The 143,573-nt window shown below is 42.6% G+C and overlaps 3 protein-coding genes across 3 annotated transcripts; 1 reads left to right on the plus strand and 2 right to left on the minus strand.

Moving 5' to 3' along the window:
* The first annotated feature begins 19,056 nt into the window (after positions 1 to 19,056).
* Positions 19,057 to 83,951, plus strand: EPG5 (ectopic P-granules 5 autophagy tethering factor). The gene is made up of 44 exons (XM_005145406.3): positions 19,057 to 19,110; positions 23,153 to 24,091; positions 26,083 to 26,326; positions 27,149 to 27,285; positions 27,865 to 27,972; positions 28,982 to 29,055; positions 31,340 to 31,448; positions 31,954 to 32,068; positions 32,630 to 32,780; positions 33,702 to 33,857; positions 34,209 to 34,366; positions 44,189 to 44,343; positions 44,915 to 45,055; positions 46,119 to 46,283; positions 46,949 to 47,068; positions 48,891 to 49,150; positions 50,766 to 50,906; positions 51,394 to 51,538; positions 52,682 to 52,879; positions 53,373 to 53,483; positions 54,222 to 54,341; positions 55,947 to 56,113; positions 56,312 to 56,539; positions 58,389 to 58,512; positions 59,407 to 59,548; positions 61,280 to 61,451; positions 62,445 to 62,607; positions 63,335 to 63,477; positions 65,019 to 65,175; positions 66,149 to 66,343; positions 67,443 to 67,656; positions 68,483 to 68,643; positions 68,763 to 68,970; positions 69,646 to 69,721; positions 71,226 to 71,329; positions 71,790 to 71,965; positions 72,646 to 72,831; positions 75,481 to 75,690; positions 75,824 to 75,968; positions 77,536 to 77,778; positions 78,560 to 78,779; positions 80,247 to 80,462; positions 81,426 to 81,540; positions 82,932 to 83,951. Exons 1-44 carry the CDS (start codon positions 19,057 to 19,059, stop codon positions 83,112 to 83,114), a joined length of 7,749 nt encoding a protein of 2,582 aa, XP_005145463.2. The 3' UTR covers positions 83,115 to 83,951.
* Positions 83,952 to 89,638: 5,687 nt separating this feature from the next.
* Positions 89,639 to 99,732, minus strand: SIGLEC15 (sialic acid binding Ig like lectin 15). Its single transcript, XM_031045691.2, has 5 exons — positions 99,671 to 99,732; positions 95,243 to 95,626; positions 92,207 to 92,566; positions 91,174 to 91,204; positions 89,639 to 89,729 (listed from the first exon to the last, which is right to left on the minus strand). The coding sequence occupies exons 1-5, from the start codon at positions 99,720 to 99,722 to the stop codon at positions 89,639 to 89,641; spliced, it is 918 nt and encodes a 305-aa protein (XP_030901551.1). The 5' UTR covers positions 99,723 to 99,732.
* Positions 99,733 to 122,399: 22,667 nt separating this feature from the next.
* Positions 122,400 to 130,473, minus strand: LOC101869321 (urea transporter 2-like). The gene is made up of 8 exons (XM_005145408.3): positions 130,326 to 130,473; positions 129,414 to 129,603; positions 127,738 to 127,866; positions 126,687 to 126,879; positions 125,004 to 125,151; positions 124,236 to 124,370; positions 123,232 to 123,281; positions 122,400 to 122,576 (listed from the first exon to the last, which is right to left on the minus strand). The coding sequence occupies exons 1-8, from the start codon at positions 130,471 to 130,473 to the stop codon at positions 122,400 to 122,402; spliced, it is 1,170 nt and encodes a 389-aa protein (XP_005145465.2).
* Between the last annotated feature and the right edge of the window lie 13,100 nt (positions 130,474 to 143,573).

A 143,573-nucleotide genomic window follows, 5' to 3' on the forward strand; every position in this document is an offset into this window, starting at 1 on the left:
CTTCTGAGGTAGGGTATGATCTCTATTTCCCAAATCCGTGTATATTATTTGGGAGGAGGTGGGGTAGATGTGCAAATACACGTTCTGATATTATATAACTATGGGATCTGTCAGAGGTTCCTGTGTCCTGCGATGCATGTTTAACACTTGAATTTCACAGAGTTTTCTAGACCCTGGCCAGGATTTGTTGGCTATACTGCAATGATTCTGCCAGCTGTAAGGGGGGTGTGAGCTGGGGGTCTGTCTCCTTTCCCAAGTACCAAGTGACAGGACAAGAGAGAATGACCTCAAGCTGCACCAGATGAAGTTTAGACTGTATATTAGGAATAATTTCTTCCCCAAGAGGTTGTCAAGCTCTGGAAGAGGCTGCTCAGGGCAGTGGTGGAGTCACCATCCCTGGAGGTGTTTAGAAGATGTGAGGATGTGGAACTTTGGGACAGAGTTTATTGGTGGCTTTGGCAGCCTAGAGTAAACGGTTGAGTCAGTAATCTTAAAGGCCTTTTCCAGCCTAAAGGATTCCACAATTCTAATCAGAGCATCAACAAGATGATGCTTTGGCCACCTTACATTGCCCCTTCATTTCCACGTACACATGGTGGGCAGCATCCCTACCCCTAGGGCTGGCATTATGCTCTCCTGTGTGACTCCACTCTCTGCTGCAGCCATGTTTGCCTGCTGCCCTGACCCCTGGTGAACCTCCCCAGCACGGCTCTGCTGTTGAAGGAGTTGGCTATTCATAGCTGTGTGTTTGAAACATCTCTGGGACTTGAGTCATGAGCTACGCTTTGCATATTTCCCTCCATGAGCTTGCTGGGGGGCTGTTCTGTGGTATGGTCACTCACCTTCAGCAGGATTTTTTAGTGTCAGATTTTCTGTGCCCCAGCTTCACTGTGTGCTAACCTGGGGCAACTCTTTGCTTCAGGTTGCTGTGTGTTAAAACCTGGCTGAATTCATCGGGGTGAGTGGCAGATGTGACTGTGCTTGCTTGAAGAAGTTCTTCATACTAGATTTTTTACACTGAAGGGCCTGTCCCAGCAGGACTGATGCTGAAATAGCTAATGGTGCTTGGATGCCACTTAAAAAGTCCTGCTGCTTTTATATGTTTCTGGATATGGAGGTGTGCTATGGGGTCAGTCTCCTGTCAGCTACAACAGTTGATTCAAGCAACGGAGTCTTTTCACGTCTCCATGGAGTTTTCTCTGAATCAATGTTTATAAATGTATTATTATTATATATATGAAACTTTCTTTTCTTTGCAGAGATAGTGTGGGACAAGGTTTCAGCTGGCACGAACCCTTTGGGAAGAAGCAAAGAAAATGGACGAATTCAGAGAAAAGAAAAAACTGCATTGGAAAAAGGTCAGGGTGTTGATTCATCACCATCCTTGGTGATGGATCCTGGTTCCTAGCTTTTGTCTCCCAATTTGCCCTAGTCCCCTGCATGCTTCCAGTGCCTGCCGCTGCTGGGAAGTCCTGAGGTCCTTCCTATATGTTGCAACCCTGCTGCTGAACCTCTGCCTTCCTTCTTACCATAACATCTTCTCCTTTGGGTGCCTTTTGGTGCTGGGTATACTGGGGGCTCAGCTCCAGACACCAGCCTCAACCAGGGATGTTCTTAAAGCATATATACATATGTATACAGTGTTGCATGATATCCATAGGGTTTGCTAAAATTGGCAAGCCTTTTAACCTCTTCTGGCTTCAGATTCCTTTGTCTGGAAAATGAGGGAAAACTGATGGAAGTTTGGAGGTAGCAGAAGGGAGTGGGCTTCACAATTTTCCTAGATTCTATGGAGATGAGAGAGTACTATATATTGGTGGATTTCATTTGAAGGTGCGTTTTGTGAAGATGCTTTAGGTGGACATAGGTCCTTTAGGCCATCTGAGTTTGGCCTGTGCCTCTTCCTTTCCTAAGCCATACAGTCCATTGTGGAGCTTCAGTGGTCAGTCATGTGTTGACTCCGGCTCTGTTGTGTTCACAGATAGAGCTGATAATGGAGGCAATCCACAAAACCAGGAAAATGCAGTACAAGAAGACCATGGAGATAAAGCAAACATGCTACTCTTTCTTGCTATATGGTTTAACACTGCTAATACACGCACACAGTGCAGGCTCTGTGTTAAATATAAGGGTCTTCCTCTGCTGCAACACATGCAGACACTACATAGAATCATAGAATCATAGAATCATAGAATAGGTAGGGTTGGAAAGGACCTCAAGATCATCTAGTTCTAACCCCCCTGCCATGGGCAGGGACACCTCACACTAAACCATATCACCCAAGGCTTCATCCAACCTGTTCTTGAGCACTGCCAGGGATGGAGCATTCACAACCTCCCTGGGCAACCCATTCCAGCACCTCACCACCCTAACAGGAAAGAATTTCTTCCTTGTATCCAAGCTAAACCTCTGCTGTTTAAGTTTCAACCCGTTACCCCTTTTCCTATCACAACAGTCCCTAATGAATAGTCCCTCACCAGTATCCCTACAGGCCCCCTTCAGATACTGAAAGGCTGCTATGAGGTCTCCACGCAGCCTTCTCTTCTCCAGGATGAACAGACCCAACTTTCTCAGCCTGTCTTCATACGGGAGGTGCTTCAGTCCCCTGATCATCCTCGTGGCCCTCCTATGGACTTATTCCAACAGATCCATGTCCTTTTTATGTTGAGGACACCAGAACTGCACACAATACCAAGTGAGGTCTCACAAGAGCAGAGTATAGAGGCAGGATCACCTCCTTCGACCTGCTGGTCACGCTTCTTTTGATGCAGCCCAGAATGTGGTTGGCTTTCTGGGCTGTAAGCGCACACTGCTGTCTCATGTTCATTTTCTAATTGACAAACACCCACAAGTCCTTCTCCACAGGGCTGCTCTGAATTTCCTTTTTGCCCAACCTGTAGCTATTTTTGGGATTGCTCCAACCCAGGTGTAGGACTTTACATGTGGCATGATTAAACTTCATGAGGTGGGCATCAGCCCATCTCACAAGCATGTCGAGGTCCCTCTGGATGGCATTCCTTCCCTCCAGTGTATCAACGGAACTACACAGCTTGGTGTCATCGGCAAACTTGCTGAGGGTGCACTCAATTCCATTGTCCATGTCAGTGACAAAAATGTTAAACAAGACCGGTCCCAACACCGATCCCTGAGGGACACCACTCGTTACTGATCTCCAGCCAGACATTGAACCGTTGACCACAACTCTTTGTGTGCGATCATCCAGCCAGTTCTTTATCCACTGAATGGTCCACCTATCAAATTGACAACACTCCAATTTAGAGACAAGGATGTCATGTGGGACAGTGTCGGACACTTTGCACAAGTCCAGGTAGATGACGTCAACTGCTCCACCCCTGTCCATCACTTTTGTCATAGAAGGCCACCAAATTGGTCAGGCAGGATTTCCCCCTAGTGAAGCCATGCTGACTGTCACCAAGCACATTTCTCTTTTTCATGTGCCCTAGCATGCCTTCCAGGAGAATCTGCTCCAAGATTTTGCCAGGCACAGAGGTGAGACTGACTGGTTTGTAATTCCCTGGGTCATCCATTTTCCCTTTCTTGAAAATGGGAGTTATATTTCCCTTTTTCCAGTCATCAGGAACTCCACCTGTCAGCCATGATTTTTCAAATATGATGGCCAGTGGCTTAGCAACTACATTCGCCAGCTCCGTCAGGACCCGTGGATGGATTTCATCAGGGCCCATGGACTTGTGTACATTCAGGTTCTTAAGATGGTCTCGAACCAGATCCTCATGTACAGTGGGCCCAAGGTCTAGTTTTTCACAGTCCCTGTGTCCGCCTTCCAAGACTTGGGTGGTGCGACCAGAGCTTTTGCCAGTGAAGACCGTGGCAAAGAAGCCATTCAGAACCTCAGCCTTCTCCAAGTACTGTGTAGCCAGTTCTCCTGAAAGTTTCCGGAGGGGGCCCACATTGTCCCTAGTCTGTTTTTTAGCTGCTACATACCTATAAAATCCCTTCCTATTATCTTTAACATCCCTTGCCAAGTTTAGCTCCAATTGGGCCTTAGCTTTCCTAACTTGGTCCCTAACTACTCGGACAACATCCCTGTATTCATTCCAGGCCACCTGTCCTTGCTTCCACCTTTTATAAGCCTCTTTTCTTCCTGTAAATTTTTCTCAGCAGCTCCTTATCCATCCAAGGGAGTCTCCTAGCCCTCCTGCTGCACTTCCTTCTAGTCACGATGCAACACTCCTGACCTTGTAGCAGGTGATCCTTGAATATTAACCAAGAGTCTTGGGCCCCCTTGCCCTCTAGGGCTATATCCCATGGAACCTTGCTAAGCAGGTTCCTGAAGAGGCCAAAGTCTGCTCTCTTGAAGTCCAGGGCACTGAGCTTGCTGCATGCTCTTCTCACTGTCTTGAGGACTTTGAATTCGACCATCTCGTGATCACTGCATCCAAGACTTCCCTGGAGCATCACATTTCCAATGAGCCCTTCCCTGTTGGTGAGCACGAGGTCAAGCAGGGCACCTCTCTTCATCGGCTCCTCTATTGCTTACAGAAGGAAATTGTCTTCCACACAATCGAGAAATCTCCTGGATTGCTTGTGCCAGGCCGTACTGTCGCTCCAACAGATGTCAGGGTGGTTGAAGTCTGCCATGAGAACAAGGGCCTGTGAGCGTGAGGCTTTTCCTATTTGTCTGTAGAGTTCTTCATCCACAGGTTCCTCTTGATCAGGCGGTCTGTAACGTATCCCCACAGTAATGTGTCCCATCACTGATTTCCCCTTAACCCTGACCCACAAACTTTCTGTTAACTGATCACCTGTCCCCAGAGAGAGTTCCATACTCTCCAGCCTATCCCTAACATAAAGGGCAACTCCCTATCCCCTCCTACCGGGCCTGTCTTTTCTAAAAGGTCTGTAACCTGCCATTCTAACACTCCAGTCAAAGGAACCATCCCACCATGTTTCTGTGATGCCTATTATATCATAGCCCTGTAGATGTGCCCACATCTCTAATTTCTCTTGTTTATTCCCCATGCTATGGACATTTGTATGGAGGCATCTGATCTGAGCTCCAAATGAAACTGGCTCATTGGCTGGAGCGGCTAGGATATAACTACATTGCTCAGAGTATTTATTATAGGTGCTGGCAACTGACTGGGTGTGTTGGGATGGAATGATGCTCCCTTCCCCGAACACTACTAGTTTAAAGCATCCTTGACAAGTCTGGCAAGCCTCCTAGCTCTTCCCTTTCTTTATCAGAGCAGCTCCACCAGCCCCCAGTAGGCATGGCCTACAAACTTGGGCCCCCTGTTCAAGACACCCAAACCTTGACTGTGACACCACCCTTTTAACCATTTATTAACCTGTCCAATCCTCCTTGCCTTTGGAAAGTCCTCCCCTGTGTCTTGGAGAATTGTCGAAAAGACTATCTGAGCTCCAGAACCCCTGACCACCTCTCCCAGAGCTCTGTAGTCCTTCTTTATACTCCTCAGGCTACTACTATCTATATCCCTAGCACCCACATGTATCACTAGAAGCGGGTAATAGTCCATGGGACTTACTAGAGCAGGCAGCCTCTCCGCAACATTCTTCATCCATGCCGCAGGTAGGCAACACACCTCCCTTGCAACCCGGTCAGGCTGACAGATGTGTGCTTCTGTCCCTTTCAAGGCAGAGTCCCCTACTACTATAACCCACCACTTTTTCCTGGTGGCGGCAGTAGAGATCTTCTGTACCAGTGCACTAGCCGGCTGTTTCTGATGCAAGTGCATTTCCTCATCAGCCCCCTGCAGGACAGCAAAGCAGTTCTGGGTGGGTATAGCAGATTTAGGAGGAAGCCCCTTACTTTTAGTTGCTCTCTTCCTCCTTTTGTTGTTTGTTTTTTTTTTTTTTTTTTGTTACTAATTCCCAGCTTCCCTGGTCAACAGCCCCCTTCTTTCCTCAATGAATTAGAGCGGAATGTTGAGGCCCCTGCGCTGTTTGAGCCTGGAGCAAGTGGTGCAGCTTCCCTGACATCTTGCAGCTTGCTGACAGCATCCCGTAGCCCAGCCACCTGCTGGAGGAGGACCTCCATCAGGGAGCAGCGAGTGCAGCCCTGCCCATTCTGCACCTTTCCCTCACAAGACCAGTGCAGGCACTCTCCACACTCCAAGCTCCTGTATGAAGACAGGCTGAGAAAGTTGTGGCTGTTTATCCTGGAGAGGAGAAGGCTGTGTGCAAACCTCCTAGCAACATCCAGTATCCGAAAGTGGCCTACAGGGATGCTGGGGAGGGACACTTTGTTAGAGACCGTACTGATACAACAAGGGGTAATGGATTGAAACTTAAAGAGGGGAAGTTTAGGTTAGATATAAGGAAGACGTTCTCTACTGTGTAGGTGGTGAGGCCCTGCAATGGGTTGCCCAAGGAAGCTGTGAATGCTCCATCCCTTGAAGTGTTCAAAGCCAGGTTGCATGCAGTCTTGGGTGGCATGGTTTAGTGCGAGGTGTCCCTGCCCATGACAGGCAAGTTGTAAGCAGATGATCTTAATATCCTTTCCAACCCTAACTATTCCATGATTCTGTGATTCTATGGACAGGAAGTGCAGAGGCTGAGGTTTTATCCCATGTCTGCTGCAAGCTTTCAAAGAGCAAGTGATAACAGGTGCATATGTACATGTGGGATGAAATCTGTGTCTTTCAGGAAATGTGTAAAGGCTCATGAAATTGAGCTATACCAGACAGCACATTTCAAAAGACTCGGGCTTAAAGCTGCTTGGAAAAGGGATGGGCTGGTAAGAGAGGTAAGAGAAACCAGTCAAGATACTTTGCTTTCATAGATCCCCAATGCTTTTTTATTGCTCCATAGTTGAGGGAGAGAAGTCAGCTGGGACTGCAGGACCATGGGGTACCTAGAAAACATACAGTGCCCTTAGGAAGCTGGCTTCATTTTTCAAGAGGTAGTGGTGTGCGAATAACGTCTTCTGCATCCATCCTGCAGACTTTCCTGAACTTAATGCTCATCTTTGAAGTATGTGGGTGTGTAAAGGGATGATTTCTTCTCTGGACATAGTGTTTTCAAACCCAGTTGGTTCTATGATTCTATGACTCATGGTTAGTTACCATGTTTCCTGCAGAAGACCAACATCACCTACTCCTTGCTGTGGACAGAGATCTTTGTAGTGGGATGAGAAGAGATCAGAATAGAGGAGATTTGCTCTCTTCTCACAGATGTTAGGGCTGTTTTGTCTGTGTCATTTCAGTTCTTTGAGACCCAGGAGTGTGAGCGGATCAGCTGTTCCTGCAATGCCCTCTGGCTTCATGTCAGACTACCACAACATGCCTTGGTATCAGGTCTCCATAAAGCCCAGGCTGGCCTAATCTCTTGCCTTCCCACCAGCACTGGCAGGGCAACTGGGGAGCACAGATCCAGGGCACTGGGAGTCCCAGAGCCATGCAGATCCTCAGCTCTGTCTTTTCTACTGTGTAAGAGGGCACCTCTACCCACCATGACCAGTAAGCATGAATTACTTGTTTTATGTTTTATCTTGCTCCACAGAAAAGCTCTGCTTTTGCTCTTCCCCATCAGATCATGAGCTTTAGCTCTCTAAAAAGAATGGTTTAGGAGAAGTCCTGTCCCCCCTGAAAGAACCTGAGAAGCTGGAGTCTGACTCTGGAGGCAAGGTTTCACTAAGGAGAAGTTCTGATCAAAGCCCTGAGTATAGTCATATCTGGAGATTAATGATGTCCAAACTTGGGATCCCACCAGTCTCTGCAGTTTGGGCCTTTGCTTGATTCAACACCACGAGCTATATAATTCTCAGTGGCACTTTAGTGATGGAACTTGGTAAAATGCTTTGGTTGTTCAGCAAATCATAGAATCATAGAATCATGATATTTCTTTCAGCCTCATCCTCCATTGCCTTCTATCCCTTTAACACAGGTGGCCAGTGTTTCTTTCCTGTGTAGAGTCTTGTAATGAACACTTGACATAAGCAGACCTAATTATTTGTGCTCTCTGTTTCAGGTCAGCCTGATTATGCTGTAGGTGATGGCTACATCACTAGATGCTGTTGATCCTGTCTGTAGGTTCTCCAGGCAGAAGATGCTGTTGGTCTGGCCAGTGTCGTGGTACTTCCAGTTACTCCCAGCTGTGAGAGAAACAGTGTTGTTTTTGCATAATTGGGGATGGGGCTTAACAATATTAAGACTTTCCAATCTTAGAGCTTTAAGGTCAATAGTAAGGCTTTGCAATAATAAAGAGTTTTCTATACTAGGTCTGGGATTAAGTTCCTAACACAGTGAAGGAAATGTTTTGAGATATAATTATTCAAAAAGACACGCTCTGTGGTTAAGGACAGTGTCACCTCTAGGAGATAGGCAGAGTATTACCCCCAACCATACTTGGAATCTCCTTGTCCTGGGTGATGTTTGATTTACAACTGCCTATCGTGGGTGGATCTCACCCGGTGCTTAGGGAAAGTCTCTGAAAAGTATGATGTGTAAAGGTTACAGGAAACCTGAGTGTGGCTGTTTACAGGCTGGTCCCATAGCACTTGCTATTGTTAGTGCTGGTGGGGAAGTAAGCCAAGTTCATGGCCTGGGGGCAGATGTGACCGGAGGGGATTCAATTGCTAGATTTAGAAAAGTGGTTTGGGAGCCAAAGAGGAACAAATGCGGCCACTCTGGGGACACTACCATTCCTCCATCAGTGGAGACATGGACTCCTCCAAAGAATCCTAATATAGTGAATGTAATTGCAATTAAAGATTTGAAGTAGATGTTTGAAGTAGAAACAGGATATAGTAATGCAAATGCAATGGAATTGCAAAAAAATGGGATGCTAGCAGCGGGATGGCATAAGAAAATAGTATAGTTTTAGATATATTAGCTGAAAAAAGAGAAGTATGCATAATGCTAGGGAGAAGGTACTGCATATTTACTCCAAGTAACACACCACCAGACAGAACCAAAACCAGAACCTTAACAAGGCCTCACTACCCTGGCAGAAGAATTGGCTGAAAATTCGACAATAGATATTTCATTAACAAGATGGTCAGAATCCTGGTTCAGAAAATGGAGAGGAATGGTGGTATCAGTTTTTACTTCTCTAATTGTAGTAGCAGGTGTACTAACAGCTCTATGGTGCTACATAATTCCATATATAGGAAGACTTGAACAACTTCCTCTTGAAACAACACTGTGAAAAAAAATGCTCAAGGGACCACCACCCTATTCTGATAAAATGCTGCAGCCTGTAAAAAAAAAAAGTGAAGATGATTCGCACAACTTATCTTTAGACCCAAAATGTGAAATTATGTTATCCAGACAGGGGCTTTGCATTATTAAGGCTTTCCAATATTACAGCTTTAAGATCAAGATTAAGGCTTTGCAATATTAAAGAGTTTTCAATGCTGGGGCTAAGTTACTAAGGGAACGAAACAAAGGGTTTGAGATCTAGTAACTCAAAAAGACACATTCTGTGGTTAAAGCCAATGTCATCTCTAGATGAAAGACACACTCCATGGCTAAAAAGAATACTCTCCATGTACAAACTAAGCCAGTGCAGGCTGCTTGAACAGTATGTTGGGGTACCACATGTATGCCACAGGGTTAAGAAATTGAACCGGAAAAGGATTATGTGGATAATAATGATGTGGTAAATAAAGGAAGTGGCATATGAAGTTGAGTAAGGGGAGATGTAAACAGAGGCAGGACAGTTAGCATATAGATTAAAAGCACTGAACAGGCTGTAAACCTTGGAGTACACAACCAATGAGGTAACAAGGGAGGGAACTTGTGGATGGGATAGGAAATATAAATCATAGTTCTGCTTTTGCTGTGTGTGCCTACTTGCTAGGACACCCGTTTTTGCAAAAATATTAATAAAGAGCTGCCTCACTGTTGTGTTTAGCCTGAGCTTAAGCTTTTACCTAAACAGCATTTCTCACAGCAGCCACACAGAACTGAAGTGCCTCTCCATTTCAGCAAAGTATTTGAGGACTCAGATAATTACTTGCACATTCAGAAAGTGCCTATTACAAATCTCTGTCTTTGATGGGCCAGCTGTTTGGACAGATATCCCATCATCACACTTGGGGAAAAAAAGGAATCTAAGTGATGGATCCAGACACAGGGGCCATCTGTGTCAGAAGATTTTGATGTGAAGTTCTTGTAAATTGCAGACATCTGGAAGAGGCTGGAGATAAACAAGAAGTCATACATGCTGAGGGGACTGCTGCACAATGCTTTGGGAATTCTGTCTTATGTTTAGGGCATATATATCCCACTCAGATATCAGGTTCAGCTTCTCCCTGTTGCTAAAGTCCTCCGTTAATGGTGATTAAGCTTGTAACTTAGGTTTCATTTTGGCCATGTCTCTCAGGGAGCTCAATTAGAGGGGCACCAACAATACACTACATGGCTGGCTTAGCTGTAGATGTGCTCCAGATTTAAGTGCTGATACTGGAAGCTGATTTGCATCTTGCCTGGTGTAGCTGCCCACCGCGCAGCTACCCAACGAGAAGTTTTGCTGCCACAAACCTGCACTCTGTAGTGTGAGGCTCTGGAGAAACTGATCAGCTCTTCAATCACCTCTCCAATGGGGGTCTTACAGATTTTTAGGTTCAGGGTATAGCTCATGGCTGGTAGGCTCTGCAGACCCTCATTTGATTATGTTCTGTTAAATAAGTCCCTTAGACTTGTTCTGACTACAGAACACTGGAAATAAACTTAGTTATTAATGCTGGGCTGGAGCCCTGAAATTAATTTCCTGGTAATGTCTCCCTAAATTTTTTGCCTTTTTTTTTACCTTTTAGATGATCCTGGCTCTGATTCAGAAGCCCATATGCTGCAGGGCTGTTGGTCTCTCTCATGTCCTTGTATAGCGTTCTAAAGAAGTGCCTCAGTGCCTTATGACACAGGCAAGGGAGGATAAGGGGACTAGCACACAGTTCAGCTGGTGCCAGGTGACTAACTTAAGAGCTGCTCATGTATGCGTTCTTGAATTTGACTCTGCATGACTTCAGTGCATGTCTAAGCCAAACAGTCCCTGGGGCTTTTATTGTATTTCCTTGTGCGGAGAAAATGACAGTGAGCTTACACATCTCTCCTGCTGCATTACAATGGACTGTGCAAAGGGTACATGCCCAGGAATCAGTTGTCCATTTTCATTTCTGAAAATCAAAGTGTACAAATATTCTGCTGAAGGACCCTGCTGTAGTCTTAGTTCTCAAAAACATACATCTTTTAAGATGAAGTTTTGAGACATGAGTGGTGGTTATCTTTCTTCTGAAAGGTGTCATACTACTTTTTTGTCTAGGCTAGGGCTGCTACACCTTCAAAGCACCCTAGGATGTTCAGGTTCATTATTCTCTGAGGAAGCCTTCAAGAGCCCATCTTTGCTCAGACTTTATTTCCTACTTCATCAATACGACAGGTCTGGGAGAGGACACACCAAGACTTTAGCCTCCCCCTGAGCACCTAGAGTCAGGCTGAGTTTCATCACAGGCCTCTCTAGAGGGGTCTGTCCTTCTCCCAGACACACACAAAAGTGAATAGACTAACAAGAGACCCTGATACCTAGCTGCACAGTGCCTGCCTTCCCCCCTAGGGACAGAAAGGTTTCAGCTTCTTTAATAAGAGAGAATGAAAAGAGGCATACAGGTACCATGTTAATCGTATGACCCTTCAGATGCTGGGAATCCTGCTTTCAGACACAGTTAAGAGCACTTCCTTTTTGGTCCTATGAGCTAATACATAAAGTATCAAAAGAAAGCAGCATTATTCATGAAGGAAGTTCACATGAGAACTTACTGCTGCATTTCCAGATACAGGCAGGGGCAGGCAGCTGGTGCAAGGGTCAGTATCAGGCAGGAGCTGCCCATAGACCTCCTGTTACCATGAGATGGCCAAGCTCATCCTGCACCCACAGGGCTTTCACAGTGCAGACCAGCCCTGTGCCTGCTCAGGGGATCACCAGCTCCATAATGTGCAATGATCTCCTGGTCAGGACCATCTCTGCCTTGACACATGCACAATTTCCTTTTCCCACAGGTATTATAAATTATAGATGATGTTGATAAAAATGAGTCTTCTCAAGCCCAATGTACAAAGCATAAGAGCAGACATTACCTGTTTAAGATCATTAGGTCCTTGAATTCAGCGTCTTTTGCAAGGAGGCACTGAGTTCTGCAGGGTCTCATCCATGTGGGGGACTGGTTGAAATCACTTCTGCTCCAGTGGGGCTTGGCCTCGGCTGCAGCAGTTGCTCCATAGTGCAGCTGAGCACCCAGGTAGGGATCAGAAGGTTCAGTGATGCCTGGTCCCCCAGGCTGAGCCTGGAGCCCTGCTGTGGCTGGAGATGCCTCAGGCACTGCACAATAGGCTGCCTTGCTCCAGCGGCACTTCCAGGTCCTGCTACAGCATGAGCAGAGAGATCTCACATTCCCCATCCTCAGTAGCAGAGGCTTGGTTTCTTACCTTGCATTCCCAATAGCAGGAGCTTGACTTCCCCACAGGCCCTTATAGAGACACCTGCCCTTCTCCCAAACTCCTATAGAGGACCATTCCTCACTATCAGAACACACCCCCACCCCTGGGGCATTACAGTAGAGCTTAGCCCTTTCACAGGTACTTAGAGGGGAAACTGGCCTCCTCCTAGCCTTCCATAGGTGAGCCTTGCCTCCCTGCCTTTCTTATAGGGGAAGCTCGCCCACTCCCTCATAGAGAGGTTTGGATTCTTCCTTGGTTCTTAGAGATAATAATGGCCTCTCATCTGGTCCTCAGTAGGGGAATCTAGCTCACACCCAGGCTCCTTAAGAAGAGCTTGGCCTCCACACAATACTTAATAAAGGATTCTGTTCCCCCACAGGCTCTCATAGGAGGGCCGATCCTCACCTCAAACACTGATGGAGGGGCCTGGCCTTCCCGCAGTATCTTATGTTGTAGTCTGACCTCCCCCCACTCCTTTACTAAGAAGCTGAGCCTTAATATATGACCATCTATTTGAGGATATACCAAGCCAATGCCTCTTCTGACAGGAAACCCACCCTACTCAGGCCAGGCAGGCAGCCAGGCCGTGGCTCTCAGGGCTGCGTTGTGCATTGCGTCCTTTCACTCTTCACATAACCTCCGCGGTGCTGACTGGAAGGGAGCGGGTGAGGGCGGTGTCAGTACCCCCGCTTCTGCCTGAAGCTGCCGTTACCGTGTCTTGGTGGTGGTGCAGGGCATGGCCATGGCGGAACCTGTGAGGGCGCTCCGCAAGGCCCGCGCCAAGAGCAGGCTCAAGGCATAGGGCGGCCGCGGGGCTTGCTTCCGGGGAGAGGTCCCTCCGGTCCTCGTCTGGGCACTGCTTCCCGGTTGTGGTGGTTCCGGCAAGCTTTTAGCGACTGGGGAGGGGTCAGCGGGGATGTTATACACTGTGGGGCGTTTGTCAGCACTTTGTCTCATATTCGGGGTTGTTCCTGAGTCGGTTTAAAGTGGGAGAGAGGCCGTCAGCTCCAGGCTGTTTGTGTCCGTGTTTATCGGCTGCTGGAAGCAGTTAGATCGGGGCTTGTGTGCCTATCTAAAAAAGACATGATCTATCACTGTCAGTGTTCAAAGCCAGGCTGGACAGGGCTTAGAATGCCCTGCTATAGTGTAAGGTGTCCCTGCCCAGATTTCAATAGTTGTGGAATGATCTCAAATGAAATATCTTGCCTCAGATCAAGCTCAAACTGGAAATGTTTCTCTTCATTGCCTAACCTGTTCCATTTTTTACATTGCACCCTGGAGAGCAATGGCAGTGAAGTCCTGGCTGTCAAAGCCCTTTGAGAATATGTCGGTGATTTAATTGACCATTGTTCTGCAAAACAAGGGTCAGATCTAAGTGTCAGCAATGGCTGTGATTCCAGAACAAGTTTTATCTTGTGGCTGTGGTTCCATGATTTTAATTGGTGGCAGGGCATGGCTGGAGCCACCCATGAAGTCAGAGCAGACTCTCCCCACACAGGGCAGGTTTTATCTTTTGTTAAACACAGACTTCATTAGAACCATGCTGATTCCCTCTTAAGCCAACAACACTGATACTGGATGCAGCAACCAGGATGGCACTCCTGCAAAGGAAGTAGGTTTACATGTTTGGTGTAAAATTATCTTCCCAGTTACTGTTTGAAGACAGAATCCTGAATCCCTGGGTACGTAGCTCTTCTTCTACCTGAATCTCTTAAGCTTCATAAACTTCGCTGTGACACATTCTTCTGAGGTAGTGTATTTTCTCTATTTCCCAAGTCCAGGTACATGATTTGGGAGGAGGTGGGGTAGATGTGCAAATACACGTTCCTATATTATAACCTGTATAATTGTGGAATCTGTCAGTTGTTCCTCTGCCTTGTGTTGCATGTTTAACGCTTGAATTTCCCAGACTTTTCTAGGCCCTGGCCAGGACTTAGGGGCTATACTGAAATGATTCTGCCTCCTGAAAGGCGGTTGTGAGGTGGGGGTCTGTCTCCTTTCCCAAGTACCAAGTGACAGGACAAGAGAAAATGATCTCAAGTTGCACCAAGTGAGGTTTAGACTGTATATTAGGAATAATTTCTTCCCTGTGAGAGTTGTCAAGCACTGGAACAGGCTGCCCAGGGTGGTGGTGGAGCCACCATCCCTGGAGGTGTTTAGAAGTTGTGAAGATCTGGCACTTCGGGACAGTTTATTGGTGGCTTTGGCAGCCTAGGGTAAACAGTTGGAGTCAGTAATCTTACAGGCCTTTTCCAGCCTAATGGATTCTATAGTTCTAATCAGAGCATCTACGAGATGATACTTTGGCAACCTTACATTGCCCCTTCATTTCCATGTGCACATGGTGGGTAGCATCCCTACCCTGAGGGATGCTCTCCTGTGCTGACTCCACTCTCTGCTGCAGCCATGTTTGCCTGCTGCCCTGACCCTTGGTGAACCTCCCCAGCATGGCTCTGCTGTTGAAGGAGTTGGCTATTCATAGTTGTGGGTTTGAAACACCTCTGGGCTTGAATCATGAACTACACTTTGCGTATATCTCTTGATGAACTTCCTGGGGGGCTGTTCTGTGGTATGGCCACTCACTTTCAGCAGAATGAGCCTGAGGGTTTTTTAGTGTCAGATTTTCTGTGCCCCAGCTTGACTGTGTGCTAACCTGGGGCAACTCTTTGCTTCAGGTTGTTGTGTGTTGAAATCTGGCTGAATTCATTGGGGTGAGGGGCAGATGTTACTGTGCTTGCTTGAGGTATTTCTTTCAGTTTTCTTAAGCTGAAAGGTGGGCCACAAGAGGACTGACCCTTACACAATCTGCTGCCTAGTATAACCTGTTCAAGAATCGTCTCAAGCCCAGTCAAATGGTTTTGCTCCTCATTTGTGAGTCATTTCTCTCTTCTCATAATTGGGAATCTTATTCTGAAAGGTCTTGTGGTGAGGATCTGCCCATTTTTTTCTTGGACTCAAGCTATTCCAGAAGTCCATTGCCTGGAGGTGAAGGGCTGCAGCGTTCAGACAGCTGGAAATCAAGGCACCCTGGGGAATACTGAATTTTGTTTTGCTCTCTCTCAAAGCTTTCTGAGCGCCTTTGTAGAAGAGTTCAGGTTTTGGTGACAGAATGAAACCTGCTGAGCTTCCCTGTATGGTTCTCCATGTGTTCTGTTTATCTGTGGACACTGGATTAAATAAAAGCATATGTAAGTAGAGAAAGGAGAGGGTAAAAGATGCTTCTGCCCAAGGGGACAGTGAGGATTCAGGGCCAAAGAGTCATGCTAAAGATCCTGTCTGCCAAGATGGTTGTTGGTGGTGAGCCCAACATGATGTGCCTTGGTATCTGGTCTCCATAAAGCCCAAGATGGCCAAACCTCTTGTCCTCCCACCAGTTCTGGGAGGACAGTTAGAGAGCACCGAGGCAGGTGCACAGAGCCACGCAGATCCTCAGCATTGTGTTCTGTGCAGGGGGCACCTCTACCCACCCCAAACAGCCTGCCCAGTTAGTTACTTGCTTTATGGGGTTTCTGGCTCCACAGAAGAAGTCTGCTTTTGCTCTTCCCTATCAGATCATGAGCTTTAGCTTTCGAAAGGGAATGATTTAGCTGAAGTTCCTGCTCTAAGTCCGGTCCCCACTGAAACGTCTTGGGAAGTTGCACTTTGACGGCAAGGCAAAACTTGTCACTCAGGACAAGTTCTGATCAAAGAACCTGTATGTAGACATTTCTGAAGCTTGGGATCCCACAAGACTACAGTTTGTGACTTTCCCTGATTCAACATCAAGAGCTATGTAATTCCCAGTGGCACTTTAGTGACTGAACTTGGTAAAATGCTTTGGTTGTTCAGCAAATCAAGGCATCAGTTTCATCCTCATACACCACTGCCTCCCATCCCTTTAACGCAGGTGGGCAGTATTTCTGCCCTGTTTAGAGTCTTGTAATGAGCACTTCTCATAAGCAGACCTAATTTCTTTGTGCTGTTTCAGGTGAGCCTGATTATGCCATAGTTGATGGCTACAGTTTGATACATCACTAGTAGCCACAGTAAGTACTCATACTTGATGAATAGGATTTAATATGAGATGCAACTACACACTGACCAGGCTCAATGGAGAAGGAAAAGCCACTGGTTAAGGGATGACAATTTGAGGTTACCAGCTTGGAGTGACGATCATGTCAGCTCTCCGGTCTCTTGTGTAAAATGAAGCTGTGGTTTAGATGCTGTTGATCCTGTTCTGTAGGTTCTCCAGGCAGAATATGTTGTTTTGGCCAGGGTGGTGGTGTTTCCAGTTACTCACAGCCACAGAGCTGAATTGCTTCTCCATTTCAGCAAAGTATGTGAGGACTCAGATAATTATTTACACATTCAGAAAGTGCCTATTAAAAATCTGTGCCTTTGATCAACAAACTGCTTGGACAGGTAGCCCCATCTTCACACTCGGGGGAAGAAAAGGAATCTAAGTGATGGACCCAGATGCAAGGGCTGTATGTTTCAGAAGAAGTTTTTGATTTGAAGTTCTTCTAAAGTGCAGACATCTGGAAGATGCTGGAGATAACCAAGAAGTCATATGTGCTGAGGGGACTGTTGCACAATGCTTTGAGAATGCTGGCTTACGTTTAGGGCATATGTATCGCACTCAGATCTCAGCTTAACTCAGGTTAAGCTTTCCCCTCTTTCTAAAGTCCTTCACTAACGGTGATTAAGCTTGTAATTTAGGTTTAATTTTGGCCATATCTCTCAGAGAGCTCAATTAGAGGGGCACCAACAATACACTACATGGCTGGCTTAGCTGTAGATATGCTCGAGGTTTAAGTGCTGATACTGGAAGCTCATTTGCATCTTGCCTGGTGTAGCTGTCCACCGTGCAGCTACCCAATGAGAAGTTTTGCTGCCACAAACCTGCACCCTGCAGTGTTGCTGAGGATCTGGAGAAGGTGGTCAGCTCTTCAACCACCTCTCCAATGAGGATCTTTGCAGATTTTTAGGTTCATGGTATAGCTCGTGCATGGTAGGCTCTGCAGACCCTCATTTGATTATGTTCTGGTAAAGAAGTCCCTTGGGCTTGCTGTAACTGTGTACCACTGGAAATAAGCTTAGCTACTAGTGTTGGGCTGGAGCCCTGGAACTCATTTTCTGACCATATCTCCTCAAAATTCATACTTTTTTATTACTATATACATGATTATGGCTTTGATTCAGAAGCTCATGTGCTGCAGAGCTGCTGGTCTCTCCCAGGGAGGTAGTGAATGCTCCATCCTTGGCAGTGTTCAAGACCAGGTTGGATGAAGCCTTGGGTGATATGGTTTAGTGTGAGGTGTCCCTGCCCATGGCAGGGGGGGTGGAACTAGATGATCTTGAGGTCCTTTCCAATCCTAACTATTCTATGATTGTATATCCTCATGTGCGGTATTGCTAAAGAAGCTCCTCAGTGCCTTATGACACAGGGATGGAGGATAACGGGACCAGCACACAGTTAAGCTGTTTAAACCTGGTGCCAGGTGACTAACTTTGGAGCAATGGGAGTTGCTGCTTGTATGACGTGCTTCAAGTCGAATCTGCGTGACTTCAGTGCATGTCTAAGCCAAACAGTCCATTGAGCTTTTGTTGTATTTCCTTGTGTGGAGAAGATGACAGTGAGCTTAAACATCTCTCCTGCTGCATTACAATGTACTGTGCAAAGTGCACATGCCAAGGAATCAGTTGTCCATTTTCATTTCTGAAAGACCAAGTGTACAAATATTCTGCTGAAGGACCCTTTTGCAGTCTTAGTTTTTGAATACATATTTTAAAATTAAGTTTTGAGACTTGTGTGCTGGATAGCTTTCTTTTAAAGAAGGTCATGTTCACTTTTTTTGGGGGGGGGGGTTGGTACATCTTCAAAGCACCCTAGGATGTTCAGATTCTTTCTCCTGGGAGGAAGCCTACATGAGCATATCCTTGCTCAGCCTTTACTTCCCAACTTGCTCAATACCATGACAGCTCTGGGACAGAACAAACCAAAATTTTTTCTTCCTCCTAAGGCCCCTATAGTGAGGCCTAGCCATGGGGCCTTATAGGAGAGCCTGGCCCCTCCACAGGTCCATATAGGGGAACCTGGCCTCCTTCTAGGCTCCTACAGAGGAGCCTGACCACTGCCTTATAGATGAGTTTGGATTCTTCCCTGGCTCCTAGAGATCCTGGAGGTTCTGGTCTCCCATCCGGCCCTGAATAGGGGAACATACCTCCCTGTCAGGCTCCTGTGGAGGCGCCTGGCCTCCACAAAGTATAGAGGATGCTGTGTCCCCCCCCACAGGCCCTTATGAGAGGACAAATCCTCATCCCAAAGTCCCATATAGGGGCTTGGCCTCCCCACAGGACCCTGTAGAGTAGTCCGGCCTCCCCCCCGGCCCTTATTGAGGAGCCTGGTTTGATCGTAGGACGCTATACCTGAGCCGACCCCAAACCCGTCCCGCTTCTGACAAAAGACCCCGCCCCGCCGCTACGTCAGATTCCGTTGCCGACGCATGCGTTGCGTCCTTCCGTGCCTCATGACGCCTCCGCGCTGCTGATTGGACGCGAGCCCTCAGGGGCGGTGTCAGCCACTTCCTTTCCGCCCGCAGCCGCTGTGGGCGCTGTGGTGGTGTCGCAGTGGATGACAATGGCGGAGGCCGTGAGGGGGCCCCGCAAGGCCCGCGCTAAGAGCAGGCCGAAGGTACGGGGGTAGTGGGGGGCGGCGGGGAGCGGCTCGGGTTGAGGTTTCTTCGGCCGGGCTGTATCCGCCGCTTGCCGTTTGTGGCGGGTTCGGTGAGCTTAGAGCGGCGGGGAGGGGTCTGTGGTGTTGTTACACGGCGTGGGATGTTCGTCAGGGTTTTGTTTCTTGTTAGGGGCTATTCTGAGTAGGTTTAAAGCGACGGAGAGGGTGTTAGCTGCAGGCCGTTTGTATCCGTGTTTTTGTCTGCTGCTGGAAGCACTTAGATCAGGGGGTGTGTGCTTATCGAAAAAGACACGTGCCATCCCTGGCAGTGTTCAAGGTCCTTTTGGACGGGGTTGGAGCACCCTGGTCTAGTGGAAGGTGTCCTTGGCCGTGGCAGGGAGCTGGGACTGCGTGCGCTTTGGGTTCCCTTACAACACAACCCAGTTGTGATTCTGTGTTTCTGATAGTATATGGTCTTTTGAAATAGTTGTGCACGGTGAGGCAGCTGCAGTAGGTTCTGCCGTGCAGCTGTAAGGCAATAGAACTTACTGGTGTTTAGCACTGTTTTACTGTAGTGTGGGGTGACAGTCTTACTACATTTCATACACACAGCTTTAACTTCGGAATACTCAACTCATGAGGCCATAGCAGTATAGAAGTTGGCAGCCTTTTCTGTAGCTGGTGCTACGTTTAAAAGTGTCTCTTCCTAAGTTTTAATGCTGCTGTATGTTCCTTGTTCACTCTCTTGGTACCGATAGCTTTTTGAAGCCGTTGTTTTCTTTGCAGCTGTTATACATAATATTTCAGTGGTTTATGAAATGATCTGAACTGAAATACCTTGGCTCAGAGCTTGGCCAAATTGGAAATATTTCTCTTAGTTGCCTAACCTCTCTCATGTTGTAAACTGCGGCATAGAGAGCAATGGCAATGAAGTCCTGGCTGTTAAAAGCCCTTTGAGAATAAATTGGTGAATTAATTGACCACTGTCCTGTAAAACAAGGGTTAGATTTAAATGTCAGCTATGGCTGTGATTCCAGAACTAGTTTTAGTTAATGTGCAGGTAAAGACTGGAGGGAAGACCCATCACAGAAGAGTAAGTGTGTCATTGTTTGTTTTGATTCAGCTCCATAGTGTGTGTGTGGCAGTCACATTGTAAGACTGCTGCTTGGGAGAATCAGTTCCTTGCAGGAAGGTGGTGATTCACTGCTGACACCACAGCCGATTAACACGTGTAGAATGACTCAGGTGACTGCTGTCTTTGGCTGTGCCTTCCAGGTGTAATTCCCTGTGAAACAATTCCCTGGCAATGTCACGTGTGGGAATCCATCATTCTTCAATGTTACAGTGATCCATTCCTGATATTTTTGTGGCTATTACTATGCTCACCTCTGTTAATATTGTGTCTTGAGGGTGCAGTTTGGGGCTCAGTCACATTAAAGGACTTCTCCATTCCCATGCCTCAGAAACAGGCATAATCTGGTGAAAAGCTGAATTTTCTGAGACCTGTGAGGAAGGCAGCTCAGCTGCAGGGCTGCCAAGCAGTGGAACGAAGCCCAGGACTTCCTGAAAATAGTAGCCACAAAATTCAGCTAGTCCAGCACCAGCAGCACAGTGAGATAGAAAAAACCCAGTGAGCCCAGAACTGGTGAAGATGAGCCTGTGTGTCTGTGTGCATCTTGGTGGGAAGTACTTAATGTCATATCATAGAATCCCAGACTGGTTTGGGATGGAAAGGAGCTTAAAGCTCATCCAGTTCCAACCCCCTGCCACAGGCAGGCACACCTTCCACTAGAGAACGTTGCTCCAAGCCCCATCTAACTGGGCTCTGAACACTGCCAGGGATGGGGCAGCCACAGCTTCTCTGGGCAGCCTGCACCAAGGCCTCACTGCCCTCACAGGGAAGAACTTTTGCCCTAGAGCTCATCTCGATCTCCCCTCTGTCAGGTTAAAGCCACTTTCCTTGTCCTGTCCCTACAGGGCCTTGTTCAAAGCCCCTTTCCAGGTTTCTTGTAGCCCTTTTAGGCACAGGAGCTGCTCTAAGGTCTCTCATTAAGGAGCCTTTTCTTCTTCAGGCTCATCCAGCCCATCTCTCTCAGCCGGTCTCCAGAGCCAAGGTGTTTCAGCCCTCACAGCATCTCTGTGGCCTTTGGACTCACTCCAACAGCTCCATGTTCTTCTTGTGCTGTTGCCCCAGAGCCGGATCAGGACAGCGGGGGGGGGGGGGGGGGGGGGGTGTCTCCCCTGAGCAATGCAGAGGGGGAGAATCCCCTCCCTCAACCTGCTGCTCACACTCTGGGGGTGCAGCCCAGAATAGTGTTCACATCTGTGCTGGGAGAGGAGAGTGGTTTGGCATGGACAAGGCTAATGAGCAGGTGTCATCTTTGGCTTAAAGGCTAAACCTCAGAACGTAGAACAGCAAGTTTTGTTTTGCCTGTTAATTCAGAACCTGATTGTTCTTATCCTTTCTCAGATGAAACCCTTGTTAACAATTATGGCCGTTTTTTGTTTTTTGTTTTTTTTTTTTGTTTTTTTTTTTTTTTTCCCTTGGTATTTGGGAACTGAAGAGTACTTCATAAATTTGAAGAAACAGCCATTTTATCTAACAGTGGCATTTGTGAGGAATACAGTATGCTGCTGAGAGATAAAGGGAGGTTTTTTCTGTATGAGGACTACAAGAGGGAACTTCGAGGCTGTAGCAGGGAGAGGAGCAGCATTGTTTGCAAAGTTTGTGATTCAGCACACTGTCAGAGTATGATCTAGTGTTAAAGTATGCTGTGGAAATTACTGACCTTAATTGTTAGGAGATATTTATTTTAGCAACAAGTCCTAATTTAAGTAACTGTGTGGATCTATTTTTAACCTCTCACCTGTAGCTTCAGTTATCCTTGGAGCGTGTCAGAACTGTGTTGTGATTGTTGTGATTGGATACTGGAAAGCACAATCTGAAAGCAGGGCCAGTGTATTGCTATTTTGTAAAGCAGCTGTTACATATGTTGAGGAAAATTAGGCTTGAGATGGAGGTCAGCTAGGGCCTAGATGTGAGCTGTTTTCATGTGTGCCTTCTCCTAAAGTGAAGTCATGTCAGATGTTTAGTGAAAGTGTATGTGATACTGTAAGCAAATTCTGTCATGTTTTCCCCAGTTACGGAGGAATACTGAGAGCTTTTCTGAACTTTAGCTAATTTCTTTGTCATATTATCTCCAAAACTGAAGTGCTGTAACCCAGCTCTTTTCAGTTTCCCTCCATATAAACTGGTAGGTGTACACAATTAATTTATAAATTGACACAACCCTTTGCTAATTTTATCTTGTAGAAATTAGGATCTGATTTGCGAATTGGCAAACTTGTTGCAGATCTCATGTACAATATTATTTCCCATGCTGTGCTTTGGGAAGGAGACTAATCTACACCTTAGACTGGGTTTATGGGATATATTTACCCAAACGCTGATCTTAATGTGAAAGCAGGCAGTCTATTGGCAATTTTAATGTCATTGCCAACTTTTCCTACATCTTTAACATGTAGTTCCTGTTAAAAATAGGTATTTCAGTAATTGTGCAGATGTTATGATGGTTTTAAGACTTTCTTTGTTCTGAAATTACCTTTCTGAAAATATTTTTTTTTTCAGTTATTAAAATATTTCTGTAAAACTTAAGGTAAATCACTAAACTTTTTTGTAATCCGGTGATATCTAGTTACTTTTTAGAGGTCAGGGTGCTGTTACTTTGATTATGTTAATGAAGCATTCTGTCCTATGATATTTATAACTTCTTTCATAGAAATGTTGAATCATTGATCAAGAACTGACCAAGAAAATAGACACTGATAGACAGGCTTCAAAAAGCAGCTAAAGAACATTGATCTGTGTGTTTCATTTGTTTTTACCTTTAATAGAATGAAAATCAGTGTGTTAAAGAGGAGCTTCTGGAGTTGTGATGTTGACAGACACTAGTTTTGGCAATGGTGGGATTTTGGGGGGGTTTAACCTCATAGTGACACTGGACACTGTTAATTGTGTTTTGTGGCTTGTTTTTGTTTTGGTTTTTTTTGTTTTCCCTAGGAAAAAAAGAAGAGAAATAGTGAGGAGACCCAGGTACAAGAGTCTGATGATGTTTTCCTCCCTCCTGTGGCAGAAGTGTCTTCTCATGCCAGTAAAGTGCAAGTGAAACATCCTGGAGAATTTACTGAAATTCAGCTCAGTGATGAAGTGGAGGAAGGAAAACCCAGAAGTGATGTGTGTGACATCCCCCAGAGTAATTTATCTTCAGCAAATGAAGGGTCTTTGACAGCGATTCTGGAGCCTCTCACGGATGCAGAAGACCTCAGAGCCAGTCCTTCCCATGAGGAATGTGGGGGGGATGTTGAGAAGAGTGGAAAAAGCAAGTTGGACAAACCTCACAGCCCTGTGGAGGTGATTGCTAGCAGATCAGGAAACTCTGGTTTGTTGAGTAGTACCTTCCATTCCAGTGCTGCTGGCTTGCAGACAGTAGGGGGCTTTGTACAGGATAAAGGACCTGAAAAGGTGCAAGAAGTTAAAAATCCTCTTGTCTGTTCTTCAGAGAAGCTCCCTCTTAGCATCTCACAGCTCTCTGAGAAATCCAAAGCACGTGTTCCACGGCCAATATTCAAACCAGTTTATCCAGACTTATCAGCTGAACTGTCCTATGAGAGACCAACCATAATAGCAGTTAAGCCACTGTTGCACAATGAAAGGCTGTATCCAGAACTGCCCACTGAGCCAGAGCTGGTGCCGTTTACCAGGGAACAGCTGAAAATCTTTGAGCCATGTTCGTGGCTGGAGAATGTTGATTCCTACACGGAGGAATTTGAAAGTGTTGCTCATCAGGACAGGCACGAGTTCTATGAACTGCTCCTGAACTACATGCGCTGCAGGAAGCAGCTGTTACTAGCTGAGGCAGAGCTCCAGGCTATGACGACAGACTGCCAAAATGTTAAGGGGAGATTATGGACTTTTAAAGAAGAACAGAAAACTGTGCAGGTGCTGTTGCCAAAGCCACTTCTGAACCCTAATTATTTTGGTGTGATTCCAGACATTAAGTTTACTTACTGTCAAGTTGATTGTGTTTAAGCTGTTTTGTTTTGAAACAGGTGGTTGCTTTTGCTTTCTCTCTTTCCACTGACCCCCAGCAATTCACAGTGTCATCCTGTTGAGATTTAAGACAGTTTGTTGTTTGTTATTGTAGCTCTGATAGGTGTAGGGTAGTGGGATTCTCAGACAGTGTTCTCTTTTGAAGTCAGACTCGTTTCTGCAGTCAGTCAGAACAAGCTGTGTACACACAGTTCTGCCTGTAGCATGGAGTGAATTTTATATCACAGTACTCCAAGTAGATGCAGGATATACGTGGTGGAGGAGGACTTCAGAATTACTGTAGTGGTGATGTCCCATCTGCCTTGCTGCCTGTAGTGACAGTTTTCATTGACGTCATTCCTGGCTGTGCTGCTGTCAGAGGTGCTGGAGTCATGCTTTTGGCCAACCCTGTTGCTCAAAGCAGAGGGAGCATGAGGTCCATCCACTTCCAGTAACTGTTGCTCCATAAGTGTAGCTGTAGTTTTAGCTACTTCAAGGGTGTTCATGGCTCTCTGTAGCCTTTCTGTCTGCAAACCAGAGGGCTTTGGGGAGTGTTTTGGGACATGCATCAGAAAAATTTTTGCCCAAACTCATTTTGTGTCACTTGTCTTTGGAATTGGATGTTACAGTGGGAGTGAATGAAATTACTCTGGCACTCTGATGCTGTTTATAGCCAACATGTTACCAAAATTGTCCAAGGGTGCTAAATACCAATGTATGTGGTAGGTTTTACTACTGTTTCTATGAGTGCAGTGCCTCTCCTGTGCAGTTCCTCGGAACTGAGACACTGAGAGACATCCAGTGAACAGATACGAGTCTTCCTTTTTACTGGAGAACAGCACTGAACCTCACAGGACTCTCAGTTTTGTGCTGATCATTTTCTACACTGAAAGCAATTTTGGCTTCACTCATACATCCTCACTGGTCATCTACAACTTAGCCAACTACAGTTGGCTAAGGTTGCTGCTTGCTTTATTCCATTCCAGTTCACTGTGTATTTATTGTATGTCCAGAATAATTGTCTTTACACTAATTTGGACAGAGCTTTGGGCGACATAACCTAGTGTGAGGTGTCGCTGCCCATAGCAGTGGGCTTGGAACTGGATGATCTTAAGGTTCTTTCCAACCCAAACCATTCTATGATTCTAATTTAAAATTCTTATTCTGCTAACTTAGAAAACACAGGGGTGTTCAAGCTAAGCTTCTAAAGTGCTGCTTCTGAAATACGTTTTTTGTTGCATAAAATAAAAAGAGGAATGTTATGTATTATGGCTTTCTTGTGCAGAAGAATGAAGAGATCATAGAATCAGCTAGGTTGGAAGAGACCTTTAAGATCATCAGTCCAAGAGATGGGGCAGAGGAAGGTTGGCCTCAGCTTTTAATTCCAATTTGTGAAAAAGTTACTGTGTGTTTAACATCTCAGAATTTTAAGCATAAAATTATAATTGCTACAAATACTCAGTCCTGGGAGCTTAGAAACGAACATATCAAACTTTCAGTACATATGTTAGCTGTAAAATACTAGATCCAAATGATTATCTAAATCTATAAAGAAGCATGTGTGCAATCTAGGAATGAGACTTGGTTTTGTTCACATCTGTCAGTAATACAGACAAGTCACTTCAGGTCTGTTTCTAAAACTGAGTTACTGAGGGTTTATAGAGTTGTTTTTTCAGAAGTCAGGGATGTGAATCTTCCATAATCAGTAGGTCTTAAAAATATATAGGATATCCCAAATACTTGTCTTTTCTACTTATGTATTGTCCCCTTTCGTGAAAGTTGTGAAATCTGTTGAGGAATGGATTATGTCAATAATGTCAATGTTATTTTAAACCATGACAGCATGCTTGACCCAAGAAAATGGCAGAACCACTTACATGAAATAATTGGTCTTTTTCCAGGGTGTCTGTGCAGATCAGTGCAAAGTAGTGGGTCACCATCGCTACCAGACAGTGGAGCTGAATGACAGTGTTTTGGGGGAACTGAAAAGGCTATTGGAAGCCAAAGCAGAGCACGTGCATCAGACACTGGCACTGCACTCGTACACTTCGGTGTTGTCCCGGTTGCAGGTGGAGTCGTATGTGTACAGATTGCTCAGCAGCTCATCCCTGCTGAGATCAGTGGCTCTTCAGCAGCAGGAACAAGGTGTGTTGCTGGTCTGGATTGCTCCAGTACCTTTTTCACCTGCAGTTTGGAGTCTTGTGGTAGAATTTGTGTACTGGAGTGTTTCTCTTCTGATACTAAAACCTGCTGAACTCATGCAGGGATCAGAGAAACTTTGTTCTGACAGGAAAATCTCAAGTGCTGTTAAATTATCCACTTGGAGAGTAGGAGCTGAATGCAGGAATGCTTTTTTCTTCACACCAGGTGGGATGGGACACTTGGGCTCCAGTCTTTTGTTGTCAAAGGCAATGTATAATACAGTGCCTTTTCTAAACTGATTATGCACAATTCAAAAACCAGCTGGGTAATTTTCCTCCTTTATTGCCTGTTTGAAGGCCATTTGGAATCTTGCAGTGCTAATACTTAGAAATCCTGTTTTTCATCCTAGGTGTATTACTTACTTGGATTTGTTCCAGTATAATATTTTTGCTGAAGTTATTCCTCCTCCTTCTGCCCTGCACATTTATCCTTCCTACTTCTCCTCCCTTTGTCTCCATTTCCTAGGTGGTTTATATGCATGGTAAATGATGGTTTGTGCAGTTTCTGTTGAGGGAAGGCCTTTTATAGAGAGTAACTGTAGTATATTCTTCCTGTAATTAGTGTCTAGTGCTTAATTACAAGATTATATAAAGTGCTCTACATAAGTGTTCTTCTTTGTCACATTTAACAAGCAGCTGTGTTGAAATATCGTGGTATCTATAGATACAGAGAGGAAATTTTTTGATACAGCCCCAAAACCACTACTTTCACAACTATTCTGAGAGCTGCTGATCAAAGCTCCTTAATTCTCTTTTTAATTTACAGTTTCAAAGCAGTCAGAAAATCTTTCTGCAGACTTGGGCCACTTGAAGGAGTGTATCAGCGTCCTTTTCAGTTTCACTCGCAGAGTTATTGAAGATTCTCAGTTCCAGAGCGACCTTCTCATGTGGCTGCAGAGACTGGTGAGGGAGTAAGCATGGATGTATCTGATCCAGCATGTGGGATGAATTTGGGAGTGATTTCTACAAGTGTTACTGTTTTTCTCACTGTCCCACATGCAGTGATTTTCTGGGGGTTTGTTCTACTTGAGGAACAGAATCTCTTAGTGAATCTTTAAAATTAATTCCCTTATCTGATGCAGTCAGTGGAGGTCAGCAGCATTAATGAGGGCTGGCACTTGAGCGGTCAACACTGCTCACTGACAACACTGCTCACAGACTTAATATTCATTATGCTTTTATTTTTGAAGTAAAACTAATTGGACTTACAATTTTTGAGAAGCTTCTCACATATTTCTAAGTGGATTAGTTTTTAATGAAACTTCAAAATAATTAATTTTATACACCAAGAAAAACAATCTGTAGCTCATAAGCTGAGCAAGCCGACTTAAATATTGTTCTCATCTAACTTGCTCTGAAAACTGAGGTTTGTTAGAAAGCATGGGAAAGAGAAATGAAAACACAGTATTACTCTTAATTAGCAATACTTTAAAGGAATGAGCCTTGAAATTGGTCACAGGATTCCAGTATTCTTGGCTTTAGGTGTCTGTGTTGCAAAGAATTGGCTGTCCAGGTGACCATCTCTTCCTCTTCAACCATATTCTTCGGTGTCCAGCTGGGATCAGCGAATGGGCTTGTCCATTCATTCAGGTGTGAATGTTTAATTCTTTACTGTCATTAAGATGGAGTGTAGTGGGAAAGAGGGGAAAGTGTCTTGTGCCTGATCAACCCCTTATGCAGACATTCTTTCCAGGCATGTGGAATCATCTTTACAGTGAAGAGTTTGTCAAGTGATGTATTTACTGGTGTTAGCCCAACCATGAGCAGGTTAACAGGGAAACACCATGAAAGAGAGTCAAGGAATTGTGGTGTGCCTCAGAGGGCCTTGAACAGCAGCAGATTTTGGGAGTGCTCTCTAAGAAAAGGAAAGAATATTCAGACTTGAAGCAGCAACTGTGTATAAGTGAGATTGGAGGTGGCTGCAATTGATGTGTAAAGGCTGAGGAAGAACAGATTTCTATATCCATATCCTGAATAGTGAAATGGGACTGGTTTCCTTCAAGAGTTTATTAGTCTGTAATTTTAAGGTCAAGGGAAAGAGCTCACTATATAAATCTGAGGGAGTGCAGATATCCAAAGGCACCAGGGCATTCTTGCAAAGAGCATTTTTTCTCTCCAAGAGGAGAAGATGTTGGAAATGTAGCTGTAGGGAAAGGATTACAATTACACAAAGCAAGTGATGAAATAAAATGGTAGAATACAATCACTTAGGTTGGAAAAGACCCTTAAGATCACGGAGTCCAAGTGTTAACCTTACCTGTCAGGATCCTAACTTCCCCTGTGCACAACATCCCATTTCCCCTGGTGCCCAGCAGTACATGTGAAACAAGGAGAGAAACTGTCTCTTTTGTGGGGCGTTTGATGGATATTTTTCCTATGCTCCTTTAATTTCTTTAACTACTGCTTTCGAACAACTGCAAATATTTTGTCACAGCAATACTTTCTCCAGGGTGTGGGTACTGTCTTGGACAGATACTTTTTAGTATGAGCGAAAAGATAGTGGAAAAAGTGAAACTCAAATTTTGAATTTCTCTGATAAAACTGATATACCCTTTATTTGGCTTATTTATATTTACTTAAATTTTTGCAATAATTTCAGATCAAAGTCTTGGATAATCCATCAGGTGTCTTTCATTTCATGCAGTCTCTTGCCTTGCTTATGTCTCCTGTCAAGTAAGTATGAATATGATTTTATAAATATGTTATGATAATAAAAAAAAAGAGAAAAAGAATGACTTATGATCTCCTTGTAAACTTTGAAAGTTCATTCCAGGCAGCCATAAAAGCAGGCCTGAGTAAGAAACTTGCAGTTTAAATAGAACTGATTTTACTCATTCATCTTAAACCACAGCCCTGGCAGTATATTCTCCTACTGTGCATGGTATGGTGCAGCTTGCTTTCAGCTGTGAAATAGTTTGTGAAGACTGACATACCTGCATATTTTGTTACTGTGAGTTGTTGCCTAGCTTGGTGGCCTTTTCATTATACTGTCTTGGCAACAAAAGCACTTGAATGAAGGGTTTACTAAATTGGTATATTTGCTGGTTGGGCTTCTTAATTTATTTTTCATCTTTTTTTTTTAAATCTATAAATGATGCTTGGTGCTTGGAGAAGCTAGTTAATGAAATTAGTCATTAGTGAAAGCACTTAAGTGCTTCAGATTAAATATATAATTTGCCTTCCTCTCTGGCCAAGTTTTAATGTCAAAGAATCAAATTGCTGGTATTAAGAGCTATCACAGTGATTTTGATACCCTGACCCTGAGTTAAGTGGAAGTCCTGTTTATTGGAAGCTATTTTGGAGAGTTTTGTTTTCATGTTTCTTATCTAGAGCTGCCTGGAGAAACAAGTGTTCTGAGGGCATGAGTACTGCCAGTGTATTTTGATGCTTGTGTTTTGAACAAGGCCTGACTTAAGGTGTCTGGAGTGATGCTCTCAACTTTTGATACTATAATGTAGAGATTCCACAATGGCCGTACTTACTGGTAAAAGAGCTGAGACTTGTGTGTTACAGGTGGTGCATGTCAGGAACAAATTTGAATACTGAATTTGGCTTGTAAGATCGATATCTTAATATATTAAAAAGTACATACAAGTTTTATCAGAGTATGAATTTAAGATCTGGGGAGTGATACTATGCTGGAGTTCTGTGGCACTTTCTATGGAGTTCTGCCTATAGATTTCAAGTTGCAAGGAAGTTGGTTGTTAGGATTTTAACTTTTATATAAACCTTTCTGGACATTTGTTTAACTTTCTGTTATCTCTGAACAACTAAGTATTTATATGGTATAGAATCTGAAGGTCAGTATCCCAGACATGAGATGGTCTAGTACATGGAAGTGAAGCTGACTTGATTTGAAGCAGCTCTTTCCTGGAAGGTCATTAGTTGTAGCTCAGCATACATAGGACTAGTCTTACGAGCACTGATGTGGTGTCAAGCTAATGCATCTATGAATGTTGTGTAGTGGAGCACTCATCCTATTTGACTTAGTGAGTGATAGCCCTAAGTGATTGTTGTAGAAGACATCTTCTGAAGGATGCTGTCGTTATTTTTTTTAAAGGCATTTTCTTGCACATGTGCAAGACTAGTGTTGTTTCTTGCGTATTTACCTGTGCTTCTGTACATGGCTGGTAGCGATTTACATTGCTCACAAAATTGCTTGGAAGATCATTTACTGAATACAGCATATTTGTGTGAGTCTTGAAGGACCGAGGTTATCATAGAATCATTTATAATAGTGGAATCATTTAGGTTGGAAAGGACTTTTAAGAATATTGTGTCCAACCATAAATCTAGCACTGACAAGTCCTCCACTAAACAATGTCATTCAGCCTTTTGTTGAAGAAATTGTTCCTGATTTCCAGTCTAAACCTCCCCTGGTACAGGTTGAAGCAGTTTCCTCTTGTCCTGTCACTTGTTACTGGGGAAATGAGATGACCACCACCTCGTTACAACCTACTGTCAGGTAGTTGTAGAGAGGGATAAGGTCCTCCCACATATGCTCTTCTCCAGGCTAAACCCCCCAGGTCCCTCAGCCATTCCTTATCACACTTGTGCTCCAGGCCCTTCACCAGCTCCATTGCCCTTCTCTGGATCTGCTCCAGCACCTCAATGTCGCCCCTGTAGTTAGGGGCCCAGAAGTGAACAGGGGATTTGAGGTGTGTCCTCACCAGAGCCCAGTAGTGGGGGATGGTCACTGCCCTGGCCCTGCTGGCCACACTATTGCTGATACAGGCCAGGATGCTGTTGGCCTTCTTGGCTGCATGGGCCAATTGCTGGCTCATATTCTGTTGGCAGTAGACCAACACCCCCAGGTTCTTTTCCACTGGGCTGCTTTCTGACATACTTGTTAATTGCTTGTTTTTATATTTGTTTTTCTAATATCTCCTCCTAAATAAAAATGACTTAATTCAGAATTTTTAATTTTCTGTTAACTTTTTTTTTCACTTTAAATCAGAAATCGGGTGGACTTCATGTGCCATATGAAACCAACTGAAAGGAAAAGTTCCTCTTCATCTGGGAAAGAATCTGGGAACTGGACCCTGGTAGATGAAGGAGGAGAAGAGGTGCAGCAAGAGACTTCTTTCTCTTTTTCCCTTTATGCTTTTGCTTAGCTTATTGTATTGATTTTTTTTCTGAAATGGAGAAAAAGAGGTGACTTGTCTGGTTAAATAACATGATTCAAAACTAAGATCTGTTATATTCTCCTTTTGTCTCTGTGATATAGCCGTAGATAGTAGAGCTTCCAGAATGAGTGTTACTGATAGGATTTGAACATTTGAGCTGTTGTGTGTGAAAGGAGCATATCAGTAGACATATTTTTAGATAACTTCCCATCAGAAGCTGTGTTGGACTAACATAGCATTGCCTCTAGTTCTGTTCCCTAACTGATGGGGGCTTTTGTATAAAAACATACAGAGTGCAGGAATTTAGGGGCTTCTAATGTGGGAAGGAGAGTTCATTTGTACTTTTTTTTTCTCTTACAAGCAGAGTGGAGTTAGCACAGTAGCAATACACTTTTATAATATGTTTTATTGTAAAGCTGCTTAAAGTAACTGTATTTGTCTATAGGATGAGGATCCTGAAACAGGCTGGATTCTGCTTTTGGAAGATGATTTAATTGCCCTGTTGTCACAGTTTCCATTTCATGAACTCTTCCAGCAGTTCCTTGGGTTTAAGTCTGGAGGTAAATAAGCTGCTAAAGAGTTATTATTCATTTTGCTTACACTAATTGTATTAATGATTAAAACTGCCAAGAATGCTGCTGCATTATGAGAGTCTGAGTGAAGTAAAAATGAAACTGTGCACAGCTCACAGACTAAATAGATGAGACTTACACACTTGTAGCCATACTAGCATGCAGAACATTAGAGTCCTTTCTCTTAGTTTTGATCTGCTTGGTAGTTATACTCACAGATGTGCTTTCAAAAATAATTTTGCTCCTTTGCCTCTTAGTTGAAATGTTACTGTGATTTTTCTCTGATTATTTAGTAATTCTTTATTTTGCTGAATTTCTGGACAAGAAGATAATTGCATGCTGCAGGTCTTATAGCAAGCATAGTTTTATTTTTACTTTCACACTTAACAAGTATTAATTGTTTATTTCATAAACAAAACATAAATTTCAGTTCACTAGGTAGCTGGTAAACAAGGAACTGATAATTGTGTCTTTGCTTGTTATGTTGCTTTAAAAATCCAGAATTCACACTTCTTTTTTTCCTTTTTTTTCTTTTTTTCTTGGTCTTAGGTGCTTATTTTCCTGAAAAAACAACTCCCCAGGAGATGATGAAGATTTTTGCATTTGCAAATTCACTAGTGGAAATTCTGTCTGCAGGATTGGAAACATTTAACAGAGCACGCTACCGACAGTTTGTGAAGCGAATTGGTCAGCTGATCAAGTAAGGCAATATTTTCTCTGTGATGTGATCAAATATTTTCATACAGTTCTGGTTTAAAGGGTTTTAAAAAAAACCTCAAACAAACCAAAATAGATAAAAAAGCCCCAGACAGGACTTGGATAGATTTTGCATTGAGTGCTGGTCAGTGTAGGGATAGCAGTCTGGTAATCTGTAATTTCATGGTCCTTCACTCTAAAACTGGGGAATTGCAGAATCTAAATGCTGTGGGTACAAAGGAGCTGGATGAGCTGTGGAACACCAGGCTAACTTCCATCAGGGATATGCTTAGGCCTGTCTTCAGAAGACACTGAAATCCACCAAATAGTTTCTCAAATCACTCCTTTGTATAACAAATATTAGTGTTTGTTTTCTGTTGTCCAGATTTAGTGCTTTTAATATGCTCCTTGAAAGTCATCATACAGTTGAAGTAAGCAAATGTCATTAAAATCTAGGAGTTGCTCTTTATTTTTAAATCTCTAGCAGTCACTTTATATGGCTTCTATGAGTGTGTTTTCAAAGAAACAAAATCATTGTTTTTCTTTGTGTTTATTAGAGAAGTAACTTTCTTAGTATAATTATTCCTGTACAACATTTTTGCATGTGCTTCCATGTAGGATTAAGTTGGATGGGACTTGGAGCAACTTTAAGGTCTTTTCAACTCAAACCATTCTGTGATTACTGTAAGGCTCCAAAGTTCATAAACAAACTAGTTTGGTATAACAGAATATTATGCATTGTTTGCTTGCAAAACCAAGGAAGGAAAACACAGGAATTTTAGATTAATGCTGTTTGCATAGAAAAGTCTGAAAACCAGAGGACAAAATGTTGAACATGCCTCTGATCTAGTCACGCTTGTCTGTGTTTTCATGCTGTGATGACATACTTAATGATCCTTATTCCACTTGTTTTCCTGCTGCATAGGATGACACTTTGTCATGTGAGTGACCACTGGGCCCAGTATGTGAGCAGCAATAAACAGTATGGATCAGTAGCACACCCCTACTCTGTGGAAAAATTGCAACTGGAGTTTGATGAGCTGTTTTTTAGAACTGTTCTACATGTTCTGAAGGCAAAAAGGTACGCTGTCTCATGAAATTGATACTGGCTTCGTCTTGGAGGAGTTAGGTATTTGAAATGGGGGGTTGGAGTGGTTTTGAATACTAAATGATTTAAATAACACTCCAGTATGTAGGATTTTTCAGCACACTGGTAGCATCAGGATTAAGAGGAATTATGTCTTGAATTTTAGCACCTGAGAGAAGCTCTTGTTCAGTTCAAAATGAGGTTAAGTCAGAATTTGAGATAGCAAGACACATCCTCACATTTCTAATTCTGTTACATGGCAGAGATATGTGCATATGTCTCCTTTTAAAATGTTGGGATTTATCAGGGTGAAACTGTTTCTGTCTGCCTCTTAAAATCCAACAGATTGGGAGTCTGGTTGTTCATGTCAGAGATGCCTTATGGAACCTTATCCAGCAGTATGCTTTGGAGGCTCTTCTTTGTAATGCACTGTGCAGAGAGTGAGAACCTGGAAAAGCTCTGCTCTACTTTGCAACCTGCTGACTGCAAGCAAAGACTCAAAGGTAGAAATCCTACACTCAAAACCAATTCTGATCGATTTGGCTATTGCTTCAAAAGCTACACATTTAGTTCTTTGCAGGTTCCATTTTTAAGTGGGTCCAGAGGCATTAGAACTGTCTTGAGTAGTTGATGATCTTCCAGTACTTGTGGTTCCAAACTAAAATTTTTAACAGGAATTGTTGGATCTACTGTCCCTTTACCTTTTGCTTGTTTTTAGCATCTTGACCTTTGATAGTATTTGGTCATATAAATACTGCAGTCCTCCTTTCTCCCCTCTCCCCCAGACTTGCTAGTTTTTGCTTCAGTAACTTACAGTGTGGGAGATTGTTGTGTTTTAAGCCCAGCCGTAACTCAGAACCACGTAGATGTTCTCGTACTCCCCCCTCTCCACCCCTGGCTCCCGGTGGGATGGGGGGGAGAATCAAAAGAATGTAACTCCCATGGGTCGAGATAAGAACAATCCTGTAACTAAGGCATAAGACAAATCATTACTGCTACCACCAATAATAATAATGGACATAACAAGGGAAGAGAATACAACCGCTCACCAGCCACAGACCGATACCCAGCCCAATCGAGCAGTGATCTAACCCTTCCAGGTAACTGCCCCCAGTTTATATAGTGGGCACGACGTGCTGTGGTATGGAATACCTCTTTGGTTAGTTTGGGTCAGGTGTCCTGTCTGTGCTTCCTGCCAGCTTCCCCTCCTCCTTGGCAGAGCACGAGACTCACAAAGTCCTTGCTCAGAGTAAACATTACTAAGCAGCAACTAAAAATGTTATTGTCAGTGCTGTTCCCAGGCTGAAAGTCAAAACCACAGCACTGCACCAGCTGGTAAGAAGGAGAAAAATGGCTGCTATTGGTGAACCCAGGACAGAGATTTGCTTATCTTCCACAGCTACAGATGTTTCCCTTACCTCAAGCCTTTTTTTGATACTTCTCCTATATGCCAATTTACTTTCTGTTTTCCCCTTGACTTCTGTCTTGTGTTGATCTCCACAGTGATTGTGGTAGCTTTAGCTATAGCAGAGTTATTTAGATGCCAGCTGGAATGCTGCTTTCACTGTGCTGCTGCCTTTATGGAAAGTATTTCAGGATTTGACTGGCAGGGAGACAGGTAAACAAAGCTGTAACTCCCTGCTTTACAGCCTCTTTGCTGTCTTTGCTGTTTTCAGGGAGAGCAAATCTCACTGTCAATTTTACTTTTAAGCTCTGTGGTAATGCATAAAGCTGTTACCACTTCAACCAAGCCTTTTGATGGAGAAGCAGAAGAAAATGGTGTTTTTTACATTATTGAGTGTCTTGACACTGTGCAAGTTCAGCTGACATAGAAAGCGATTTATGCAGAGTAGGAAAGAGATCAAGACTGTAGTTGTGTGCACTTTGAGGTGCTGATCTGATTAGATTTGCTACCCAAAACAGTTAGTTACATGCTTTCTATGAGACTTTTTTTTTTTCCAAGAAATTTTTACAGCATCTCAAAGAGAATGGAATACGAGGTAGTGGGTTGCAGGTCTGGCAGTAACAAATACAAGTTTTGTTCAGGCTTTGTTCTGCTTTTAGCTAACTTTTATATTTCGAAGTCCTCTGTATGCTGATGCAGGGTGTTTTCTATCCTCTTCATTCTCCTTGTTGGGTTATGTCACAAATGTCTAGACAGCGAATATCAACAGTTCTTTCAGTGAAATCCACCTAATCTGAAAGATCTTTTTTTGACTGACACTTACTAATATAATGCTGACTTAATTTCCTGTAATACATACTCTGTAAGACCATGGCATTAACATTCACTTGGGAGAAAACATTTTGTATTGATTTCCCTTCACAAATGAAGTTTGAGAAATGTTAAGAGTCAATCTCCAGGTGGTAGCAAGCCTTGGTAACTGATGGAAGATTTAAGCTTGCATATGTGGAGGTGGGAGACTAGTTCCTTTTAAAGGATAGGTAGAAATGGCATAATAAAATGGAGTGCAGTGGTGGAGCTGCATTTACTAGGATGGCTTATGAACTATGAGAGCTGCCAGATATAAAATAAGCCTGTGGGGACATATGGGAAGTCTGGTTACTTGACATGTTTTTGACTGGACCAAATGTTAATGAATTTACTGTGGAACACATGTTTTCACTGACAAGCCATGACCTTACAGTTTCTTCTTGATGTTTGATGCATGTGTGAGTAGAAGTGTGTGTTCTCTGTAAGCTCTGTTGATATAGGGTTAACAGCTTTGTCCTTCCCTCTGTTGCAATTGACAATAAGAAGCTGCAAACAAATTTTTTGTTATACTTTTTTTACTGCCAGTATCAAGATTTAAGGAGCCACTGATTTGCAGGGTCTTTCTGAGCTTGAATTGCTGCATGATCAAATGTACAGAGGAGGAAGAGAATTGGCTCAAGCAGTGACTGTGTGTTGAAGTTGTCATTACCCTGCTGTGAGGTGATGGGTTTGAGGTGAAGCCTCTTTTCTTCCCTGTTTGCCTTGTCCCCATGGTTCAGTGCCAAAGTGTGGCTTAGTGTGGGTTTGAGGTTGGCTTGGGATCTGCAGCATGGGGAGCCCACAGACTGGCACAGTGAAGAGGAAGGTGCAGCTGAAGCAGGAAGCTTCAGGGTGATTGCAGAGCTATGACTTGCACCAGACAAGGTCTAGTGCACGTAACTCAGAAGCTGACACCAGCTCTTCTCCTTCCTTTTATAATTGCCCTTAACTTTACTAGGTCTTTGTCTGTTCAAGACCCTTCTCTATTGCTTAGTTAGTCTGTGCCTAATGAAACACAGATATTCACTTCACAGGGAAATATTACAATTACTGTCATAGACATTAGTTACTTACGTGTCCTACCCCTTCTCCACGTGTGTGAGTTACTCTGCTGTACCTGTATAGTCCTTTTTTGGTTTTTTTGTCTTTCTGCATTACCTGAACCCCTTGTGAACAACAACAAAAACCACAGTGCTCTTGATCTCTGCTGTAAGGATAAAAGTGATAAGGTCTAGTGGTGCACTTAGTAGTGCTGGGGCAAAGGTTGATGATCTAAAGGTCTTTTCTAACCTCATTGCTTCTATGATTCTATGAAGAAGTAGCATTAGGAAAGGGAGATTTATGGATGAGACACTGGATATCTGTTGTATCTGTCAGTAGTGTAGTTTATCTTATAATATGAAAAATCTCTTCGCTTAAATTGCACAGTCCTCTAGCACAGTGTTCATGAGATGTTTTGGCTGTGTGAGTCTGACCTTCTCAGGTTGAAGTACAGTTGCAAAATTTTTGAAAGCTCTTAAAATAGAATGTAACCGAAGTGGAAGTGTCTTGCTCTGCTAGTGTTTCTGTTCAGGGGCAGATTTCTAGGTTTCAGAATTAAGTGTATTAATATCTCACAAATAACTTTATCAATAAAACAAAAAGAAGAGCTAACTATATGCCATCTTTCAGTTCATGTTTTTAGTGAGCATAGTTCCAAGGGCTCTTTGAACTTGAGGACTGTTGTTGTTCAAAAGCAACCACACAGGCTCTTTCTCACCGCACCCCCCCTCTTTCTTTCCTTCCCCGTTTTCCCCCCCCGCTCCCAGGTGGATGGGGAGGAGAAACGAAAGAATGTAACTCCCACAGGTTGAGATAAGAACAGTCCAGTAACTAAGGTATAACACAAATCATTACTGCTACCACCAATAATAATAATGATACGAGAAATAATGAGGGAAGAGAATACAATACCACCCGCCGAAATGAGCCCGACCCCAAAGAGCCAGCCCTTCCGGGTAACTCCCAGTTATCTCCCCAGGCATGATGTGCTGTGGTATGGACTACCTCTTTGGCTAGCTTGGGTCAGGTGTCCTGTCTCTGCTTCCTCCTGGCCTCCCCCTCTCCTTGGTAGAGTATGAGACTCACAAAGTCCTTGGTCAGAGTAAACATTATTTAGCAACTAAAAACATTGGTGTTATCAGCTCTGTTCCCAGGCTGAAAGTCAAAAACACAGTGCTGCATCAGCTACTAAGAAGGAGAAAAACTGCTACTGCTGAACCCAGGACAGTATCTACCCCTTATTCCATACCATTCATATCATACTCAGGTCCCACATTTTCAATATACCATCACTATTACATATATTGACTGCTACTGCTAAACCCAGGACAAGTGGAAACATACATTTTGTAATCTGTAGATGTTACAGCAAACTATAATCCAGATGTTTTAATTTGTTACGTGTTTTTCTGGGGAAAAAAATCTGCTTGCATTTAAATAGATGTTCAGATTTGAAAGGTATTTGCTTGAAAACATCTTTTCCACCTGTATGAAAGCTGTATCAGAGAAGCTTACCACACATGTGTGAAGCGTTGTGAGAAATCATCACAAAGATGGCTAAATTACAGAAATCTCCTTCACACCTGAAACATGACCTTTGTAGAAGTCACTTCAGTGTGGGAGTCGGATCTGGATCATGAAAAGACCTTTTTAAATATATCTGATATGGCAAAAAGAACACTGAAACCAAGAATCTGCTGAGGGATCTTGCCTCTGGGGGTGGATTTCCTTCCCGCTGGGAGTTAACATCACACTCTTTAGATCTTTCACTCCTTAGTGTGCTGCTGCTTTTACCTTTGTAATGATCAATGAGGATTATGGTTTTAAAGCAAATGCTTTAAAGATGCAAAACCTTTGATGGTTTTCAAAGACAGAGAAGAATTATGTACCTGTCTGAGCTGCAGGTAAAGAATGTTACAGCTGTGTAAACACTAATTTAACTAATTAATTGATCTCACTTTACAGTGAAACACTTATTGGACCTTACTCCATCATCAAAAAATGGTAGGGTGTGGAAAAACAACGGGAGACAAGCTCATCCGATGATGATCAACAAGCCTCGTTTATTGCCAGGATTAACAGTGTTTATATACCTTTTTTCTACTGCCTTACATCATTCTTTGGCATAGTAACAATCATTCTTTGGTTAAGAGTGCCTGTGTCTGCTTACAATAGCTTAGTATATTATACTTTGATACATACACAATAAATGGCTGTATTAATATTGGATACATAATCAATAGCTTGCTGTATTAGTGGATACATGTACGGGGCAGCATGCAGCAACTAAGCTACAATTAGTTACATTACGGGGATGAGAGCCTGGTCTCCAAAACTTGCTAACAGTTCACTATTGTGTCTTAACACATCCCAGTTTCCTTTCATCTTTCTTGCACTGCTACTTTTGCTTCTTTACCCCCAGTTTTCTTCATCCTCGGTTCAGGCTTCACGTACTTTGTTCCCTTGTATTTTTCCATCCGAGAGCTGAATCAGCTGTAATATGTCGCTTTCTCTATGTCCTTGTTCACGTAGCCAGTCTTTAGCAATACTCTCCACAGTAGGGTTTTCCCCAGGCGTAAGTGATTTTAAAGTCTGTAATTTGCTGAATCCACATGGAAGGCCAAAGTTTATGGTATAGCCTGCTCCTATAAACAGAGTGCACAGACAGGTGCACTCAAAAGATCGGTTTACTGGGATTACGTACATCAGATGTGGTCATTATTATGTCATATATGTTATAAAACAATTTAAACCTAAAACCAGGCATGGAGATTTTTAGAGTTTCCTTTAAAAAAAACTAAACAAAGCCAAAACTCTGTGATAATATCTGAGAAGTTAACTGCAGTCCACCTAGGATTAAAACAATTCAGCAGAAGCAGCTGTGCAGAGTTAAACCCCTGTAAACTAACATAATTTAGTTCAGTGTAGACTGTTCCCAGAGCGAGGCACTCAGAGGTATTGTAGGGACAGTATGAATCTATCAGCAGTGGGAATATGAGCATTTTCCCACACTGTTTTGAATGGCTTATGTGTTGGTATGTTTACCTACTTGATACCCCTAACTAATTAAGGGGACCAATTAAATGGTTGTAGAGTTGTGGGTTTTTGTTTTTTTGTTTTTTTTTATTTACAGTTAATATTGTAGCTTATGAAAAATTCTTTCATGTTTCATCTCAAAACTTACGACCACTTGTATCTGAAAGCAGTGGATATATGCTGAAGAAGCAGCCAAATAGAATGGCAGAAGCCTTTGAAAAGAAACCTACTTCTTTCTGGTTTTGAAGTATGTTTGGAATAAGAATTTGGGTCATCTGTAGCCCTAACATTAACTTCATATTCATCACACAGTACGACTAATAATGTTTCCGAATACCGCAAACTTGATGAAACATGGATTTTAAGTAGGGGGGGACTCTCACTCTTGGTTTCTCCCTCCCACCATGCATACACTGTGGTCTGTGGGTAGTTTGAGGATTGTAAAGCTGTGGTAAATGGATTGCCTTCCAGGTCCATACAACTGCTATTTTGCTGTTTTGTGTTTATGATTAAAAATCATGACATTCGACCTTCAGTGCATGGCCACAGCATAACTGCATTCATCTTACTTTGTTTATGAGTGCAGATCAGGTCAGTGCTGTCACACTGGGATTTCAGGTATGGATGATTTGATGACGGAGTTCGAGTGGTCTGGAGATCCCTTGGAACTGTCAGCAGCCAAAAGTGATGAGATACTTTGAATGGGCCAGACTTGTCTTTGAATGGCTAACAGTACTCCAGAGCAAGCTTTAATAAAATTAATATACCTTGGCAATAAAATTAATACCTCTTCACTGAAGTTATTTATGCTAGCCAAGGATCTAACTCCCAGCTTGTTACACAAGTGAAGAGGCTGCAGGTTTCAGAAGGCTCTGCCCCCAAAACTTGTCTAGGGAAAGCCATTCTTCACTGTGTCTTTGAAGCCTCACTTTGAAGCCTTGAGGTAAACTCCTCCCAAGTGCCAGTGGATTAAATCACCCTTGTATGGAGGTACAGTTTCAACTGGTCATTATCATGCAGCACAAACAGTTTGGAGGAGTAACCATTCTCTGTGTCTTTCACACACAGAGGTTTACAACACCAGAGGAGTTTATTATTATTGCTGGTCTAAGATCATCAAAGTCATTTTGTTTTGTCTTGAACAGTAGTCAGAGGGGTTAAAGTGAGGTTAAACTACCTAAACAAAATGGAAGCAGTTACACAGTGGGATCATGGAGGACTGTTTGCTTTAGCCCTTGCTGACATAAAGGTACTAGAAGAGGAAAGTTCCCCGGCTCTTTACAATCATTAAATGCATCTGTTTAAGCTCATGCCAGACTTCTTTACCTAAATCTTCTCAGGAGTGTCACTGTTTTAAACACTATCAGTTTCCCCACAGTTCCCAACACAGCACCCATTCAGTGTCTGATCTTTGTAGTGTTGTCATTGCTTTGCAAGCTGCTTTCCAGGACAGGACTTAAACTGTGCTGGAGATGTGCCTGTAAGAGTTATGCCTTAGCTTTTCCTACTTAGTGACTTGGCAGGAAAAGACAGGCTATGTGGAAGAGCAGCATGATGGGGAATGCAGATCCGGCCCATTCCAAGCTTTAAATTGCAAGACAGGGAATTGCCTCTTCTACTCCATCAAGATTATATCAACCTCAAGTTTATATCAAGATAATGTCAAATTGGCCTTCCAGTGACTTACATCATATGATGGGATGAGATCTGCCCTTTGCTACTTCTATTTTTTTCTGTTACTCAAAAATGGAAGGTAGTAGCATAAACAGCTTTCACTTACAGTGTGAGCCTTGCTGTATTATGGCCCTAAACAGAGTCTTTACTGAATTCCCTGCAGGTTCATCGCTGTTCAGCAGAAAAACACATCAAAGAGTCATAGGAAGGTGCTGTGTTTAAAGAAAGAACAGAAAAAAAGTTCTGATTCTATAAGCAGACACTGACACAGTGTTTATTGAAACTTGTCTGTCCGAAAGGGGACTAGGTCTTCTATAGATAACTCAAATGAAGAATTACATACCTCATTTTTTATCGTTATGTAAGATTCTTGCAGAATGGTTCCTCTGTACCTTGAAGGAGTGTTACTGAAATACCTCCTGTATAGATGTGAAGCTTTGCAAAGTTAGTGGTGAAATATATCTGTGATCCTGTGTCACAACTCCAAACATAGGGTGACTCTTTCAAAGAGTTCTCTGTATCCTGTGAAGTATTTATCTTGTTTGTGCTTGTTTTGAGACTTGGGACAAAACCAACAGGGAACAGGATTAAAGGAGAGCACTGCTCTTACAGCTTGTAAAAGAGCGTGCAATTATGTGGGGTGTCATCTGATGGCAAAAAAAAAATCAAGAGAAAACCCAAGCTTTTTATGCAGAGAAAGCAATAAAACCAGCTTGTCAATGAAGCCAAAATGTCCAATACAAAAAAGATTTAATAGATTCCCATTAATAGAAGGGGTGTTGCATAGGGTTGAATCAGGATCTTCAAAACATTACTGTAAATGATAAAGACTATGTAATACTCTTACACAAGTATCTGCTCATCTCTGATAATTAACCACAGCCAAAAAATGAAGTATCATATTTTGGTCTCTGTTGCTTGAGATTTAAAGCAATGGACATCTGTCAGATTCTGTGAATCTCAAGCATGTTGAGTATGTCTGTGCAGTTTAAGTAGATGAGTGCCACATTGGGTACTTTTCAGTGTATTCTACTGCTGTGATAAGATCACTGTAAACAGTATTTACTGCATGTTATTAGGAAAAAGTTTTTCCCTGTAAGGATGGTGAGGCACTGGCACAAGTTGCCCAGAGAAGCTGTGGCTGCCCCATCCCTGGCAGCGTTCAAGGTCAGGTTGGATGGGGCTTGAAGCAACACTCTCTAATAGGTATGCCTGCCCATGGCAGGGGGTTGAAACTGAATGAACTTTTAAGTCCCTTCCAACCCAGACCAGTTTGGGATTCTGAATCTTATGCTTCAGAGGAAGCAGACTTCTCTCCAAACCATTTTACAGCTCTAATCCAGCTTTCAGTGCTTGTTTTGCTGCACTGAGCCTATTTAAAATTATTTGGAAGAAACAAAAACTATATTAAAAGTCCTGTACAGGTTTCGTTGAACAACCTTCCTGTCACCCCACCCACACACACAAATAAAATGTTTATTTGCATTTGGCAACATCTCACTATCAAATTTAAAAATAAAACCTGCTACAAATTGAAGTGAAAGCATCTCTTAGCTTTTCTGTCCTGTGCAACTTCAGTTCTCTGTTTTCAGAGATACTTTCCAAACAAGCACATTCATTAGTTTTCTTGTATTGAATCTGGGAGACTGAAACAGATCTTCTTCCTTGTGATGCTTGGACATAGTCTAAGTCCAGGGCTAGATGCTTGAAGTATTTTTGTTTGTAATCAGCACAGAATGATCTCCCCAGTTTAATTGCTGCTGGAGTTTGTGATATGTGGAATAGCCAGAGTCTGTCTACTTGATCAAAACTTCTCTGATGTGTTTGGATGGATTTAATTTTAATCTTCTAGCTCTGTGCCGATTAAAACTAATACCCTTTCATGTAATTTGGATTTAATCTGTGAATTATTTGCTGCAATACGTCATGGAAGCTAAAACTGATGACATTTTTAAAAAGAAAGATTCAAGCTGTTGGTGATGAAAAATACTTTCTGTTGGTGATTGACATTGCATAGTTAGAATGATGTCAAAAATTGAATTCCAGCTCTTCTTGAAGCAGGTTTAGCTTTTGCTATTAATTACTAGTGTATTAACTGAATCATATGGGCTCGCTGCACATTATGGTGTTTCTTGCACCTGAAAGCTGGTAGCAGCCAGTTCTGAAGAGAGGATACTAATTTACAGGCCTTCAGTGATGATAATTCCTTTGCCACTGATACCTTCTGTGGGATTGGGCTGTGAATAAATGTATGAATATTGATGATGTATGTCCTGTAATACTTCTTTATTGTGTTTCTTTCATGTCACTTTCATTCTAGACCCAGAGCACCTTGAAAATTTTGAAAAGTATCTCAAAACAATGAACTGTTCAGAAGAAATTTGTCTGCTCACCACATTTGCTCAGATGGCACAAACCAAACGTGCTGATGTTGATGAGGATTTTATCAAAATAATTGTTCTGGAGATATATGAGGTGAGTAACATTAGTAGTACATTCAGGAAAGGAATGAATGTGCTTCTTTTCTTTCTAACAGTGGAAAATGTGAAGCATCCATGGTTTCTGTAGTTTGTTCTACCATTGTAACAAAGAAAGTACCACTTCTCAGCTTTATAATCTAGTACTGAATTAAAATATCCTAGAGTGAGTATTTTTCTGGGAGGGAAACCAGCTTTATTATAGACCAAGCTAGAACGAAACAAATGAACAAAAATATATTACTTTGTTTTTTCTCATGCTAATCTAACCTGGAGCTCTGAAATTCATTAGGTGGTGTTTTTTCTGTGTGTGTAGTTGTTTGGGATTTTTTGTTTGTGTGTCTTTTTATTTAGTATGTGCAGTGACGGTGTTCCTGCATTTAGTTTTGAACTCAGTATAAAATAGTAATTTCCTTATCTTCCAAGGTGATTAATTTTTAATATGGGCACTTGCCAGCTTTGTTCAAGATCACCAAGAACAGTTTGGTTCTGTATTTCCAAAAGGTATTTTATTGCACTGCCAAGAAGGGTCAGTCATAACCAGTAACTTCTTCATGCTCATTTTTTAGGTCTCTTATGTTAGTCTTTCTACAAGAGAGACATTTTCAAAAGTTGGTCGAGAACTTCTGGGAGCAATTGCCAGCATCCATACACAGATTGTTTCTGTACTCCTGGATCGGGTTAGAGAGACCATTGAGACAGTTGGAATGGTAAGTGCTAATGTCTGTCATTTAAAACAGACATACATTTAAAATAATGTTATTTTAACAGACTGTGTTATTAGATATGGCTTGCTATGAATGAATCACAGAATCATTTAGGTTGGAAAAGAGCTTTAAGATCATTAAGGTCAACTGTTAACCCAGCATTGCCAAGGCCCTGACTAAACTGTGTCCTTCAGTGTCACATCTACATGTCTTCTAAATACTTCCAGGGATGCCAACCCCACCACTGCCCTTTGGAACAGGGCAGCCTGTTCCAGTGCTTGACAACCCTTCTGGTGAAGAAAGTTTTCCTAATATCCAACCTAAACCTCCCCTGGTGCAAGTTGAGGAAATTTTCTATTGTCCTGTCACTTGTTACTTTGGAGAAGAATGGATTATGTTAAAGACCTGTCATGCTTTCTTCTTTCATAACACTATTTAAGATAAAAGGGCATAATGCTGATTATTTGTAATGGTTTAAGCCCAGCTGTAAATCAGAACTATGCAGTTTCTCTCTCACTCCCCCCCCTTACCCCCCTCCCTGCTCCCGGAGGGATGGGGAGGAGAACTGAAAGAATGTAACTCCCGCAGCTTGAGATGAGAACAGTCCAGTAACTAAGATACAAGACAAACCACTGCTGCTACCACCAATAATAATAATGATAAGGGACATAACAAGGGAAGAGAATACAACTGCTCACTACCTGCCCACCTGACCGAGCAGTAAACTAGCCCTTCTGGGTAACTGCCCCCAGTTTATATAGTGGGCATGACCTGCTATGGTATGGACTACCTCTTTGGTTAGTTCGGGTCAGGTGTCCTGTCTCTGCTTCCTCCCAGCTTCCCTTCTTCCCTGACAGAGCATGAGACTCACAAAGTCCTTGCTCAGAGTAAACATTACTAAGCAGCAACTGAAAACGTTGTTACCAGCGCTGTTCCCAGGCTGAAAGTCAAAACCACATCACTGCACCAGCTACTGAGAAGGAGAAAAATTAACTGCTACTGCTGAACCCAGGACATTATTGTTCCATTCTGAGTTCTGATTAGCCTTTGTTTTCTGTCCTCGAAGGTTTCTTTATATCTGTTTAAAGAACTGCCACTGTACCTGTGGAAGCCTTCTTCATCTGAGATAGCCCTGATTCGTGACTGGTTGTTAAATTACAGTCTAACGACTGTGGAGAATAAACTAGCCTGCATCATCTTGGAAGGGCTAAACTGGGGATTCCATGAGCAAGTATGTATTGAAAACAGGAGGTCTGAACCTGGTCAGTTTTTCAGAGCAAATGTTTTACTTGAGCTGGGACTATAAATGAATTTGAGTTAATTGCATGCTTTTATGTGACAGCTGTACATTTGATGGCATAGTATGGGAACTTCACAAAAATTCTGCAGGGTTCCAGCTGAGGATTTGCTTGTGTTGCTTCCCTGTAGTGCTGCATGTGAGATGAAAAGAGATATTTAAGCAAGAGTTTCCTCTTTCTAAGCAAGAGGAAACAGCTGACAGGGCAGTATTTCTGAATCATTTGATTAAGATGTCTGTGGCTGCAAAAACAGAGGAATCCTCAAAGAAGAATGTATGAGACTGGTATGACTGTAGTTTGCAGGCTGGTATCCAGGTGTGTTGTCACAGTGCCAGAAAACTAAGTTTAGACCTTAGAGATTTCAAAGCCCTGAGCATTATTTTAAATGATTGGAAAATATTCTGTAGAATGTGTCACTCCAGAAGCTCCATCAGTTCAACATCCAGTCAAGGGTGAATGCTTTTTCAGGTGTCTGTAGCTTTTGATCTGGGGAAAACTAATTCTTCAGTATGGCAACTGATAAGAATTGCCATGTTTCTATACAAAAAAAACTCATGGTATGTTCCAAAGTTTTGTGATGCAATTCTGATTTTAGCAGGATGCTCTTCATCTGGATCCAGCTGTCCATTCTGAAGTTGCATTGATGGTCCTGGAAGCATATCAGAAATATCTCTCCCAGAAACCATATGCTGGACTGCTTTCTGAAAGCATAAAACAGGTATTCCTCCTTGAGGATTACAGGGAATGGCTTACTGATAATGATAGAAACATTACAGGCCAATACGTTATTTTCTGGTTTTTTTTCTGTTTAAAAGTTATGCTATCTTGACACTAGGACACCATACTATACCAACTCTCAATATTTTCTGTACCCATACAGCTATTCCAAAGTACTGTTAGGCTTACATTGAACATCTGTATGAGAAGTACATGTTTTAAGTTTGACCCCCTTGTAGATTTGCATTATTATCCAGCTGTAGTGGGATAGTTGCCAAATGTTCTTCCAAAGCATCTTTTATTCATATGGAGTTGGACAGTACTTGCTGAATGAAATGCTACTTATTATTGCTGGTGAACATAAGAGACATCCTTCCTGTGCCTCAAGTTCTTAGTCCTACCTCATTTGAAGGCTCAAGTATTAATCTCTAGGAGTTTTCCAGCAGTGATCCATGCTGTGTTACCTGAACATCCTACAAACATATATAACATTGATTTTACAGCACACTGATGACTGAGGAAAGTATGGCTCCAAGTTACAAAAGGGGAATGTAAGGATAAAGTTATCAAGGTTAAAAATAATTTTTTGGGTATTCAGTCCAAGATGCTTCTATTTATTTATTCAGAACTTTTAGCATTGTCCTGTGCTTCATCTTCTTAGCATGTCTTGTACAGTGCTTTCTCCTTCCCTCCTCCCTTGGACTCATTTTCCCAGTCTTTTCTTACCACACTCTTAATGTTCCTTGTTACTCTGCTCTTTCCTAACTTGCTTCTCTGCACTACTTAAACGAACCATCTAGGTGGTTTGTTGTCTTGTGCTAGCTAGATGAGTTCCCTTTTTAAGCCTATTTCAGCCTTGGTTGCCAGTTGTATTATTAAGGAATCTGTCCTGAGTTGCATGAGCTTGTAACTGGAACTTGAGAGAAAGTAATGTTCTTGTACTTCCCCTCAGAGAAAGTGAAATATCTGCATTGACTCCAAGCTCTGCAATTACACTGGTCATGTACAGTATATTTTTCCCCAGAAATTTATAATTTCTTCTGGTCTAGACAGGGTCCTTATGACAGTGGACAGACAAATATGACAGAAACTCTGCTTGTCCACTTCAGTGACTACTTTCTGAAGAATGGCTGCCAGGTTTTATTCTTTTTGTTGACAGATGGTATTTTTGTATATATATATATTGTTTTCCTTTTGCTAGCAGTCTGAAATATTACTGAAGGTTGTGTGTGGCTTTTTTTAAGTAGGAAAGATAAATTTTGAGTGTGTAGTTTGAAACAGTTTAGGAAAACAGTATTAAGTTGATCGATTGGGTTTACCAAAAGGGATGGAGAGGGAAAAGGCTGAGGGGAGGTGGAAATAAAAGCCATAGAAAGAGATTCTTTAGATAATCCTGACTGGTTGTGCTATATATGGACAAGGGGTAATGGGTTGAAACTTAAACAGCAGAGGTTTAGACTGGATATAAGGAAGAAATTCTTTACTGTTAAGGTGGTGAGGTGCTGGAATGGGTTGCCCAGGGAGGTAGCGAATGCTCCATCCCTGGCAGTGTTCAAGGCCAGGTTGGATGAAGCCTTGGGTGATATGGTTTAGTGTGAGGTGTCCCTGCCCATGGCAGGGGGGTTGGAACTAGATGATCTTAAGGTCCTTTCCAACCCTAACTATTCTATGATTCTATGTCTGATAAATAGCTATTGTTGCTCTATGTCAGTGTTGTGATAGAAGAGGAAACTTATCCACGCTGTCCCAAGTCCTAGCCTTGCCATATGTGCTATAGTATGGCTGTGCTTCCTCTCACTCCTGTTCCTGCTGCTTTTTTCCAGGTGTCCTACTTAGCCAGCATTGTTCGATACGGAGAAACACCAGAGACTTCCTTTAATCAGTGGGCATGGGGTTTGATTTTGAGGTTAAAGCTTCACAGAAATGACCGTGGCATGCAGCATGGCTGTCCTGCGGTCCCTGTGTCTGACAATGTGCTGGACATGACGGAGTCGGTCACACTTCACCCCCTCCTGAAGGCTGTCAAAGCCAACATCCCTATTGGCTGTTACCTGGCTCTGGCAATGACCACGCTTGGTCACAGGTAAGTGTGCTGTTTTGTGTTTACCTTGGGTGGATGGCCTCAGTGACTGGGCAACCCAGCTAATGATGAACTGAAGGCTGTTAACATCTTTATATATGTATAAACAGTAGAGGACTTCTGCTGCAAGGGATTTAGCAGTTGTTCAGGGGCTGCAGTTTCAAACAACGAGGCATTTCCTTTAGCTTACCAATAGTATTTTTTGCCTTCAGCATGTCAGGGCCATAACAGTCATTAGAAATAGTACTGAAACTAAGATGTCAGCATGATTGCTATGGGCAGGAATAATTTTTGACCACACTTACTGAAAGTGTTGTTCTACGGGCAGTGTTTCTTAGAAGCAGAGCATTCAGAAAACAGTAAGGAGGAAAAAACCACTCATGCTGGTGGTGATAGAGAGCTTTGTAACCTTGATACTGAACCTCCTAGTGCTATGTTCCAGCACAGTCTTTTCAAGTGCTTTCAGCTGGTTTGTAGGTAAGGCTTTTAGGTACAATCAAATGTACTAGTTGATTAAGATACAGAACCATAAGTTAATCTCTCCCAGTCTATTTTCCATGAATCTATTATCTCTTACAGTACTGAAAATCTTCACTAACTTGTTTTCTGCATATAATATTGCTTTACTCTTTAACAAGAAATTATCTTGGCTTTCTTCTCCCTACCCAAGCTGTTGCTTGATGCTAAGTTTATGCCATAGATAAATTAATTTGCTTCTTCAAAGCACTTGGAGTAATTTGAGACTGAAAGGAAGGTATTTGGGTTTGAGAATGGAAATTTTTACATGAAAAACAAGGAACTTCTTTACTTTTGAGGTTTGTTTCCCTCCCACCCTCTTCCTCCAACACATCCTTCTCCTATCTAAACAGTAACACAGATACTTGTCGCATACAAAAGTTCGAGGCCAATTAAGTTAATGAGCAGAAGAAACAAAGCCTTTTACTGTATGGTAGTGACTTAATACCAGATTTCCTCTTCCTCACCTTCGAGTAGACATAGGATTAGTGTTTTGCATCTTCTCCTAAAATGCAGTCTTTTTTAATTAGCACAACTTAATGCGGAGCATCAAATAAGCTGCTGCTAGTGAGTTTTCTGGACAGTAAGAGTAGGATTCATCTCAGTACCATCTAAGTAGCTGCTGTAAGGAAACCCTCCGAGCTCCATCTGTAGGTAGTGAAAAGATGTCCAGAGCATCATCCACCCTGAGGTAATGTCAAAGCTAGATCATATGAAACTCACTCTGTAGGCTCTTCCTTTGCCTGGAGAGTGAAGGTGGTTGGCAAGGTTAGACAAGAACAGAGAGCTTTAAACTGATTGAAACTTGGTGGGTGAACATACCTAGCTCCAGTGATTTTTGGAATACAAGACACAAACCCTCAGAAGGACAGAAAATACTTAATCTGTCAGCAACTGAATGACCCCTACAGCTGAAAGAATAACTGTGGATTTAGCTGTTTAGGATTTCAGAGATTAAATGTAAAGATATGAATGTCTTTACATCTCAGTTCACAAAAAAAAATAAACAACCTGTCTCCCTTTCTACTGATAGTCAATGTTTTTAGTGGTTTGTTTTTTTTTTAATTATTATTTTGTTTGTGTTTTGGTTTTTTTTTTACAGCATTGAGAAGTTCTGTGCTGAAGGGATCCCTCTTTTGGGTGTACTTGTCCAGTGTAGACATCTGAGAACAGTAGTCCACGTACTGGATAAAATTCTACCCTTGTTTTACTCTTGCCAGTATTATCTCCTGAAGAATGAACAGTGAGCATTATATATTCCTTATATGTTTATTGATACAGAACAATGAAAGTTAATCTTAACTGTTAACGTTATCAGACTTTGTTCTGGGTTTTGCATCCAGTGAAAATATGAGGCAGATGGTGGGAAAGTGACTCTGGTTTCTTTGCAGAGTTGTTTTTTGAGACTGACTGTAGTTGAGATTGTTGTAGAAGGGTTTCCTACTCGCATAATGTGTACAGCTGTTACTGATGCTGCTGCTGTGTCACAGAAGTGGTCTTCAGACAGCTGTATTTACAAGTAGCTGCTGTGTTTATATTCTGCACACCAAGAAAGCAGGCAAAATCATTTAACTAGTAATTAAATCTGCAGGATGATTGTGAATCAGAGGCATTGTATATGGTGCAACCAGTTCTGTTAAGCTGGTTTGCAATTTTCTAAAAACAGGTTTACTGTAATATTACGCAGTAGGAGAAATTTTAGAATTAATTTAATTTGGTGACATCCTTAGGTTTTTATCTTGTATCCAACTGTTCCTCCATCTGGATAGTGGAGTCCCTCAAGGTGTGACCCAGCAAGTTACCCAGAAAGTAACACAGCACTTGACAGGAGTGAGCTATGGAGAAAATGTTAAGCTGCTCAGTAGCATGATGCAGGTAAGAAGGTTATTAAAAAATAAAAAGGGTTGGGGGAAGGGAGTTTTTTAAAAATGGGCAGCCTTTGGCTGAATTAGTGTTTAAAGTTAGGAAGGATAAAAATCTGGCAGTCCTGCAGCCATGGAATATGCGGCACCAAGCAGTCTTGGGTGACATAGTTTACTGTGTGGTGTCCCTGCCCATGCCATTTGGCTTGGGACTAGATAGCTGAAGGTCCTTTCCAACCCAAACTGTGATTCTAAGCACGAATATTTGCGTTTTGTCTCCTGTAATACTTCTGCTTAAACTTGCTATCTCTGGCAATGCATGTGATATTGGACATAACAACAGTATGTATCTTCCAGGCTAATTGGAAAACACATTTTCACCAGTTTGAAGGTAAAAACTGCCTAGAAAGGGAATGTAGAAGGCAGCATTACTTTTTTGCTTGTGTTAGTTGAGGAATGCAGAAGATTAATTAATAGTTGAAAGCAGAGCTTACGAACAGTAGCGTATGGATGTGGTATGGATAAATGTTCTATATTGGGAACAGTTATTTCCTAATCTTCTAAAGAGAATGTTCTTACCATCTCTGAAGCAGTTTTTGTTTGTAAGAATAGGCACACTAATGTTTAGAGAGAAATAAGAACTAGAGGAAAAGAGTCCTAATTGGGGAAGTCATTTTGCAGGGACAGCAGGCTACACTTAAGAAATAGGTGCTTTTTATGACTGCAGGTCACAGTGGTCCTGCTAATGACTAATTTGTAATGTGTGTTTCTGCTGATTGTACAAGGTGCTGAGTTCTCCGGGCTGCAAAATCTGCAGAAATTTGGACATGGCAAAGCTGTTTGTACATGGGCATAGAGAGCATCGTTGTAAATTGTTTATTTTAAGGACAGGCCCACAGCCTTATGCAAATGACATGGTTCTCCAATAAATTGAGGGGAGTTTGATATGAGATCTTAGGCAGAAGTTCTTCCCTGTGAGGGTGCTGAGGCGCTGGCACAGGGTGCCCAGAGAAGCTGTGGCTGCCCCATCCCTGGCAGTGTTCAAGGCCAGGTTGGACACAGGGGCTTGGAGCAGCGCTCTAGTGTGCCTGCCCATGGCAGGGGGTTGGGACTGGATGAATGGTCTCTTGAATGGTTTTTCTCTTTAATGTGGCAGACTCACATTTTTCTAAATGATCAGCCAAATGGAGCAGGACCAGCTGCAGTACTGGAGTTCTGGGTTCATGTCCTCACCAGCCAACAGATGTGGCACAGGGACAGGGCCACACTCTTCTTGCTGGATGACTTATGTAAAGCTGCATTTCAGTACAGCCAAGAGGACTGTGTTCAAAAGCTTCTTTACCAACAACACAAGGTAAATGGGTGTGGTGTATTGGTGTGGCTGTTGAGTAAATAGTCAGTTCACGTGTTGCTCATTCTCTTTTGATATACATACGTCTTCCTGATGTGCAGCAAGAACAATCATGATGATGATTGGTAATGGGGCTATCTGATTTGTTTCTGAGTAGGTCAAGATTAATGAAATTTCTGATATTTTAACAGTAATATCTTTTAAAACCCATTTGGAGAACAGGTTTCATTCATATGAGTTATGTCACAGTAGTTTAGTTTGTGGTCTTTGCATTTCAAGTGTTTAATAATGTGCTTAGAACAAAAATAGTTTCCTCTCTTGAAGAATCAGATACTGTCACTATGACAGAATCTTCTCTCTGGAACTTGAGGCAGAAAGGAGCCTGGATGAAGATAGTGACATACCTTTGGCTTGTAAATGATCTGTTAGGCTGCTTACAAAAAAAAACTCCAGCAAACCAAAAAAACCTAAGCAAATGTTCTCTGTTTCCATGCAGAATGCTTTGGGCTATCACTGTGACAAAGGTCTGCTGTCTTCACTTGTCAGCTGGATTGTAGCTGGCAATGTGACACCTTCCTTTGTTGAAGGCAATGCCAATTCCTCTCAGGTAAGTGGTATGATGGTGTTGTATAAACAGCCCTGGGATAAACAGTTTACAGGTGTCGAGGCTTGGGAATTTTTTCTTTTTGTACATTTCGTTTTGTTCCCTCTTGCTTCCTATCCTGGTGTTTGAGTTCTCCTGTGATAAAATCCTAATTTAGCCTAAAAGAATGGTGTGGGCTTATAATGCTAAAGGAAACATGGACATTTTGCACAGAATTTGTCAAACCTGTGTCCAAAAATTTATATAGTAGGATTTATTAGTTAAGATTTCTTTTAATCTTCAGTTGTTCTCTATACATTTAATGCGAGAAAAATATATAAAGCCTGTCTTATCTATTTGATCAGACTTTATCTGATAAATTTTGGATACTAGTTGCTTTTTCTCTGCTTAAGCAAGTTCCTTATTGCAGTTCTCCAACCAGAGATGGGTAATGCAGGTTGGAGAGAGATCTTATTTTATTGGGTTTGAGGATGCTGTTTCCTTGTTTCCTCCAGAACTCTCTGGATAATTCTGCCTGTTGTCTCTGGTTTCCCCCTTCTTTCCCAGTCTTGTACAAAATACAGAAGAGAAGTTTGAATGTAAAGAAGGAGGAAACTGTTGATTTTCTTGTTGAGATACGATACTCATTTGCAACTTTGTATTGGGAATCTGGCAAAGATATAGTTTTGTTAAGAAAACAGCTTCCGGATACTACCAGTGCCATTTTGTGATCAGTGTTCCTGTTATCACTGTGTTGTGCAGGTCTGGTTTTCATGGATGGTGTTAAACATGGAGTCAATTTTTGAAGAAGATTCACAGCTTCGCAGAGTTGTGGAACGGGAGTTGGTTATTAATGCTTTAACTCCTGACCAAGCTTTGAAGGTGAGGGAACTTTTCATCTGCTTTATTAGGAAGAACTGCTGGAGAAGAGTGCTCTCTGGTATTGTTTAGCTTTAACACTTACACACTCTTTCTTACTAAGATAAACTGTTTATCTGGTTTTCCAGAAGAAAGTATACAGCAGTAAAGTTTTCTTTTACATTTTGACCTGAACATTTTAAAACTACCATGCAAATATCTGGATTTTAATACACTATTATTTACAGAAAACCTCAGTCACTAATTAGTGCTCTTGTATGATTTTATGGGTCATCTGAATGCTTCACGGTTTTCAGTGGATTTATTCTGTACCACTGAAACAGGGAGTGCAGATGCTCTGATTTTAGAGATGGCAAAATATGTCTGTATTTTAAAAAGCATTTCTCAGGTGATATGAATTTTGCAGAATTCTGAGCTTTAATTGTTTCTGTATTTGCAGAATTATTTTCCAAGACATCCAGAACTTTTTAGGTCTCTCTGTTAAAGCACTTTGGTGTGCTGTAAGCCACGTTACAGCATTTTCCAGATTCTTTGCCCAAATTTGTCTAGAAATTCTGAAATGAAGCAAGCAGAAACGAAAGCTGTCCAGTCTCATGGTGTAACTCTTTTTCTTATCCTTCATTTCAACTGTTTCAGTGTGTTTAAATGAAGAAGGTAGTCTAGAAACTGTGAAAACAGGTTTGCTTGGGCTATGTCCATGGTGGTACACATCCCTGGAGTCTAGTCTGGAGAACATTGGTCCCATGGCTTGCATGTCTTGATTTAGCTGGGACACAGTGACATAGTATGTATGTAGTGTGTGGAAAAGGATGCTGAGGGTTCCTGATGCTATTCCCCATACTATACAATTCCCCTGGTACGAGGAATGAAGTAGTGCCAATGTCTGTGCTGAAATTTGGGAACTCAGAAAAACCTCCCATTCCCCTGCTCTGGGCACAGACTGTGGGAGCTTGGTGTGTGACTTCTTAATCATATAGTGGGTTCATGGAGTAGTGTTCTGTCTTGCTAATACAGAGTGCTGCTACTCATGCACTGCTTTGCCTTTGTTCTGCTTTTGCAAAAAGAAATTTGTTTTCCTTCTGTATTCTTTCCTCACATGACTTTGGTTTAGATTCTCAATGGAGCTGTTTGGAAAGTAGTCTGGAAAAAGCTAAAAGTAGCATGCTGTAGGATTCTGTGTCCTCAGATGGCTTAACTCTTGTTTTCGGTGGTCAGAACGTGCTGTGTGCTTTGCTACTGCTGCTTTGTTCTCTAGTATCACCTTGGGTCTTATAGAAGTCTAAACCAGGAGCCTCCCATGAGGAGGAACAGTAATTAACTTTAATTAATATCAGTGGTCCATATGTTGCCCTTGCATCACAGAGCCATTATGACATTTATGTTTTTTAAGCATCAGAGGTGCAGCACTGGTTTCTAACAGCTGTGCAACACAACTGTAAGCTGGGCAGCTCTTTCTCTAAAACCTGTTATGGATGTGTGAATGTTTCCAAGCTTTAATCCTCTGTAATGGCTGAGTTTTCATGCTGTGTTAATCTGTCAAGTTAATCAGCCACAGCCTGTTACAGGGAACTGCAGCAGAACGCTTGTCTGAAAATGTTCTTCCTGCAGAAAGCTCAGGCCCAGCTGAAGCTGCCCATCGTGCCCTCCCTCCAGAGGCTCTTGATTTACCGCTGGGCTCACCAGGCCCTTGCTACCCCTGCTGATCACCCTCTCATGCCACTAATCTGGCAGAAGTTCTTCCTCCTTTACCTTCACCGACCAGGACCACAGTATGGGTGAGTCTTACCATAAGAGCTGTAGCAGATTAGCAAGAACTAGTAAGTTTGCACTGCAAGTGAGAGGAAGTGCCTCACACTTAAGACTGCATCTGAGAGCAGTGGGTGCCAGCAACTTTTCTAGAGTCAGTTTATTTGAAGAGATGCTGATTTGACACTTGAAACAAGACTTTGTTGTGCTTTTCTGTTCATTTTTAGATTACCTGTAGATGGCTGTATTGGAAGACGTTTTTTCCAGAGTGCAGCTCATGTTAACTTACTCAGTGAGATGAAGCAGCGATTAATAGAGGTAGCAGACTTCCACCATGCTGCCAGTAAAGCACTAAGAGTGGAGAGTCCTGCAGAGGGCAGTGACAGATCACCAGAGAAGGCAAGCTCCTCACCGGATTACCTGACTTCACCAGAACTGCATAAGGAGCTTGTCAGGTACAAAAAATCCTCCTGCCCAGTTCAGTCATATTCAGTGCAACCACCTGAGCAACTACTATAGCACAGTCTTAACAGTGGGAGACGTGAAGGGATGTGACCCTTGGCTGACCTAGATGTACTGCAGGCACTTGTTATATGCACAGTTGTAGTCAGATCTGTTCCTTTGTTGATACTACTACTTTTGTTTTGAGAGGAGAGCTGATTTAACTACTGAAAATAGAACATTGATGATAGAGGTGTTGCTTCCCTTAGGGGAGAGCTTTGCTTTTTGATTAGTGCTAATGCTCATGCTGGTAAAATACTTGTTGTTCAGATATATCTGCTAACAGTACGTCTGTCACTAGCTATACATGTAAAATGCTACTTTGTGTGTATACATCTGTTTGTCACAAATCAGGGCATAAATTTATGTCTGAGTAAGGTTTCTTCTTCAGGAAATTTACTGGGGACTTCAACGTGTGATTCAGTTAATGCAGTTCACCCAGTTAGCATGCTAAAGTTGAGCTGTGACAAGTGTGTTCTGTGTCATCTGGAAAGTGATGTGTCTGCCTAACCAAAACCTTAGCACAAGAGGACAGTTGTGTTGGAATAGGCTAGGGGTATGGGCAGGGTCACTCACTGTGACTCAGCTGATCAATGCTCACTTTTCTAAGGGGAGAGAACTCCGAAGAGTTACGTTATATCCTGTACACTGGAACTGTAGCTATGGCGTTCAGCAGTCTGCATTTCTATTACACAGAGGCTTTTGGTCTGGGAAGTGTACCTTAAAAAACACTCGCAGCACTACAGCATTTGAATATTCTCAGAAACTAGTTGAAATGATTATCTGGAAAGAGTCTCTTATTCAGGGTGTTTGTGCATGGGGAATCTGAGCTTCTTTTAAGTGCCCCCGCCTCTTGCTTCCCCCAGTAATCAGTAGGTACTGTACAAAACAAACAAGAGAGATCATAAATCCTCCTTAGGCATTTGTGAAAAAATAATCTAGAAATACTCACGGGGTGTAACTTGAGCAATATTTTCAGTCTTTCATTTCAAAGGAGTTCCCTCCTCTAACATAAAAGCAAGACTGCTCTAAAGTCAAGTAAATCTGCTCAGGAAGTTTAATAACCACATGGACAGAAGGGAAGATATTGGTAGAGTTCATAAGGGCTGAACTCTTGGAACTAGATTACTTCAAATTTTCCACCAATGACACTGATACAGAAAACAGGAGTTTTCTAGTGATTTTTAATACCACAGTGTGAAGATCTAGTGCATTCTAGTTTTTCCTTGTCAGGAAAGCTTGCATGGTATGATTATAAAAAGGGTACCACTCAGTAGAATGATGCCAATTGAAGAATAAAATGTGTTTATATTAAAGTACAGTGTTAGCAGTGGAGGAAATGCGAATAAACTAGCCATGAATTTGTGTCTACAAAGAAATTTAAGAATGTGTGACCTTCTGAACTGGGCACTCTAGAGAAATCATGGGGTGAGGAGCCAGACTTGCTCAAATGTTCTGTTGTTTCCTTTGGCCTTTGAATGGGGTTGTGGATGAGATTTCCTGACATAAGAGGCTATTCCAGTCCTTGGTCATGGGCTAATTTGTATAACTTTTTTGTTTTCAAAATTTGTCCTGTTCCTCATTGTTATTGCCCTTCATATTTTTCTAAATAGCTTCTTTCCGCTGCTGGTCTTTGAACTGACACTTAGTAAACTAGCCACAAAGTATCTGAAACATTAATGTTTTGGGCCTTGTCACCTTGTACTATTATTTGTTGCATTAACCCCAGAATTGTACTGCTATGTAATACATGCAACTAAAGTTCACACTGATTTTTTTTTTCCTTTTTGTTTTTCTTCTCAGGCTGTGTAATGTTTTTGTTTTGTGGTTGGAAGACGAGAGTTTCCAGAAAGGAGACACATATATTCCTTCTTTACCGAAGCAATATGATGTACACAGACTTGCTAAAGTCATGCAGAATCAACAGGTGAAGGGCTAAAGACACTAGCAATCTGGAATACAAAATTCACTTCTTAAAAGGGGTCTTCTAAAGCAGTGAGCTACTTTAGTGTCTCTAGTCTTTAATGTGCATACAGCATGTGTGATACCTTCACAGCTCTAACTTTTTTCTTAAAATCCTGTGCTATCCCAAGCTTCCTTCCTTTATATTTGAGAGAGGACTCATTAATAGATTTCTTGCATATCTTAATGAGAACACAGTCCTTATTCTGTACTGCTCTGTAATTCTTCTTATATTCTAAGATAATTTTAGAGAATTATTGAAGTTGGAACTTTAAATGACAGAATCTGAAATCTGCTCATGTTGATAGCATGTAACATGTCAGGTTCAAACGTAAGTTAATGAGTGGGAAGTGTATATTATTCTGTCCAGCAAGACTGAAGAGTTAGTGTAATAAAATGTATGTGAGAGAGATTGAAGTGCTTTTCCTCATGCATGCGTTTTATTCCCCCAGTGTATGTGACCACTGGAAGTGCAGCCTGCTTTAGCCTGGTTATGGTTAATCATACCATGATGTTTTAGACTATCATGGTCTCCTCTGTGTTCCTTTTTTAGGAGCAGAATTTTAATATCTGTAACCTTTTTCTCTTATTTATTAGAAATTATACTGAGTGTACTTGTCAGATTTCTTCCCTTGTCATGAATGCTTTCCAATAGGTTATCCATATATGTGATAGAAAATCTGCATCATTTTTCTTCAGTAGATATATATATTTTCACATAGTAATAATTTTTATTATGACTTTAAACTGCAGAGTCTAATTTTATGTGCTTATTTTAGTTCCCCAGTTACTGAGGTGGATACTGCACAGTGTATGGTAATCACCAAAACAGAAGTGATAATTTAATTCTTTGCTGTAGGATTTGTGGATGGAGTATGTCAATGTGGAACTCATACACCGTGAGTTTCAGGAAGCACTAAACCTTTGGCTGCAGGTTCAGCTGGAATCACATACAGCCTGTGTTTCTGCAGGGCAAACAGATTTCACCAACCCTTTATCAGGTATGACATAAGACTAATATTAATGAAACTAGGCCACAAAGAATTATGAGCATGTTGAAGCCCTGGTTTCTTTAGGAACATAATGATGTCTGTGAATAAAGATGTTAATGCAGTTTGTTTTCAGTATTATGTGTGAAGTGTTCTCACTAAGATGCTGAGGTGAGAGGCTAACATCAATGGTTTTTGGCTGAAAATTTGCCACATCACAGAACAGCAGGTCATGTTGTGTCTAGACCTTCATAGGTGAGCTCCCCAAGGATTCCTCTGCACAGAGCATGCTCCAGACAGGCTGAATAATCCTGAAGTGTAGACAGACAGTTCCAAGCAAAGGCAAAAAGCATTGAAACTGAAAACAAAGATAGTGCCTGGGATTTGTTTTCTTGCTTTTGATGTTGTTTTCAATGTTTTTCACTAGAATTTCACATGGTAAAATGGTTGTTCCAGTACAAAAGGAATAGGTAATAGTCGTGGTAGGTATATTAAGTATATGGTGAGACTGGATATTTTTCTGTGACTGATTAAAAAAAGGGGAGGGGGGAAGTAAAAGGAAACTGGAATAGTTTCCTTGGTGAATTTGCACTGTTTGGGCAAGGGAAGTGAATGGGAATCGGAAGGAGGAGAGAGCTGACCTAGAGAGAGGCTGTGCTTTGGAGAGGAGCTGGGGCTGGCAAGACTAGAGGTTAGGATGAATTGTAAGGAAAGGAAGATGAATTTGGCTTAGACTTGGTCTGGGAACCTCTGTTTTATGAGGGAAAAAAATGGGGCGATGAGAGGAAAATTGAAAGGGTGGAAGGTAGGAGTGACTGGGGGAAACAAGTTGAGCAGTGGGTCCTTGGATCCTGTTGTGGTTTAAGCCCAGCTGGCATATGTGCTCTCTTTGGCAGCACATATACTAAATTGGAAGGATGCAGAGAAGATTAGCATGGCTCCACATTGGGTGCCACAAAGAGCTGTTGTGGTTTAAGACCAGCCAGTAACTCAAAACCATGCAGCCGTTAGCTCACTCCCCTACTTTCTTCCTCCCCCAGCTCCCAGATGTGACTCCCATGGGCTGAGATGAGAACAGTCCAGTAACTAAGATATAACACAAAACTACTATTGCTACCACCAATAATAATAATAATGATAAGGGAAATAACAAGGGAAGAGAATACAACCGTTCACCTCCCACCAACTGATACCCAGCCTGACCTGAACAGCAGTCTAGCCCTTCTGGGTAACTCTCTCCAGTTTTTATACTGGGCATGACGTGCTGTGGTATGGAATACCCCTTTGGTTAGTTTGGGGCAGGTGTTCTGTCTGCTTCCTCCTGACTTCCCTTCCTCCCTGGCAGAGCATGAGACTGATAAAGTCCTTGATTGGAGTAATCATCACTGAACAACTATAAGAGCATTGGTGTTATTAGTGTTGTTCCCAGGTTGAAAGTTAAAACCACAGCAATGCATCAGCTACTAAGAAGGAGAAAAATGGCTGCTGCTGCTGAACCCAAGACAGATCTTAATGTTTGTGTGGTGCAGCTGGTCTTGAAAATTAGCTGTGTGAAATAAACTTTGCCAACCAAAACAGGGAGATTAGCTAAGGGCTTTTTGGGTTTTTTATTTTTAAAGGGGGAGGGGGATCCTGTGCAGTATTTGTCTGCTGCTAAAAGTGGTCCATGTGGAACAAATATTTTTGTTCAGTTTTTCCTGAAGTTTTCTTACTGACAAAACTTGCTCTTGCTTTCTTCTTTAGCTAAGGAGAGAATAATAAATAATTTGAAGAAGTTTGATACTCCCAAGCCCCCTCTTCCACTCCAGACAATGAAAGCTCCTGTGCCAGTTATTTCCTCTGCCAGTCTAGTAAGTCAGAAAGAAGCAATTCAGCTTGTGCGTGTGGACCTTAACATCTTGCAGCGACATGCCAAGTAAGATACAGCTGTTTCCCTTCCACCTCACTAGCATACTTAGTGGTATCTTCAGGTGTCCTTTACAGCAGCCTCTTTTATGTTGGCACAAGACTGTCACTACTTGACTTCTGCTTCGCTTTTTTCCTTTCTTCTGGGCTATCATGTTATTCCACTCTTTTATCAAAGGTAAGACTACTCAAGTCTTATCATTAGACTTCAGGAAGTGGCAAATTTGTACCATAGCTGTCTCAGCCATGGTCTAAACTACATGTTTTTAATATCTCTCTGAGATTACATCAGCTGACATCTGTCTTCCACAATTTCTGCTCTCATTTGGCATACTTCTTAAAATAAATCCTCCATTTAGCCTGAATTTGTTGACAATTAGTTAATTAACTCATTTGCAGTAATGTAGTAGGTGCAGTATGAAGCACTGGAGTCCCTAGAAGTGAAATTCTGTGACTGTTGGCTTTGTGAGTGAAGGAGACTTGTTTTTATTATTCTTTCTGGGAGAATCCATCTAAATTATTTTGAAACACATTTGCTGGATCTATAGCTGTTCTTGTCCAATAACAATATAATTTAGTAACAATATTATAAACCAACATACATTCTAGGTAGGTTTGCTTTTTTTTGTTTGTTTGTTTTCTCATCTTTTTTTTTTTTTGCTGTTGTTGTTGATTGAATAATCCCACAGTCCAGCTTTTTTTGTCTGTGGAAAATGCCAGTTTCCTGCAGAGGGTGATCTGTTTACATTTTTTCCAGATTACCATATAGAATAATTAAAAAGGGACTCATGCAGACTTTTGTTCTTATGAACCTATTTCTTTCTTGCTTTGAAGTGCTATTGCTTTGAATTTTTAACTCAATTTCATCTAATGATCTTACTTTCTAGGAAAGTGTCATGAGTCTTTGTATAGCACATTGAATTGAAGTTTTATGTCCTATAAATTCTAAGCATTACTGTTTTCAGTGAATATTTTGGTAACCTTATTAATAAATGCTTTTCAGAACTGCAGCTCTGTGGGAATCTCAGCATGTTGCTCTTAATAGTGAAATACTGGACACAGTACCTAAGCTGTATGTCAATCGGGAAGAGCAGATTACCCTTCATTTGGAGTGCCGCGGAACTTCAAATAAAGGTTGTCAGGGAGCAGCTCTCCTAACCATTCAGGTACAGACATGTCTTCACTTCTGGTTTGGGGCTGTTGGACATGGATAATTAAAGTGAATTGGCTGAATGATTACAAGAATGGTAGCAGTTGACCAAATAAAGCCATACATGCATTATAGTTACCTGAAATACTTTGTATGTGATGCTTGAATGGAGATGCAGATCAGCAGCTGAAAGGTAAGTTGTTGCATAAAGTTTGTTTCGGTTATAGCATCCATTCTGAAGTGTTTTCCAGTGAGTGAATGTGGGAATATGCTCACTGATGCCCCATCCCTGGAAATGTTCAAGGCTGGATTGGATGGGACTTTGAGCAACCTGGTCTTGTGGAAGATGTCCCTGCCCCATGGCAGGGGGTTAGAACTGGGTGAGCTTTAAGGTCTCTTCTAACCCAGACCAGTCTGTGATTCTGTGATATGAATAGAGGCATGAAAATGTTTACAGAAATACTCCCATGTTGCTTGATAAATTAATTTCTTGATCCCCTTTCTGTTTCAGTCCCTATGAATTAAAAAGCTGTGAATTACATTAGTGTGTGATAACTAAACAGGAGCATGACCAAGGATCTGTACTTGATCAAAGCTCTTAGGGCAAGGGAGTGGGGAAAGACATCTGTATTCAGAGTTCTTTTACTGGGCTTTGCTTCATTGTCACAAGTAGGTGCAACATCAATGAGTTATAAAAAACCCATACATATTGTGAAATGAACATGTGTCTTTTTGTCATTTAGTTTGAAGGGAAACATAAAAATGAAGCAGTGAGCCAGCAGCTTCATGCCTTGCGTAAAGAAGTGAGACAACTGCTGGCAGAAGCCAAGAAGCCACCTTCTCTGGGTGTCGTGGAAGCAGCAGTACATGTGGAAAATTTTATAACGTAGGTTGTTCAGACACTGGTTTAGGTAGTGATGTTTCTTACTTCTTTTTCTGTGTATTACAGAGTTCAAAATGTGAAACCTGTTTGTATGTATTTTTCATAATAGTTATCAGCTTGGGTCAGCAATAGAGCTGGAATGCTGAGACCTGTGCATTTGTAATGCAGACACCTAAAAAAATAACACTTATTATATTGTTTTCTATTTCTGTTTACAATACTGTGTATTAGAGTAGCCCAGAAGCACACTGAGTGATGACAGGGATGATATGTTAAACTTTAGGAAGTGGCAGATTTGTACAACAGTTGTCTCAGCCATGGGCTAAACTACATGTTTTTAATATCTCTCTCTGTATTTTTTTCCTGTTACAGTTCAGTTCTTTAATAGAGAGTTGTGTTTTGAAGTAGCTTTTCAATATGTGAAACAAAACTGCAGTGGAAGAGGGCTATGTAATACCACTTTCTTGGGGAGAGTGGTGAACAAATTGATTAATCCAAAGCGCTGTTCCTCTTGAAGCTCTTTTAGAGTTCTTCCCAGGGGTCCAGTTTTGCAACACCATTCATCTCCAGCTTCTAGACTGGGATTCTTTTAGAGCAGTTGTTTTCCCACAAAGTGTAGTCACAGTAGAAGTGAAAATATTTTGTTGCTGTTTGTGTATATTCATTCTTGCACATTAATCTGAAAAATTCTGTGGATGAGCTGGTTCTTCACATTTACATCTGTGGAATTGTGTTTCTTCAGATGTTTTAATTCAGACTCAGTGAAGATGGGGTTTGAGCTCAAAAAAACATTTATTTGGCAATATGTTAAAAATTGTTTCTGTTATAATTCTTCCGCAGAGCTTGTTACATAAAGTGAGGTGAATTTTCTTGCAGTACAGATGTAATAGAGGTGGCCTAAAAACATGAAAAACCCATGATTTAAGGGAGAAATAGTTTCTTGGAACTATGCTGTGAAAAACCTTTTGATGATCGCTTTCTGACTAGTTATGAAGACTTTCTGGGGTTTGGAGGCAGCAAAATTAATTGAGCTCAACAGAAGCTGTTCATCCTTGATATGAGAAGGCTCAGGAGGTTCTCATCAATGTATAGAAACACCTGAAGAGAGAATGCAATTAAGATGGAGCTAGACTCTTTCCAAAGTTGACCAGGGACAGTATAAGAGGCAATGGGCACAAACTAAGACATAAGAGGTTCCCTCTGAACATCAGGAAACATTTTTTACTGTGAGGGGTGACAAAGGCTGTGCAGATACATGAAGTATCCGTCCTTGGCAATACTCAGAAGCCATCTGGACATAGTTCTGGGCAACTAGCTGTAGGTGGTCTTGCTTCAGCAAGGGGGTTGATCCAAATGTCTTCCAGAGGTCCCTCCCAACTTCAACCGTGCTGTGATTCTGTGAACCCGTGCCTGATTATCATGTAAGCCAGAAATACCCATCTCAAGGCTGTACACTGGCAAGAAAAACTTACTTTATTTTTACAGATTGTTTGCCATATCTAAATTTAATCTGTGCTTTTTTTTTTTTTTTTAAATCCTGTCAGGGCCTTAATAAATATCTACAAGGTGCAGCCTATGCCTGCAATCAAGAAAGTTGGAATTAGTTTGTTTTTTACATTAGTGGAATATGTGTGTGATGAAACTCAACGCAGTCCTCCCACAAGGCAGTTCTTTACATCCTGCATTGAGATTCTAGGCCAAGTGAGTTTATTCTCCTGATTTTTGGATGTCTAATGCTTATTCCAATTGCCTGCTGATGTTAGGGGTCTAAAACATTCAGAAGTCTGAAAATTAACTTCTGTGCTTGCATTCAGTTTTGCTTTCAACCATTTGTATAATATACAGAGTCTTTAGGAGAATTTAAGCTTACATATAAGCAAAATAAAAGCTGTTCCTTTGAGATGCTTGCTTAGTACTAATAAATGCTGTCTGTGTTAGCTAAATGCTATGGTAGGCTGGGTTTTTGGGCAGGTAGCTAAAGCTTGGGTACCTCCAGGACATAAGAGTGGTTTTGGTGTATATTTTGCCATTACCAGTAACTTTCTAGCTGATGCATATCTTGTCAGCCTAGACATCTCTTGCTACAGACTTGCAGTATTCTTTGTGTAGAGAGTTAGCCAGAAGTTTGGTAGAGAACGTAAGTTCTTGGTGGTGGTGACAGTGTTATCTGTGAGGAACACATCACATGGTGCTTGAGAGAAAGCATTAGCCTCTGCTTTGGGTCCAAGTATTTATTTTCATCTCTCAAATACATGTTTTTTTCCCCACAAGCAGCTGTCATTAAGTGCCTCTAGCAGCTGAAGTGATGAAAAGCTCTTAACAGCCCTAGTTCTGCTTAAATTTTTCCTAATATTAGGCAGGGCTGCTGAAACTTGGATTCATTTTCTTTAGCTATCCCATGAAAGAAATTGTATTTCTAGGTAATTTTAGACAACATGCGTAGTCACAAGTGCTGTTCTTCAGTGTGCTAGGGAAGCGTGTTTATTTTACATGATATCTTGTGGAACAGCAGTGTTCAGTTGGTGATGAACTCATACAGTCTGTTGTTTTTTGAGAAGATCTTTATTTTTAACAAAGACCAGAACTGTGCTTGCCTCTGCAAACAGTTCCAAGAGGTGTGTGCTCCAATAGATTCATACTAAGGTACTTTTCTCGCTATTCCCAATTTCATCAGGTGTTCATCAGTGGGACCAAGTCAGAGTGTAAACGTCTCCTCCAGACAATCCTGCAGAACCGGAGGCTCTGTACTCTGCTTTCCCCTTACTTCACTCCTGTTGCCTCTCCCAGTGAATTTGTGGCTTTATATGAAAAAGTCGTGGCCTTTCTGAGTGAGGATAACAGTGATGTTGTCTTCATGCTGCTGACAAAGGTAAAGTACTAATGTATACTGCATCTGCTTTGTTTGTTGCTTTTCTGGATATTCTTTCCCTAAAGATGATGGCTTTAGGCTAAGGAGCAAAGAGGTGCAAATGCAGTACTTTACAATAACAATGGCAGGTTCTATGATTTGATATTGCTCACCCTGAATGGTATAGCTTGTATTTAAGCTCAAGCGGGACTGGAAGCAAAAGCAAATAGGAAGCTAAAGCTACTGTTTCCTAGCCCCGATAGTATCAGTACGTGCTTCCTGGGAGTTAATCTTCAGTGCACTCTTACTCTTGAAATTAAAGCAGACTCTGGATAGCTTCTTCTGTTTGATAATCTCTTCAGAGACATTCATTAGGGTAGCCTCTGAATCCCAGGTATCTTGCCAAAATATTTTTTAATTTTTATTTTTATCTTAGAAGCACTTTGAAACAGTGTCTGAAACTTCCATCTCTGCTTGACACCCATATCCTTCCTGCCTGTCTTAAAACATAAGCAAGTAATTTGCACATCTCTTCGTTCAGGGCTGCAGGATACTGCCTACCTATAGTGCCATTGAAGAAATTCCTGTTATACTTAGGCTTTCATGTCACTGGTTCTCTTCATTAGTCATACAGAGACGCAGGGTTTGGCAGCTGTGAATAGCAGGCAGTCTGTTTTGGCCACAGCTCTGAGCTGTTCTTAGTGGCAATGATTAGCATTGTCCCTGCTAACCTAGATCTAAGCAGATGGTCTAAAAGCTACAAAAACTTTGTGCCTCCACCTGAAAATTTGTGAATTACAGAGAGTAACCTAGTCTAATGCTTGCAAGTGTTTGCTTGGCAGTGGTTCTGAAGCATGGAAATTGATATGCATCTTTATGAATCAGAAGACTCCTGGCTTGTTTCATAAATTCTGGGACTTCCGCAACATGCTAAATCATAACCTTTGGAGAACATTGCTTTGGTTTTGAGTTGGGGTTAATGAGGTGCAGATTAATTTGTTTTTTTCTTAAATATATAAAAACTTCAGAATATTTTTTTCCCTGATAATTCTCCCTTCTCCTCAAGGTGTTGTGGCTGTTAAAACTTCTACTTACAAATGCGTCCTGTCCTCTGTTCTAGTTTGACCTTACGCAATGGTTAAACATTGCTAAACCACCTCTGTCTGAACGTACTAAGCTTCTGGAGTCTATTCACTTGGCTCTGAATGCATGTGGCCTTGAACCCGACGAAGATATTTTGATGCCATTTAATATCTTCTGCAAACATTGGACTAACCTTCTCGAGTATCAGTTCCCTGATCACTATAGCGATTTCTTAAGATTGTTCGTGCAAAGTGAGTATCTGAGTCAATGCATACATAGCCTTTTGTACTGAACTCTTCTGGCTTAGAAATATGAACTGTATGCAGTAAATAGCAGCAAACGAGTGATTGAAACCAAGTTTCTATGTGTGCTTTTACGTGTGTACTATGTGGTATGGTTTTATTAGACATCTTTTAGCTCTACTAGAAGAAAACACACTTATGCAGACCAAGTACACACATTGGTGACAACAGATTTTCAACCCATATGTCATGGAAAAATGATGACTACTGCTGAACCTAGGACACCATATTACAGAATAAGGATGGAGAAGAGGTTTCTATTAATGGAAGCCCTTATTAATTATAGTTATGCCACAATCTGTAGCGCAGAATCCTTGTTCTTGAGCACCCTTCAATGTCAAACTGAGAACTGGAATTACGGGGACCTGGGACTGAAACTGCAATCTGCTGAAAACATGCTGGTTGACATTGATAATACTTACAATCTGATGTGGCTCTAAAATAAGAACAAAAGTACTTCCTTTCTGTCAAACTATGTGCTGATGCAGCAGCTGTCTCTTAATATGTGATTGTATCCAGAGATGTACTAAGTGCTTGGGAAACTCCCTTAAGAGAGCTATAGATGCCAAAAGAGAAGGTTAAATTTCTTATGTTTTGGAAATAGAGATACTTCGCACCTTTAACTGGAATTTCAAACTCATACTGTACCTATTTGTATTTATTTTTTTTGTGTAGTAGGGAGGTCTAATTTCAACCTTTTCTGACTTGTACTGGGAAAAGGTCTAATGCCCTTTTCCTGATTATCACAAATGCTTTTCCTTCTCTTTCTCCTAAGGCTCATCAGAACAGCTTCTAAGCCCTGACTGTTGGAAAGCATCACTTAAAGCTTTGGGATGTGATTCACCAGTGCCTGAGCAGGCAAGCTTCAAGAAAAATGACTCTACTGAAAATCCTGTATTGCAGGATGCAGCAAAAATTCTCCTCTCTGCAGAACAGGTGGGTGCCTCTTTGCTTGATTTATTATGTTTTTCAGCTGTAGCAGATGCCCACCAGTGACAAATAACACTGGTGTGCAGTCTTTCTGGACCTGATGAATAGTCTCCTTCTTTTCAAAGGTTAGAGAGACAATAGAATGGCTTTCCACATCTTTTTGCAAACTCCGGCTGGCTTCGACGGACTTCAGGACCTTTGGCCTGTTCTCAAAGTGGAGTCCTTATGTGGCTGAACTGAATAAATTTCTGGAGTATCTTATTAAACGACTTACTGACATGGAAGTTGCCAATTTAGCCCAAGAGCCTGTTGGCAGTAACAGAATTCTAGCAGGTAGTGTGTCGTTCAAGCAAATTACTTAAGAACAGGCATTCAGTTTCTGTGTTTTTTCTCTGTTAAAGGCCATTTAAATATACAGTAAAGTTTTCTTGCTCTGCATTTGTACAATGATGAAAACATTAAAATACAGACAATGAATGTCGATGCTACTTCATGGCCATATGAGACCTTCTGCTTTATCTTTACATGGAGGAAGCTTGTTTAGTTATTTTATGAAGAGATCATACTTCCTTCAAAGAAAAATAGTCGTTTGCACTGACCAGAGATTTGGAAATGAGTTACTAATGAATTTCATCATGGCGTGCTTTTGATTTAAGGGAAATCACTGAAATACATTTTATTTTAGTATATACAGGTTTAAATTCTGAATCATCATTACCTTCACAACCTCAGATGTGCTAAAGTGGTATTAAAACATCCAAGCAATGTAAAATGCTTATGATTGTTGCTAAAACAGCACTGCTAGTGTAATTAGTAATATTTTATATATTTTATGTATGTATTTAAATATTGTATTTTACATTTTTATTTGACCAGGAAGAACTGGTTAAATGTTACAGTAAGTAAAGGACTTTGTATTCAAGTTTGGAAATGTGGAGTATGTTCACTGTTGCTAATTTGAAGGAAAAAAAATAAAGAAGGCAACTTCTTTGTTTTGTTTTCTTCTAGCATTGCAGTCCCTGTATTCAGTCATTGCTGGACTCTTTAAACCGTGGATACTGGTCTTGGATAAGGAAGATGCAAGGTATATATTGCATTTTAAAGTTAAATGAATTTTTGCTGAAGTAATTGACTTTAGGCCTGTAAGAATGGTTTTCATTGTTGCCTGGGATTTTTTAAGTTTGTGACTGTATTGAGACTTTCTATTTAAGTAGCTGTTACCTGTGCCATATCCTAAGTAATTACTGAACTAATTAATTATTTAAGTCTAATTTTCCAAGGCTTAAATTGAATAATAATTTTAGATTTATGAAATACTTCAGTTTCCTGACCAGAGCTTGCTTATGAGAAAAATATGATTGCAATCAGTTCTGAAAACACTGAAACTTGATTTTTTAGATTCCTTTTTTTTAGCTTCCATAATATCTATAATGCCTTAGCTTAAAACAAAATAAAGAAAGCCAAACATATACAGTCCAAAATAGTATGTAGAGAAACATCAGGCTAAATCAGTCATAGAATCATAGAATAGTTAGGGTTGGAAAGGACCTCAAGATCATTCAGTTCCAACCCCCCTGCCATGGGCAGGGACACCTCACACTAAACTGTATCACCCAAGGCTTCATCCAGCCTGGCTTTGAACACTGCCAGGGATGGAACATTCACTAACTCCCTGGGCAACCCATTCCAGTGCCTCACCACCCTAACAGGAAAGAATTTCTTCCTTATATCCAGTCTAAGCCTTTGCTGTTGAAGTTTCAACCCCTTACCCCTTGTCCTATTACTACAGTCCCTAATGAGTAATCTGTCACCAGCATCCCTGTACACCCCCTTCAGATACTGGAAGGCTGCTATGAGGTCTCCACGCAGCCTTCTCTTCTCCAGGCTGAACAGCCCCAACTTTCTCAGCCTGTCTTCATACAGGAGGTGCTTCAGTCCCCTGATCATCCTCATGGCCTTCCTCTGGACTTGTTCCAACCGTTCCACATCCTTTTTATGTTGAGGACACCAGAACTGCACACAATACTGCAAGTGAGGTCTCACAAGAGCAGAGTAGAGGGGCAGGATAACCTCCTTCGACCTGCTGGACACACTTCTTTCGATGCAGCCCAGAATACGGTTGGCTTTCTGGGCTGCAAGCGCACATTCCTATGATAATCTACTGTCTTGTGTACCTGTGTTTTCTCATGGATAATTATTTGTAATATTATACATTTAAATTTTACTTTCTTCCAAAACCCAAAGCTTTTTGAGCTGCGAGTGCATCTTCAGCACTTAGAAGGCTGACTGCAGGTGCTATGTGCTGTCATTCAGAGCTTCTGGTGTTTTGTTCTTTATTCAATTACAAATGTCAGACAGGTAATAACTGCTTACTCAGTGGTATTTTGGATCATCAGTGTGATGAAATTACAGTATGTACTTTTTCTAAGGAAGAACAGTCTGAAAAAGTTGAGTTTGAGACAACTGCTGGTGCCTGTGCTATAATGATTTACTGTTCTTTAGAATATTTAAATCTTTAAATTGTTTAAGTGTTTATGATCTGATAACTCAGCACTGAATTTATGTTACTTTTCTTCTCTTTCTGTAAGTAACCAGCCTTGCTACCCTTGGTTGGAGAGTGACACTCCTGTAGTATCCACCATGGTCTGTTTGTTTACAGATTGCATCAAGCTATTGCACGAGAGCTTTAAAGGTGGGTGAAGTCTACACTGTTTTAATGTACTGACACTTTCTGTCCTGTCAGGCCAAAAAAAGACTTTTGAGATGTGGGATGTGATTTTATCTGTTGCAAACTTTTAACCAGGCTGATCACTGCAGTGGTACCAGGAGCATTTCTTTATTTCATCCTTTTAAAAACACGAATACAACATAAAAGCAATGAAGTTCTACATGGAAGGAATTTTTTAGAACTTTGAATTGTTGTCCTGCAACTTTTAATGTCCTTCTTGAGAAAGAGCATGAAATCATAAGCTTCCCTAATTGTTGATTTGGAGGAAAAAAAAAGTCTAAAAGCTTAATGTGCATTTTTTATTTTCTGTAAATTTTAATGTAACTTCCATTTGTGGGTTTTTGTCTTCAGAATTGGACTTCTGTAATCAAGCTTTCCCTGATTTTTTTTCTGTTGCTAATTGAGCTATTGTCTTTGAATCTAGATAAGCTGTTGCCAAGCCACCATGGGGCTCTTTGGTTACATCTAATGCATTACTGTGAATGCTGTACAGCCCCCAAAATGCCAGAGTTTATTCTCTATACTTTCCATACTGAGTTCAAAAAGCTTCCATGGAAGGAAATGCATCCAGACCATATGCTTATGGAAGAGTTCTTTAAAGTGAGTACACAGTATCTGTTGAATTAAGTTCATAGTCAGTGTTGCCATTGAAGACAATTGGAGAACTGAAGATAATTCTTTTAGCAAGTAAGCTTTTAAAGTTTGTAGCATTCGCAGCTGCTCATTTTGTGGTTGATTTTTGTAAATGAGTGCCATTGAGTGTTAGACAAAGTTGTGTGGAGCTGTAAAGCTGGCAGTCTTTGTAATCTAACATTGCTCTGTCTGAATATCTCCTTGCATATATAGAATCATAGAATAGCTTGGGTTATATTTAATATGTATTTAGTTAGAGTTAACGTATTTTACCATTGTGATTTTGTTCTCACTTCCGAGTTGCCTGAGACAATGTAAAACTGCAGATGGGTGTGGAAATGCTCCAGGATTTACTGCTTATCTGTTTGGGATGAGTTCTTCATGCAGTTCTAAACAGGCTTTATTGCAGCTAAGAATTTGTAATAAATTAATTCTTTCTGGCTTGCAGTAGCTTGGTATTGTGTATTTGTTATTTGAGAGGCTTAGACAGTTACATGTGCAACTCTTCTGGTGGGAGGTAAAATGATGTAGAAGTGCATCTCTCTTCTTCTTTGCTGACCTAAAATGCTGCTGTGGCTACTGAAAAATATGAAAGTATTTATATCTTACTTTGTTTTTATATGCCTTTTTTAATTTCTCCTTCCTAGATTGAAAGAGGCAGCCCCAAAAGTTGTTTCCTGTTCTTGGGTTATGTGTTATGTGAAATAAACTGGGTCAGTGTCCTCTCTGATGCCTGGAATCCCAACCCTCATCCTCAGACTCAGAGCATGATTGTCTGTTTGCTGTATATGATGGTCCTGCTGGCAAAGGAGGAACAACTTACAGGCAAAGAGGTAATTTTTTGAAAGGTTCATACCTGTCTGTCTCAGAAGAATAATAACCCTTTTCTAGCAAGAGCAAATAAGATTGTGCCTCACTTGTAGAATTACTAACTCAGAAGGGGTTTTTGCATAGGTGAAATACCCCAAATAATCTTCCAGAGATGGCCAAGACCAATTCCTTATTTAAAGCATTTTGTATAACTTGTGTGGAAAAGAACAAGAGCTGCTGTTCGTTTCAAAAAGCTTCTGTTGGTGCTCCAGTAGTGGTGTAAAGAGTAAGGAAATAAATGCAAACAGCTTCCTGGAGTTACAAAATGACTCTCTAGGCTTTGAAAAGAACAAGTAAATATGTTAGTTTCATTAATTTTTAAAAAAATCATTCTTATTAAACAAAGGTACTGTACAGTTGTTTTACCTTCCATTTTTAAGTCTGGGGTGCTTCATCATATGGTTTTCTTATCTCTTAAGCAAATCTTTAGTTAAAATACATGTTTCCTTTTCTCCTTCCTAGTTTTGGAGAGCGTTACTTACAAGCACGTGCAAAGCAGAAGCCGTATTAGCAAAAATTTACATATGCACATATAATACATGTGCATATATATGTGTATATGTTATGTGCAACTGTATATAGGTCTTCCTGGTTTGATTCAAGTAGTCTGCTGACATGAGTGCAGGAGCAGCTTTGACTGGTGTTTGAGTCTGTGAGAAGAATTGGGAGGATTACTGAATCACGTTTATTCTATCGTAGCCAGTCATGTAAATCTCCACTATGGCTTGCTGCTTTTTCTGAGTGGCAAACTTGAATGTATAGAGGGATGATAAGGAATCATCCACTTACGAAAAGCTTATGTCTGGCTCTCTGCCATACTGTGTGCATGTTCGTGGTGTTTTCCAACCTCATCTTCAGTGCTGGTCTTCCAGTACTGTACTACAAGTACTTCCAGTTTCTTGTGTTAAGCACAGCTCAGCAATGGGATTAGTAGCTGTGAGGTTAGGAGCAGCACTTTATCTGGGTGTAGATTTTTTTCATTGCTGTCTGAAAGGAAAATATTTGTCTGCTTGAACATGTTTTCTGTAATTGTTCAGTCCTTAACAGAAGTGCTTTTACAAACATTTATATTTTACTTTAAAATGCTCCCTTTCTAACTCCATATGATGTGATGGCAAGTAACAATGTTGTAGCAATATCTTGAAGACCAGATAAATCTTTCAAGAAGCTTGGCATTGGCTGCTCCTGAGTTACTGGGGACACATTACTTCATCTGTAGGTTGAGTTTTCTTGTTCCCTTGCTCTGAAGGGGGATTTGATAATTTCTGATTTCTCAGTGCTTTTCATATTTCCCCAGTTATTCTGAATTCACCCCCATATTTCTGAATTATTGGAATAGGAAAGAGAAGCACTGGGTGTTAGGATGGACTTTCCAAACCCCGGTTTTGCTAAGAGGTCTGTATGGATAAATCTGTCAGTCTCAGTCCATTGCTTCTGGAGGACTCCTGTAAAAGGGCTGGGTAGTCTTCAAGAAGGCCATTTCACATCTGCCAGTTTTCCTCTTAATTGTAGTGTCTTCCATTGTCTATTTCCTCTGAGGCATTAAAAGATGCTGTGTTGAGATGCCACTAGCAGTGTTTGATCAACATTGTATTCCAGTTTAGGAAAATTACCAGAGTTCACATGCTTTGACCTGAATGTATTTGCTTATTAGAAGCTTCTAAAGCTTCAAAAGATACCTGTTTGTACATTGTGTGAGTCATCCTCAGGAATTCCCTCCTAGCCTCCAGCAGTGTGTTAATCTGACACAGCCCATCACTTGTCTTTTACCTCCCAGGAGGGTCCTGTGACACCTTGACCTAAGCCTCAGACTTTCTCAGCCCTATGTTCCAGTGCATGAGCAACTTGAGAAGTACTTGATGTACCAGAGTCACATTCATGTTGATGTAGTCTAATTTGGGTTAATTCTGGATCATTACAATCTCTAGGTTGTGTGTCAGCACAATTCCAGTATTTGTTCATTATATAACATGTAGAAATCTGGTGCTTCTCAGTGTCTAGGGTGGCCCTTTTATATTGCAGATGTGTATGAACTCATGAGAGGTGGATGATGGAAAAGGAAGCTATACTCTCTGCTGCTTATAGCCAGCTGTGTGCTTGCACTGCCAGTGTGAGTTGTGGACACTGTAGGCTGCTGTACAGTTCAGAATGGTGTTTATAAATAAGCACTTGAGGAGGACCCCAGGTTGGAAGATGTTTCACTGAGGAAATTTGAGGGACATGGCTTCTGTCACTGGTTCAAGTGTGAACTTAGTCTTTTTAAAATTAATGCCTTTTTTAAACCTCTGCTGAAGTGACTTTATGGTGTAGGTCTTTGTTTCTTTCTAGCTCTTTACATGTTAAATTTTAATGTGTCTTGTTGACTTTTGGGCTTCATTAGAGCTGCTGCAGCAGCCTGGGTACTCATAAGTGGTGCTAGAAGTGACATACATGGGCTTGCTTTCTGCTTGCATTAGGAGCCAGATTCCCAGTGATCATCTGTTTCTGTGGGGTTTCTGCTCCATTTCCTTCAAATTTTGGAGTCCGGGCTTCCTTCTGGTATCGAGTACTGTGAATGTTAATTTTAAACACTGAAGAAAGTCAAGCTTAGACTAATGTCTTTAAATCTTCAGGAATCACCACTCATAAATCTTCTTGGACAGACCAGCTCCCTTCCTTGGCAGCTTGTGGGAATTTCATCTTACCAAAGTATCATCAGCTACTGCAACAGTCACTACCCTCCCTCTGTTATCCTTGCTAAGGATGCTGCAGCTGAACTGATCGTGAAGCTCCTGAAAATCTCAGCAGGCTTTGGTGCATCTTCAGACAGTCACATCCACCTTGTAAGTTGAACTGGATTTGCAGTGTCTCTGAGCTCTTCTTGTCATTTGCATGTTCTGCTTTTGTATATTATAAAGTGGAAAGAGTTCTAGGCATGATCTTTTTTTCCTAATTTATTTAAATTTTGGTTAACAGGATGCAACACTGAAGTGCCGAGCATACATTCGCCAGGTGGTTCAGTTTCTCAGCACCTTAGAACAAAGTGGAAAGATTACTCTTGCAGTTCTGGAACAAGAAATGTCCAAGTTGCTAGATGACATTGTCATCTTTAATCCTCCAGGTTTGTGTTAAAGAAGTGGCAAACTACTTTAAAGCTGTCAAGATCCCTTATTCTACTGCATGGCTTGTAGAACATCTGTGACTGTATAATTACTTGTGTTACTCTAATGTCTTCTTTTTGCGCAGCAGGGCAAGTTTCCTTGGTGTATATGTAGATGGTATATTAGCACAACACAAAAATAGGAATGTTAGGCTGTAGAGCTATAAAGAGTGACAGAACCAAAACTAGAAATGGGTTATGTTGTGAGGAAAAAATTGACCAATATACAGGAGCTTGACAGATTCTATTTTGTGTTCTCTAGTTTTTTATTTTTTTTTCTTAATTTTATTTGCATCTTTATTAAAAGGAAGGATGACACAATTACTCTCATTGTCCTTCAGGGATGGGATTCTAGAAAAGAGTTCCAACCTGTTGTGCAATTTGGAAAACTGACTGTTGAAGTAGGGGAATGATACTGATGTATACTAGCAGTATGGTGTGTCCACACTTACAGCATTTGTATCTTTCTCATTTCTATTACTAATACCAGCGTGAGCTTCCTCTGTCAAACCAAAACTTCAGGTGAAATCAGCTGTCTTGCTGTACTACACAGCAGGTCAAGAGTCGTGTCTCTTCCTATATATTACTCATATAGCTGTGCTAGCAAGAGTGAACAGGAAGTGTCTGAAAGTTTCTGAGTGTGAGAACTGTCTCTTTCACTACTTGTGTTGCTACTTAGAGAAGCTCTGTAGGATACCCCCATAGTCAGTAAAATTCTTCGTGACTTGAAGAGAAGTGAAGGCTTACCTGTTGCTGCTAATGCTTCTTGGAGCTGAGATATTCTGGACAAGACAGGAGCTCTAGTGTAAGAGGTGCAGATCTGTTTCATGAACCCCTGTGCACACTTGTATGTGTTTAAGGGCTGAGAGAATTCTCTGTCTTGCTCAGCCAGACTGTGGAGTGCAGGAGGGTCACTGGTGCAGTGGTACAAAAGCAGTGGTGTGTGTAAGATTTAGCTTCTCTGTGAGGCATGAAGGAGGCCGGCAGAAGTTTTTGGAAGAGGCTCTGGGGCACCTCCTAGAGACCAAGAGAACCATTGCAGTACATAGACACTGAAACCCAAATTCAGCTTCTCCACTGAACACTTTCTGTAGGTACTGGGGAAAGCCTCTTGCTCATTACACACCTCAGTTCCCTGTCTGCATTTACAAAGCGGCAGTAAGAGCCCCATTCCTTGCAGTCTCTTCCCTTTTCGAGGTAGATCATCATTCATTAAACAGAGAGACACCTGATAAGGCCACACAGCAGAGTACGTTGGAGCCCATCTTTCATGTAGGGTCTTTTGCCAAGACTACAGTAAAGATAATTGAATGATAAAGCATTTTTACAGTCTCCAAGATGAACTCTGGTATAAAATCACAGTTTAAAGCACAGCTTAGAGTGAAGCAAACAAGATTTTAGATTATTTAACTTAAGATATAACAGACATGAGCCCTGAAATGTTACAATCCCCTCATGCTTTTCAGGGTTTCCTGCTAATCCCAGCGTTTTGTCCCATAATATCTTTCTGAAACTATCTGACTTTCAGATATGGACCTACAAATGCGTCACATGGCCCTCAGCAGCCTCTTCACAGAAACACTGATGATGGTGAACAATTCTAGAGTGACAACTGCTGAGTCTCTACGAGGGAGCTTGAGAAAGTGGGTTGACAGCAAAGTGCATGGGTTGATGGCAATGCCCCTCCTCACAGCAGCGTGTCAGAGCCTGGCCTCTGTGCGGCACATGGCAGAGACGACAGAAGCCTGTATCACTGCTTACTTCAGTGAAGGTAGGAGTCTGTCTTCTACTCGTGCTTGTCCCAGAAAGTTTGATTAGTCTTGGATGCCCATTGAATACAAATCATCTGAAATACTTACAGCTTCACTCTGTGTAGCAATGGAACTGGGTTTTAATCTTGTTTCTGTAATCAAAGCCACTTTCTTTGTATCTGATGGCTCCCAAAGCTAGATAGAGAGAAGTTAAGCCATTATGGTTTGAGTTTCGCAACTGCTCTAATTGTGTTTTCTTAAGTACCGTACCTGACTCGATGAAAACCAGTTTGCTCTGTGTAATGGTTGCCATTTTCCAGCTAAAGGGGAAGACTTTAAAAACAAAGAATCATCCCAAGAGAACAAAACAAGTATTTTTCTCCTCCTCTAGTCTTCTATAGGCTAATTTAAGAAGAAACCAGTCTTGATTGGTAAAATTCTGAGGGTTTTTTGATGTGATTCCTTCCTGCCTTCCTGCTTATGTAATACTTGTGGAACCACATTTTGGTTTCTTCCACATTCTGTGTGATCAGATTTCAGTACACCTGAAGGAAAGATTTAAAATTCCATTGTTAAATTCCTGAATTTAATCCTGGCTGAATCCTGGAAAGTACCTTGCCTTGGCCTCAAGGAGGTGCCATATGATAGTGGAGTTTTTCTTTTGTCTCCATCAGAGTAGCATGGCAAGCTGATTACGTGGAAAATAGCTAAACCAGCCCAGATTCTGTGTTACAGGAATATAGTGAAATAAGTGCTACTTTCTCACACACTCTTTGTTCTGTTCTTTTGTTTTATTTACAGATTCTCCTCACCATCAGGATTTAGGCTGGGGCCCTATACTTGCCTCCCTCCAAGTTCCTGAGCTAACCATGGAAGAATTCCTGCAGGAGTGTCTGTCTTTAGGAAGCTACTTGACCCTATATGTCTACCTGCTGCAATGCCTAAACACTGACCAGACTCTTACCAATGAAATGAAGATCCTGCTAACCATCAGCAAATGGCTGGAACAAGTGTACCCAAGGTAGAAAACTCAAGGCTTCTGAGTTCTGACTTTTAGTTAGGTTGTCGCTGTATAGACAGTATAATCAGGTAGCCAGGTTAATTAGGTTATTTTTACCATGCTGCTGAATGAAATGGCAGGTCCTTCTGTATCCACTCTCACAGAGTCTGTCCAACCTCAGTGCCAACCCAATAGTTGTTGTGGTTAAACAGGAGACGGAATTTTACTTGAACACTTCTGGTGCAGTTTGGGTCAGTTTTCAGTCAGATAAACTTGATTTCAATGGCAGCCTGAATTTGTGCTGAGTTAAAATGACTTTAAGCAAACCCTAAATGACTGTGGGGTTTACTTCCCAGGATGTCCACTAGGTGGGATGTGTTACGTGCTAAATACTCAGTTTGGCACTGAGAGACCTCATGGTCAGAACTGCTTAATAGGGACTGTACAGCAGAACTGAACCACGTCTGAACTCAGTGGGTCTAGTGAGGTGCCCAGAGATAGGGGCCTGTAAAGCATCTTGCTAGATAACAGAGTTCTGGGGGAGGAAGGTTGAATAGCTTTGGGGTTTAAATAATAACACCTTGCACTTAAAGTATGTAACAACTGTATCTACTCTTGCTGCAGAAATTGCCAGAATTTGGTGAATATTTTTCCATATTAATGTTACTAATATTAATATTTGCTGTGAAGGAATACTTTGGGAAAATACGTTTTCCCACTATTTCTGGAAATTCAAAGAATCCCTTCACTGTTATAGGTACCATAGTAATTCGACTGCCAAAGTGTGAAGGAGACAGCAAAGCCACTGTACACAGTGCTGTACACAGCAAATTAAACCTTGCTCAAAACATCAAAGCTGAGAGTGCCTGGGATGGGAAATGACTGGGTGGAGTAATGTGAAGATAGTCTGATGCAGGAAACTCGTGCTGATGTTTTATGTGGAAAATCTGAGCTTGCCAGCTTAAACTGCAGACTGTTTTGGAAAGAATAAAAATATAGGGGGAACTTCACTTTGTGCTTTGCTTAACAAAAATCTTCAGTGTTTCCTTTTCTACATGATCATATCAAAAGTCTAAATTGTGGAAACAATAGCTAGTGCTTCCTAAAATGTTTTATTGGTAAGTAAAGAAAAAAGGGTGGAGATACACTTTCATTCCTTTTATGCCAAGTCTTAGACAAGTTTAAATCCACTTATGGCTGCAATATAATTTATTCTCAGTTGTAAAACTTCAAAGGAAGCGCTGTTCTTTGTCCTTTTCTAAACACTTAAAACCTGCTAGCTGATGTGTGCATCACATCCGTAACAACAGCAGTTACAGCAGTATAGTATGTAGTGGTAGTGTAGTTTTGCTATAAGATTAGCTGTCATTGATAAACCATTTGGGTTCTTCGTGAGCATAATAAGGAGAGTTGCAGACTTCTTAACCAATGTATCTGACTTTTTTATTCCTATTTTGTTTTATTTTATTCTTTAAATCTTACCTAAAGCTCAGCAAAGGAAGAGGCAAAGTTGTTTCTTTGGTGGCATAAAGCCATGCAGCTGTCCTTGATTCAGATGGAGCAGGATGACACTGTTCTGATTGAATCTGTCATTCAGACACTGCTGTCAATACAGGGCAGGCAGAGTCAGCTGGCTGAAGAGAGACTGACTTCTGGAATACTTGGTGCTATCGGGCTAGGCAGGAGATCTCCTTTGTCACCCAGGTAAGGGCTGAAGGTAAATTAATTGATTTGAGTCATCGTGTTAAAAGGTGCAGCCTGGATCCAGACTGCACAGTACAATGTCAAAAGATGTTCTGAATACATTCCATTCCCAAATCTATAAGGTTGTTTGGGCCCAAAACAGAAAAAAATGTACACGTGTTTTAAACTTGTTAGGAAATGAATATGAACTTCTGCAAAGTTTGCAGTAGAAATGGAAGGAAAATGCAATGATTTATGATTCTGGCTCAATGTCCATCTCAGCAAAGTTTGTAGAGAGACTGTTTGTTAGAGGAAGACACTTTCGCCTCATCTGTAGAAGATAATTTGAGTTGTTCTCACAAGAATTTTGTCTGATCACATACACATTGCCTTTTCCATCTTACCCTGGAGGTGTTTGAAATCTTAAGAGAAATTCAAAGAATTATGTGCTTGTCTGTTACTCACTTTACCCTTTAGAGAGACACCAAGGTTGGTTATTAGGTATTAAAATCAAGTTCATCTTGGAAAGAATTCTGTGAAAAAATACTTAAAATGTTTGTGGAACATCAATTCAACACAGTGCCAAAACATAGCACCGTGTTTATAAAAACCTTCTGGGATGCAATTCTGTTGAGATTGCTTTGAAATCTTAGTCTTATTAACTCTGTTTTGGGTGATAAGAATGTTTCAAAGTCTGAGAAGTTAAGTAGTAATTCAGATCTGACCTGAGGGCTTTAGTTAATCTTGGAACAGATGTAATATTTCGTATGTATGGTATTTTATTGTCTTTTAGTATGTATGATATCCCATTATGTGTGTATTAAAGTGATGCATTTATTTCTAATGCATTTAGAAAAAGGTTCTCTAAAGCTATTACTATGTTTCTCATAGAGATGCCTCATGCGATAGAGCTTCAGTTTGTCTGCTGTTGGAGGACTTGCAAATCTGATACCACCTTCTCTCTCTGTCCTTTCCCTATACAAGGTTTCGGGTGGTTGCCCGCAGTTTGTCAGCCTTCCTTCTGGTGCAGATACCTGCGGAGGGTCAAGTCCGCCTGAAAGCAGGGTCGGAGCCAAAGCTGTCGCTGAAGGCCCAGCAGGTAGTGTGTGCCAGCTGCTGGCTTATTGACATGCCTTCTTTGTGTCCTTGCTCAGCTTGTGGGTTAAAGCTTGTAAGTCACTACAAGCACTCCTTCAAGCTAAATTGTGCTCTCAGCTTGTTAATTTTGTTCAACACTGAATGACCTCACTCTTTCTTTGCTACTGCTTTTCTCCTGGCTCTAAATTCTGAATTTCAGAAACAGGTTGTGGCTTCCATCTATTGTCTCAGAGAAGGGGGTGTATCATGAGCTTCTTGTGTGTTGTTTTGCCATACACCAAAACATCATTTTGGAATTTGCTAGAGACGGGGGCAGCTGCAGCATAGACCAGGTGATGATATGAGTTTGCTGAACTCTGGTAGTGGGACTGTATGTCTGAGCCTTAAGCTAAAGTGATCCTAGGTAAAACTGTTTATACAGCCTTGTGTATTAATGCAAAGGCATCATTTTCTAGTGTTACATGCTGTAAAGATGCAGGTGAACTTACTGTGTCTGTAAACAGAACATTTGGAGCATAGCACATGGAAGGAATTTAAAGCAAACAGGAAAAAACAAAGCTGCTGTGATTTCACTGCTTTTGAGTGATAAAGCAGAGCTACATTCACACTAACATTTGTTTATATGAGATCAGGGCTTAAAAGCCCTGTGACAAATAAACATTATTTCTTCAGCATGTACACTCACCGTGTTGCATCACTAAGTGCATGAGAAGAGGAAGGAGGAGTTGATTAGAAACCAAAGCAAAGTAACATATTTGGTACAATTTGTTTCTCTTCTCTCAGAAATTAATGAACCTTGCCCAGACATATTTCTAATGTTTCCCCTGACTGGTACTGCCAGCATAGGCTGTTTTACATACAATTTCTAATTTGGCATTGTCTCTGAAGTATTATTAATGTGAGCAAAACAATACTTTCATGAATGTAAGATGTTCAGAAGAAACAAATAATTAAGTGTGTTGCAGTTTGTACTTTGTTTCCTTAACAAAGTTAAGTTTCCTTAAAACTGTGTCTTTGAGTTAATGAAGTAAATATTTGACAGTATATTTAATAACATATATTTAGTAATAATAGTATATTAGTGATATATCTAGTAATAATAGTAATATATTTAGTAATAAGAGTATATTTAGTAATATTTGACAGGTTATAGTTCCTAACAAGACCTGATTGAACAGGTATGTTGATTTCAGGGAGTGAACAGCTTGAAAAATGCAAGTTCATTTGAAACACTGCTATGTGATTGTAATTTACAAATGTTCTGCTATGAATACTCCGGGTTCTCTGACACATAAGGATCTTCTAGTAGAATTGTGCATATGGTGGCTTACAAACTGGTTTGTTGTGGACCAAAGTGCTCACAGCTAACAGACTCTTCCCTTCTATCTATAGGCACTGAGTGTTCTTGGATCTATGGCCTCAAACAAACAATATATGGATTATCAAGAGCAGCTTTCCCAGGCTTCTCTGTTCATCAAGCATCCAGAACATTGTCTTCGAGATTGCAATAATCTTCTGGCTCTCCTTATTAACACTCTGTATCCAGAAGTGCATTATTTGGATAGCATACGGTAGCAGCACTGAGCTCACAGAATCATTGTAAAGTCATGGAATCAGCTGGGTTGGAAGTGACCTTGAAGATTAAGTCCAGCCATTACCCTAGGACTGCTGAGGCTACTGTTAAACCACATGACCCCATCTGCACGGTTTGTGAACACTTTCAAGGATGGTTTCCAGGGCACTTCCCACTGCCCTGCGAAGCCTCTTCCAATGCCTCGTTGTCTTCTCTGTGAAGGAATTTTCCCAAATATCCACTCTAAACCTCCCCTGGCTCAGCTTAAGGCTGTGACTTCTTGTCCCATCATCCAATGTTAATTATTCTGGTTTACATAGAATGTTGTTATTGCACAAGTAATTTTTACCTTCCACTTTTAATCAGTTCAGAAATGTGAATGGGAACTGGACACTGGCAAGTTTTCATATTTTCAGTGTTTTCTTTCTTTTGATTTGTTGGCCTGTGGAATTGCTTAGTTTTTGTTGACTGAAAACACTTGAATATATTCCTCTGTATGGTGCAGGAGGATATGTGAGGATAGGTGTACAAATTATTAGCCAGCAAAGCTTATCCTGTGGCATCTTAATATTTTGCTTTGTGCTTTTTATTTTCCACCATGCCATCACTCAGGCCAGTTCAAAGTGAGTGGAGTATTGTGTATGAAAGAGGTTTTGACTTTCTTAACCAGTCTAACTTAATCTTATGTGAGTGTGTCTGGAGACTTGTGAAATCTCTGTATTTGGAAAAAACATATTTTAAATTTTGACTTTTTTTTCTTGCTGTCCCACAGAAGCCTGTAGTTGGAAGTCATGCCAACAGTCTTCTCCCACTTCTGTAAATACAAACTAGAAAAAGAACTTTGGGGTTTCCTATTTTCTAAATACTAGTGAATACTCATATATATTACTTGATTAAATGCAGGTAACTTCTAGCCAAGTTCTTTTTAAGTAAGGGGATTTAAATGCTGAGATGCATCTTCTGGACCTCCAGTGTCTGGCAGGGGATCATTCAGTTGTGTTCTTGTTAGATAGGATTCCTTAATTCTGAAAGTCTGGTTGTTTGGAAATACTGATTTAGCAGGTGGATACCCACCACGTAAGTTTATGTTCTGGTAGACCTTTAGAAGACACTGTGTAAAGGTATTTCTCTTGTATTGAAGTTCATGATCACTTGTTTCAGATTCTGTTGCCAAAGCATGAACCATGAGTCTGTAAAACTGCTGTTTCAGCTGAATAATGGCTGGTTTTGTTGCCTTGTCTGATCATTGGATGCACTTTTGTTCAGGGAAAGCAGAAGGTGAGTGTCCCCAGTTGCTTGTCAGTTGTCCCTGTCATTACTGATCTATTTGAGGTGACCCATGATCCTGCAATCCCAATCCATACACCTCTACAAAGGAATGCTGCCTGCCTCTTCTCTTCCTCCATTAATTGTGCCTTTATGACATGGTTAAACATGGTACTTCGTACATGTATCATGTTGGTACATGTTTATAACATGGTACACATGGTTAAAACATTAGTTCTGGTCACTAGGGGAAAGAAGTGTGCTACCTACTGTGTGGTCAGTGATGCTTTGAAGTGTTGCTGTGGTTCTGGTGTTCTTGGAGAAGAAAGCACCTTTTTTTTTCTTCACAGACTCTGCTAATTGTGCCAGCTGGGTCATTGAATCACCTTTATCTTAATGTGGTATTAGAGTTCTTTGCTCTATCTCTGAGCCTGTACATATATACATATGTACATCCCTCTGTATATTAACCAGCTAGCAATGCAGCATGGTTTTTAACAGACTCTTTTGGAAATTTAATGTCTGGAAGAATACATTCTGCTGCTTTCCCACCCCCTCCCCAAAGACTTAAAATCACTGGTTTTACTAGATGTAATGTTACAGATCAGTTGCATAAAAATGTGAAAAAGTCAGAAATATATATGTTTGACATGCACTTTGCAAATGAGATGTTGTTTCAGCTTTTGAGTTTTTACAGATGTTGTATTTATAATATGCTATATCTGCAAAGACTATACAAAATAAAAATGAAAAGTCAAGTAATTTGTGACAAGCATTATGATATTTTCAACCTGCTGAATAATTCAAGTTAGGTAATAATGGTTCTTTGAGAGAAAGGTATGATAGGGAATGCCAGCTCAGTTGATGAAGGTCTGGAGGCTATTCTCTTTGATGTTCTGGAGTTGATGTGTCTGATACAACAGCCTGATTTTGTGCCGAGAGGCCAGGAGAAATTTAGTATAGGTAATGGCAGAAATGCTTCTCTGTCCTGGCAAAATCCCTCAAACCTCTGTAGTAATGTGACTGTAGGGCTATGCACTGGTTCTGTTCTTTCAGCACTAACAACTGACCTAGGCTGGAATTTGGTATTTATACCAAATGAGGGAAAAGCTGGATGTGTGGAGGGAAGCTGGAGAAAACTGCCTTCAGTGCTGGTGGTACAGCAGTTTTGCTGAGGGCTTTGCTGGTGAGAAGGGTTGAAGCAAGATGTTGCTGCTCTCAGCAAACACTGCTGACACCACCATCATATCCATTTGTTTTCACTTTTGTAACATCTCCCTGAATAACTTAGTGCTTAAAAAGAGAAGCTTTGGACAAGGGCCTGTAGGGACAGGACAAGGGGGAATGGCTTTAACCTGCCAGAGGGGAGATTGTGATGAGCTCTTAGGCAGAAGTTCTTCCCTGCAAGGGTGCTGAGGCACTGGCACAGGGTGCCCAGAGAAGCTGTGGCTGCCCCGTCCCTGGCAGTGTTCAAGGCCAGGTTGGATGAGGCTTAGAGCAACCTGCTCTAGTGGAAGGTGTGCCTGCCTGTGGCAGGGGGTTGGAACTGGCTGAGCTTTAAGGTCCTTTCCAACACAAACCAGTTTGTGAGTTTCTGAAAAGTAATAGAAAATATACTGTTGCCTTTTTTTACCATTTCTTGATCAAATAATTCTGATGAAAATTATTTATCATGGCTAAAGTACTCTCAGTAATACTATGATGAGCACCAAGAATTCTGGAGAATTCCCCATGAGCTACTGCTTTTGCTGTATGTGTCACACCAAACCAGTCTTCTGGCTTCTTAGTGACTATGGTAGTGGAAGAAGTCTGAACCTATGCTTTCGTTGAGTACAGGGGAGCATTTTTATTAAGTAACAGATCCACTGGGAGTTCTCTGTTGCAAATATGAACACTGAATCCTAGGGTTTTATTATCCCTAAATAGCAGTGATGCCCAAAAGACTGATGACTTGTTTCTTCTTGTTTTACTGGGAAGATTTTAATGTTCTCGGAACTTCACGCCCTCCCTTCTACCCTAAACTGCAGGGTTTTGTTCACATCCGGTCTTGTTCACATCATAAATGTAACCAGGTAATCTCAGAAGCAGAACAGTTCTGTGTTGATTTTAGCACTGTAGATTGCAATGGAAGGAGATGAAATTGGAATGTCAGCTTAAAGCGTGCCTTTTGGATAATAAGTGAAGTTTAGTTGGGGAATGAATATCTCTTTTGTTTCGCACAGCAGATGTTGCATTGGGATGAATTGTTGCTGGTGGACTGCAGCTTAAGTATTAATTAAGAAAATTGAGGACAAATGGGGAAATGGACCTAACAGTTGGACGTGGCATTAATTTAAGGCAGTGGAGTGGAAAACCAGAAGCCAAACAGCAAAATACATAAGACATACTCCTATGCAGAGTGACTCCACAGCATCCCACAGGGGCTGTGGTGGTGTTGGGGATGGGAGCTGCTACCACTGACTCTGGAAGCTGCTCAACAGAGCAATGGCCAAATCCTCCCAAACACTGACTGTGTGAACTGGGGGGAAAAAGGGGATGAACTGGAACAATTTATTAGGTGCCAGATAAGGACTACTGTAGCCTCCTGGCATGTGTCCTGCTGCATTTGGTCTCTCCTATACTGGTTTGAGTGGTGCTTTGAGTCCCTGGTGAGGACCAGGACCTGCCAACATGGGGCTTCCTCACGTGCCTCCTGGGCAGGTTGGGGTGCAGTGGACACCTACCACACCATCACTTCTGTTTTTGGCCTGCTAACATTGACCTGTAAGCTGCCAGCAGGCTTATCATCTGCTCCTGGACAATGCCCTGTTGTTGCTGTTGCACTCTCACATTAAGGACAGCTCCTCATCCCCAGCTTGGCCTTCCTGAAGAGGCTGTATCGCACTTCAGGCTTGTAAGCTGCTCCACAGCATCTCCATCATGCCAATGAGACTGTACCCATGCAACTTTACATGGACCTCTCAGTTCCTCCTGCTTGTTCCCCTGTTGAGAAGCACTTGGCTGTGCTGATTTCTCAGGTATGAGAGCTTTCCCCACAACACTGTCCTGTAGGCACTTTATTGTGCACATACACTGGAGTGGGCTCTCTCCACTCCACTGCTGGCTACGAGGTCTCTCCTCTGCACTTCTCCCATACCCTTTGCTTTCCAAAGAACAGAACAGCAGGTAGTGAGAGGGAAAGACTGGGAGCAGACTCTTCCTATTGAAGATTGATTTAGATGGATGGGTTGGAGGTCTCTCACTAGGAGGACCAGAAGGATTCAGGCAAACTAATTCCTCTGTTTCTTCTAGGGGTGTAGTGGGGTTCCTGTACTGAATATCCTTATTCTCCCATTTCCTGCACTTACCATGGGCTGTGCTCTGGAAGCCAAGTAAGTGAAAGTCAAATAGTGCTAATCCGTGAGTTTTCTTACATCTAAATTGCTGCAGCTATTCAGTGCTGTCCATTTGCTGGCAGCACACCTGTGCATCCCAGGTGGGTTTTGGGTCATGAGATCTGATGCTTCTATTTGGACCCCAACTGCTTGAGTTACAGAAGTAGATTTCAAGAGAAGAATCCTGTAAGCCAAACCCCAACCCCATACATATGTAGAAATGGGTTCTCATTACTCTATAAACCATAAGGGCTTATAAATCCAGTTTGGTTTGTTTAGCTATAATATCTCTGAGGTCTCTTCCTGTGGTACCTCTGAAACTGAGCTTACTGGTCCATGACTATGCTGTCTGCTATAACTTAATTTTTCTCTTTGCATCTTTTGCTGTTTAATAAAAACATAGCTTTTCCACTGCTGGAATTTTAAACTATGGTCTAAAAGATCAGGTTAAAGTATTTCCTTGTATTTATTATTTATTTATTTATTTATGTATTTTCCCTTGTTATCCTCTCCAAGTAATTTAAAGTTGTGCTTTCCTTTCCCAGTGAAGGGGTGAACTTTAAAATAACAGCTCCCAGGATGGGGATGAGCTTGCAGCAGAACCACAGGCTTGATGGTGATTCATGAGCAGCTTGGGCTACCAGAAGTGGGATTGTTATGGGAAGTTTTGGAGCTGCTGCACTGGCATTATTGTACAGAGCATTGAATCCAGTGATACAAACCTGAAAGTAAGCTCTTGTCACCACTTCGTATCTTTCAATTCTTTCTCATCCTCCTATATGCCAACCTGTTGCTCATCACAGCCCTCTCCTGGACCTTTGTCTGCATGACCAAGACTCCAGGTGGACTTGTGTCATCCTGTATTGTAGCACATTAGCAATTGGGTTGAGACTTGCCTGTGGATGGCCAGTGACTGTAGTAGCAACTTCAGCTCAGGAGAGATGAGTAGTGGGGTCTTAAGGGAACTTCTTCATGTAACACAGAGGTGAAAACTGTTTGGAAATAGTTTTCTCTGGCTTTTTTTTTTTTAAATGACAGTTTGGTTTATTTGAACATTTTCATGGCATATTTTTATTACAGAGCATTGAGATTCTGCTTGTGTGTGCACATTGGCACTAGGAGCTGTAGTGGTGCTGCAGTACAGACCACCCTTTGCAAGCCTAGTATTCAGCACTGCTGTCTACCAGCTTTTGGAAAACCTCTTCTCCTTTTTGCTTGGACTCTTCTTGGAAGTTAGGATTTTTTTTAAACTCTTAAATAAGCTCTTCTGGAAGTTAGGGAATAATAATAATTTAAAAAAACAACAACAAAAAAAAAAACAACCAAAAAACCAACCAACCAAAAAAAAAAAACCCAAACAAAAAATCCAAACTCCAAAATCCAAACAAGAACCCAAACAAGCAGAAATTCAAGTAGTGTTTTTTTCACAGCTGGTATTCAAAACATGAAAATTCACTTGCTGGTTCTAGGAAGCTGCATGTGGTTTGACAAGTAGACTGGTGAAAAACTGCTTTTTGAATTAATGTTTGCAAAACACCAAAACAAAAGATGTGAGAAAAATAATAGACTATTACATGCTTGCTCAACGCTATCTGATACAGGCTAAAAACACACAGGTTGGGTTAGAACTGACATCCTGTGTAGATCCTCTGCTGCTTTTCCAGCTTCATTCCTCTTTTGAGTTCTCTTCTTTCTGTTTTCCCTTTAAAGGCTTCCCTGGCTTTTAAGCAGCATTAGGAATGGAAGTCATGCAGCTGCAAGGCCTGTTTGACCTTCTGTGCATCATCCAACATTAGTCTTACATCCAGTGGGGAAAAGCACCCTTGTACAGAGCAGACAGGAATTGGAACCATGTGGGTGTGGATGAGGCTGCCTCGTCCTCAGCTTCATCTTGATGCTGTTCTTTGTGTTGGCAGACTCTGGTCACCACTGTGTCTGCGATCAAAGTTCTCATAGGTGGACTCTTGTGGCTGTGACCTGGCAATAGAAGTGAGTAAGGTGAAGACAGGTTTCTGGTGGTGCTAGACTTCATGAAGTGGTTTCAGCCAGTAGTTAAGGAGTGTCAGTGTCTGCAATAATGTATGATACAGATTCTCCCTGCTGCAACAGATAGCTTTCATGTGTCTGAATTGCATCTAATGTTTTACATCTTAAAGCACCCAGCATCATCTCCAACACTTTTAACATTAACTAGTACTACTGTCCTGCTGCTCAGAGCTTCAGGAGTTTGTGACAAACCTCTCTTGAGAAAGATCTTCTCATGTAGAATGTGGAGGATCTTGTTTCTTAAGCTGCTATCTATGTATCTATAGAAACACAGTCAAGGGTGCATGTGGTTTAGACACTGTGAATCAGTGGAAAACTATGCTTTTGCAAATAGTTATTAGAAGTTTAACTCTTGGATTAAACTCTACAGAGGGGAGATTGAGATGAGATCTTTGGCAGAAGTTCTTCCCTGTGAGGGTGCTGAGGCGCTGGCACAGGGTGCCCAGAGAAGCTGTGGCTGCCCCATCCTTGGCAGTGTTCAGAACCAGGTTGGATGGAGCTTGGAGCAACCTGCTGTAGTGGAAGGTGTCCCTGCCTGTGGCAGGGTTGGAACTGGATGAGCTTTAAGCTCCCTTTCAACACGAACCAGTCTGGGATTCTGTGATCACACAGGAGTAACTCAGGGTGGAAATGAGCAGCCCTAGGCAGGTGTAATACTGACCTCAGATACAGCTTCTTCAGGTTTAGTCTAAAGATTGGTTTTGGGTTTTAGTTTGTTTGTTCCCCTTCCACTTCCATCCATTTGTAGCTTGGCCACCGCTGCTGTCACTATTCAGGATCAGTGTTGTGCTGGGCAATGGGAAATGCCATAGGTACTGTGAGAGCATGGTATTAATGCCAGCCAGAGAATGGCCCTGTCACACCTGAGCTGGCTCTAAGGTGAGCTGTTTGGGATCTCTGTAACTTCCTCCACACTTCTCAGAGCTCATCAGCTTTGGGGTTGGCACCTTTTCTGCTCCATTAGAGACTGGGGTGCAGATGGAAGAGAGGGTTTCTATTGCACCATTTCCTTTCTCTTCATCATTCCTCAGCCTGGCACAGATCCTATCCCAGCCTGTTCCCCTATCCTGTCCCTCAAGTGAATAATTCTTTGTGATTTCTTACCACACTGTGGGGCTATGACCCACATAAACTGTTGCAGCATCCATATGCTATGGTCTCTCCAACCTGCTGCCCCAGTCCCTTCTCCTCCTCCCAGAAGGTGCCCAAGCCCTGGTCCCTTCCAGAAGCCACCATCTCAGCTCTGTCCTTGTCCCAGGAGCCTGCTCTCAGGCCAGAAGATGGCTGCCAAGACCAAGGACGTATTGCATTTGTCTCGTTTGCCATCTCCTCACTCCTGATGGATAGATGGGAGCAGAAAGCAAGACATTCTTACCGGGCCAGGCTGGATGGAGCTGAGGAGGGACCTGTGAAGCGAGAAGGAAGACATGGGTTAGCAATGTGGTCAGAATGAACTGGGGAGCTGGGACTGACCTAGAAGTGCTGGGGACCTGCACTGGAGGGTGGTCACAACACTCTATTGAATGGAGAGAAGATCTTTGTCAGGTGTGTGGTACTCTTCTTGGGGATGGGAACTGGGTACTGGAGTATAAGGAGCAAAGTGGTTTTGGTTGGTCTTACGGCCCCTACACTTCAAGACAAGCAGTGGCTTTTGCAGCGTGTTGATGTCAGATTGTATAGATGGGTCATGGTTATATAATACTTTGTCCAGCCTGAAATGCAGAGCCTGGGGTCCTTCCTGGTCCCCTCCTCCCTAGCATCACAGAGCAGGGGGCTGGGGACCAGCAGCCTCTGGGCTTCTTGGCAGATCCCATTCCCCAGTCCGTGAGCTGATTCTCACCTGCTACAAGCCTGGTTTCCCTGCTCATGGCCTTGGTGTGTCTGGGAGGTGGGATGTCACTAATGATGGAGAAGCAACTGGATAGTGAGGCCCAGGGGACCAAGAGGTGTGATCTGTTAAATGAGGATGCCCACCCCAGGAGATGGAAGTTTTGAGTGGGGTGCAGCAAAGGTGAATCCTGCCCATGGGCTCCAGGAGAAGAGGTGGTAATTAGTCTGCTTCAGAAAAAAACAAATATATTAAAAACCTGGCTCTGTAGGCAGCAGGTTCTCTGCTAATTGCCCATCTGTTAGCTATAACCTGACTCCTTGGGTGCAGGAAAACTCCTGCTTCCTCTGTCTTTTCAAAGGTCCCTTCTCAAAGGAGGCCTCTGGTCTGCAGGCAGTGACCAGCCAGTGAGGAGCAACCTCTTACTTGCTTTTAGACTTCTTCTTAGAGATATCCTTCTAGAGTGGAAAATCACAAAAAACCTTATAAAGTGCTCAAAACACACCCAGCCCTTCCTAGCTGATGTTACCTGTCACATTCCATTGCAGGTTACCAGTGTGATAGGTACAGCAATACGTACCTCCTCTAGAGAAAACATTGAAGATAACTATCACCAGCAAAATTAGCACTTTAATTCCCAGAGGCACAAAGATCAGGATGAGGAGGAAGGAGCTGCTGGATGATCTGAACCGATAGAAGTACACGGCCCCCTCTGCTCTCCCGTGGCTGTTGACAGCAATGCAGGTGTATTTCCCATCGTGGGTCAGGTACTGGAGCTCCCGGGTGACACGGTGGCTGGTGCTGGTGATGGAGCTGAGGTTGCTATAGGGTGGTCCTGTCCAGGTCAGGACAGGTACTGGCTCCCCCTCGGCAGTGCAGCGTGCTTGGAACGTGTGATCCCCATTGGAACTGACGGTAATGTTAATGATCCTGGGGGCAGCTGCAGAAATCAGGAGAGGGAAAGTGTGTCAGGGGTCTAAAATCAAATAACCTGGAACGAGGCCCCATTCAACCTGGCCTTGAACACTGCCAGCAATGGGGCAGCCACAGCTTCTCTGGGCACCCTGTGCCAGCGCCTCAGCACCCTCACAGGGAAGAGCTTCTGCCTAAGACCTCATCTCATTCTCCCCTCTGGCAAGTTAAAAGCCATTCCTCCTTGCCCTGTCCCTACAGGCCCTTGTCCAAAGCCCCTCTCCAGGTTTCTTGTAGCCCCTTTAGGCACTGGGAGCTGCTCTAAGGTCTCCCCTTAAGCAGCCTTCTCTTCTCCAAGCTGAACCAACCCAGCTCTTTCAGCCTGACTCCAGAGCAGAGCTGCTCCAGCCCTTGCAGCATCTCCATGGCCTCCTCTGGACTTGTTCCAGCAGCTCCACATCCCTCTTGTGCTGTTGCCCCAGAACTGGGGTCTTCCCAGAGTGCAGTGGAGGGGGAGAATCCCCTCCCACAACCTACTGCTCACGCTCTGTACGTGCACCCCAGCACAAGTGGTGGTTCTGGGCTCAAGCACACACTGAAGTCAGGTCATGCTGGCTGTGACATGAACTCCTGTACAGCTGGTGACCCTTTTGGACTGGATGTGCCTGCACATTGTCCAGGACTAGGCAACCATGGTGCTCTCCTGCAAGTGTCATGGCTGTTCCTTTGGTCTCTGACCTCCAGAGCACAAGTGGATCCATTTGTGTGAGCCCTTTAGTGCGTGAGACTTGCCAGATTTGGCAAATTATTGTCAGGGAACATTTACACTTCTGATAACAAGCTATTCTTCATGTTCTTCTCCAACCTTGTAGTGACACCTACCAGCGTAGGTTGCTGATTGCTTTGGGCAGCACACCAATACCAAAATAGGGCCACTTACTTTGTATCCTGTATTTGCAGCATATAGGATTGAACAGTGGTAAATATTATTTGGGAGATGAGAACTGTTAAGAGGTCCACCACTGAACATGTTATCTTTGGTCTAGTCTGCTAAGGAAGTTCAGAACATAGGACCAAGCTTATCTTAACCATCTCCTCTTGTGTCTGTTGACCTAAAGGCCGTCTGAAAACTGAAGGGAGTTAAACGACTGTCCTCATGGAGAAAAAGGATGAGTTCAATGTTGATCTAGTTTTTGTTAGGCTAGAAAACAAATATATAGCTCACAATCACCTATAGCATGTCTTTCTCCTTCTCTGTGTGATACAGGAGGAGTTTGAGGGTGGAGGACTGATCCATAGGAAAGCTAGCTGTGTCATTTGTCTCATTTTTTGGTATTTATATTAACCTTTTAAGCATTATTTAATCCTTGTATTCACACTGTCAGCATCCATTCCAAAGCAGGGTGCAGCCTGGGTACTATCTCTGTGTATGTTAACCAGTTCCTATGGTGGTAAAATCCAGCAGCCCCTGAGAGACCAGTCCTGCAGCCATCCTACCCTGCTGTGCTGTGTATGCAGGTGTTCAGGAGCTGCTCCAAGTAAAGGAGAGCCGTGGTCACACTGTGTGCGTGTGCCTTGGAGCTGCTCCAATGATGGAAAGTGCCAACCTCATAGAGCTTCCCTGGCAATAACCACACTCACCCTCGGGTCCCATCTGAACCTCACAGTGCACAGCAGACCTGAGACAGTTGCATTTCATATGTAAAGTCATCCAACACACGGCACTTTTGCACTTGTGGGTGAAGTCTGAGTATGCTCCTGAGCCCACCTGGGTTTCCCACTGATCCTCTGATCTAATGTGTACTCTGGGAGATGGGAATAGTGTTTGACATTTGCTGATCTGAGCTGGTTTTCAGGCTGTTTGTACTTACTGTTTGCTGCTTCAGGGGAGTATGAACCTGTGGCAACCCAGATACCAGGTGACTTGTCGTTCCAATCCCCTGTTATCATCCAGGGCTTAATGTGTTTGCATTTGCTAACATGCACCAAGCACTCAGGCTCTCCTGTGTAGATTCTGATGAAGAGGATGCCTTTAACCCCTTCCCATGGGCTGCTGAGCCCAGTTTGCCTCTCTGTTGCCTATACAGGTCCTGTGCTGCATGGACAAAACAGGATCATAGAAGCCTATGGTTTGTGTTGGAAGGGATCTTAAAACTCAGCCAGTTCTAACCCGCTGCCACAAGCAGGGGCACCTTCCACTACAGCAGATTGCTCTAAGCCCCTGTGTCCAACCTGGCCTTGAACACTACTAGGGATGGGGCAGCCACAGCTTCTCTGGACACCCTGTGTCAGCACCTGAGCACCCTCACAGGGAAGAACTCCTACCTAGAGCTCATCTCAACTGCCCCACTGGCAGGTTAAAGCTATTCCCCCTTGCCCTGTCCTTACAGGCCTTGTCCAAGGCCCCCTACCAGCTCTCTTGTTGGTCTCTTTAGCTACTAGACTTGTCTGGCTCCTATGTCAGGACCAGACCCTGGCTATTTCCTTACCACTTTTGTTCCTATTTCCTTCCCTGTTTTGCACTCATTGTCTCATACTGGAAGACTACAGAAGGCAGTGAATATTCCCTGCTCAAATGTTATAAACTATCCACAGAGATGGCAAACCCAACCCTTTGGAAGACTGTCTCATCAGTTTCCACATATTGTGCCTCTCACTTCCCTATGTGGAGGCTTTGCCACCTTTGTCTCTCCTGCCTGCTTACCGATCAAATGCAGCTTTATCCCATTCCTGCTTTCATACTTGTCATGGATATCCCCAGACAGCTCCACCCTGCAGAAGTATCTCTCACTGTCGCTCCAGGTCAGGTTGTCAATCCTGATGGAAAGGTCTTTATGCCAGGGGTTGCCAAGAAGTTTGTATTTGTTTTTGTAGCTGATGGCAGTCTTGCAGAGCTCACTGGTGCTCTGACTAATGCACTTGAACACAACTGTGCCATTGTAAGGTTCTTTGATCCTCCAAATGGCAGTGAGAGTCCTGTCAAACGTTTTGTAGGGGTGTGTGAAGGTGCAAGGCAGGATAACCATCTTCCCAAGCTCACCAGTGACATCAGATGGGACGTGAACAGACCAGCCACTGGACTGCAGGCCTGGAAGCAAAAAGAGATGATCAAGACTGATTTATCTGGAGTGTTTAAGAGGGAAATTGGCTAACCTTCCTGCATTGCTTGTTGTTGTTCAGACAATGATGCTGTGTTCCTGTGGAGGGCCCTGTGCTGCTTGGTGTTCTTTCTGAGGAGCTGCATTTGATTGCACAGCCCAGTTACTGTGGACCTGGTGCTATACAGGGTTGAAAGTGATGTAATTCCTAAGCAGGCCTCTTCTTCATAAAGTGAGCACCTTATACCTTAACCTGCATAACAGTCCTTTACAATTAACAGACATAAAAAAGCGTTCGACACTGTCCCACATGACATCCTTCTCTCTAAATTGGAGGGACATCAATTTGACAGATGGACCACTTAAACACTCAGTGGATAAAGAACTGGCTGGATGGCCACACACAAGGAGTTGTGGTCAATGGTTCAATGTCCGGCTGGTGACCCAGGGAATTACAGCCCAGTCAGTCTCACCTCTGTGCCTGGCAAAATCTTGGAGCAAATTCTCCTGGAAGGCATGCTAGGGCACATGAAAAACAACAAGGTGCTTGGTGACAGTCAGCATGGTTTCACTAAGTGGAAATCCTGCCTGACCAATTTGGTGGCCTTTTATGATGGGGCTATGGAACTGATGGACAGGGGTAGAGCAGCTGATGTCATCTACCAGGACTTGCGCAAAGCATTCAACACTGTCCCACATGACATCCTTGTCTCTAAATTGGAGAGACATCAATTTGCTAGGTGTAACACTCTGTGGATAAAGAACTGACTGGATGGTCGCACTCAAAGAGTTGTGGTCAACGGCTCAGTGTCCAGCTGGAAACCAGTAACGAGTGGTGTCCCTCAGGGATTGTTGTTCGGACCAGTCTTGTTTAACATCTTTGTTGCTGACATGGACAGCGGGATTGAGTGTGCCCTCAGCAAGCTTGCCGATGACACCAAGCTGTGTGATTCTGTTGATAAGCTGGAGGGAAGGAATGCCATTCAGAGGGACCTTGACACACTTGTGAGGTGGGCTGATGCCAACCTCATGAAGTTTAACCATGACAAGTGCAAGGTCCTACACCTGGGTCGGAGCAATCCCAGGCACAGCTACAGGTTGGGCAGAGAAGAGATTCAGAGCAGCCCTGTGGAGAAGGACTTGGGGGTGTTGGTTGACAAGAAAACGAACATGAGGCAGCAGTGTGCACTTACAGCCCAGAAAGCAACCGTATCCTGGACTGCATCAAAAGAAGCATGACCAGCAGGTCAAAGGAGGTGATTGTGCCCCTCTATTCTGCTCTTGTGAGACCTCACTTGGAGTATTGTGTGCAGTTCTGCTGTCCTCAACATAAGAAGGACATGGAACTGTTGGAACAAGTCCATAGGAGGGCCACAAGGATGATCAGGGGACTGGAGCACCTCCCGTATGAAGACAGGCTGAGAAAGTTGGGGCTGTTCATCCTGGAGAAGAGAAGGCTGCATGGAGACCTCATAGCAGCCTTATAGTATCTGAAGGGGGCCTGTAGGAATGCTGGTGAGGGACCCTTCATTAAGGACTGTAGTGGCAGTAAAGAGGGTAATGGGTTAATATCTTAAACAGGGAAAGTTTAGATTGGATATAAACAAGAAGTTCTTTTAGGGTGGTGAGGCACTGGAATGGGTTGCCCTGGGAGGTTGTGAATGCTCCATCCCTGGCAGTGTTCAAGGCCAGGTTGTATGAAGCCTTGGGTGATATGTTTTAGTGTGAGGTGTCCCTGGCCATGACAGGGGTGTTGGAACTAGATGATCTTGAGGTCCTTTCCAACCCTAACTATTCTATGATTCTATGATTTGTTAATCAGTTAGTGGTTGCATTACCCCTGAGGAGGGTGTTAACAGCTGATACACCTAATGATCAGTGTTGCTGTCATCACAGTAGCATCTAACTGTAAGCTGTGGCGGCATCTGAATAAAGACTTGAAGATATTCATCTTAGGAAGGCTGGTGAGAGCAGGCAAGTTCCCTGTATTAGCTCTTTTTATAGGAAGGAGGATGTCCTTGAGAATATAGAAAGCATCTACCTCTCAGCAGAGCAGGTTGTCACTGTGTGAATTCTTCCCGGTATTTTCCCAGTCAGGCCTCATGATGAGGGAAAAACTGAGTTTTCTATCTTATGTCACATACAGGATTTTTGCTTTCTTGACCAAACAGTCTCAGTAAATCCTAGTGCAGTCTGAGGAGCTGAACCCCACTGCCATCAGGCCTAGTCTGATCACTTTTATCCAGTGATGAAAACAGCCTTCAACTGAATTGATACTCCCCACCTTTGAACTATATAGTGAAAACTCATGTCTCACCCATTTCCTTTCCCCAGGAACCAGGCATCAACAAACAGCATCTGTAGGCAGTGTTTGCTATATAGTTACATGTATCTACCCACTGTCTAGCTAACTGCAGGCTGTAACAGCAGACTGTGTCTTTAGGAATGTCTGTGGCTATGTTCCTCTCTTATAAAACCCACTTAACGGCTTTGTTAAGTCAGGAGCTTTCCCGTCAATAGCCAAGAGTAACTTCAGAATCTGTAAAGGTGACCTGCAAATAATTGCCACCTACTGCTGGTCCAGCTGGGTTCACTGTGGACTCTGGGCTTTCAACTGTCAGGTTCCTTTTGTAAATTCCAAGATAAGATTTGTTGCGTGTTCTTATATCTGTTCTCCATGATATTTGACAAATACTTCACTGGCAGTGCAACCTGTATCAATCTATTGTCTTCTGCACAATGGACAAAGGCCAGTGCGGGATCAGTTCTCTGCTCTTATTTATCTGGAACCAGCGCCAAGCTAGTACTTTGATTCCTGAGATCTGGAATCAGGCTGCCTTGCCATTCGTTATAGCCTAGGAGCCTTTTTGCAGCCTAAATAATCGAATATACAAGGCTACGTGGCTCCAAGAAGCTCATGGAGCATAAGGACCTGGCAGTGAAAGAAGAAAATGCTCTTGGCTTTCTAGTTTATTCCATTGTTATTTTGGTTATTTTACAGCATGTCACTTCGACCCTTACTTTTGGAGAACTGCAGATCATGTGCTTTTGAGTACATAGTACCATACAATGGTGAGGGTTAGAAGGCAACCTAAAACATTATTTCCTTTTCTCTGCCACCTTTTTGGATTGCATTTTTAAAAATACATTAACCAGAAAATGTTCTCTTTTAGCACATGAACATCCCCACCTTCCACAAGAGAAATAATGTTAAAAATCAGTACTTCTAATGTTAGCAGTTCCACCCATTTCTATGGAATGTCCACAGTTTCCCTAATGAATGGAGAGTTTTTTCAGCATCATCTGTATGACTTAACCATAACCTTAAAGGTTAGTAAGTCTTCCATGGCTTCCTCCTGCTAATATCCAGACTCCATACATTCCTGGAATTGAAGCTCTCACAAGAAACAGGGAAGCTCATAGGCAAATAGCCTACACACCTTACACACAGGAGTTGTCAGGTCAGTGTAGCTGTTATTTGTCAGTGGAACAGCCATGAAGACAAGATCAAGAGCTGAATACCACCACAGACATTAGCCTTGCTCTAGCAAACACTTTTTGACAGTATATCTAAGCAAATTCCATTGAGTATATGTGAGTATATGGAATTAAGTATCATGTAATAAGTGCATACTTGAAGTTAAACGTAGGCTGAAGTACTCAGTGGAACTACAGCAAATTGTGTCTGTCACATAAAAACTACTAGGAACATGAAACAGCACTTCTAAGGTGGTGGTGGAAATGCTGCATCCCACTGACAATGCAGGGGAAATGTTAGATGAACTCCCTGCGCAGGTTAAAAAAGCAAAAAAAGCAAAAGAAAACCCAAACCAAAGACCTCTCTCACAATTACAGAGCCATGTATTGGAGTTTTTCAAGTATTTGCACCTGGAATATCAGGATCCTTTTAAACAATGGAAAGGATGGTGCAATTGTTGGAGAGTTGATTGCATCAGGCAATTCCCCTATCAGTTTGACTAGAGCCAGAAGAAAACCCTGCACAGACAGGGAGTCATAGCAAACTCAGGACTCACCCTTCCTGGAGATGAGAAGGAGGCACAGAAGAAACAACCCAAACTTTCTCATGATGGTTGATGTTCACCACTAAGGTGTTTCAGTAAACCAGAACTGTCCCTGCTACATCTGAGCTGCTGGTCTGGCAGTCAATAAAGCTTTTTTCCATATCTGGAAGAAGTTGTGGTTTTCTTCTCCTTGGAGGATATGAGTTGTCAATCTGAACTGGCTCTGGATTCAGATATTAATAGCTTTGTGGTCAGTCATGTGAAAAATACACCAGAGGGAATCAGCATTCCCATTTTCCAGCTAAAGGAAGGAGACTGCAGGCTGAGGCTGCAGACATCAGCTCCCTGTGTGTGATGGGGCAAGAGGATGCTGTCAGTTGCTACCAAATCACTAATCTGGAGGAAGTCCTTACAATCTGGCTAAAAGAGGTGGCGAGCAGCACCCTTGCTCTCCTGGCTTGAGGCAGTTCCTTCTGAACCTTGATCCGGCTTTAATCTTCGTGCTCACTGGTTGTTGTCATCCCCAGGTGTACAAAAACAACCAACCAAACACAACAACCTTCTTTTCAAATCATCTGAGCATTTGTGCCAAGGTTCAGTGGTGGAAGAGTGCTCTGGTATACATGATATACTCTGGTATATGGCTCATGGTATGGATCTGTCTGGACTCTCATGACAGCACAAGGGGAATGGCTTTAACCTGCCAGAGGAGAGATTGAGATGAGCTCTTAGGCAGAAGTGCCTGTGAGGGTGCTGGGGCACTGGCACAGGGTGCCCAGAGAAGCTGTGGCTGCCCCATCCCTGGCAGTGTTCAAGGCCAGGCTGGACTGGGCTTGGAGCAACCTGCTCTAGTGGGAAGTGTCTCTGCCCATGGCAGGGGTTGGAACTGGATGAGCTTTAAGCTCCCTTCCAACCCAAACCAGTCTGAGATCTGTGACCCTGATGAGTTGTGAGTAGTTCTCCTCTTGTCGTTAACCTGTGCTTGAAATAAGCTGAGCTCCAGCTTTTGCCTGAAATCCTCGTATAAATGCTCTTTCCTCCTGGGTTTAGCTTTAGCAAACTTACTGTGCAGTTCACTAACCTTCAGAACTTGGGGCCCTGGAGGGCTGGGTGCTCTCCCTTCCATGTCATCTTCCATAAAGTGATCCCATGATTTTAGGGTTAACCTGGCAGCGTATACTCCCCATTAGGTTTAACTTGAGATTTTCTGCTTTTACTTCAGACATGAGTGCGGGCCAGTGCCTGACATCTTCTTCTCATCTCTGCAGCTATGCTGCTGTAGGATCCTGCTACCTCTCTCCGGTTTGGGAACAGGGACAGCCGCAGCCTACGATTCCCGTTGTGCAGCCACTGGAGGGCTCCCAGAGCCAACACAAAAAGATGCTGCTTAGTCGCTGCTGCCACTTCTGCTGTACCAGGAGCCAGCATCTATCCCCATCAGACATGCCAGGGCTCCCTTTTGCTCCTCGCCTCTTCTCCACATGTGTTCCTTTCTAACTCATTGTGCAAAAGGTCCTAAAAGAGGGGCTTGGAGATTTGGGAGCATTATCCGTGTTTGCTGCTTTCTGAACCCTTTCGTTGCTCTGATCAAAGTTAATGCGTCTGTATAGGGAGGGATTTCTGTTTTCTCAGGCTTTTTGGAGGAGGCTCTGAGAATGCCTGGCTATTATTATATTAAGGGTTGTATAATGTTATTATTAAGGGGCTGGAACTAGATGAGCTTTATGTCTCTTCCAACTCAAATCATTCTGTGATTTTATGATTATTTTTGGTGGCCTGACTTGTTGCTACTCATCAGACCATGGTATTATTTCAACTAATTACTTACGTATGTAATTCTTGAGTAGGGGGATCAAGACCCAGTGCTCTAACTACTTTGCAAATTCTCCTTAGTAGCTATAAAAAGTAGTATGTGCCATCATCAGGAGAGAAACCTGAGGGTATGGGTGGTGGAAGCAGCAAATGAGATACCTGTGTCCTTATCCCAACTGTGTTACGTAACTTTATATGTACCTTCTCAATTTTCCTCCATATACTCTTTGACTTTTACCTGTTTATGATGTAAATTTTTGTTGTTGCAGCTGTCTTCAATCATTTCACCACTTACGGCACAGTGAGACTCGGATTGAAGTAAAAGTTTAAAGCAAAATCCATGACAGAACCATGTTGTTACAGTGAAACATAAATGGTTAATGTAAAGAATAATTGCCGTTCACACTTAGTGTGAATCTCTCCATCACTAATATTTTACTCCATCATACTTTCAACAAATATCTGGTAAATCAGGGCAAAAGTATGAAACCTCTATCCCTGGGCTTTCTTTTTGGACCATGAAATAGCTCTTTGCAATGAAACATTTTAATGTTTTAAATGTGGAGTTGAAAATGTATAGCTGAAAATGTTTGCAAATATATTTTGTAATTATGCAAAATATAATAAAAAAATTACAAAATATGGAAGAAAAAAAAAAGTTGTAAACAAAACAAACCATGGCTGTATGATCCACAGACTGTTACCTGTCACCTTTTTTTTTTTCAGTTCTGGGCTTAAAGAGTACCCAAGATTTCAGTAAAGAAGGCTGATTCTGGTCCAACACCAAAACTAGAATACCTTCCATACTTTTCAAATACTGGTTTTCTGCCTGGAAAATCTTTTTTTAAGAGCTGTGGGTAATGAAAATTATTATGCTACTTTACTAATACCTTCTTTCAGTGTTTGTACCGAAGCAGCAATCACAGATCTGTTCCCTGAGACACTCCTGGTTCTGGTGCTTTTATGGGTTGTGAAAATACGTGGAATCTCAAAAAAGATAGGGGAATGGAAATGTGGGTTTTCCCACTCAGAAAATGGATGAACCCAATTAAATAAAAAGAACCTGTAAATAAAAACTAGAAGAACCTATAAACACACGTAAGTAGTAACTGACAATGTGCCAGTGGCAATTTCTCAGCCAGTGTCAGGGAGACACCAGTCCATTCTGCCAATGGCATGGCCAGCTGGAGGGGAGTATCTCATATCCACATCACCTTCCTGTCTCTGTCCGGTCCTGTGAAAAGCAGTCCTGGCATCTAGAAAGTTACCTTTGGAAGATACCAGCTCAACCAAACTGTGCTCAGCAACAAACAACATCAGCCATTCCTCCTTGGGTTTTGCCTCCTGTGTCTGCCCTGAAGCCAGGAGATGGCCTCATGAGGCACTGAGAAAGGTGAGAGGTGTATGATGTCTGGGTGTTGCTTTCCCTACCTTAACCATGTGTTAGTGACACCGTAAGGAGCTATGTACCATATCATACAGGCTGTAATTTAAAAGTGTTCCCTGATGGAGAAAGCACAAACGGAGGGGAGAGTGATGTTAAAATAAACTCATCATGATACTTAATTACTTTATCTTGATCCTGAGAATCTTTTACAGGGCCAGCAGCACTTCACAGCCCTTTTAACTTTCCTCAGTTGGCTTATTTCTCATAAAGCTTGGCTTCTTGTAGAGAGTTCATCTGAGCATCTGTCTGAGTGGTGGTGATGCCCACCCAGGCTGCAACACATAGAGGTGAGCACAGCAGAACTTTTACCTCCTGGTCCTAAATTTCACTTTGGACCTAAACAATGAACTTTTCCTTGTGGCTGTACCTATGCTGATAATACACCCACTTATTCAAGGTACAGAGTGAAGCCAGTTGTTCCCCTTCCTCCCTTTGGGTCTTAATTTCAGCTATAAGGTTTTCCACTTCAATTACTCCAGTGGCATATGTAAGTCCTGCCCCTCACCCTTTGAATGTGTCAATCCGCATATGTTCAACACAAAGACCTTATGACTAGATGACCTTTGATGGTCCCTTCCAACCTAAAGTATTTTATGATTCTATGATTCTGTGTCTTGTCAAATCTGGCGCTCTTCTTTACAGGGATTTCGTCTGTGAAGTAGCTGGGAGGGCAGAAGATTTTTCCTCCATCTGTTCCCTCCTAGCTCAGCAGGATAAAGCTGAACTGTGCTCCCCTTCTTCTTGGGTGCTGTTGTGTGCTGCTGAGCTCCCCTGTGCATCCTCTTTATCCTCACTGAGCTGGAGGGAGAAAAGTATTAGCAGATATGCCTACAGCACAAGGAAAGTAGAAGGGGTGGGAGGGATGGAGGGCTTCATAGTCAGGCACCAGTATTGTAGATGACACTGATCCAGCTTCCTGGCATTGAATGATGCTGCAGAACATGGTCAGTGCTCCATCAGACTCCTCTGATCCAATCTGAAAGTCTAAAGGTTCAGTCACTCTATTGTGGTGTTTGCTCAGACCCTTACAAATGCTCCTGGCCTGGGAAACTCTCCTGCTTGACATACCATCACTGCAAGGTCTTAAGCTGTTCCATCACCAAAGCTGCAGTGAACTGACTGAGTTTCTGGTGAATGTCAGCTAAAGAAAGTTATATTCATATTTGGGTAAATTTCTCCTTTTGGGCAATTACTGTATGAGAAATCATTTGCATCTTATTATGGGCAAATCATCATGGGTGGTAGAAGAAACAGGGAGCATCTCTCTAGTAAGCTGTTTTCTGTTGACTTCTGCAGTCACATTCATGTACTGAATTGAAGAACAAATGATCTCCAGACCTGTTTGTTTCTCTCTCTACTGCTGTATGTTCAAAGCCTCTGCTATGACCATGAAGAACTGCAGCTGGAACACCTGCAGACATAGTGTGCTGCGTGGAGACCTCATAGCAGCCTTCCAGTATCTGAAGGGGCCTACAGGGATGCTGGTGACGGATTATTCATTAGGGACTGTAGTGATAGGACAAGGGATAAAGGATTAAAACTTAAACCGTGGAGGTTTAGATTGGATATAAGGAAGAAATTCTTTCCTGTTAGGGTGGTGAGGTACTGGAATGGGTTGCCCAGGGAGGTTGTGAATGCTCCATCCCTGGCAGTGTTCAAGGCCAGGTTGGATGAAGCCTTGGGTGATACAGTTTAGTGTGAGGTGTCCCTGCCCATGGCAGGGGGGTTGGAACTGGATGATCTTGAGGTCCTTTCCAACCTTAACTATTCTATGATTCTATGATTATTCATTTGTTTTCCCTTGCTCACTGTCAAACTTTAGCTGAATTTTTCTTCTTGGCATTATCTGCTGCTGTGCAGCTCCAGATGTACCTTGGCTGCACATCAGCTCACTCACCTGAAGGTGACCACTACAGGTTTTCCACCCTCCATGGAAATAAATAATATCCATACATAAATATGACCCATTGTGTTTGAAAGTGATAGCTTTCAAGGGTGGGTTGAGCGGCTAGAGGAGAGCATTGCGCCATCTGATGTGACCTGGTATATAAGGGTTAGTAGGTGAGAAGGCTCTGGGGAGACTTTAGAGCAGCTTCCAGTGCCTAAAGAAGCTGCAAGAAGCCTGGAGAAGGGCTTTGGACAAGGGCTTATAGGGACAAGAAAAGAGGGAATGGCTTTAACCTGTCAACAGGAGGCTGAGATGAGACATTAGGCAGAATTCTTCCCTGTGAGGGTGATGAGGCACTGGCACAGGTTGTCCGGAGAAGCTGTGGCTGCCCCATCCCTGGCAAGTGACAGTAGATGGCAAACTGTTTTCAGCACTTCTCTAGCATGCTCCTGCCTCCAAACATCACTTGTGTTCATCTGTGTTGGTGAGTGCCCAATGCTGGTAGTTTCTGCCTTGGTACTGGGATCTCCTGGGTTGCAAGGTTCACGTGATAAAAGTGCCAGGAAGACACATGTGAGTTGTACCATGTAAAGGCATTTACTTGTGCTTCCTCTGGTCTCTGATAACATAGAAGTGTTCCCAGTGAACCAGTGTTGACACTTTCAGACCAACGTAACCTTACTTAATTGCATGATTGTCATAACCTCACGTGGCCCTTGAGATACCAAGAGAGATAAGGCCCCTGCCTAGGGGAGCTCACACTCATCAGGAGTGATGGATTATGACATTGACTCTGGGGATTAAGATCAGAGGCTGATAATGTGGACGTGGAGAAGTGTTATGGGGAGTGCATTGTTCTTATCAATTTTCATCACATACCAGTTTGATGCAAACAATAGATCAATTACTACATCAGTTACTACGCAGTGCCCACAGCCCTGTGTGCTAGTGGCTATTGACTCAGTGTTAGGGCCTTGATGAAAGCTCAGTGTTCTCATCCAGGCAAGATTAGCAAGTGAAGCTGCACCAAAGGAGGCAAGCTGCTTGTCATGAAGGTGGCAAAGTGAGGGAATCTGAGGAAGCATGGTGGGAAGGCGGGATGAGGAAAAGAGGCAGCTAGGGGTGGGCAAAAGTTATGCCCACCTGCAAGATAAGTTATCAGAGAACAGCAGAGCCTGGGAGATGAGGGAAGGATGGCTGTGAGGTGGACATTTCCATATAGTCATTTGTCTACCCTCCAATCTTGAACCCTTTTTATGGGTTGTGACCTTTGGTCATGGCCCTTTTTGCAAAGAGATTGCTGTAAGCACAGTAGGCTGGAATCGGAGCATCAGCAAGAAAAAATCTCGTCATGCATAAATAAAACAAATAGGGTAAATAAAATGCTGGCATTTGAAAGCTGGGAATCAGATAAAGCAGGTGCTGAGCGGATCATGATGGTTAGGAGTGGACATGATGAATGGAAGAAGCAGTTAATAACACTTTCTGGCTTGCAGAGCAGGCAGGCTTCTCAGAAATCCCAGACTCTCATGTGTAAGAGACTGTAGCCAAATTGACTGGAGAGGCTGTGCAGGTCCTGAAGGCAAGCTCTTCCTTTGGTTTCTACCATTTGTTGAGCTTATCTTGGTGTGTTTGAAAATAACTGTGCCTTGTAGTATGTCTTAAGTACCTAAACAGCTGAAAATATGTGACCCTTGTTTACTCATGTAGTAATTTCCAGCTACAAGAAGAAAAAAGAGGTTTATCTTTCTGTTAGGGAGCTAGGTGACTAAGGCCATCCACAAGAAGACTGCAGGTGATTTTGTTGTAGAATCACAGAATGGTTTGGGTTGTAAGGGACCTTTAAAGGTCACCTAGTCCAACACCCCTGCCATGAGCAGGGGTACTTTCCACTAGATCAAGTTGCTCACAGTCCCCTCCAACCTGATGTTGAATATTTCTGGGATTTGGGTATCTACCCCTACTCTGGGCAACCTGTTCCAGTATTGTCATACAGAGAGGTTTTCATCTAGCGCAGGGTGGTGAAACACAGACAAGTTCTTGTGGGCAAAAGACATTGCTTTGTTACAATTACTCTTACTGTAGAAAGATTAGCCTATGATTTAGCAAGGGAAGAACAGACATGTGCATCCTCTGAGGTGCAATCACCTTTTTGCTTGATTATTTTGAATAATCAGAGATTGGACCTTTTTCTCTGAGCATATAAACAATTCTCAGTTATCATCTGAATGTTTTTGGATGAGTTCCCAGAGGAACTTAAATCCCACGTGGCTCTGTGACATGTCTGTAAGCAGCTGTCTCCTCCAGCATAGTATGTGGTTACTTTTCCCACAGCCAGGAATAATCTAGCTATGTGTATCTGAGCAGCACATGAACAGCCCCACGTGGCTGAAGCCAGAGCAGTTAGGGTGCATTTCTTTTGTTGCTTGCTCATGGCTGCATCTAAAAGCGCAGATTTCTGGAAGTGTCACAGATAGCCATCATTCTTTGAGAGGACAATGGAGCAAACTAAGGTGCAGAGCTTGCGGGTGTGATTATTGGTCATGTCGCAAATGGGGCCTCTGTTATCTCCTTAGCTCTATTATGTAAATCTGCAGCATACAGGTTAGTGGCCTCCTCTGGGAGAAGGATTGTTGTAAGAAAATTTGTGTCTTTTCCTGCATGGCATTCTTGCTGACATTCCTCCTTTGCTATTGTAGGCTGCAAAACTCCTTGGTCTGCCGTGCGCTGCTCTAGCTTGAAAGGTGACACTGGTTTTGCCTGACCTGTCTGAGTCATAGAATCATAGAATAGTTAGGGTTGGAAAGGACCTCAAGATCATCTAGTTCCAATGCCCCTGCCATGGGCAGGAAAACCTCACACTAAACCATATCACCCAAGGCTTCATCCAACCTGGTCTTGAACACTGCTAGGGATGGAGCATTCACTACCTCCCTGGGCAACCCATTCTAGTACCTCACCACCCTAACAGGAAAGAATTTCTTCCTTATATCCGATATAAACCTCTGCTGTTTAAGTTTCAACATGTTACTCCTTGTCCTATCACTACAGTCCCTAATGAATAGTCCCTCACCAGCATCCCTGTAGGCCCCCTTCAGATACTGGAAGCCTGCTCTAAGGTCTCCACACAGCCTTCTCTTCTCCAGGCTGAACAGCCACAACTTTTTCAGCCTCTCTTCATACGGGAGGTGCTTCAGTCCCCTGATCATCCTCGTGGCCTCCTCTGGACTTGTTCCAAAAGTTCCATGTCCTTCTTATGTTGATGGCACCAGAACTGCACACAATACTCCAAGTGAGGTCTCACGAGATCAGAGTAGAGGGGCACAATCATCTCCTTCGACCTGCTGGTCAAGCTTCTTTTGATGCAGCCCAGAATACGGTTGGCTTTCTGGGCTGTGAGCGCACACTGCTGCCTCATGTTCATTTTCTTGTCAACCAACACCCCCAAGTCCTTCTCTGCAGGGCTGCTCTGCATTTCCTTTTTGCCCAACCTGTAGCTATGTTTGGGATTGCTCCAACCCAGGTGTAGGACCTTGCACTTGTCATGGTTAAACTTCATGAGGTTGGCATCAGCCCACCCCACAAGTGTGTCAAGGTCCCTCTGGATGGCATTCCTTCCCTCCAGCGTATCAACAGAACCACACAGCTTGGTGTCATCAGCAAACTTGCTGGGGATGCACTCAATCCCACTGTCCATGTGACAGACAAAGATGTTAAACAAGACCAGTGTGAATGTCAATCCCTGAGGGACACCACTTGTTACTGTTCTCCAGCTGGACATTGAACCGTTGACCACAACTCTTTGCGTTCGGCCATCCAGCCAGTTCTTTATCCACAGAGTGGTCCACTTATCAATTTGATGTGGATTCTGGATTGATTGCAGAATTGGCACCTGGAGAGGCAGTGTAATACAGCTATGGTTTTCAGCTATGCTGGAAAAAGCTAATGGATGGTTTGACTTGGTCTGAAGGAGCATTCCATAAGATGCCAGCAGAGTTTAGGCTGAAGCTATGCAGATGGCATCTCTCTTGCATAATTCTTTCTTGGCACCTGCTGCTCCTGAGAGCACATGGCTGGCGCTGAGAGACCACTTCAGCTTCCAAGGGAAAGATTTTCTCCTGCAATTTTCATTGTGGGCAAAATATAAAACTATAAATATTTTTGTACTAAAGAAAAAGGACAAGTGCAAGGTCCTGCACATGGGTTGGAGCAATCCTAAACATGCACACAGGCTAGGGGAGACTGGATGTACCATCCCTGAGGAGGACTTGGGGGATGTTGGGTGACAAGAAACAGGACTTAGAGTGGCTCCCAGTGCCTAAGGGGGCTACAAGAAACCTGGAGATGGGATTTGGACAAGGGCCTGTAGGGACAGGGCAAGAGGGAATGGCTTTAACTTGCCAGAGGAGAGATTGACATGAGCTCTTAAGCAGAAGTTTTTCCCTGTAAGGGTGCTGAGGCGCTGTCACAGGGTGCCCAGAGAAGCTGTGGCTGCCCCATCCCTGGCAGTCTTCAAGGCCAGGTTGAACAGGGCTTGGAGCAAGCTGCTCTAGTGGAAGGTGTCCCTGACCATGGCAGGGGGTTGGAACTGGGTGAGTTTTAAGGTCCCTTCAACACAAACCAGTCTCTAAGTGGACCACTCAGTGGATAAAGAACTGGCTGGATTGCTGCACACAAAGAGTTGTGGTCAATGGCTCAATATCCGGATGGGGACCAGTAATGAGTGGTGTCCCTCAGGGATCAGTGTTGGGACCGGTCTTGTTCCACATCTTTGTGGACATGGACACATGTCCACACATCTGACATGGACAGTGGGATTGAGAGCGCCCTCAGCAAGTTTGCTGATGACACCAAGCTGTGTGGTTCATTTGATACACTGGAGGGAAGGAATGTCATCCAGAGGCACTTTGACATGCTTGTGAGGTGGGCTTATGAAGTTTAACCATGCTAGGTGCAAGGTGCTACACCTGGGTTGGAGTAATCCCAAGCACAGATACAGGTTGGGCAGAGAAGAGATTCAGAGCAGCTCTGCGGAGAAGAGCTTGGGGATGTTGGATGATGAGAAACTGATCATGAGCTGGCAGTGTGCTCTTGCAGCTGAGAAAGCCAATCATACCCTGGACTGCATCTAGAGTAGTGTGACCAGTAGGTCGAAGAAGGTGATCATGCCCTTCTACTCTGCTCTCATGAGACCTCACTTGGAGTATTGTGTGCAGTTCTGGTGTTCCCAACATAAAAAGGACATGGAACTGTTGGAACAAGTCCAGAGGAGGCCACAAGGATGATCAGGGGACTGGAGCACCTCCCGTATGAAGACAGGCTGAGAATGTTGTGGCTGTTCAGCCTGGAGAAGAGAAGGTTGCATGAAGACCTCTTAGCAGCCTTCCAGTATCTGAAGGGGGCCTAGAAGGATGCTGGGTATGGACTCTTCAGTAGGGACTGTAGTGACAGGACAAGGAGTAATGGATTCAAACTTAATCAGGGGATGTTTATATTGGATATAAGGAAGTAAGTTCTTTACTGTTAGGGTGGTGAGGTACTAGAATGGGTTGCCCAGGGAGGTTGTGAATGCTCCATCCCTGGTGGTGTTCAAGGCCATGTTGGACAGAGGCTTTGGTGACATGGTTTAGTATGAGGTATCCCTGCCCATGGCAGGGGTGATTGGAACTAGATGATTTTAAGGTTCTTTCCAACCCTAACTGTTCTATGATTCTATGAAAATTTATTGGTATTCAGTGGAGAAAGCCTGCATGTCTCAAGCTAAGAAAACACATTTCTCAAGAACATTTGATGTTAATTACTTGTGTGACACCCCTCTGCTTTCTCTTCAGCACATCTGCAGACATCTCTGGGATAACGATAGGTCTCCTTTTCCACTCTTTTTCTTCTATTCTGCTCTTAATCCCCAGCAGATATTTCAGTTCATAACATCCATTGTTTAGTATGTAAGGGGGCATTTGCCCTTTCAAAACTAATCTTGTTCTTCTCTCTCTGCTGTGTATCAGCTTTCAGCTTTGGCTTAGTAAAACAAAATTGTAACATTAGAAATCCGTCCCAGTGCTATTTCAGTCATAATTTCGATAAATGTAATCTCATTCTCTCTCATGCAAAATCCTCAATAGGTTTTGGATGGTGTGGGATGGTCTGTCTGCGACACTGTGGCATGGGTACTCTCCTGAATCCATTATTTGATCTTTCCCAGTTAAACTAATGTAATGAAACAATGTTGTCTGTGTTGTGTGGATAATGGGTGATCAAACAGTACATAATCTACCCTCATGAGGCCCTCACTGAATGCCTCTTAACAATTTTGTTCCTGTCCTAGCCCTCTGGAGATGCTGCTCTGTACCTGGACTGAGTCTCTGGTGCTCTGGAGTTTCTTGCGAGGTCACACGTCTTTCATCATTCTACACCTCACAGAGATTAAATCCAGTGCCTTTAGATGTTATAGGTCAGAAAGGAAGGGTATGTACTTTCGAACATGCTGGTAAGGGCAGCAAGTGTTGAGTGAACTCCAGAGAGGGTCCTGCTCATGGGTGCCTGTAGATAGACACTGCTGTGGTAGGAACATGGGTGCAGGGAGCTTCAGAACAACCTCTGGTAGCACCCGGTCGGTGTTGTGATTAAGGATTTTTAACAGTTATTGAAATAGAAGTGTTCGGTGATGTGGGAGAAACTACAACACTTCCCCAGAGGGATTGGTGACCTTTTCCATCACCAACAACACACTGAGCAAACCAAAAATGGGGAAATGGAAAAAGTGGGTGGCCAAAAAAGGGAAGGTTTATTTTGGGCAAAGGACAGACATTCAATATCCCTTTAGGGATCAGCTCTGGAGCTCCCAAAATGAAAAGCATGTGGAGCTGTTGGAGTGTACAGAGGAGGCCATGGAGATGCTGCGAGGGCTGGAGCAGCTCTGCTTTGGAGCCAGGCTGAGAGAACTGGGCTGGTTCAGCCTGTAAAAGAGAAGGCTCCTTAAGGGGAGACCTTAGAGCAGCCCCCAGTACCTAAAGGGGCTACAAGAAACCTGGAGAGGTGCTTTGGACAAGGGCCTGTAGGGACAGGACAAGGAGGAAAGGCTTTAGTGGAAGGTGTCCCTGTCAGTGGCAGGGGGTTGCAAATGGAAGAACTTTAAGGTCCTTTCCAACTGAAACATGTCTGTAATTCTATTATTCACTTTGGACTTGTAGGTGTTCTAAAGTATTGCTTTTACTTGTCTCCTGTATAATACTTGAATTTATTACACACAGCACTCTTGTTCGCAGTGCCTGGCAGGCAGAAAAGTTTCACAGAGAGGTGCGTCTTGTTGCTAAGACACCACTGTACAATCGTACAATACCATACCCACTTAAGCTGTTAAGTGGGTTTTGTCTTGTCAGGGAGGAGGAGTTTGTATTTTGAAGAAGTTCTATGCGTAGGTAGAGTTGAGTCATCTACACAGTTGAGATTAGTATAAGTTGAACGTAAGTGATGTATTGGGCTATGCTGAAGTGAATTGAAGAGGTGTGTCAAAGGGGTTATTCTGGATCTTCGTTTTCAGGTGAACAATGCTGCTTTGTATGCAGGGAGTGCATGAACATAGGGAAAAGTGGCATCTTCCTCTGGCTGAGAGTAAAGCCAGATATTTCAAGAAGCAGGAGCTGGCTGAGGATCCTTTATTTGCTATCAGATGCTGCTACTTGATGAAGGTGTTCACTGTCATGTGAGTAGAGGAAAACAACAGAGAACAGTGAGAAGATGGTGATAAGCCGGGAATGTGTAATGGAAAATACACAGCAACTCCAGATACAGGAAGCTTTCTTATTTTTTTGCCCTGCAGACAAGAGAAAATTCAGGTCAGTGGAGATAGATGAAACACAAGCTACTACTTCTGTGGCCTGTTTGTCATCACTAACAAAACCTCATCTACCTGTTTTTACCTGCACAAAAGGTCTTCAGCATCATCTTCGGGTGTGACTGATTCACTAGGCCTGGCAGATGAGGTGACAGCATCTGTATAGACTAGCAGTGAAGAGGCAGATGTCTTTAGACAAGTGGTCCTCGACTGCTTGGAGAGAGACTTACTCATATTCTAGCATCTCAGACCAAACAAATTAACTTTATATTTGTTTCTCCTATGAAGATAAACCCCAGAAAAATGCCATGATTTGAGTGTGTAATTGCATTGTTTGTTTTCTTTTGCAGATTAATAAAGACCACTTTTATTGAAAGAGCAGGCATTTTTCACTTACTAATTATGTTTTTGCTTTCTCCAAAGTGATGTGACTTTCTACCTCCCTCTCTCTTTCCTTGTGTGAGAAACCAGGTTTCAGAATCACAACCTGAAACAAAACTAGATAGCCTCTGTTCTCCTCTGTAAGATCTAACTTCTTGGATTGTGGAGCTATTTATCATATGAAGGCTCAGCTCCCAGAAGAAGAGAAATGCTGAGTTCCTCACTGATCCACCTATTAGCCTCCAAGTGCTTTACCTGTGATTCACTGGCATGACCAGGAAAACAAGACAGCACTATGGTGGCCAAGGACCTTTCCTGGACCAACCAATAAAAAGGCTCTGGGGAAGATGTAGCCTAAGTCCTTCAGAGCCTTTGCTCATTCTTTGAGCTGTCATCTAGACTTGGGTCACTAAGCTGTTTCATATTCTTTTAGTAGGGCAGAGACTTCAGCCTCTGTTCAAGTAAATACATAATATGAGAAAATTAGAGCATATAACAAGGTAAATGAGCATAGTGTGTGTCTATGTGGTACGGTGCTGAATATAGGCATCAGTTCAGGACAGAAAGGAACACCACTTTCTCCTCTTGTGTATGTGGGTCTGTGAGCATGCTCTGAGATGCTCATGCTTCCTGCTGAATTAGACCCTTCAGCCAAGTGAAGTGGTAGGAGCCACAGGAGGGTTATTGGCCAGGCATGATTGTCTCAGGATGCAGATGATTCTGGACACCCAAGACCAAGGAGCTGTGCATATGTATGTGGTCATCTCCCAGGATGACAAACCTGCTTGTTGGAGTATACTTATGAGTGATCATCCAGGCTTTTGTTAGGATTAATGCAGTTCTAGTCAGTATTGACCACAGGGTGTAGAGTGGGATTCAGCACATCAAAAATTTCACCAGCTGAATTGCTGTGTGGACTCCATGGACTGCATTGATTAGATGTCCATTGAGGAAAGCAGGACTTTGACACTTAATTCACATGTAGATGCCAACATGTTGATGCCTAAATTCAGTTCTCTTTCTCTGTGTTCCTCTGGATACTTTGTAGGTAAAGCACAACTAGGCAGTGGTTTTGAGCATCAAATATTGATGCTTTAGGCTTAACCTGGCTGTTACCAAGTACAGAGACAGTTGGTGCCTCTTGGGAGCTGTGTTCCACTGGGGGCCTTGACCCTTCATGGATCTACACGTATAGCCCAGATTTGTCATTAAAGTGGGCATCTGGTTGCCCTCAGCCCATTCTGTGGTCAGCAGAGAAAGATGAGCTGCTCCTACTTACTGAGCTGTTTCAAAAAGGGTTGTGATGACAGAAGTACTTCTCTCTGTACCTTTATTCTCTCTCTTTCTTTTTCTCCATGAACTGTATAAAGTGTTTGTAGCTACCAGATTCTGAAGTCTGGCATTTCAACAAGAGTCTCTGAAGTCAAATGGGGCATATCTGGGCTTTACTGGGGCAGTGTTGGGTGAGTACCAGCCACGGTTATCACAGAGGACACAGCAGGAGACTAGCATTGTCTGTCTGATCACAGGGAGATCTAAAGGGTAAAGACAGGCAAGGCAAGTTGAAAAAGAGTTTGAAATGTCTTCCTTTTAGAAAGGAGAAAGAGAAATGTGATGGATTTACCCCGTACATGTGTAGTCAGAGACACATATGTTGGATTCTTATGCAGGACGTTCAGTACAAAGCCATGTTTCCCCCATTCTGATTTTTTTCAGTATAAGTCCTAGATATTTATGCACAGATCTTTCATGATAAGGTGTTGAATATATAGCTCACTGGTGTTCTGAGCCACTTCTCCTGAAATCCAGGGATGCATCTACTCTTCTCTGTTTATTTTTTCTAGACATACGTGTTGTCTTGCCCTGCACATTTGACTGGCAGTGTAAGGCCTTTCAGACATTACAACCTCTGCAATACACATGCAGAATGTAACCTGGGGCAGGTCAGAGTGTCCCATCCTGAGTATGAGGGTGAATTCCAGCACAGCTTGCAATGACAATGCAGGAAGAGACCAGGGAGGTTACTTCTACCCACATCAGTTTGCAACTTTCCTTTCTGTTTGTTAGAAGATATTTTCAAGTTTTGTTCTCTTTTTAAGTAGCTACTCTTTCTGTGTCTCATAAGCAGTAAATATGGAAAGGGAAGATAGTGTGAGATTATTAGAATGGCACCTTTAAGAGAAAGTTCAAAGAAATACAGCACTTAATTCCCTTTATTTAATTTGTTTTAAAATTATAATAAAATACCTATTGCTAAGACACCATCCAAAGGTTTTCTGTATAGTTGATAACCACACAAGTGGTGTGTCTATGTAGAATGAGAGCATAGTCAGTGCAGGATAGTACTGTGAATAGTGTTTTCACCTATAGCAAATTCTGTGTGCAGCAATGTAGTCCAGAATGGCTGAGTTTCTTATAGCGTATCACATCCTCCCCCAACAGAACAGTATACTACAATGTGTTTTATTGCTGCTTCATTGCTGAGGCACCAAGACTCTTTGCTGGAAAATTCCTCATGAAGAACTTTTCCTCCCCAGTGCACCATCCCAGCTGCATGCTTTTCCTAGTATTATTTCTTTAATGACACTAATTACCAAATCTAATCCTGATTTTCAGATTGCCTTTTTCCAAACCCATAGTTCCCATCCATTATCCATGGGAGGCAAAAGAAAAGATAATACAGATTCCCCTAGAAAGTGTTTGCATTTGAACCCCTAGTTTTGCAATCATGTGCACATGAGGTTTTATTTTACTAAAAAAAATAATCTTACCTCACTGGGCCTAAAAGTGGAAGCAATTGCCCACATGTTACAAGTGCAACTGAGCTGTATTTTCCCACACCGATACTTGAGTTTGATTGCAGGATTTGTTTTGTTGCTTGCTTCTAAGCATTTGAATTTGTTGTGAGAAATCCTTCCCATGGTGTTTGAATATCTGGGGCCAGCTTTCAAGCTGAATTGTTCCCTGAGAGACTTTGAAATACTGGCATTGTGGGCAGGATTCCATCCAGCCTCAGAATGGATCCTGTTGTTCTGGTATCTGAGGCTCTTGCCATGGCACATGAATCATAGAATCATAGAACAGTTAGGGTTGGAAAGGACCTTAAGGTCATCTAGTTCCAACGCCCCTGCCATGGGCAGGGACACCTCACACTAAACCATATCACCCAAGGCTTCATCCAGCCTGGCCTTGAACACTGCCAGGGATGGAGCATTCACAACCTCCCTGGGCAGTACCTCACCACCCTAACAGGAAAGAATTTCTTCCTTACATCCAATCTAAACCTCCGTTGCTTAAGTTTTAACCTATTACCCCTTGTCCTGTCACTACAGTCCTTAATGAATAGTCCCTCACCAGCATTCCTATAGGCCCCCTTCAGATACTGGAAGCCTGCTCTAAGGTCTCCACACAGCCTTCTCTTCCCCAGGCTGAACAGCCCCAACTTTTTCAGCCTCTCTTCATACGGGAGGTGCTTCAGTCCCCTGATCATCCTCGTGGCCCTCCTATGGACTTGTTCCAACAGTTCCATGTCCTTCTTATGTTGAGGACACCAGAACTGCACACCATGCTCCAAGTGAGGTCTCACAAGAGCAGAGTAGAGGGGCACAATCACCTCCTTTGACCTGCTGGTCATGCTTCTTTTGATGCAGTCCAGGATATGGTTGGCTTTCTGGGCTGTAAGTGCACACTGAAGCTGGCTCATGTTCATTTTCTCATTGACTAACACCCCCAAGTCCTTCTCCACAGGGCTGCTCTGAATCTCTTCTCTGCCCAACCTGTAGCTGTGCCTGGGATTGCTCTGACCCAGGTGTAGGACCTTACACGTGGCATGGTTAAACTTCATGAGGTTGGCATCAGCCCACCTCACAAGCATGTCAATGTCCCTCTGGATGGCATTCTTTCCCTCCAGCTTATCAACAGAATCACACAGCTTGGTGTCATCGGCAAACTTGTTGAGGGCACACTCAATCCCACTGTCCATGTCAGCAACAAAGATGTTAAACAAGACTGGTCCGAACAACAATCCCTGAGGGACACCACTCGTTACTGGTTTCCAGCTGGACACTGAGCCATTGACCACAACTCTTTGAGTGCGACCATCCAGCCAGTTCTTTATCCACTGAGTGCTCCACCTATCAAACTGATGTCTCTCCAATTTAGAGACAAGGATGTCATGTGGGACAGTGTCGAATGCTTTGCACAAGTCCAGGTAGATGACATCAACTGCTCCACCCCTGTCCATCATTTACGTAGCCTCATCTTAGAAGGCCACCAAATTGGTCAGGCAGGATTTCCCCTCAGTGAAGCCTTGCTGGCTGTCACCAAGCACCTTGTTGTTTTTCATGTGCCCTAGCATGCCTTCCAGGAGAATCTGCTCCCAGATTTTGCCAGGCACAGAGGTGAGACTGACTGGTCTGTAAAAGCAACATGAGCTTCTCTGTCACATGTTTGCCCTTTTAGCCTCCTGAAAGGTTCTGGTTCTCACTGGCATCTTTCTTTAGCAATACACCGGGCAACGCCCAGACTCACCAGGTTGCACAGTTACTCATGTTCATTCTTTCTCCTTATTCCTGTTCCTCTCTCTACTCCCAGGGGACTAATTCTGAGTCAAGCAAAGGGGAGGACTTCAATGCCTCTGACTCCTGTGGTTTGCTCTTTGCATGTGCCAGGGACATCTTCAGCTGTTATGTTGCAGGCAGGGTGGGCAGCAGCCCCACAGCATGGGAGCTGTACAGGACCAGGAGCTTGCACTTGCAAACAGCCTGGCATGAAAGGCTCTCCCTGATGGCAAGTGCAGGAATTCTATGAAGCAAAGCTGTTTTACTTTGAACAAGGGCCTGTAGGGACAGGAGAAGGGGAATGGCTTTAACCTGCCAGAGGGGAGATTAAGACACACTCTTAGGCAGGAGCTCTTCCCTGTGAGGATGCTGAGGTGCTGGCACAGTTTGTCCCCAGAAACTGTGGCTGTCCCACTCTCTACAGTGCTCAAGGCCAGGTTGGATGGGTCTTGGAGCAACCTGCTGTAGTGGAAGGTGTCCCTGCCCATGGCAGGGCTTTGGGACTTGATGAATTTAAGGTCCCTTCCAACCCAACCAGCCCATGATTATACGATTATAAGGTAAATAATTTAACCTTCAGAGCCCCTTTTCGAGTGAAGTCTTTAAATACTAGTCACTGTAGAAAGTACTGAGAGGCTAAAAGAGGTCCACTCTGTGTGTTTGGCTATGTCTAGGCACTGTATGGGGGATGCTGATTGACAAAGGCTGGGACTGTGCCATGGCATGGATGCTCAGTTGAGTGGGGGATGAATGTCTGTGTGCTAGAACATAATTCTTTTCATTTACCAGCATGGATTAGCTTTTGGGGATCTAAGCCCAGGTCTTCTGGCCCATAACTATGAAACATTAAGGCTTCCAACTCCTGTTTAAACACTTTCAATTTCAGTGCATGGGAAACTAATTAACTTGGCCTATCTCTGCCTTTGAGAATAATCTGAGTCGGGCTCTTAAGTCATTGGATTTTCTTTGAGAGTTATACTGTTTCCCCATCTCATTCAAAATCTTGAGTAAGATGAACTGCTGGTACCAAAAAAAAGCCTTACCTGAAGGCAGGTTTCTGTGGCAAAGCAAAGAGAAACCATAGGAAAAGTGCTCATTTGTGTTTAGCAATTCAGTTGGCATAGTGGTTATTTCAATGTTTAGACACTGAGGGAAATAATTAAGTATTTCTTTTGACTGAACAGACCTGCTTCCTCATGGCTAGCAGCTTCCTTAGTGGTGAATTATTCCTAGTGATGGCCAAATTCTGTGTCAATTCTACCTTTCCCACTAAACGGCAAGATTAAAAAGATTAGATTATTATCAACATGAACATTCTTTATACTGCTGGTATTTCATGTACAACATGATAAAACCAAACAAAACACACAACAATCCTGGAGGATCAAATGAAGGCGACTGTATTGTTGAATGTCCCCAGAGCTGAGCATCTAAACAGGTAATATGCTGCACTCATACCTCTTGTCTTTCATCCTGCTTTTTGCAGCCAGCTGTCAAGTCTGGTCCTCAGGTAATCTGGGCTGAATGTTTTCTCCTCCCAGTTAGTATCATGCAGATAAAATGACTTTGTTTCATGGATGGATACTGGCCTCTTGTGCACTTGCCCAGATACTGCTTTACAGGGGGAATGGGAAAAGAGGGCAGTAGCCCTTGTTTTGTTATTGGTGAGGGTGTTGCCATGATACTTTGGGCTCCATGAAGAAGCACTGCTTTGGGAAGGGAGAGGAGTGGGCTCTGCTGACAAAAATCTGCTGATCGTGGTTCAGCATCCTGTGATTTCTTGTCCTTCCCATCCCTTGCCTCCAATAGCAAACCTTACGCAGGACTATGAGGTGTGTGACTGCAAGCAGGGCTACTGGGGAGCTGAACCACAGCAGAAAGTACTGTGGAGCAGCAGGCACACTGATGTCAGATGGTGGAGACTGGGGCAGTTGCTTGACATGGAACTGGGAGTGTTGGGGAGAGTTATGCATATTACACAGAAGCCATGAGTGTGGCTTGGGAAATGACAGTGAGGCAGTTCACTTGCACTAGACTTTTGGATAAAATCTGATTCCAAGGAATGTTTTCAAGTGATTTTCTCAAAATTGTTTTCTCTTTATATATTTTTTAGATATATTAGACACTGTGCTATATCTTTTGCTGTGTTATGTTTGCACTGGGTGGAGGGGGGAAGCTGGGGTAAATAGTCAAGGAAATAGCCATAAAACTCCTGCCAGTGTAAATATTTCTTAAGAGACTGGTATTACCTATGTGTCAGAACAGAGGATTCAAAAAGAGTGCTTGGACAAAAACATTGTGACTCAAATAGCATTTATTTGATGTAAAGAAAAAGAAAGTGAGCAGTTTCAATAATAAGATAAATCAGATCTGTTAGCAAAGACTGTGTTATGAACAATAATGGGGAAAAAGCATATTCTGACTGATGTACATGTCAAATTACAAAATAACTGTTATCTTGCACTGGGTGAAGGGAAGAATGATTTCTCTGGGTAGTGTAAAGTAAGGAATTAATTCTGAAAAACATGAAGAATTTAATGGCTGAGGCACAGCTTTCATCTTTTGTTACTCTGTTCTGTGCATAAGGTTTCTTTACAGTACTGCCAAAATATCCCTGTTGCTCAGCAACAGCTAGCTGAAATAGCACCAGTTGGAGGAAATCTGTTGATTTACACTGGTCATAAAGTGTGTATTCTCACCCTAGTGCAGCTTTTGACACAAGAATGAAAGCCAGACATTGTAGGTTTGCCTCTTTGGGACATATATGGTCCTAGGTGGGAGATGTCAGTTCAGACACCAAAATATGTCCTCATTCTGTCACAGTTTGGATAGCTACATCCCCTGGGCAGAACATGACCTCATTGAATTCTAATCTGAGGGCCTGTCCAGCATCTCCCCTAGGAACAAGTTTTCATCTGATCCCGAAGAAGTTTCCAGCTCTGCCTGTAGCTCTGCAGGCACATTACTGTGCCTTGGTTGGATTGTGCCTCCCATACAGCAGCAAATTTTACACTTAAACATTTAAGAAGATACTGGTGCATCAAAATACAATAAGTAAAAAGACCAGAATTTAGCAGCTTCCTAAATATCCCCTTTACACTGATTTAATAATTTTATTTCCCAATGTCTTCTAAGCTACTTATTTAAGAAATAAGTTGTCTTTGGAAGAGTATAGTGATGATAAGTAGAGGAAAACTTATACCGAAGTCTGAACGGTATGAACTTTTGTTTTAAAAATTAACTCCATAAAATATTATGTAGATATTTGCCAAGTAAGACACAGGGAATGCTACATTTTTACAAGTGAACTCTGGAGTGTCAGCCATACAGAAATACTGTCAAACATCTGAAAACCTACCACTTCACTAGAAAATATTACCAGCAGTTCATCCCCAATATTTTTCATTCAGATCTTTTTGCTGTTTATAAGATGTTTGTTTGTTTTTTCCCAGCCTCAGAAATCAGCAGTAGCACTGTTCACAGGCTACCTTTGATTTCCTCTGCTACAAAAGAAACAGGTTTTGATTACTTTCCCAGGAGAGACATTCTTGCGTGTAGGATGATGTCAACTGAGGGATTGGAATGCATGGTGTATCCATGGTGAAGATGTCAGCTCCATCATGAAATGAAACATATCGATGAGCCAGGCAGAAAGGTGGATAACACCCATTAAGGTGACAAGCACTTTTGGGTTCAAGGTCAGCTCCCTCCTTTAACTGCAAACCCTGGGAGCCTGTGCAGACATGGCACAAGGCTGGTCAGCTGCAGACTTCTGCTAAGTCCACTGGTCCCCCAGACACCACCTTCTTATTGTAGGAGAAAAATGGCAGAGCAGCAACTTCAGCAGCAGGCTGGGATGAGGAAGCATTTTGCTGTTTGATATTTGTGGGTAGAAGCAGATAATGTGGGTGGGAGAGGTGGAAAAGATCAGTTCAAATTAGTTCTACTTGTGCACAGGCTGAACACAGCCATTCTAATTGAATAGGAAAGGAATAGCAATGCCTTTGCAACTCTCCCTTGCTTTGCTAACCCATGACCAAGTTCAAGTATTAAGAAAAATCGTTAGAGTAACATAAACTCAAGAAACTTTTTTTTTTGGTAGAAAAATACTCTTTTCACTGGCTTTTGCTACTTTTCTCTGCAACTGGGTAGGCCTGATTTTTTTTTTCATGAGATATTAGAGCCTAGTACAAATGAAAACGTACAAAAGCTGGGGCTGGTAGACACCCCCTCCATGCTATTATTGTGATTTCCTTACCACTAGTTTTGCAAGTATTAGCAATACTGCCTACAATTTATCTGTGTCCATCTTGTGTATGGTGATTACTGCTACATCATCTCTCTCCACCTGGGCTTGAGAGATCCTCCCAGTAGAATTTTTCACTACTTATTTTCTACACTGATCTGCTACTATAAAGCTTTCTAAGACATATCATATTGCAGTCATAAACTGATTTTAGCCATTAATTAAATGCTGAGAGATGCTCTGCTCTTTATTGCTTTGTGTCTGATTGCTGTGACTCAGATTTCATATACAGATTTTTCTTTTCAATTTCTAAGTCAATTCCCCGCTGCTTAAAATTCAAGTATGTGCTTTTAAACCATTACAGACTGGTCTTGGGGAAGTTTCTTCCAGCACAACACAGTCCCTCACATACTAAGGATAGAACAAATGAATGCAGTGGAAAACGTCTCTCTACTCAGAAGGGAGTGATTCTTTTTAGTCTTTTGATTTTTTAGCAAGCAAATTACTTTGCTTTTTGCGGAAACACTTTGTACTCTTGCCTTAAAATCTGCAAATTATCTCTTTTCTTGGGTTTTTATACATTACAGCAAGATCTCTGATGTTTCTTCATCTTCAGGTAATAAATTCGATTGGCTTCAGGATAGGTGACTTTGGAGAGTGGCAGCTTGTAGATGGCAGAGTTGTTTGTGCTTATTAACAGGAAGATCAGTGCAGACAAGCAAAAAGCCCAGGTTCCTGACGGTACCCCAAACTGCAAATTAAAATACAAACCACCTATTTACTGTGCACCTTTCTTTCATTTGATCCCTCAACACTTAAACAAAACTCAGAGCCAGGTAGCTTGGAAAAAAGCTTTCTCAAGGAATCTTGACTTGGTTTTGCATGGAATCTCTTCCCTGAGGATCTTTATAGGATCTTGACACTGTGCATTAACCTGCCACATCTACCAGCTGTGGTGAGAAGGCTGCCTTCTCTTTGTGCATCTGCAGTGGTCTTGGATGGAGATAAGATAGGAGCATATATCAGAGGCATTCAGCTTTTCCCTGGGCAGTTGTACTGGATGCCTTTTTGCACTTGGGCAGAGCAATTAAACCAAATTTGAGGTTTCTTTACACATGTGGAGGGCTCTTTTCTCAATCACCTCAGGCACAAAGTGTATGTAATTATCTCAGGTGCTGGGGGCTGAGCCGTGCAAGTTTATGCAAGCTCCAAGGAGAAAAGTTATAAGTGGCCTGTATCAGTGGGAATCACACCAAAGCCATGGGCAGATGGTGTCCCCTCTCCTGTATTAGTCCTGCCTTTAGCTCAATGGTTCTCCATGTCTTGGTGTTTTGCCCGATGAGTCAGGAAAATACAGTGTTCTAATCTACTGTTGGGAACAAGGCCTTAGCTGTTACATTACTTACCACAGACAACATGTTAGTTACGGCTGCTCCTAGGTAGGCAGTGAAGAGCGCTGTGAAAATGAAAAAGGTAGTTCCTGGTGAGTTCAGATTCTCATGGAGTAAAGCAGCAAAGACAAACATCTCTCACATTACCTTAGGTAGCTCAGCAATGTCTATGACCATCCCTGGGGATAAGCCCCCTCTTAAAAGCTCTTTCCTTTGCCCTGTGCCTCCCTTAACCTGGAGCTCAAGGAAGGGGCAAAACAAAAGAAGAACTGGAGTGATGACAAATGTGACTGTAAAAACAGAGGCTTTTGAAAAATGCACTGACGTGGAAAGCATGTAGCTTGATAGATTAGGTTAAATAGGAAAATAACCATTTCACCCCCATCTCTCCTGCCTCTAGGGCTAGAAGGTGGGTCAATGAGATACAAAGCTGATCTTTTTTATATGAGCACTGAATGAGCAATAGTTTCACTCCCAGCTCACTGTGATATTGAAATTTCGTATGGAATTGCCTTATAAATAGTTCTTCAATCATTCTGTGTTGCCTAACTCATGTGCTTGGTATCTATTTCACTAGACTGGGAAACTTTATTGTCTAACTACACATGCAGGCTGATCATGAGCCCTAGTTTTCTCAAATTTTAGGTATGTTCTCCTCCAAAGAAGGAATTTGAGCTGGTATCTATGATTGGAGAGAACAATACAAGTCATCTAGCAATGCTGAACAAACACAATACAATGCCTCAAAATTAAGCATCTAATTTCAAAGACCTTAGTTAATCAGCATCCACTGATTGCATCTCTCATTTTAAACCAACTCTTGGCTGGAAGAGAAAGCACTGCTTTTATTTTGTCATGGTACATTAGAGCAAAGGTTCCAACATCTGACTCCATCATTCATCAGTCTTCCCTAACTCCATCTGCCTGTCTAGAGGTGGTCCCCAGGCTTCATCCCACCTCTAGTGTAAGTGCATCTTGTACAGAAATGGGGCACTAGAGAAAATCCATAGGATACGTACCACAGGCAATTGCCAGCAAATGTGTCTGCCAGGTGAAAGCGTAGAACATGCCGCCTATGGCAATGCATGAGAGGGAGCTGTTGTAGCCCCACAAGCCAGAGTAGATTTTGCTAAAAGGTGTTGCTAAGCTCAATGCTGGAAAATAAGTAAAAGATGTGTCATTCCTTGGCCAAAGAGATGAAAGATGATGAGCAATGATATGAATACAGCTTTTTAAGGGCTCTAGCCAGCATACGTACATGAAGTTCTCATTAGTAGTTGTGTTGCTACAGTCTAAGACTAAAGACACTTTAATCTAATACAATCAGGGCAGCATTTCCCAGGTGCTACTGACTCGAATTTGGCTGTGCAATTTCAGAATATACATGAGTGAATGAGTGTATGTGTGAACCTTAAATGTATCTTTAAGGCCTGTACATTCAGATTTATGGCGGTCATTTTTAGTAAGCTGCTCCTAAACCTTTCAGTATATATCCAGAAATGAAGTATTTAATGATAAAAATTCATTTTAACCAAAAATACGCTTCTTTCTTCTGAAGATTTCTGCCCTCAGTAAGTTCACTAGTTTTCTGGTACCAAATGTTAGGAAGGTTTCCACCACCACAAAATGAGGTAGGGAGTGGGGAAATCAATCAGAAGAATTCTTAAGACAGAAGGTTTTTTTTTCAAGCATTCTTCAATGGAAGGAGCATTTGTGACTGTATCATTGTGGCTCATCTTTTATTCTCCATGATTTTATAAAATCAGTGACACACATCAGATTCTTACCTGCCAGCATCCCCACTGCTGATCCAATTGCTGCATGCAGACAAGTAAGAGGAGAAGAGATTAATAAAGCAATCAGGAAGATTCCCCCAGTCCAGGGGTTATCACAGCCATAAACCTGACCCACTCCAACTGGAATGGATTGCAGGAGCTAAAGAAATGTAAAAAAAAAAAAAAAAATAAGATAAGTTTCTTATTGGCATAATTATTATTATTTTTTTTAATACTTATTTTTCTTGGCCAGGCTCATGTTTGGCATTTGTTGGATGAAGTCTGGCTTTATGGACTGCAAGTGGAAAGTCTGGACATTGCTTGGGAGGCAGCAGGGCGTTTCCATAGGGTTTTCCCTTGAATGAAAATGAGTCATGCCTTGCTCCCTATCCATGAGCTCCTCTGCCAGATTTTTTGCTCTAATATCAAAGGTAAATGTCTTTTGTGAAAGGGTTTGCTCATCATCCTTATGCATGCTGCTGGCTTGGCCACTTTTCGCATGCTGTGAATCTAGGAAATGGAAGTGCTCAGGGAGATGATGACTTTGAGAAGAAATTCTCCTCAAGCTGGAGGGTGATCAGGAGTTGGAATAGGAAGTGGTGGAATCACTGGAATCCCTGGGAAGTATTCAAGAAACTGTAAATGAGGCCCTTAGTGACATGGTTTAGTGGTGGCCTTGGTAAAGGTCCTGGGGTAAAGATTGGACTTGATGATCTTAAAGATCTTTTGCAACCTACTTAATTCTATGATTTCTCTGAGTTTGTAGATCCAAGGGTAAAATGGCCAATAATGGCTTGGCTAGAATTACAAGACTTCACTCAGGTTAGGCTATGTACATGATCTACATATATACCTGAAACTTTATTGGGATTCACTGGGAATATGAATGGGAGTTGCTGGGTTGATGGGACAGAGCCCAGCTTCTTCACTTCTTAGCAATGGTTTCAAGACACTTGTCTTCAAAACGTTGTGATCCTCAGTGTGGGACAGTCTACTTCATCATGTTAAACGTTCTTTGAGAAATGTCGCTTGTGGGGATTGACATTTAGTGTCAATTAACTTCCTTTGCTTTATCACTCCCTGGGAACACCTCAAAATAATCTGCTGAACCATGGAGGAAAGCTATTACTCTAGTATCTATACTGTTTATGGCGCTATACAGGAGAGTATAATGTTCCTTTGAAAAAATCCCACCTGAATATTAACTTAAAATATGTGAATATGTGCCTGCACCCAAGTTTGTAAGCATTCTTCCATAGAAATATCTGCTTGCTAGTTTCTAATCAGAAAGATGAAATTTTAAAAACACAGTACTCCATACATGGAAAACTAAAATTAATCTGTGAGTTGACTGGTAGTCCCAGCAAACCTTAGCTATGGGGTGCTGATCAGTGTATACACAGTAATGGGTAATCAGATTCTGCAGACACTTTGAAAATCATAATATATATATTTAGATGCCGTTGCAAATGAAAGATGACAGAAATGAAACATTTTCATTTTCAGGCTATCAAGAATGTAAATTCCTAAAGTAAACCTCTATTGGTTTATAATATTGTTATTATTTGGATAATAGCTATCTTATAAATGCAATTTTGTATTACCAGGCTGTAATGTAGCAATGTAAAGCAAGATCACCTCATTCTATAGTGGTTTCTTTGTAAATGGAGGAGGCTGTTATCTTTGGCATCTTACCATTGGCAGTTCAGCATCTGTCCAGGTGATGTTTGGTGTTGCTGTTGCAGGCTGAATGATAATTGTAGGGAAGAACAGGTTATGTGGTCCTGATGCAGCCAGGTAGAGAGTCAAGGCCAAGTTGAAAGGCAAGGTGAGAACAGGCAGATCCCACTTAGAGAAGACTGACCCTAAAGCGCTGGTGAAAACAGGGCTGAAAGAAGAAGAAAATGGTCTTACTAGGAGCTTGTCAACTAGGCAAAAGTCCCAACTTCAACAAAAACAAACCAAACAAAAACCACCATGCAGGAAATTCACTCTATTTTTTTTTTTAAAGCTGTTTAATTTCCTCAATCTTTCTGATAAAATCAGAGATATTCTGGGCTCATTCAGTAAACTAATTTCCTACCCTTTCCCATGTGATTACCAATGTGCAGATTTCAATGGTGTTATTTAATATGTGGGGTGAATTTGGTGCAATATTTATTTATTGCAACAAATGCATATTGCATGTATATGCTATGTATGTGGAGAATTTGGTGACCATGAAAGAGACAGGATCCTCCACTCTTGTGTGAGATCCAGTGATTTAATGAAATTATTCCTAGCTCACTTGCAGTGTTTACTTTTTTTCTTTAGTACTTGGAGTAGACTGAACCTAGGACATCCAAGCCAGGTCTGAGTGAACTGTGTGTCCTTGTTCAAACTTATGGGTCAGAAAGAAAGGTTGACTTCCAAATTATGCTAAATCTCCCCTGTTAAAATAATGTTCTCCTTGAAATAAAAATGAGTGGACTCAACACAGTAATATGGCTAACATTTAGGGCATTGCATTACACACAATCAGCCATCAATTTTCCTTTTCCCCATTGGGTTTATTTGTGAATATGTGGGTATTTTCTTTGTTTCCTGGTTATATTTGATATTAACATAATGCTACAGATTTAATAGCACACATGTGCCAGTCATGTTTCTTTTCCAGTGTAGTCTGCATAGTGCATAAAACCACAATTCAGTCAGAGTGTGAGGGCCCTGGGACTGGAATAAGAAGCTGAGGAGTCATGTAACTTACCATGTCATAGACACCAGTGCTACAGGCAGTAGAAGCCACCAGTGGTAGTCTCCCTTATCAGAGAAGACAGCCATGAGCAACCCCACCAAGAGCCCATTATGGCCATACAGGCCTGCTGCTATGGCTGATCTGTGGGAAGGGAAATAGTATCTTAAAATCATATCTTTCACAGATGCTTTGCTCACATCAACACCTCCTCCCAGTGCCCACATCACCCTCCCCCCCTTCCCCCCCCCCCCCCCCCCCCCCCCCCCCCCCCCCCCCCCCCCCCCCCCCCCCCCCCCCGTACTCTGTGTGTTGAAGATCTGCCAACGGTCATAATCATAGAATCATAGAATAGTTAGGTTAGAAGGGAACTTAAGACCATCTACTTCCAAACCCCCTACCATGGGCAGGGACATGCCACATTAAACCATGTCACTCAAGCCTCTGTCCAACCTGGCCTTGAACAACACCAGGGATGGAGCATTCACAACCTCCCTGGCCAACCCATTCCAGTACCTCACCACCCTAACAGTAGAGAACTTCTTCCTGATATCCAAGCTAAACTTCCCCTGTTTAAGTTTGAACCCGTTACCCCTTGTTCTATCACTACAGCTCCTAATGAATAGTCCCTCTCCAGCATCCTTATAAGCCCCCTTCAGATACTGGAAGGCTGCTATGAGGTCTCCACACAGCCTTCTCTTCTCCAGGCTGAGTAGCCCCAACTTTCTCATACTGTCTTCATACGGGAGGTCCTCCAGGCCCCTGATCGTCCTTGTAGCCCTCTGGACTTGTTCCAACAGTTCTATGTCCTTTTTATGTTGAGGACACCGGAACTGCACACAATACTCCAAGTGAGGTCTCACAAGAGCAGAGTAGAGGGGCAGGATCACCTCCTTTGACCTACTGGTCACGCTTCTTTTAATGCAGCCCAGGATATGATTGGCTTTCTGGGCTGTGAGAGTACACAGCCAGCTCATGTTAAGTTTCTCACTAAGCAACACCCCCAAGCCCTTCTCCACAGAGCTGCTCTGAATCTCTTCTCTGCCCAACCTGTAGCTGTGCCTGGGGTTGCTCCAACTCAGGTGTAAGACCTTGCACTTGTCATGGTTAAACTTCATGAAGTTGGCATCAGCCCACCTCACAAGCGTGTCAAGGTCCCTCTGGATGGCATTCTTTCCCTACAGCATATCAACCAAACCACACAGCTTAGTGTCATCAGCAAACTTGCTGAGGTTGTACTCAATCCCACTGTCCATGTCACCGACAAAGGTGTTGAGCAAGACCGGTCCCAACACTGATCCCTGAGGACACCACATGTTACTGGTTTCCAATTGGACATGGAGCTGTTGACCACAACTCTTTGTGTGCAGCCGTCCAGCCAGTTCTTTATCCACAGAGTGGTCCATCTGTCAAATTGATATCCCACCAATTTAGAGACAAGGATGTCATGCAACTGAACTTTGATTTCCCATTCTTGATTCCCTTGTCCTCTCAGCACTACCTTTTCTGCAATTATATCCAGCTTCCTTTTGCACCAGATGCAGCTGATAAGGAAGATTTGTCTGGTCTTACAAGACCAGACTATTAGCCAGGAATGGTAGATATGTACTTTTACTCCATGTCGCTTGTTTAACCCATAAATCACCACTGAAGTGGCAGTCTATATTTGAAAGGAAAAACGGTGGACTTACCTATCCTGACCCAGAATAAGTGCTGTTAAAGTGGAGACAACAGTTCCTAAACAGCCTGTGAGTGTCCACCATGGATTCTGCATCAGGAAGCCAGCAATGATGATGATCCCACTCATAGGGTTGTTAACAAACATCACCTGGGATATCCCACGCAGCACCCAGTCAACAAACTGGATCATGAGAGTTTTATCTGGAAGAGATCAAGTTAAATAGGAATAGAAAAACCAAACTAACCAAATATGCAGGTGGTCCTGATTTGGAATTCATTTTTTGAAACTCAGGAAGAGTTTTGGCAGTGGAACTTGGCAGCACAACTGAAGAAATGAATCAACAAGACAGTAAAATCTGACTGGGATTTATTATGGTCTGTAGTGAAATCTTACAGCTGGAAAGCTGAGATGAACTGTGTGATTGCCAGAGTCCTGTGTTATAAAGTACCCCAGACCAGATTCATGTGAACCAGCTAATTTATATCTGTGCCTCAGATGGCAAATCATGTGTGTATCCCATTACTGATTTATTATGGGGACAAAGAACACCTACCTATATGCAATTTAACTTCACAGTGGCATTAGGCTTGACAGAAACTGCTCAGCTGAAAGGACAGGGAGTCTTATGAAGAATGGCAAAGCACAGAATAACCATCCCAAGGTATGTTTTGTAGGATTAAATTTGCTTTGTACATGGCATGTTGGGAGGTAAATGTCATCTCGGTCATCCTCAAGATTTAAGCAGTGTGTGTATCTCTGCACAAAGCTGATCTTTTTTTCCCCACAAAATGGAAATAAATCAAAGCACAGGTTGTTTCTGCACTAGTATAACTTGAATCACATTACTGAGAAGTTAGTTATCACTCCTTTGATGTAATTATTCTTTAGAATCTCCTCATTAGTCACAATGAAGAAGCTTTACCTTTTAGCCAGGCTCCAAATTCCTTCATGTCTCCAGTGAGGTACCCAGCACCTCTGTAGAGCCTCTTCCCAGTTTTGATCAGCAGATTCTGCTTTACTGAGTTTCTTTCCCCCTTGTTTTCTATCTTGGTATCAACATTGTTTTCCATGTTGGTATTCCAACCCTTTGGTAAAATTAAATGGGGGGGGGGGGGGAAAGACAGTTCATTACAATGCTTTTTACTGTTCCCTGTTTATTCACTCATCAGAAAGAGGAAGATCCTTACTTTGAACACCTGATTCTCACATCCTTTTTCATGTGCTTTTGGGACCCTTCTCTATCCTTCCAGGCTTCCATGAAGTCATGGATTTGAACACCACAACAAACCACTTAGCCTTCAGTTAACTCTTACCTGATTTTAACATCCTGCTCAACTACACTATGTGTTCTAGAAATCAAGAAGTTCTTGGTTTAAGGGGTGACTTCAAGAAGAACAAGGTGGCATCAGAGGACACTGGCTTCACAGGAGCTGAAACTTACCTGAAGATCCAACTCCATAAAAATCCACCACGTCTAGGAAGCTGCTTCAGTGATTAAGTTTCCTCTGCTGCTTAACCCATATTTCCAGTATGAATTTATCCATCAGCCACCAATAATAGCTACCTAAAGTTAGGTTTATAAGTCTCTATACTGTCCTTGTTGGGATCACATCCACCTTTCCCATGAGCATGGTTTAGCTAGAGTGTTATTCACGGTGTCTTACTTCGTTACTCACATGTGTATGTACAATAAATTTTTCTTTACTGAACTGTACTTTCAGCTGTCCCATGTTTAGAAGTACTCAGCACTGATTTAGGAGATTGTAGGCCAAATTCAGAGTGTTTGCTTTCCCCAGATAAATATTATACAGCTGTTTGCTCATTCTCCTCCACTCCACAGGGAATGGGGAGGAGAACTGGAATAAAATATGAAAAACCCCATGGTTTGAACTAAGACCAGTTTAATAATTTAAATAAGAGTAAAATATGATAGAATAATAGTAGGAAATAAAGAGAGAAAGAGAGAGGAAGGAATAAAAAAGTAATGCACAATACAATTGCTCACCTCTTGCTGACTGATGCCCAGACCGACCTGAGCAGTGATCAGACCCTTCTGGGTAACTCCCCCCAGTTTATATACTGGGTATGACATGCTGTGGTATGGAATACCCCTTTGGCTATTTCAGATCAGGTGTCCTGTCTCTGCTTCCTCCCGGCTTTCCGTCCACCTCACCACTGGCAGAGCATGAGAGACGAAAAGTCCTTGATCAGGGTAAGTGCTACTGAACAACAACTAAAACACTGACGTATTATCAGCATTGTTCTCAGATTAAAGCCTAAACACAGCATTGCACCAGCTACTAGAAAGAAAAATAACTTTATTTCAGCTGAAACCAGGACAACTGGCCATTATTCTTTAGCATAAAACAAGGTAGGTGACCACATGTAAATAAGAAACTCTCAGGGACTAAAAAAAAGACTCTTATTACATTTAGCAGGCACTATATCAAGACTTAAACAAGGTAGGGGAGCATTATATGCTAAACAGAGGTGTCTAGGGCTAAATAAGGTGTTTAGGAAACACGCACAGGGCTGGCAGAGACTGGATCCCCTATGAGAGGCATGTCCTTTGGATTAGGAGCTGCTGGAATACCTTTTGGCAACTCATGCAGGTCTACACAGCTTCATTCAGGCACATGGATGAGAGACTTTCACCAGCTATAAATACTGAATTTTAAAAACAGTGTTCTATAGCCAGTTCATTATTTGTCTAAAGACCAATTCTTGATATGAAACCAGCAAATTTAAACCAGCCAAAACTTTCCCTGGAATGTACTGTTTTATGAAGAGTAGGTCTAATTCTCAGTAATTGTCAAGACAAAGGATACATGTGGCAAGGTGTGTTGCTGAGTGAACACAAAACCAGAGCTGCTTCAGGTCTCACTGGTGAGTAGCAACTTGTGTAAGAAGTAAAGAATTCAGTTTTGGAGCTAATAGTCTAAATAGGATGATATAAATTATTCATTAAGGACTGTAGTGATAGGACAAGGGGTAACAGGTTAAAACTTAAACAGGGGAAGTTTAGGTTGGATATCAGGAAGAAGTTCTTTACTGTTAGGGTGGTGAGGCACTGGAATGGGTTGCCCAGGGAAGCTGTGAATGCTCCATTCCTGGCAGTGTTCAAGGCCAGGTTGGGCAGAGGCTTGAGTGACATGGTTTAGTGTGAGATGTTCCTGCCCATGGCAGGGTGATTGGAACTAGGTGATCTTGAGGTCCTTTTCAGCCCTAACTATTCTATGATTCTAAGTACTGGAATTAGTCCAGTACTTAGTCCAGTTACTTCCAACTTCAGTAAAAGCCCTTTTGGCAGCTGGGGAAGAGAATCCATACTTCAGAAATGGAGGTGCTGAATATTTAAGCTAAAGCAGCCTCAGCCCTGGGCATTACATTTGCAGATCAATACTTGTGGTAAAGCAGCTCTGAGTCCACACAGGGGAATGGCTGGTTAACGTATATCCTGTCTTGTTTCTTACTGTGTGTTATAAGGGGCTGGTGGTAACTTTTCAAGAAAGAATAAATATTTGCACATATTAGAAATAGACATTTTCTGCCCACTGCAAGGGCTCAGCTAGTGAAAGGGTAGGTTCCACATGAAAGAGGTAGAAGACAGGACAAGTACTTGGAAGAGTGTTGAATTTGACTTTATGTAGGACACGAAAGAAAAAGGAGCTTAACTAAAAGAAGATTAAAAAAAAAGGATGAAAGTGTTGTTAGGGATGGTGTCTCTGTGCTGGAAGGCTGTTTTCTGGCTCAGTTATAATTCATTACTTTCATTCATTAATCTTCCATTTTCTCATATTTTATTCTGAAATAATGGAATAAGTGAATTTGATGCACTTTCAGTTAAATCAAAATTTCCAGTCAAGATAAATGTTCTTCATTTTTCAAGAAAGTGCATTTACATTTTCAATTTAAAGAATCTTTCTCTTTATATGATTTAGGCTTTTTCTGTTGCTAATCTATAAAGTCAAGGGCTGTTGCACTTGCTGAGTGATGCTGTGTGTCCTGTGCTAGCATGCCCAGTATATTTCCCTTGCCTGCCTATTGAGAAGCTGTTTGCATTGCAGGACTCTTCAGTGTGGGAATGGCATGTAAATATGTAAATGGCATGTAAATAATGGGCATGTAAAGGTGTATTGGAGTCACAATCTGGTCCACTTGCACAGTGGAAAACTGGTCAAGTTGGAGGACTTAATTTGTCAAAACTTGATGAATTGCCTTGCTGTGGGATGGTGTTTAAGGGCATACTTCAGGCAGTCCTGCATGGTGCAAATCTGAGAGCACAGAACTCCTTTGCTCTGGGTTTTCATGGGAAGAAATTAAGTTGTCTTGATGCAATTGGGACAGCAAAAAGACCAGGTGACCAGGTGAATCACTTCCATCAACCTGGCTTGATCTTTACCCTCCATGGAAGCTGTGCTAATGCCCTGTCTGCATGCTCTTACAGGAAACTCAAATTTACAGTGGTTGTGAGGTAATCATGGTTACCTCCTGGTCAGTAGCACGGGTCATGTTCATTATGTACCTGCTTGTCAAATAATGTGTGCCTCTAGACAGAGACATCTCACATGAACTTAATCTTTCCTATCAACTCATGTATAGTAAGGGGAAATGAAATCATGACTGAACACCCTTACCACCTGCAGAGCAGCCCTATACATAATGGGTAGGCCAAGAGCACCTTTGGCTTCTGAGGAGACCTTTATGACACTGTAATAGACCCTGATCCAGCCCTATTGGCTTCACAACCACCCTGACTCACACCCCAGTGCTGCATGAGGACTGTCTCTGGTGTGCGGAGGTTGAGCTATTCCCACAGCCCTGAGGCTTGTCCCATCCATCCAGAAACACAGAGCAGGGAGAGTTTGCGTTACTTCTGCTGCCCAAAGAAAGTATAAAGAAGTATTTCTTACCCATGGAAGCTGTGGTTTCCTTATTTGTGGAAGTGTTCAAGGCCAGGATGGATGGGACTTGGAGGAATCTGCTCTAGTGGAAGGTGTCCCTGCTTGTGGCAGGGTGACCTTTAAGGTCCCTTCCCACCCAAACCAGTCCATGACTGTGTGATTCCAAGTAGTACACCATTTAGAAACTGACACCAACATTAGAATATTTTGGGCCGTTTTAATATTTTTTGATACTGTAAGAATCAGTAGCTATCCTATATGCTGAGATTAATGATCTGCTGACACATTACCTTATTTAAGCAGTAGACAATAACAACTCTTTAAGAAAGGACAGAAGACAAAAGATCCCTCATCCCAAAACAATGGAGATGTTCAGAGAATTTTAAGACAGTGAAGTCTGTGTTGTAATTGAAGCTGAAGCGTTCATGTTCTGCATAAAAGCTAGAGTAGAACAGGTCTTCTGAAGGCCTGCTATTGAAGTTAACACACAGCTTTCAGTCAAAGGGGGAATTTCTTTCTTTTAGTGCATGAAGAAAGGAAATGGAAACAATTGTGAAAGGACTATTCTGTTGGAACAGATTGCTTAGCTTCTGCAGGGGTCAGGATTTTTAACTTTAGTTTTTAGTCCTTATTTCTATTTGCCTGGGAAAGCATTTCTTTTTTTATCTCAGATTCTTAACTAAAGCTGTGTTAAGACACACAGCTTGAAGTGCAGTGCCTGACCTCATGTAGGTTCTGGAGTGGTGCTCCGTGGGTTTGGTAGGAAATGCAATGCCGGTGTGTAACTGGTGTGATTAAGGAGCAGCAGTGTGTCTGAATATGGTTTTCATCTCTGTGGTACAAGGACTGATTTGTGCTCTGCTGCAAGTGCAGAAGAGCTACTTAAAACTATTTTCCCATGGTGGAAAAGTGACAGCTAGATGTGGAGCAGTGCTGCTTTTCTCCAGTAATTCCAGATATTTGCTGCCTTCTGCTGCTAGTTATCTTTGTGCTGTTGGATAATATCTCCCTGTCATCCTCACATAAGCAAGAAGGAAATTTTGCAGCTAAAAGTATCTGAATGTTTTTGTATCAGCTATGAAAGGGAACCTGTGAGAACATAAAACATAAAAAATATGTTTTTCTTTTATAAAAACAAAAACATCACAGGGTCAAGAAGCTAATATATTGTTTTATTTATCATCTTTTCAGAGTTAATGAATGTCCCTGTAGCAAAGCACTGGTGTTATGCAACTCCATGTCTCTAAATCAATTTCTCTTCCACTTGTGTACATTTCTTCCATGTCAAGCCATACCTATGGCATCTCAGTAATGACTCATTAAAGCTGCATCTCAGTAATGCCTCGTTAAAGCTGCAGCGAGGCAGACTCTGTGCTGGTGCTGCAACATCTGGCCTGTGACCACTCTTTTACTCACCTGATGAAGTGGAGATAAGCCCTGTCACACATTTGTAAAGTGGTATTAATGGTAAGAGCAGTGCTGTGCTTGCAGCTTGGAAAGGAATAGAGGCTTTGATTTGGCTAATTGCTTCAATACTCCAAGGAATAAATAGTTAATTCCAAGCTGTTGCCTTTGTTTTTAAGAGTTGGTCTTTTATCTCGGAAAATGCAGCAAAGTTATCTAGTACTTTCTCTTCTTTCTAGAGTTTTACTCTCTCCCTGATAAAATCAATGTTATTCTGTAAAGCAAGTGGATTTAAGTTATTGTGTGGTATTTGTTTCTCCAAGAAACTGCTACTGCATGATTAACAGTCATTGAATTTTTTGCATTCTCTGAATTGTTGCTGTGAAGCATGCGGGCAGCCAGCTCTTTGTGTGGCATGTTTTTAGAGGAATTCCTGCATCCAAGTACAATAAGAGGAAAGGGACAGATTCTTAGCATAGCCCTTGTAACATTACCAGTGGTTTAGCAAAGCTGTCAAGTGTAGCATTGTGTTATGCATAGGAACACACACCTGCACAAGCGTACTCACATTCTAGTGCACTTGAACCTCACTGAAAAAAAAAAGGTAGTTCAAGTTTTCCCATAGAAGAGACATTTCAAAGCATTAGTTCAGAAGAAAGCTTATCCCTCAGATTCAAATATTCATTAAGCCCATTCGCAATTCAATTTCAGAGATCTGTCTCCTGGGGACAGAGAAATCCAGACACACTATCACATTAAATCTACATTATTACTATCTGGGCATTTTTAATTTTGCAGAATAGAAAGGCAGTAAAAGGAGAAGTTAAAGAGTTACAAGTTTGTTGGAGTTTTTTTATTTTTTTTAAATTCTTTTATTATTTCTTTTTCTTAGAGGTTCAGCCAACTGGGCTAAGCCCTACTGATAAATCCTCACCCTGCTACAAAATTCTCAGTAACTGGAATCCTTGTAACATTCCCTCACCTCTTTAGAGAGTGCCGTGAGCCTTAGCTGCTCTTGCTCAGAAGGACTACTCAAATGATGTTTGTTAGGCATTTTTGGGGAGAAGAAAGATCCAAGTGTGTCAGTAAGAGAGTGCACTTTCATTGCTGTGCATGAAAAGGAACTAAGAGAACACTCTTACCTCTGTGACGAGCTCAGGGGTGGCAGTTGCTTTGCTGGCTAGGACAGAAAGGCAAGCAGGGCAAAGAGAGTGGGGAAAAGAAAATGCCCCACCAGCTTATATAGGCTAGCATGGCTCCTGTCCTGATATTATTAATTAGTTTGTTTCTCCTCCCACTCGGTGAGCTCCAAGAAAAAATTAAGAAGGTTCTCTCTTGAATTCTCCACCTTTCCTCTTGCTCTGTCCTTGGTGTTTTGCCAGCAGCCTCTACAAATGTCCTGTTCCCTGCTGCTATTTTATTTTTTGTTGTTAATTCTCCTTTAACTCTGTCCTTTCCCCTCCTCTACCATTTAAAAGGACTCAAGGCTTCAAAGTGAACTGTGGGTATACCTGAGCTCAACCTTTCCAGTGTTATTCTTCTTGTCCAAGACAGCTCAGGATCTTTCCTTCTCAAAACACTGATCTGGGAGTGTGCATCACAGTATTACATGTTCAGCAACCTGTCAAGTCATCCCATTTCTAGGTAGTTTTTGGAAGCACTATTTGTTATCATACCGGTCAGAAAGACCTGATGATCTTCTACTGTTTAGTTGCTTTTTATCAGTTATTTGAGAAATTCAAGGGGCATTTTTCCTACATTTTTTTTAACCTGCCTCCTCCCCCGGCTTGCTGGAGAAATCTGGAATATTCGACATGTGGCATATATGAGAGGCTTATAAGGCTGTGAAATCACTGAGAAAGGCAGAGAACAGGATGGAAAGGGAAGTCCTGAGAAAGTGAATTATAGGAAAAAGGACAAAGCTTGAGAGAGTGAATTATAGGAAAAAGGACAAAGGAAAAGCTAGTACACTTAAGGAACTCATTAGGCTAATCCAAGTCGCAGTTTAATTGCCTTTAAGGGGAAAAGACTTTAGGAGTATTTTACAGTGATGACTTAAAGAAGCAAATCCACAAATTCATCCAAGAGCTGGAGTGAACGGTTTGTTGCTGAACCAGAACTCATCTAGTTTTATGAATTTGCTTCATTCAGCTCTTGGAAACAGCCTTATCATCTGTGTGAGCTGAGATTATGTTATTCTCACTATGTTTATTCCCAGGGTGCCTCTCTTTTAATGGAGGTATTTTTAACAAGAGACTGGATAATTTTTTTTCCCCTAAGAACAGAGTATGTGATAGCGTCTATCAGCTTGGCATTGCTGATTAGCAAGGCTCATAAAATCACAGAATCACAGACTGGTTTAGGTTGGAAAGGACCTTAAGATCATCTAGTTCCAACTCCCTGCCAAGGGAAGGAACACCTTCCACTACACCAGATTGCTCAAGGCCCTGTCCAGTCTGGCCTTACCAGCTGCTGTGAGTGAGCCAGACACTGCCAGCCACTGAGTTTGCACCCAGCAGTACATGTTACAAGAAAATTGCAGGAGAAGCTGCTTCACTCCAGTGCAGTAAACTTTTTTTTCTCTTTACTATTAATTTCTTCTGGGACTGCCTGTGCTTTCTCGTTGGTAAAATGAATCTTTGCATCTCAAAAGAAGAGACACGCATTGGGTAATGTGCTTGGGAGATACTCATGGGGAATCTGATCAGACTGAGTTTCAGGCTTTGCATCTCTCATGTTTCAGGGGCACTCAGATAATTTTAAACAGCATCTTTTCTGCTCTGTGTGAAAGGGATGCTGCTCAGGGGGTTGGCAGGATTCACTGTCAGGTAGCGCTACTTTCATCCATTGAGCAGTGGGGTGGCTCTTTCCTTGGGGAAGCAGATTCAGGACCCCCTTTCTGAATCTGGTTCTTTAACACTGACAAGTTGGAAAGGAGTCACAAAAAGGCCACTGGCTTGAAGTGATGGATGTCTTGGAGCGATGTTTTGTTTAGATTACCAGAGCTGGTTAATAATTAACAAGGTCAGAATCTGCTGATGCCTACGTGGGAATGAGGTCCCTGGCAGCAGGCTGCTCTGTAAATTAGAGGCAGAGCAGTGACGATCTCCACTGTTGTGTGGTGGGTTCACTGTATCCTAGGTGCAGCCAGCTATGGGGAGGGTTTCACTACTGCAGCTACTGTCTTATGGAATCCCTGTGCTTCCTACAGTCACCTTTTGAAAAAGTCTGGGGCAGGTCCCCCATTGGGTGCTGGAGTCAGGTGCAGGAGCTCCTGCTCATGGCCGTGTACCTTAGATGGCCAAAGCATTCCTGGTGGCCCAAGGACTGAAATTCCCTATAGGATTAGTGCAAAAAGGCACAAATGGTAGAAATGCTTCCAGGTGTAATCCAATCCATGTAAAGTCAGATGCCCATCATTAATCTGTGCTGGGCACACAGGAACATAGGTATCTTCTTCTGTCTTTTGCGCTTTGGAATTCAAATGGGAAGACTAAAACAGGAGAGGCTATTCTTTGTCAAAAGGATCAAGGTGTGCCATGTGTCTGTTATGCAACTGTTGGGTACCATCTGCCTGGACTGTGCCACCAGCTCTGGGTGAGCACTGGGTAACCACGTAATGATGTGCAAACTGAGCATGGAGGTTACACACATGACAAGAAAGCTGCTTCTTAATTTTAGGCAAGTGTGAAGACCACTTCGTACTGAGAACAAGGCACCTGGGGCTGGTGTCTGACAGTTAGATCCTGTGTGATTTAGGAGGGCTGGGTCTATGGCCTAATTCTGCAGGCTTCTGCTGGTGAAGCTGTTTGATACATTTCTTTTGCCTTCTGTTCTCTGTGGGAAACTGGCTCTGAGAACACCCCTTGGACCGAGCCCAGTGGTTAACTGGATCAAAAGATGGGTTGGTGGCTGGTTCCCAACTAGATTAGCTCTCCCAGAGAAATGCCTGAATAATCCCTGACTGTGTTAGCTCGTGAGTCAGGATCTACATAGCTGCATTAGCTGGGTAGTACTTGAACTTGTCAGCTCTGACAGGAAAGACTTAAGTGTCCCTAATCCAGCTTCACACGCTCTGTCTCCACACTTTTCTCAAGGCTCAGTGGCCTTCAAGAGGCTCATTGAAAACCATTTTGTAGCAGACAGCTGTTATACTGTGGGTTTTGGCTGTGCTCGTCTGCTGAGGTTGCACTGCAGGAATCAGGTCTGCACAGGGAGCTGCATCGGCTGGTGGACTCCATAGGATGCTTTAAAACCGTGTAAATGATAAAAATACCTGGGCTGCAGATGTGTAAAATGCAGCCAGTGTTTGTGGGCTCTGTGTTATCCTTTGCTGGTGGGGAAATCACTCTTCAGAGCTGAGCTCTTGTCACTGGGCACCGTTGAGAAAAGTCTGGCTCTGCTTTCTTTACTCTCCCCCACCAGACATTTGCACCTAAGATCCCACCCTGAGCCTTCAATTCTCTATGCTGATCAGTCCCAGATCTCTTGGCTTCTGCTTGTATGACAGGTACTCCAATCCATTAACCATCTTCATGGCACTTTGCTGGACTTGCTCAGTATGTTCCTGTCTCTCCTGTACTGGGGATCCCCAGACTGGACGCTGTACCCCAGATGTGTCTCACCAGTGCTGAGTAGAAGAGAATCATAGAATGGCTTGGGTTGGAAAGGACCTTAGAGCTCATCCAGTTCAAACTCCCCTTGCCATGGGCAGGGACACATTCCACTAGGCCAGGTTGCTCAAAGCCCCATCCAATTCAGTCTTGAATACTTCCAGGGATGAGGCACCAATGAGCATATTCTCATATTCACATATTGGAAAACTGTCTAGATACATTTGTCAGTGCAACAACTGAATGGCCTTTGGCTGTGGCTATTGGGAAGGCTGGAGAAGATTGTCTTCCATCTGTGGTGTTCAGCCCCCTCTTGTGGTATGTCTCCAGCCCAGCCACATGTGTGGTTATGGAAATCAGACCAAATATTCAGATGTCTGTTTTTGACAGCACCTATAAACAGCAGTTCCCCAGCCCTGGCACAATCAATACTCTCCACGCTCAGATCTTGTGTATGGCTCTGGATACTGCTGCTGTTGTATGCTTCCAAAATAAACAGTTCTTCTAATTCACACTCGTCCCTTCACTCCTCTTACCACCTGCTCTGGAAACCCACTGTTGTATTTGTTCAGCTTGACATGTTCTTAGGACTCACTTTCTCAGTCCATGCAGCTGCAAGTCTGTACACTTGCTCTCTGGAAACCCACTTATGACAAAGGATGTCAGTTTTTCTCCTTGGATAGGAGTGGGCAGGAATTTGTGAAGAGCAGGTTGTAGGTGTCTTATGGCTGGAGCAGGGTGTCAAAAAGCTCTGTGCTGCCATGTAGGTGCCAGCTTTAGGCAGAGGGTCAGGCTCTCTTCTGGTAGGCTGATGCTCTGAATACCAGGAATACCGGGTTAGTGAGCAACTCACCTCTTTGAGCTGCAGATTTTACATGGTATCTAAATCATTGCTGCTAGTGGGAGCAAAGAGTTGTTTGTAAGTGAGCTAGGTGGCTATGGCCAGCACATGCCTAGGTCTGTGCTGGTGGTTCAGCATCTATGTGGAGATGAGCTGCCACCAGGTACCATCCCATTCACTAGGGAGGTGGCGATAGTGTCCAGCACAGGAACTCTCCCTGGTACCCCAGGAAAGGTCATGTAGTCATGTCCCTCATGATACCCACTGAAATACAGGTCAAAGCAAAGCCAAGTGTGTTCATCTGGCTGGCTCCACTTGTTTGTTTTTGTGTTCCCTGCTCTTTTTCCAGATGCTACTATCACTTTTTATATCAGCAGTGGGCATTCCTCTAGTGTGACCTGGATGCCTGTGGGAATGAGATTGAGATGCCAGCATCTATGGGAACTCCAATGGAAATCATTCTTTTCACCATCATGATCCTAGCTCCAACTACTTACTGTGGCAAAATGGTAATGTGCACTTTGGCTGGAAGACCCTGACCTCTTGTTTGGTCATCTTCAGCTTCAGACACCTTCACATCCTCTCTTCTCTCCCTGTTGTGTGCATCTGTTCTCCAGGATGGCGCACCAGTTTTGCCAGGTTCCTGGCATTACCCTGTTAATTTCTTTGAGCTGGGATCTAGGAGCTGGAACGAGTAAAGCTTGATACTTCCTGCCATGAGTCTGGACCTCAAGGCTGCTGGTTTTTCTGGTCATCTGCAGCACTGTAGAATTCATCAGTGATATTGAAATGTCCTGAAATACTACAGAATTTTGGAAGCCTGAGGTTGACTTTCAAGACTGGAGGAGAAATCACAACTCAGTTGTAAATTTCAGCTTCAGACCCCTATCCTCTTCTCCTGGCTCCAGGGGAAAGTCCACATCTTAAGAGGCTCATTTTCCAGACCTACTTCAATACAGAGGGTTGCCATGGGAATGGCAAAGCTGTCTGGACTTGCTTCAGTTTTATGACACAAGGCAAGACAGTTTTCTGCTGTTTCATCCATTTTTGCAGTTTCAGAGACCGTTCACTTGACTTCCTGCATCTAATCTTGGTAAAATTTCATGTCCTTTCCAGCTCCTTTGCCCTGGTGATGGGGCTGCGAATCTCATCCAAGGCATGCTTGTTTTCAAGGAAATAATCCATTCTCACAAACCTTGTGGGAGACGAATGTGTTAGGCCTTAGCAAAGAGCAGAATGCTATAATAGTTCCAATGAGAAACTTTTCCAGCATATAAATCCTACCGTTTACTATTTTCTTGCCAAATAGTTCTTAACAGAAGTGGAAGGTGTTGTATATTGCTTGGGTTGTGGCTCTGATCAACAAAAGAAAAAGGACTGGTATCATGTAGATGAAGCAGAAGACAGTAGGAACAACAACTGAAATTTAATAATCAGTGAAAAGGATAGAGGTAGATTTACACTGGGTGTAGATCGTTCTGGGACTTTGCAAGCAGGTACTGCAGAGCAGCATTTTTGCACACACGTGCAAGCAAATATAAATCCATCTGCAGTAAAGATGCACATTTTGAGTAGGCAAAAGAAAAAATGTCATATTTGTAGGAGAATTCAATTTCTCGGAATGGAAAGTGCCCTAACAGGGTTTAATTTACACACGTGAAATAAACTCACTCAGCTACAGTAAGAAACCAGCACTGGCTGAAAGTTTATTATCACCTTTGCCTTTCTGGTTTTCTCCACAGCCAGAAAGTCCCTGCCTGGCTTCTGGCTGAGTGGCTTAACAGAGCAGAGATTTGTGGATGACAGAGCAGCAGAGCTGTCAGCACTTATTTGAAATGAGGGAAATATGGAGAAGGGGGGTCAGGTACAGGATAAAGAGAGGGGATAAAAAGACTGCAGCTCATCCTAAGATGCACAGGATGTGTCTATCTCTTTATGCCTTTAGCAATTCAGTGCACAGCACAACTTGATTTGCAGCTTCTGAGATGTGCAAAGCAGCCTGAACCCCTCTGCATTTTGGGTGGGTGAGGTAGTTGGATGTGTTTGGAAGGGCTCCTTCATATGCTCAGTGCTCCAATGCTGCTGTGTTGAGTGAAGCTGAATATTTTGGAAGTGTGGATTTGGGTCTGCTTCAACTATCTGTGCAAAGGGCTGTCCCTGGAGAAGGATATGAGGATGCAGCTCCACAAAGGCTAAAGCTACCAAATGCACCAAAGTAACTGAGTGCTCTCAGGAGCTGCTGAGCTGTAGAAGTTACCCAAACCCATTCCCAGGGAAAGTGTTGTGGAAGAAACAATTTGCTTCTCATAAAGCTATCCCTGTCCTTCTCATCCCACCCTTGGGTTGTGTGAATTACAGCTGTGGCAACAGCTGCAGGAGTTTGTAAAAGACGCTCTGAGAACTGTAAA

The sequence above is a fragment of the Melopsittacus undulatus genome, chromosome Z, assembly GCF_012275295.1.
Source record: "Melopsittacus undulatus isolate bMelUnd1 chromosome Z, bMelUnd1.mat.Z, whole genome shotgun sequence".
Taxonomy (NCBI): domain Eukaryota; kingdom Metazoa; phylum Chordata; class Aves; order Psittaciformes; family Psittaculidae; genus Melopsittacus; species Melopsittacus undulatus.

Bases quoted from the DNA above. Each gene is read 5' to 3' on its own strand.
- SIGLEC15 (XM_031045691.2), bottom strand. From the start codon at position 99,722: ATGAGAAAGTTTGGGTTGTTTCTTCTGTGCCTCCTTCTCATCTCCAGG. The intron at 95,627-99,670 runs GTGAGTCCTGAG...TTTTGCTTCCAG, and splicing joins CCTTCTCATCTCCAGGAAGG to GCCTGCAGTCCAGTGGCTGG. The intron at 91,205-92,206 runs GTACGTATTGCT...CTCGCTTCACAG, and splicing joins CAATGTTTTCTCTAGAGGAG to GTCCCTCCTCAGCTCCATCC.
- EPG5 (XM_005145406.3), top strand. From the start codon at position 19,057: ATGGCGGAGGCCGTGAGGGGGCCCCGCAAGGCCCGCGCTAAGAGCAGG. The intron at 33,858-34,208 runs GTACGCTGTCTC...AAAATCCAACAG, and splicing joins CATGTTCTGAAGGCAAAAAG to ATTGGGAGTCTGGTTGTTCA. The intron at 75,691-75,823 runs GTAAGTTGAACT...TTTGGTTAACAG, and splicing joins CAGACAGTCACATCCACCTT to GATGCAACACTGAAGTGCCG.
- LOC101869321 (XM_005145408.3), bottom strand. From the start codon at position 130,473: ATGGAAAACAATGTTGATACCAAGATAGAAAACAAGGGGGAAAGAAAC. The intron at 125,152-126,686 runs GTAAGATGCCAA...ACATTTCTTTAG, and splicing joins CAGATGCTGAACTGCCAATG to CTCCTGCAATCCATTCCAGT. The intron at 122,577-123,231 runs GTAAGTAATGTA...TTTAATTTGCAG, and splicing joins TAACTAACATGTTGTCTGTG to TTTGGGGTACCGTCAGGAAC.